This window comes from Mauremys reevesii, unplaced genomic scaffold (assembly GCF_016161935.1).
Source record: "Mauremys reevesii isolate NIE-2019 unplaced genomic scaffold, ASM1616193v1 Contig3, whole genome shotgun sequence".
Classification (NCBI taxonomy): Eukaryota; Metazoa; Chordata; order Testudines; family Geoemydidae; genus Mauremys; species Mauremys reevesii.
The window spans coordinates 214,688-358,866 of record NW_024100840.1 but is presented as its reverse complement, the minus strand read 5'-3'; the positions used below and the strand labels follow the sequence as shown (position 1 = coordinate 358,866).

Here is a 144,179-nt window from a genome sequence, read left to right as displayed (position 1 = left end):
GTATTAATTAGCATGTTTGTTATAATGTGTTGTATATGCTGTAAAATAAAAAAATCACCTTAAATTAAAGCCACAAGCCCAAATTGCTTCACAATACATGGCTTTAAACCAATTAAATAAAATGTGACCCATTTAATATATTAATATTAAAGGATCAAATAAAAAACTCAATGTAGGCCCAAAAACCTAACAGGTTACAGTGTAAGCCCAAAAGCCTAACAAAAATTGTTTTAAATAATAATCACAATAATTATTGTAAATAATAACAAACATACTACACCGCTACCCCGATATAACGTGACCCGATATAACACAAATTTGGATCTAACGCGGTAAAGCAGTGCTCTGGGGGGGCGGGGCTGCGCACTCTGGCAGATCAAAGCAAGTTCGATATAACGTGGTTTCACCTATAACACGGTAAGATTTTTTGGCTCCCGAGGACAGTGTTATATCGGGGTAGAGGTGTATATTTTAAATTAGCAAAAAAAATTAATAATAAAAATTGTTCTAGTAAAGTTTGTTTAGCTCTGCTTGCTCTGTAAAACCTTTGCTCTGCAAAAGTCTTGCTTTTAAAATTATTTACTTTTTATATATAAAAGAAAAATATATAATATGCTACAAAATAAACAACAAAAGCAAAAATTCAAAAAGCACCAACCAATCTATCAGGTCATTTAAACAATTAAAAAAAAAAGCAACTTAACAACCCTAAAGCAAAGGCATCCACCCCTCCAAATTAAATTAAAATAAAGCCAAAAAAGCAAAATAAAAACTATGTTGCAAAAACTCCCCAAAACAACCCAGAACAATGCTAATTCAAAACAACCTTAACTACTTTCTAACTAACAACTCTATGGTAACACAGCGAGGCCCCATAAATTTGCAGAGACACTTATTCCTATAAATCTATATCATCATAAAACTTTAAATTTGTTCTGCATCAACAGCAAAGGTCCAAACACATTTAAATCCCCGCTCCTCTCCCCCACATAGACTCTCAGCTGTGGGTATGTCTACACTACCTGCCGGATTGGCGGGCAGCCATCGATCCAGCGGGGATCGATTTGTCACGTCTAGTGTAGATGCGATAAATCGATCTCCAGACGCTCTCCCGTCGACTCCTGTACTCCAGTGCTGCAAGAGGCGCAGGAGGAGTTGATGGGGGAACGGCAGCAGTCAAGTCACCGCAGTGAAGGCACCGAGGTAAGTAGATCTAAGTACGTTGACGTCAGCTACGTTATTCACTTAGCTGAAGTTGCGTAACTTAGGGTATGTCTACATTACGGGATTACTCCAATTTTACAGAATTCGATTTTTGGCAACAGATTGTATAAAGTCAAGTGCATGTGGCCACACTAAGCACATTAATTCAGTGGTGTGCATCCATAGTACCGAGGCTAGCGTCGACTTCCGGAGTGTTGCACTGTGGGTAGCTATCCCAGAGCTATCCCATAGTTCCTGCAGTCTCCCCTGCCCACTGGAATTCTGGGTTGAGATCCCAATGCCTGATGGGGCAAAAAACATTGTTGCAGGGTACATGTCGTCAGGCCCCCATCTCCCTCCCTCCCTCTGTGAAAGCAACGGCAAACAACTGTTTCACGCTTTTTTTCCTGGGTTACCTGTGCAGACCCATACATGGCAAGCATGGAGCCCGCTCAGCTCAACGCAGCAGTCATGAACATTATAAACACCTCGCGCATTATCGTGCAGCTTATGCTGAACCAGAACCTGGAAAACCAGGTGAGGAGGAGGAGGTGACGGCAGCGTGGGGATGAGAGTGATGAGGACATGGATACAATGATGAGGAGCGGTCACAGTGGTGCACTGTGGGATAGCTCCTAGAGGCCAATACCATCGAATTGCGTCCACACTAACCCTAATTCGAACCGGCAATGTCGATTTCAGCGCCACTCCCCTCGTCGGGGAGGAGTACAGAAATCGATTTTAAAAGCCCTTTATGTCGAAGTAAATGGCTTCATCATGTGGACGAGTGCTGGATTAAATTGATCTAACGCTGCTAAATTCAACCTAAACTCGTGTAGACCAGGCCTTAGCTCAACCCCCCCCACACCGAGTGTAGACCAGGCCTGTGAGCTCGCTGCTAAAGCGACCCAAGCAGCCCTGGAAGCGAATAACGAGCAAACCCCGCCCTGCTGCCACCCTGGTGTGGATCCCCATGTAGCGACAGACGGAGCATGGGAAGCAGCCTGCAATGGGCCGGAGGGGGGGGGGACTGTCTCCTAGCCCGGACAGCAGAGGTGGGGGGGCAGTTCATTGCCCTGTGGAGGGGGATCACCGACCCCGCATTGCCAAGCAGCCCCTCCACACCCCGCCACCGGCAGCCAAGAGAGGGGACAGCTCAGTGCACTGGGGGGGTCTCTGATACTCCCCACTGCCAAACAGCCCCTGCTTCCCCCCCTCCCCAAGCCAGATGCTGAGGGAGGTGGGAGGAAACCTTTCAGCTGTGCCTCTGCTGCTCCCCCAACCCCAGCCCCCCATCCATGAACCTCCCCCCCCCGTTCCAGAGCCTCCCCCAGACCCTCCATGGGCTCTGTCAGGCAGGGAAATTCCCCGGGGCCGTGTGCCCTGGGGTTGTGCTGAAGGGCCAGGCGTGGGAAGAGGATGGAAAGATGCAGTGGGGAGGGGATCCCAAGTTTCATACCCCCTCCCCTCACTGGTCTATTCTCTGCTCAGCCAATAGGAATACAGAGCTGTATCTGACAGGGCCAATAGCAGGGCTGGGAGCCTCTGTAGCATCTTTCCATCCCTGAAACAAGCCCACTCCGGGGGGAGGAGGGGAGGAGGCTCCCAAGCTCTGGGCTTAGGTCAGAAGACACCTGCTGCAGATTTCATCCTGCTCTGACCCCACCTTCACATGGTGACATGTTCAATGGCAGGAATGAGCCCCTGGGACACCAGGAGACGCAGGGCTGCGCAGGCACCTTCAGGGGATGATTATCCCCACAGCGAGCCCAGCTTTGGAAGGATCAGCCTGCAAGAGCAGCACTGCTGAAGGACCCCCTGGAATCTTTCCTGCTGCGAGAAAGAAGCCTGAGCGGCACTGTCACTAAAAGCCGTGTAGTGCAGTGTAGATAAAACCCTAGTGTCTATGGATCAATGTTCTCCATCTCCGAAATGATGCAGACAAGTGTGTCCTAATTCAAGCATCCAACAAACAACAACAAAGCAAAACAACACACCCAGTGTTCACCAGAGTTCAAAGCAGTTTCACTTTCTTCATCTTTTGTCATCACTTTGTCAAGACAAGCCAGAAGAGAGAACTCTGTTTACAGCTCTCCCCTCACTGAGACCAAGGGCACAAAACCAAAGATTACTTCATTACAGCGTAAATATGAAATGCTGCTAATTGTGTAACTAGAAACACTACTCCAGGGCAGAGAGGTGTCAAATAATTCCCGGAGACCCAAGCTTTCTATGTAAATAAAAAGCAAATCTCTAACCCTTTGCCATGCAGAGAAACCTCAGAATGTTCTTATGTTTATGTTCCATCAAAACTGAAGCTAATCAGAGAAGCCCTTGAAGTTAAGAGGTCACCGTAGTTAGACATTTGTTCAAATACTTTGAGGGGGAAGGGGCAGATCCTAGCTGGAGAACAGAGAGATGAAGTTCATTTTTCCCATCCCACCTCCTGATCTCCCTCACCCCCACTCTCATCCCCTCCATTCTCATAGCAGACTGCGCCGTCTGGTATTGCTGAGTTGATTTTAACTTCAAAAACAATGAGGAGTCTGGTGGCACCTTAAAGTCTAACAGATTTATTTGAGCATAAGTTTCTGTGGGTAAAAAACCCACTTCTTCAGATGTTATCCCAAATGGAATTTCCCAAACACTTCAATCCAAACTCACTGGTTTAGATAAAACAAATGTATTAACTACAAAAAGAAAAAAAATTAAGTGATTACAAGTAATGAGGCATAAAGTCAGAATTGGTTACAAGGAAAATAAAAGGTAAAATGCAGCATCTAACTTAACAAGCTAAATGAATTAAAAACAAAGGTGAGCCAGGACCCCTCCCCCCATCCAATGTTACTCTCCTTGACATTCAGGTATTGTCGATGCTGTGAGCAGAGAGAAAGGGGGGAGTCTTTTGGGGGCATCTATTCCCCTTTCTTATTGTTTTCCCTCCTCTTTGAGAATTGTCTCCAGCTGGGGTCCAGGTGACAGTCTGTTGGGACAGGAACCTCCAGCTGTTACTTTGTCAAGATGTAAATTTCTCACTCACACCCTTTTCCTGCAGAAGAATGGCCACTGAATCAGGTGATGGTCCATTTGATTGTGTTGACACCAGGCTGAGGGGTTGGCTAGCCTTTGGTCTGTGGGGAACTGGTTTGAAGCTGTTTCCCCAGACTTGGAACATATCTTTCTCATGGAGTACGTAGGCTGGGTGCTCCGGAACCGCTCTGAATGAGGTCTCAGACAGGCCTCTTGCAGTGTGACAACCCCTCCGGGCACACACTCACTAGGGCAAGAAGCCCCCTTGGCTTCAGTGCCCCCCGGGTCTGACCTCGGAAGGTTCAGCCCCCTGTTCCATGCCGTGAGCTCCCCGCAGTGACTCCATCTGGATGGGACCCCTGGGGAAGCCTTACACCCCCCCCAAAGGGTCCATGCATCCCAACTCCGCAGCCAGCAGTGACTCTCAGCCCACATGTGACACAGATGGGTTATCGGTTGACGGGAACACAGCACAGAACAGAGCCTGTTAGCACAGAAATTAGGAACATTCAGAAAAGTCCATCTCGGGGGGGTCCAGAGCCAGAGCTCTCCCCCCTGAGACCCAGAAGACTGACCAGCTTCCAGCAGCCCACCCTCAGTCATGTCCCATTGTCCCTCCTCCATCCTTTGTCTCTTTCCAGGGCAAACTGGTCACCTGACCTCCACCTCTCTTTGTTCTCCAACTCCTCCAGCTGGCTCTTGCAGAGGATGGGCCCCAGCCATCAGTTGCCCAGATACAGAGTGTCTGGCTATTGTCTGAGCCCAGGGAGCTAGACAGCATCACACCTGCCCTCTGGGGTCTCTGCAACAATCACACACCCTTGTCCCACCTCCTAAATACTTGTGCAACACATCAGTGAAACTAAGGCACACACAGAGTGTCCGTACAAAACATTAAGAGAATTCCCACTTTGTCACAGTCTCGTACAGTAGAATTTTATAACATTACATACAAAGCACAGTTATTTTACCAGGACAATAATGTTCAGCAGATTATACGTTTGTAAATGTTACCTAACAAGGCATACTTAGTACAGTATTTATCACTTTCTTGTAAAAGGGGTCAGCACAGGGATACAGACTGTCACAGTAATGGGTATTTTCTTTGGTTTGTTTCCGAATGGCTGATTCAGAGAGTGAAGTTAGTCATTTACTGTAACTGTAGTTGGGATTTATGTGCCAACAGGTACCTGAGGCACACGTTTGTAAATAAAATAAAATAGAGACGCATCATAGAAAAAGAATGTGGGGTTAGAATGTTACTGCTGCTCAATCCTGGGGAAGTGTTTGAATTATAAAATCAACTGAGCATATAATGCTTAATAGCAGACCCCAAACAGGAAGCCTCCGAGCAAAAAGACAAAAGGATTATTGACAGGAATCCTACTCAGAGACAGGAGGAGAAATTAACGTAAGAGACAAGGCTGTTCTAGGTGCTTCTGGCTTCCCATGAAGGCTGCAGCTTCGGGTGGGTGAGTAACCAGCTGCTTATCCCTTGGGAACAACAAAAGCGCTGCATAGCGACTGACACAAGTCCAGAGTGTGCACTCCAGCTTCTCTTCAAAGCCACAAAACACACTGACTAACATGAGAGCAGAAGCCTCAAGTGAGAGCCTCAAACTTCAGTGCTGCTCCGGTGCCCTCTGGCAGGACAGAGCTGAAACTGCCATTGGATAACACTGACCTGGCACTTTGGTGCTGGGAAGTGACTGAACCAAGTAAGATCAGCAAAGGGAACACAGAAGAAGGGAAAAGTGAGGTGGGGAAAGGTGCTCCTTTCCTGGGGCAGTGGCAGGGGTGGTGCTGGGGGTGGTTGTGGGGGCTATAGCCACCCTAAAATTTGCCTTAGCCCCCCCCCCCGGAGTCACTCCTCCCAGCACAAAGGTCACATGTTATAGAAAAAAGTGAAGGTGGCATGGTATTGGCATTGCCACCCTTACTTCTGTGCTGCTGCTGGCAGCGGTGCTGCCTTCAGAGCTGAGCAGCTGGAGAACAGCAGTTGCTGACCAGATGCCCAGCTCGGAAGGCCGTGCTGCCACCACCATGACCGGATTAGCTCTTCTGCGGGCCTGGGGCTATTAGATTTTGTGGGACCCCCAGCCAATGGGAACTCCGGGGGCGGAGCCAGCAGGCGAGGCCAGCGTGGGGATGGACTAGCTTCCTGGCACGGCGACGCGGCTCCAGCCCGGGTGGGGCAGAACACCAGCACGCGGAGCCACTTCCCCCCCAACCTGAGACAGGCAGGTCTGAAACACAGAGTCTTTAGTGGCTGCAGCCCAGGGCCCTGGGGTAAGGAGGCCCCACAAAAAGATCTGCACTTTGGTCCAGCCAGAGATCTTTTTGCAGGGTCCCCTTAGCCTGGGTCCCTAGGCTGCAGCCCCCGAAACCCCTGTGTTAATCAGCCCTGGCCGCCAGCAGTGGTGCAGCAGGAAGGGCGGCGTACACATCAAACAACTTTGCTCACATTTAGTTGGCAGTGCTGAATGCGTCCAGCCTCCGCGATCAGTGGTTTAATGGGAGATGTGGGATTTTTTTAAGCCTTTTGAAGGGAAATGCTTTGGTTTACTGGTGGAAGTGCTTGCATCATCCTGTGAGCAACTTGACCACAAAGTGACGCAACTGATCCTCTGTGATGTTCCTCGCCTAAGCCGGATGAGGCTGCCTGCGTGGTTTGGCAGTAAAAAGCTACCCCTGCTGAACCACCAACTAAAAATGATCTTCAAATTTGGGGAGGTGGGGATCACTCGCAATCACCTGCCGCATAACAAGTTATTGAAAACGAAGCTCCTCTGATTAAAACACTAATCTCCAGCATAAATTCTCTCAGGCAGTTACCCAGGCCAGTGAACCTGACATCTTACTGAGAAAATACATAAGGGCAGTGCGACATTTGCATCATGTGATCAGGATTATCCACCCATGCTGACTACATCTACTACTTGCTACTGTAATAGCAGAGATGACCATTTTTGGCAGAACTTAGTAAAGCAGTGTAGTAATTGTTACCTTAGGAGGCAAACAGTTCTGCATATACAACGAGGAGTCCTTTATTTGGGCATAAGCTTTCGTGGGCTACAACCCACTTCATCAGATGCATGGAGTGGAAAATACAGGAGCAGGTATAAATACATGAAAGGATGGGGGTGTTTTACCAAGTGTGAGGTCAGTCTAATGAGACAATTCAACTGACAGCAGGATACCAAGGGAGGAAAAATAACTTTTGAAGTGGTAGTGAGAGTCGCCCATTTCAGACAGTTGACAAGAAGGTGTGAGTAACAGTAGGGGGAAATTAGTATTGGGGAAATTAGGTTTAGGTTTTGTAATGACTCAACCATTCCTAGTTTTTATTCAGGCCTAATCTGATGGTGTCCAGTTTGAAAATTAATTCCAGTTCTGCAGTTTCATGTTGGAGTCTGTTTTTGAAGGTTTTTTGTTGAAGAATTGCCACTTTTAGGTCTGTTATTGAGTGACCAGGGAGATTGAAGTGTTCTCCTACTGGTTTTTGAATGTTATGATTCCTGATGTTAGATCTGTGTCCATTTATTCTTTTGAGCAGAGACTGTCCGGTTTGGCCAATGTACATGGCAGAGGGGCATTGCTGGCACATGATGACATATATGACATTGTGCATATCTCTCTTTCAGTGATACACAGTGTCAAAGTTAGACTCAGGACTCAGAGTTTGTCAGACCACTCTGTTTTATTAGCACAGCGCTCTGCCAATAACACCCAGATAATGTGAGCACCATGCAAGACACAAACTATCTTATTGATACAGATAAAAGGGCGAGCACTTAACAAGATAACAAAGGAAGCAGAATCTGATAAGTTTACCTGGGCTAGACATGCATATCTTATTTTCTTACTAACTATTACCTATCTTCTGTTAATGTTTCGCCATTAGCACTCTTGTTTATGCCTAATGTTTCTTTTCCTGGCACCTGTATTTCAACATTTCTTATTTCTGCTTAAAGGTACATACAACATTTCTTTAATCCATTCTTATTTTTACAATATAATTCATTCTACTTTCACAATCCCTCCTTTTGGTCAAGAACATAACATAAGAACATAAGAACGGCCGTACCGGGTCAGACCAAAGGTCCATCTAGCCCAGTATCGGTCTACTGACAGTGGCCAATGCCAGGTGCCCCAGAGGGAGTGAACCTAACAGGCAATGATCAAGTGATCTCTCTCCTGCCATCCATCTCCATCCTCTGACAAACAGAGGCTAGGGACACCATTCTTACCCATCCTGGCTAATAGCCATTTATGGACTTAGCCACCATGAATTTATCCAGTCCCCTTTTAAACATTGTTATAGTCCTAGCCTTCACAACCTCCTCAGGTAAGGAGTTCCACAAGTTGACTGTGCGCTGCGTGAAGAAGAACTTCCTTTTATTTGTTTTAAACCTGCTGCCTATTAATTTCATTTGGTGACCCCTAGTTCTTGTATTATGGGAATAAGTAAATAACTTTTCCTTATCCACTTTCTCAACGTCACTCATGATTTTATATACCTCTATCATATCCCACCTTAGTCTTCTCTTTTCCAAACTGAAGAGTCCTAGCCTCTTTAATCTTTCCTCGTATGGGACCCTAATCATTTTACTTGCCCTTTTCTGAACCTTTTCTAGTGCTAGAATATCTTTTTTGAGGTGAGGAGACCACATCTGTACACAGTATTCGAGATGTGGGCGTACCATGGATTTATATAAGGGCAATAATATATTCTTAGTCTTATTCTCTATCCCCTTTTTAATGATTCCTAACATCCTGTTTGCTTTTTGACCGCCTCTGCACACTGCGTGGACATCTTCAGAGAACTATCCACGATGACTCCAAGATCTTTTTCCTGACTCGTTGTAGCCAAATTAGCCCCCATCATGTTGTATGTATAGTTGGGGTTATTTTTTCCAATGTGCATTACTTTACATTTATCCACATTAAATTTCATTTGCTATTTTGTTGCCCAATCACTTAGTTTTGTGAGATCTTTTTGAAGTTCTTCACAATCTGCTTTGGTCTTAACTATCTTGAGCAGTTTAGTATCATCTGCAAACTTTGCCACCTCACTGTTTACCCCTTTCTCCAGATCATTTATGAATAAATTGAATAGGATTGTTCCTAGGACTGACCCTTGGGGAACACCACTAGTTACCCCTCTCCATTCTGAGAATTTACCATTAATTCCTACCCTTTGTTCCCTGTCTTTTAACCAGTTCTCAATCCATGAAAGGACCTTCCCTTTTATCCCATGACAGTGTTGTCAGAGTTGTACCGGTGTGGTGCTCTGCTCTCTCCAATGTTGATATCACTCGGCTGCGTGCGTGAGTTCCCTCTGTGTGCTGCCCCAGCTCTGCGCAGATAGCTGACACAGCAGACCCGACGAGAACCCCCAATAACCACAGAGTCCAGTAAGATACAAAGCCATGTCGACTAGGTTTATTGCGACCTCGGACACCTGTGCAGGGTCCCCGTAGATTACTTAGTCTACTGGGCGTACTGCGAGAGAGTGCCTCTTGGCAATGGACCCGGCTCAGTCAGTGGCGGGAATTTCCACTGCCCCCTAGACCGGACAAAGGCACCTCCCCAGGGATGCATTCTTATACACAGATACAAACAAGTTACACATCACACCTGACGTATTGAGGTACAACCTCTCTACGTAGCAAGTTACAACCCTTCTACGTATTAAGGCACCGCCTTCTACCTTGTACATGTTGGTTCGAACAAAACAACTCTATCCATCATTTTACCCTTTTGCCCCTGTCATTGGGATGGGTTGGCCTGTCCTTTCGTTATCTATAAAATGTTTCAGTATAATATGTTCTAATACTGTGTTTATCCTTTGGTATGCTAGGTGAATATGTATTTCTGCAGCATCAGCCCTTTTCGTGCTAGCTTCTGTGAACCAAGCCGGCCTCTGGCTCACAGCTTAACTTTGCTTTTTGTTAGCAGAGTCTTGATCATTACTTTAGTTCAGGCCTCAGGCCTCATACTGGGCCTTTATCAGGCCCTGCACTTACTACAGACAGCTTAATTTACGTAAGAGCCTTTGGTGAGGGACCTTGTCAAAGGCTTTCTGGAAATCTAAGTACACTATGTCCACTGGGTCCCCCTTGTCCACGTTTGTTGACACCTTCAAAGAACTCTAATAGATTAGTAAGACATAAGAACACAAGAATGGCCGTACCGGGTCAGACCAAAGGTCCATCTAGCCCAGCATCTGTCTACCGACAGTGGCCAATGCCAGGTGCCCCAGAGGGAGTGAACCTAACAGGCAATGATCAAGTGATCTCTCTCCTGCCATCCGTCTCCATCCTCTGATGAAACCATGTTGACTATTGCTCAACAGTTTATGTTTTTCTATGTGTCTGACAATTTTATTCTTAACTATTGCCCGGTACTGACGTTAGACTTACCGGTCTGTAATTGCCGGGATCATCTCTAGAGCCCTTTTTAAATATTGGCGTTACATTAGCTAACTTCCAGTCATCGGGTACCGATGCCGATTTAAAGGACAGGTTACAAACCTTAGTTAATAGTTCTGCAACTTCACATTTGAGTTCCTTCAGAACTCTTGGGTGAATGCCATCTGGTCCCGGTGACTTGTTAATGTTGAGTTTATCAATTACTTCCAAAACTTCCTTTAGTGACACTTCAATCTGTGACAGTTCCTCAGATTTGTCACCTACAAAAGCCAGCTCAGGTTTGGGAATCTCCCTAACATCTTCAGCTGTGAAGACTGAAGCAAAGAATCAATTTAGTTTCTCCGCAATGACTTTATCGTCTTTAAGCGCTCCTTTTGTATTTTGATCGTCAAGGCGCCCCACTGGTTGTTTAGCAGGCTTCCTGCTTTTGATGTACTTAAAAAACATTTTGTTATTACCTTTGGAGTTTTTGGCTAGCCGTTCTTCAAACTCCTCTTTGGCTTTTCTTATTACACTCTTGCACTTAAGTTGGCAGTGTTTGTGCTCCTTTCTATTTGCCTCACTAGGATCTGATTTCCACTTTTTAAAGGAAGTCTTTTTATCTCTCACTGCTTCTTTTACATGGTTGTTGAGCCACGGTGGCTCTTTTTTAGTTCTTTTACTGTGTTTCTTAATTTGGGGTATACATTGAAGTTGGGCCTCTATTATGGTGTCTTTAAAAAGGGCCCATGCAACTTGCAGGGATTTCACTTTAGTCACTGTACCTTTTAACTTTTGTCTAACTAACCCCCTCATTTTTGTATAGTTCCCCCTTTTGAAATTAAATGCCACAGTGTTGGGCAGTTGAGGTGTTCTTCCCACCACAGGGATGTTGAATGCTATTGCATTATGGTCACTATTTCCAAGCGGTCCTGCTATAGTTACCTCTTGGACCAGCTCCTGCGCTCCACTCAGGATTAAATCGAGAGTTGCCTCTCCCCTTGTGGGTTCCCGTACCAGCTGCTCCATGAAGCAGTCATTTAAAGTATCAAGACATTTTATCTCTGCATTTCGTCCTGAAGTGAAATGTTCCCAGTCAATGTGGGGATAATTGAAATCCCCCACTATTATTGGGTTCTTAATTTTGATAGCCTCTCTAATTTCCCTTAGCATTTCATCATCACTATTACTGTCCTGGTCAGGTGGTCGATAATAGATCCCTAATGTTATATTTTTATTAGAGCATGAAATTTCTATCCATAGAGATTCTATGGAACATGTGGATTCGCTTAAGATTTTTACTTCATTTGAATCTACATTTTCTTTCACATATAGTGCCACTCCTCCCCCTGAACGACCTGTTCTGTCCTTCCGATATATTTTGTACCCCGAATGATTGTGTCCCATTGATTGCTCTCAGTCCACCAGGTTTCTGTGATGCCTATTATATCAATATCCTCCTTTATCACAAGGCACTCTAGTTCACCCATCTTATTATTTAGACTTCTGGCATTTGTGTACAAGCACTTTAAAAACTTGTCCCTGTTTATTAGCCTGCCTTTTTCTGATGTGCCAGATTCTTTTTTATGTGACTGTTTATCATCTGATCTGGCCCTTACATTATACTCTTCAGTCCTCTGCTCCTGACTATAACCTGGAGATTCTCTATCATCAGGCTCTACCCTAAGAGAAGTCTGTGTCCGATCCACACGCTCCTCTGCAGCAGTCGGCTTTCCCCCATCTCCTAGTTTAAATACTGCTCTACAACCTTTTTAATGTTTAGTGCCAGCAGTCTGGTTCCACTTTGGTTTAGGTGGAGCCCATCTCTCCTTTATAGGCTCCCCCCATCCCAGAAGTTTCCCCAGTTCCTAATGAATGTGAACCCCTACTCTCTACACCATTGTCTCATCCACTCGTTGAGACTCTGAAGCTCTGCCTGCCTACCTGATCCTGCGCGTGGGACTGGGAGCATTTCTGAGAATGCCATCATAGAGGTCCTGGATTTCAGTCTCTTCCCTAGCAGCCTAAATTTGGCTTCCAGGACATCTCTCCTACCCTTCCCTATGTCATTGGTATCTACATGTACCACGACCACCGGTTCCTCCCCAGCACTACACATAAGTCTGTCTAGATGCCTCGAGAGATCCGCAACCTTCACACCAGGCAGGCAAGTCACCATACGGTTCTCCCGGTCATCACAAACCCAGCTATCTACGTTTCTAATAATCGAATCTCCCATTCCTAACACCTGCCTTTTCCTAGAAACTGGAGTTCCCTCCCCCGGAGAGGCAACCTCAGTGCGAGAGGCAACCCCAGCACCATCTGGAAGGAGGGTCCCAATTACGGGAAGGTTTCCCTCTGCTCCCATTGACTGCTCTACTTCCCTGGGCCCTTCTTCCTCCTCAACAGCACAGGAGCTGTCTAAGCGGAGGTGGGACAATTCTACAGTGTCCCGGAAAGCCTCGTCAACATACCTCTCTGCCTCTCTCAGCTCCTCCAGTTCCGCCACCCTGGCCTCCAAAGCCCGTACATGGTCTCTAGGGCCAGGAGCTCCTTGCACCGACTGCACACATACGCCACCCACCCACAGGGCAGGTAATCATACATGCAACACTCAGCGCAACAAACTGGATAGCCCCCACACTGCTGTTGGGCTTCTGCCTGCATTGTCTCCTCGCCATGACCAACATTTTACTGGGTTCCACATATTAACCGTTCTTTATCTCTTTGTTCATCAGCGATATTCAAAATCATCATATTAGCACTCTGTTTTGGGGCAGTCACCTGGGTGGCATGCCTTACACAATTCTGGATACAACAGGAGATTATACAAAAATCATTATTATTCCAAACAGGATAGTCAGGGCTTCCTGAAACAACCAGTTTTCTATGCCAGATAAATTGAACAGGTTACTTAGCCACTTCCATAAAGAACTCAGCTCTTTATGGGGAAGATATGTGATTTGTTCTAAGTGGCTAGCGCGATCTATTACCTCATTGGTGGTGTTTTCCAATGAGAGCACAGAACCCTCCTTTGGCCGCCAGCACTATGCCCAATGCCTGACGGTTTTGGAAGGCCATCTGTTGGATCGCCCCTGTTTCTTTGGCCAGAGCTCTTAAACTTTCTGTAGTTTTATTTGCCGTTATTTTAACTATTTTTGTAACTTCAGGAGCCTTTTTGCCTGGTGTATTACTCCTCCAAGTGGGTAAAGGAACTGCCAATAGCCTCTTCCCAGGTGTCATTACTGTTCCATATTCTGTTAAATGGACAAGGTCCTCCAGTGAGGTCTGGGGAATTGAGTGGGAAAGCCAGGGCAGGAACATCAGTTTGAGAGTGGGCTAGGATGTGGCTGCAGACCCAGCATTTAGAAATAATAAGGGTCTGAGCTATCCACACTTGCTGCTGGATAAAAGAATTGTCATTGTGGACTCCCCAGACCTTAAGACACCAGCAAACAGGTGCCACCAGAGGCGCATGTTGGAGGCAGGGCCCTTCTGGTTCTGACAACCTCAACTGAGGGAACTGCAATCACAGTTTTATGTCCACCAGGCAGCAGGTGCTAGGCTCACTACTGCTTCTTCTTGGGCCTTGCTTTAGGTAATCGTCTGCTTCTGGCAACCCTTACGAGAACATAAATTGTAAGGTATTACAGGCTGTTCCTCTACATCATCTTCTGGAGTCAAAATTGACTCTGTGTGGTCCTGAGGTGATGACTGGTTCGCTGGGGGCGGTGCATTCTTACACTGCGAAGCATGTATCCATGCTGTGGATGCCAGACAGTTTAACAGCCATCTGGGTAGTAAGCAGTGCCTGATGATTCTTTGATGTTCTTTAAGTCTCTTTACTACTTCTTCCTTGACTCTGGCTATAACAATGGCCTTCACACCTTATCTTTTCCTGATGCATACATTTCTCATTCACACAAACAGATTGAGAATACAAACTGTAGTATTTTATATCGAGCAAAAAGGCATTGCAAATTAAACCTTGCTAAGTTTTACAATCAATAACCAAGACAATTTACATTGAGACCCAGGCCTTCAATGTTTCTCTAATTTACTTAACATAGGCTACATCTTCACTACCCGCCGTATCGGCGGGTAGCAATCGATTTCTCAGGGATCGATATATCGCGTCTCATCTAGACGTGATATATCGATCCCCGAATGCGCTCCTGTCGACTCCGGAACTCCACCAACCTGAACGGCGGTAGCGGAGTCGACATGGGGAGCCGCGGACATCGATCCCGCGCCGTGAGGACGGTAGGTAATTCGATCTAAGATACTTTGACTTCAGCTACGTTATTCACGTAGCTGAAGTTGCGTATCTTAGATCGATTTCCCCCCGTAGTGTAGACCAGCCCATAGACACAATAGAGAATCCTGTCTCTTACTACCTAAATCTTAAAACAAAGAGTTAGAGAGGGCCCAATTTGTAATGCATATGGGAAAACAGAATCTTATAGTCCCAGAGGGTCATTTCTTTCTGCTAGTCAAAAAGGGTGGCTAGCAGGATGAAATCAAATTATACATTAATTCTCATAGTACATTATAAAGTCCAGCTCCTACATATCCCCCTTTTGACACTAAGATTATTAATCACCAGTGTCACTTATTTAGTCCACATAATAGAAAACACTGGGAGGTGATTTGGGCCTGCGGCTCTAGCTTTGCATACATTTGTTTTATCCAACAGCACAGTCCAAATATTTCAATTAAACACATACAATTTAAAACCAAAAAGTTAGGGGTAGTATCATTAGTATGCCAGTAGTTGTGAGAGACTATTCAGAAAATATGTTATACCAATGGTAAGCTGTTATGTCTTTCTGCAGTGGCAATTCTTAACACGTCCCCATTTGCGTGTATAATATGAATGGTTCTGTTTCCCACATTGTTTTGTTTGTTTGTTTGTTTTTGTTTTTAGGAACTGTGTTACCTTTTTACCTTTTTAAACAGATGATTGGTAACTGTTTGCCATTCAATGCCAAGATTGACAGAGAACTCAGCTAAATCAGTGCTTACAGTAAGCTGAGACTTTTTGGTTGTGGCAAATAGTAAATGTGATTATTGGTAAACGCAGTACTTACATTACATGTACATTTGTCTACTGGTGGGTTGCTAACACTTTTATCCTTTTAAAACACTTTTTTCCAAGAATTAACACACACACTGCCCGTTACACAATACTTTGGTCTAATTATTAATTTTATCCCACATACAGGATCCTAGTGAGATGTCTTTACTACAGGGCTTTGGAGCAACAGGCATGGATAAGCACACCCACTTTTGAGGAGTCCACTTGGTACAACCTCTAGTGTCCAATAGTTTCCCTTCCTCCCCAGCCCATTAGCTCGAGGTCCGGGGTAGCCAGAAAGATCCCAGGTACAATCTGTGGAGTGGGCTAACTTTCCATATCTTTGCTTCCACAGCCTGTTGGTGTGCGATTTTAACAACAATTTCTTCACTTAACAAATTTTGTCTCACCGTACTGGAGACATACTACATCCATTTATATTGATAGATATTAAACAATGATATTTTCCTTTGCTTTAACAGATGCATTAAAACCTTAATATTTTCTGATATTACCCAAAACATCTTATGTTCTAAATAGCTGCATTTCAGTACATTTCATAGCTATTGCAGGATGTTTTTTTTTTCATTTGTTCTGTAGCTGGTATTAGCTTTTTATGATTTTCTGAAAGACAAAAATAACATTTTTCTACCCCTTTTGGGGTGGCATTGATTATTTCTTAAAGATTCCTTTCTTTTACAAATACCCTTGCTGATTGCAGGCAAAACAGAGGAATTACCCCCATATTTTCTTGTGTTTTTTTGTTCTATAGGCAGGCCAGGTTTTAATGGCTTCTACTTTTTAAGGGTTATGGGGAAAGTATTAGTTATTATATTCATTAGGTGGTGTACCTCAGTTTTTCTTCTTATATAGCAGACCAAGTTTGTAATGTTTTTCCTGCTGTGTTAAGCTTTAAGTTTATTCACAGGTAATAGCTGAGAAGCATCATTACCATATTACCTTCAAGGATTTTTCCAAAAATCATACACACTATACGTTGTTACAGGGGTACTTACTAACATTACAGTTATTTCAATGTTTAATATTAACAATAACATTAGCGTCAAATCTGTTAAAGATATCTTGTTATACCATGTCTTTTATTTAGGCAATTTCTTTTGTGCTGGCAGTTTTCACTTTCCTTTATCAGTTAGGTAATTTGCATCAACACAGGCTTGGATTCAAAGCCATCAGCAGAGCTCAGAGACTTTGTCTTAAAAGGGACACAATCAACTTCCACCAGAGTTTTGATTTCTTTCCACTTTCTCAACTCCTGCTTACAAAACACACAGAGATCTGAAAAAGAAAACACAGTCTATTGCAGCTCTTTTTGGAGCCCTAATAGGATTTTAATTCCTATAGCACGTTTCATTTGCGTTTCTTTTACCCCTTTCTTCAATGTACACTGCACATGTACTAGGGAAAATGCACATTCCTTCTATACTACAACTTTTTTTTAAACATTAGCCATATCAATTTTTACATAAGGTGTAACTGTTTCTTTTGTTCTTACAGAGTTTTCATGTACCCTTATCAAAGTGACAGTCTGATTACACAGAGCCATTTTAAGGATCAGTGTTTTTAACATTGCTTCTTTTCGTTTTGTGCACCTCACCTCTGCTGTTGGTTCAGAGGGTTACTTAATTTTTTATTCTTTCACTACAGCTCTTATCTGCTATTGTTACAAAAAAACCCCAACCAACCAAACAAAAAGACTCCAGAATCTCTCCCTATTCTCCTGATTTTGACTGCCCTATTGCAGCCATGACTTGGTCTTTATTTAAAAACACTTTAAATTTTGTAAAGAATCAAGTTACCCCTTAAGGGTTGTGACGTTATTGATATAAATGGGAACCATATAGAACATGGGTTGCAACCAAGGTCCTGTGGTGGCACGAAATCCTAAGTAAAGGGGGTCATATAAGGTGTCTAAGACCAGGTTCTGGGTTGCTGGTTATGATTATGCTGTCTGTATGTCTGTGTATCATTTTGTAGTTGAAGTTATAAGTATTGGCTCTGTACTGTCTGTATTTTGTATTATGCTCTGCCTCTGGGAAGTGTCCCAGACAAGCTGATGTCAGCCCTGCATAGCTGGCTTGATGGCCCATTAAGGGCCATCAGCTACACAATTGACCCACGGAGAGAAGGCAGACACGCCTTGTGACTCAGCAAAGTATGCAGAAACTTGTCCATGTGACTGCAAACTCAATTTTTGCTGTAAGTTTCCACCGTGAGGACAAAGGGATTCTTACACCTGGAAAAGTCTATATAAGGCTGATGCATCATCTCCATCTTGTCTTCAATCCTGCTTCTGACCTCTGGAAGGACTTTGCTACAAACTGAAGCTCTGCACGAAGGACTGTTGACCCATCCCAGCGGGGGATGTTCCAGAGACTTAATCTGAACCTGCAGTTTACTCCAGCACTGCTGCAAGCCTGAACTAAGAACTTTGCCATTACTGTATGTAATTGATTCCATTTAACCAATTCTACCTCTCATCTCTACCTTTTTCCCTTTATAAATAAACCTTTAGATTTTAGATTCTAAAGGATTGGCAACAGCGTGATTTGTGGGTAAGATCTGATGTGTATATTGACCTGGGTCTGGGGCTTGGTCCTTTGGGATTGAGGGAACCATTTTCTTTTATTGGGGTGTTGGTTTTCATAACCATTCATCCCCAGGACGAGTGCACTGGTGGTGATGCTGGGAGACTGGAGTGTCTAAGGAAATTGCTTGTGTGACTTGTGGTTAGCCAGGGGGGTGAGACCAAAGTCCTTTTTGTCTGGCTGGTTTGGTTTGCCTTAGAGGTGGAAAAACCCCAGCCTAGGGCTGTTACTGCCCTGTTTAAGCAATTGGTCCTGATTTGGCACTCTCAGTTGGGTCCCGCCAGAATCGCTCCATCACAGTGGCGTAGTCGGCAGGATCCACAGAACCAGGTCAATTAAGCTTTGGGTCAGAAGCCCACGCTATCCAAATTTTAACTTTGGGATTGAGAGTTTGGTTGGTTAAAGATCAGTGACCATGAGACAGAAAGCATCAGGAAAAGCAAGGAAACTGCAAGCCTTGAGAGACAGCCTGCAGTTTGATTATGCGCAAGAACTGGCAAAAATTCGAATGGAAGAGAAGCAAGTCTTGGCCCAGCTGGAGAAAGAGGCGGCTGAGAGAAAGAGAGAGGCTGCTGAGAGAGAAAAAGAGGCAGCTGAGAGAAAGAGAGAGGCTGCTAAGAGAAAGAAAAAGGCTGCTGAGAGAAAGAAAGAGCTGCTGGCTGCTGAGGAGGAGACTCGCAAGATGCAGCAGGAGACTCACAAGATGCAACAAGAAACTGCTAGACTCCAGCTCCAAGTCAAAAAAGCAAGGGAAGAACGGCAGAAACTGTATCCTCTTGAAAATCCAGTTTATAACTGTGTTGATATATGGGGTTACTCTGGGCAGTTTTCTGTGTTTAACCAGTTTTGCTATGGCTGGGGAGATGGGAGTTCTAACCTGGGGAGAAATATCTGTTTGTCTGTGCAAGAAAGCAGTGTGGCTGTAAATGAAGTTTCTGAATGTCTGTCTAATGTTTCAGAAGTAAATCTGGAGTTAGATCAAGAGCAGAAAGATCTCATTGGGGAGGAAAATGTTTCTCAGGTTAAATCCCTAACTGAGGAAGGAGAGGGTAAACTTGTAATGGGTAATGGATTGGTGGCTAGTGCAGCTTGTAGAAGTGAACCTGAAATGGGTAACTGTGATTTGCTAAAAGTAGCTCAGTGTAGTGAAAAGAGCAGCAGCTTATCTGTTGGGAGAGGCAATGTGCCTGGTAGGGAAAGTTTGGAGGAGCCTAGGCAGCCTTGTGAGCTGATGGCTTTGTCTAATCAGCAGTTTGGGAAGACAGGGATATTGGAAGATGAGTGTCCATATCCCTTACCTGTTTCCTGTGTGGAGAAATGTGACAGTGAGGGGAATGTGCCTGTCTCTGTCAGGGTATTGACTTGCCTATGAAGGGAGCTACCTCGGTCTCCAAGCAGTTGTCTGTGAACAGCCCTGTGTGCTGGGACAAGGGAAATGAGATCCCAAGCTGTGTGTCTGGTGAAGGAGAATGTGTCTCCGGCTCTTCTGTGTATGTGGAGCAGACAGAAGGTGCCTGTCAGCCTGTGATGGTTGAGGGTGATTCAGTTGTCTCGGAGTTGGTTGTAAATACAGCTAAAGCCCAGGAAGGGAATAGTCCTGAGTTTGTGTCTGCTGGGGAGAATGGCACTGTGACTAGGTTGCATCCAGTTAGTGTCATAGCAAGGTCCCAAAGACCAGACAGTTCTGGTGCTCGTAGTTTGCCAGTTGCTAATGTGTGGTTGGAAAAGGGTGCAGCAACTCTGTCTGATCAGGGTGATACCCTAGCCAGGGCACAAGGAGAGCATGAAGGTGATTTAAGTGTTACCTACTGACAGTTTGACAACTTGTAGCAAGAAGGAAAAGATTCCTGAACTTGTTCATGGCCAAGGGAAGGAGACTGCTTCTGACCTGTTATCTAGAAAGTTTGTAGGTGTGCCTAAAAGGGGATTGTGTAGAAATCCGCCTGTTGGGCCTGAGGTGATTCTAAATGTAAGTGAGACCCAGAAAGCGGCTGTGGTTGCTCAGGAAAGTGTTCCTTTAGAGCAAGCCCTAGGTGAAGAGGGGAAGGGCAGAATTTCTGAGAGGGGTGAATTGCTGCTTAGAGAAGCTCCTAGGGAAAGGAATCCTCATGGTAGCCTGTGCAAGCAGTTTACTGCAACTGAAGGGTGTAAAAGTGATTTAATCAAGAAAGTTTCAGTTCCTAACAGCCAGAAATTTTCGGTTGTGAATGGATCCACTGACTTTCCTTTTGAGAGATCCAGTGTGGGCAGCTTTGAAAAGGTCTCAGGTGGAGTAGAAGCTGTTAAGGAAGTTGAGCAGCCCTATAACCACCTGGCTGTGTGTGGCCAGCTTGTTGGGGAGACAATGGTGTTGGGACAGGAATGTCTCCAGGCTGAATCTGTAAGTGAGCAGTGTGTGCTTCAGGATCTGAGGACAGATTCAGTTACTGGTGTTTCAAAGCAGAACAGTTTTATGGCTGAATGCTTGAGGAGGCAGGGGAGAGCAAGCCAGCTCTCACCCTCAGACCCTTTGAATTGGTGTGATGTCTCTGTAAGACGAAGTCCAGCCTTGGAATCCATAGCAGCTAAGGAGTTAAAAGCTAGTGTCTGTGTTGATGCGAATTACTTGGCTGGCAGGGAGAAGAAAGACTTACTAATAGCTGTTAGCACAGAGGGCCCACCCCATCAGCCAGTGAATTCTGTTAAGCAAGATAAATCAGGGTTTAATCCTGCAGGACAAGGAGGAAAGAGAGAACTGAATTTTGCAAAGGGAAGCCACAGGTTAACCCTAAAAGGCCCAAACTCCAATGGTATTGAGCCAAGGGTGTGGCATGACAAACATGTTTGTAGATGGACACTTGCAATCAATTTGTTGTTATTGCTAATGCTAAATTTTGTAACTAATGGGTTGCTATTGCCAAGAACTGTAACAATGTACAATGGGCCTAATCTTTTGGAAAATCCCTTTAACATGTTGAAAGGAATACATGAAAACACACTTTATGTTAAAGGGCCTTGCTATACTGATGTTTCACAGTTAATGCCTGTAAACAGTGTTGGAACTTTTCACAGGGGAAAATACATTCCAGACCTGATGGGCTGTATGAAAGGGGAAACTGAGGCACACTACCATATTGCTTTCATGGCTAAATGCCAAGAGTCCTGTACTATGAACAACATCAATATCTACATTGGTTTAATGTTAATTGGGTTCAAAACATTGGCCAAAGCTGGTATGGATAAAGTAGCTGTTTTCTTTAGCTCTTGGCAAGATCACATGAAACATACAGGAACCATGCTGCAAAAGCTAACCAAGTTATGCCTTAAGTTTGTAAAGAGATTCATTCATGTTATTGAACATGACTTTGATAAACCATTTCGGTTATACACTGGTACGGCCTCTAGCCCAACACTAGCTGTAGTGAGACAGACCCAAGGAAAGGGGGCTCTTGGGATGCAGTCAGCGATGTTTTGTCATCCCTTCCTGCATCAATTTTGCGTTGGGGGTGTGACGTTATTGATATAAATGGGAACCATATAGAACATGGGTTGCAACCAAGGTCCTGTGGTGGCACGAAATCCTAAGTAAAGGGGGTCATATAAGGTGTCTAAGACCAGGTTCTGGGTTGCTGGTTATGATTATGCTGTCTGTATGTCTGTGTATCATTTTGTAGTTGAAGTTATAAGTATTGGCTCTGTACTGTCTGTATTTTGTATTATGCTCTGCCTCTGGGAAGTGTCCCAGACAAGCTGATGTCAGCCCTGCATAGCTGGCTTGATGGCCCATTAAGGGCCATCAGCTACACAATTGACCCATGGAGAGAAGGCAGACACGCCTTGTGACTCAGCAAAGTATGCAGAAACTTGTCCATGTGACTGCAAACTCCATTTTTGCTGTAAGTTTCCACCGTGAGGACAAAGGGATTCTTACACCTGGAAAAGTCTATATAAGGCTGATGCATCATCTCCATCTTGTCTTCAATCCTGCTTCTGACCTCTGGAAGGACTTTGCTACAAACTGAAGCTCTGCACGAAGGACTATTGACCCATCCCAGCGGGGGATGTTCCAGAGACTTAATCTGAACCTGCAGTTTACTCCAGCACTGCTGCAAGCCTGAACTAAGAACTTTGCCATTACTGTATGTAATTGATTCCATTTAACCAATTCTACCTCTCATCTCTACCTTTTTCCCTTTATAAATAAACCTTTAGATTTTAGATTCTAAAGGATTGGCAACAGCATGATTTGTGGGTAAGATCTGATGTGTATATTGACCTGGGTCTGGGGCTTGGTCCTTTGGGATTGAGGGAACCGTTTTCTTTTATTGGGGTGTTGGTTTTCATAACCATTCATCCCCAGGACGAGTGCACTGGTGGTGATGCTGGGAGACTGGAGTGTCTAAGGAAATTGCTTGTGTGACTTGTGGTTAGCCAGGGGGGTGAGACCAAAGTCCTTTTTGTCTGGCTGGTTTGGTTTGCCTTAGAGGTGGAAAAACCCCAGCCTAGGGCTGTTACTGCCCTGTTTAAGCAATTGGTCCTGATTTGGCACTCTCAGTTGGGTCCCGCCAGAATCGCTCCGTCACAAGGGTTAACTGCTAAATCCCAAAGCCAAACAACACTAATTACCTGTGTCTTGCAAAAAGGTCTGTCAGTTTTGCAACTTTGAATTAACAAGTCAAATGAATTTTTAGTGGCATTAAAAACAAAAACAAAAACAATTTATCTTACACCAACAAAACAGGAGTTTTACAAACCAGATGTGCTGGTTTAGATTCTTAGAACTTTACATATTTTCACAGACAAATAGATACATACACATTTTCTTGTCCTTAACATTCCTTTACACTGCTTTGTTTTTACATAGCTGTATATATATTTGGATTATTTATAGGCATTCTTTTGGAAAAGGGCCCATTTCCCCTTCAGAATGGCTGCAAAGAAACCAAGAATTCTCTCTTTAACATGGTCCTTTTTAACATTTTCACAAAGTTTAACTGCTTAATTCTCTCCAGCCTCTGTAGAGTTAACTTTTCATTTGTTTCCTTAAATCACTTGTTTATCTCCCAAAATGACACCTTTATCACCTCAGATTTCACCATTTTAAGTATTGTTCCAGGGGTTCATGCCTGCACTTACTGCTTTTCTTACTCCTGACACTATGCCCTTAGGGCTTCCATTTCTTTATCTGGTGCTTGCCTGCTTTTCTGGGCCCAATCCTGCTTCCCCCCCCCCCTCAATGAACCGTTTGTGAGTGATATTGTGGTCACTTCACAATTTTGAAAGAAATGTTCAAGGAAAGGGACCAGGAAGGGTGGGGGCTAGTTGAGGAGCCCACTCTCCTTGCTGAATTGGTAGAACACTAAAGAATCAGTTTTTGAGGCAGACAACAAAGGGGAACAGAAAAAGGGACTTTTTGTCCTTTGTACAATGAGATGGGAGTATGAAGGGGGTTGGATCGATCCGGGGTGGAGGTTTTTTGAGAACGGGGTAAAGGGAAGTGCTCAGTCTGGTGGTGGAAGAGGAGGTTTTTAATAAAGCTTTTAACTTATTATTTGAATATTTGAGAGAGGCAAGTTTTGATTTTGTCCAGCTACGATTTGCCTATTCCCACCACTGCATGAAACAATTAACCTCTCCTTTAGCCAATTTAGTTTTAGGTTGGCCAAGTTTGTCCTTTAAGACGTCCACTTGGTCTTTGTTCCAAGATTTTAACAGTGGCCACTGAGTTTTGGGATCCCCCTGAGTTAGCCTAGACCATTTTTCCAGAAATTTACAGGAGTCCGGACTCTTTTTACAAGAGTCTGGATCCATCCTAAAACACATAAATGACCCGGCATTCGTTTAGGGAACTGTCCCGACTTAGACGTCTGGTTACCCATACAGGGGGAGGACTTCACACACCAATCGCACAAGAAGGAAATTCGGGTTCGTCAGAGCAATGCCCGGTGCAAAACACAAAAGGAGCCCACAGGCTACTGCCTCAATCACCCTTGCTTTCACACCAAGGGTTTTACACAAGGTGCGGTGCAGCCGCGATTGTGCAGATTCCACTCACTCAGACCGTGGGGACAGGAACCCCTTGGTCGGCCAATTCCCGGACGGAGACGGCACCCAGACTCAAACACTCCACAGGAGGACGGATAGACACAGAGACAGGACGGTCTCAGTCTGGACAAAACACAGAAATAATTATCTGACCAGATTCCTGATGTCAGATCCCGGGATCCCTACCAGAACAGAGTGGGAACCAACAGGTTCAATGGCGTAGACTTCACTGTGGTCGTGCACCTTTCCGTTCTGGTGGAGGACCGCTCGGGCCAAATGCCCAGGTGTCGGCTGCCACGGTCGTCCTACAAAAACGGTCAGGAATCACACGGCCCCAGTGAAGACAGTTGCCATCTCGGTGGGACCTCCAAATTGTCAAAGTTAGACTCAGGACTCACAGTTTGTCAGACCACTCTGTTTTATTAGCACAGCGCTCTGCCAATAACACCCAGATAATCTGAGCACCATGCAAGACACAAACTATCTTATTGATACAGATAAAAGGGTGAGAACTTAACAAGATAACAAAGGAAGCAGAATCTGATAAGTTTACCTGGGCTAGGCATGCAGATCTTATTTCCTTACTAACTATCACCGATCTTCTGTTAATGTTTCGCCATTAGCACCATTGTTTATGCCTAATGTTTCTTTTCCTGGCACCTGTATTTCAACATTTCTTATTTCTGCTTAAAGGTACATACAACATTTCTTTAATCCATTCTTATTTTTACAATATAATTCATTCTACTTTCACAACAGGAAGGCTTGCAGCTAAACAAGGCCATTTGCAGCCAATTGTCCTGGCCAATGGGAGCCATCAAGTTCCTAATGTTCCATTGACGGCCCTCACCTGGTGACTACATCAGTAATACAAGTTCATATCGTATATTTCTAACTTCAGCTATAAGAATGATACATGCGTATGAACAGGATGAACACTCGTAGTAGATTATAAGCTTTCTAATGATACCATACAAGGGGTATTTAGTGTAAAGCATATTCCAGTGATGTCATATTCAAAAGCATGCACCTCTACCCTGATATAACGTGACCCGATATAACACGAATTCTGATCTAACACGGTAAAGCAGTGCTCCAGGGCGGCGGGGCTGCGCACTCTAGTGGATCAAAGCAAGTTCAATATAACGCGGTTTCACCTATAACGCGGTAAGATTTTTTAGCTCCTGAGAACAGCGTTATATCGAGGTAGAGGTGTATGTTCATAAAACATATGGAGTGCAACGTCACAACTACAAATGGTCAAAACTTTTCTGATGGACTTGACAGATCAGCACCTTCCACGGGAACATGTGAGTTTAGTTGAAAGGTCTCTCTTCTCCTGCTGGGTTGCTGTGTCTAGGGAATACATTGAAACAACGAGGAGTCTGGTGCTTATGCCCAAATAAATCTGTTAGTTTTTAAGGTGCCACCGGACTCCTTACTGTTTTGTGGATACAGACTAACATGGCTACCCTCGATACTGGGGAACACATTGTGTTTCAGGGACACCAAAACATCAGCCTGGGCAGCTGGAACATTTTGGTATTTCCAAAACAAAATGTATCAGACTTTTAGTCCCATTGGGGCTTTTGGTCCTGATTCGGGACAGAACATCTTTCAAAAACTCAAAGTTTGAATGGGCTGGAAATTCTGTTTCCTGGTCAAATAACAAAAACATCCCAGCTCCCCCTGAGTTACACACCTACCGGATACTGTGACCATTTCCTGTATTGTCGGCAGGATTACATGATTCATTGTGTGAAATGCACAGGCACAGAATTAAATGTTTTAAGAATATGACAAATTGTCATTAGTGATTCAAAAAGGTCAGGGTCCAAATCACTCTTGCCCTGCACTTTGTGTAGTCACTTACACCAGTGCAAGGTGGGTGTGAAACACGACCATTCTGACTGGCAGCATTTCACACCCACTCTCAGTTCACTTTGCTCTGGTATTTCTGCAGAGTGCAGAGCAGCGGTGAATCAGATCCCTTGTCCTCACCTTCCAGGCCCTGCTTGTTCTCTTCCTGCCCACATCTCTCCTCACACTGTCTCCCAGTCCCCTCTTCTTACTGCTTCCTTCAGTTCCTAACTGCTTAGAGCCTGATTCACCCCTGCCTGGTGCCTGCGTCATTTTTGACACCTGTGCAAAAATCAGTTTAAAATGCTACCAGACCAGAGCGGAAGCATTTCATACTCACTTTGTAGGGCTGTCAGCAACGACACCGGGCGTAAAGCAGTGGAGAATCAGGCCATAGTCTTCTACCCCAGTTTGCATTATCCTGTCCAACCATCTCCTTCTCTCCCCCTTCAACTTTCTCCTTTAAACCCACTTCTTCCGCAACTCTGCCCTGGCTGAGCTCACCAACAACTTCCCTTCACTGGTGTAACCCTTCTGCTGGGCCGAAACGATAGCAGCAAGGGCCGGGTTCAATACATAGGGGTCCCTTCCCCACAACATAATGCAAAATCAGCTCGAGCCCCCACCCAGTGATCTGGGAAAATCTTACACACACCCCTGGGCACCTCGAAGAGGAAATACTTCCCCTCTCGCAAGCACAGAGTCTTGGTGTAGCAGAAAAGGTTTAATAACATGAGAAACAACAAGCATTAAATTGGGAAAATACCTCAGCTAGAGTTCATAGGTCAAACCGTGAGCAAAGACCCACTCCAGCAAATTGGGCCATGTCCTCTCGGGGCCCTTGAGTCCAGCAACCCCTAAATCACCCACAGTCCCAAAAGTCCCACAATCCAAAAGTCTCTGTCCCGGGTCAGTGCAGCCCCAGAGCTCAAGAGTCTCTCTGCAGAGGTCCCCCTCCCCAGCGTGGGTAGAAAGGGGCACCTTACGTGGTTTCGGGCCAACTGCCCTGCCTCTTCGTGGGGTTCTGCTTCCACCAGCCGTCCCCCCAAACAGCTCAGCTCCGCTTGCTCTGTGGGCTGCTCCGCTTTGCCAGCTGCTCTGGTCCACCAGCTGTCCTGTGAGCCACTCCAGCCGTCCTCACGAGCTGCTTGGCTCCACTCACCCAGTGGCTGCACAAAGTGCTCCACTCCGCTCTGCCAGCTGCTCTGCTCCACAGTATGGCTTCAGGCTCCCCCACTCATTAGCACAGTAATCAGTGCTCTCAGCTCAGCAAGTTCAGCTCTTAGTGATTCCAGCTCATAGTAGGGGAGCCCCAGTGCCAGTGAGTTCAGCTCAGTAACCTGTATCTAGATTCTTAAGGGAATCATAAAATTAACTCTGACATTCCACAGAGAAGAGAGGCATAGGTAGAACTGGTGCTTCTGGCTCACACAAGGAGCCTGCACCACCAAGTACAGACATCCATCCCCAACCTCTCTCCTTTCAATGGGTTTGGAACCCATGTGCCCCATCTAGCAAGCGCTATCCAGCTGACAATGAAACCCCCCATCACAAGACAATTTTGTAGTTCCCCATTTACCCAATCAGAGTGACAACATTTCATTCCTCCTGCCCCAATAACAAAGAAATTGGGGATCCCACAGCGGTGAAAATAGCCATCCCAGGCTACTGTGCGCTATACTAATGGGAGTGGAGTGCCAATGCAAATAATTGAAAACCAATGCGAATACATGAAACTTCTTTCTGCACTCCCAATAATTTACCACCAGATGTCAGGGTAGAGCTCATCCTGACTCTGCTTACACTGGTGCCCAGAGCTCTGTGTTTACACCAGACAGTGAGATCACTGAACTCCCCTAGTCATGTCAGTAGCATCAAAAATGATGCACAGAGCTAAACTAGCCCTTTTGCCAGATTTCTATACAGACTCATTACTGTTGGGAATCAGTTTCTGGGCCCTCAGTACATTGCACCTGAGTGTGTGTCAGGAATTGACACAGATCCATGCTCACAAACTCACACTTCCAGTGCGATGAACCAAACTCACCTGGTTGGAGAGGTGTGATGTCTGCAGCCAAGGAGAAGCATTTGAATTTGCCCCTTGGAGGACTTCAGTGTAACATGAGTTATTTCTTGCAGGTCAGACACAGAGGAAAGTGTTTGGACGTTAAACCATGGCCGGGTCAGCTGACACAATTGTGATGCCGGCTCTGGGCCGCCCGTTCCAGCTGGGGATGCTGTACGACTGCCGCAAAGACACCCTCATCCCAGGTAATTCCCCAGCTATAGCCCTGAATTCAGGAGTGAGAGGAGGGAAGGGTCACGGTCCGAACCCCTTCATACCTGAGAACGAGCCAAGTGCGCTGTGAGCGGCCTGGTTACGGGATTATGGAAATGGCCCCGCACACTCCCCCAGGGTCCAGGCTGAAGTAACTGGAAGGGGCAGAAGGTACCTGCATTGGGGGACCTGCTGCCATTCGTTCTAGGTCAGCGGTTCTCCTCTTCTTTGTGTCTGTCATAATTTACCCTCCCCCAGCTCCCACCACACAAGTACATACACCAGTAAAAGAAAATCAATATGCAGCTCTCACTGCAGATTACAAACAGTGAGGCCTTGAGTCAAACAGAGCCAATGATCCATTGTAATAAGAGCAAAAGCAAACCTGCCACTGTGGTCCGTGCTTACAATCAAATGTGCACCCCGCCCCCGCCTCGTAGCAAGCGGGTTAATGTACAGATGGCAGAGACCTCGTATAATGCTTCGCAGCTTCCCAGAAATCCATCAGAATGCACAGCACCGCCTAGAGTCAAATACACAGCACCATCCAGAATGTAAGATCAACCCAGGATCTACCCCGCCCCTTCCCAGAGACCACGCCCCTTCCCCGAGGCCCCGCCCCACTCACTCCATTCCCCCCTCCCTCCGTCGCTCGCTCTCCCAAAGGGCTGGGGTGCAGACTCTGGGCTGGGGCCAAGGGGTTTGGAGTGGTCGGGGGAGCACTCCAGGCTGAGCCTGGGGCAGAAGGTTGGGGAGCAGGAGTGAGGGGTGCAGGGTCTGGGAGGGAGTTTGGGTGCAGGCGCGGCTCCAAGCTGGGGCCGTGTTGGGATGCAGGAGAGAGTGGTGGGTGCAGGCTCTGGGAGGGAGTTTGGGACCGGGGCAGGGGCTTGGGGTGCAGGAGGGAGTGTGAGGTGCAGGCTTTGGCCGGAGATGTTTACCACAGGCAGCTCCATGCTGGTGGTGCAGCAGGGCTCAGGCAGGTTAGTGACCACTGATCAAGAGTCAAATGCACAGCGCTTTCTGAGGACCTGATATGTCTGGAGGAATCGGCGTTGCTCATTATTCGTTGCTGTGGGTAAAATGTGCACAGTGAGGCTTTTTCTCCTAAAGCTTCCCATGCCCCCCAGTTTCAGAACCTCTGTTCTAGGTCTGGTAGAACTAAAACACATCTGGTAAATGGCAGGGAGTGGAGGGTGGGGGAGCACCCTTTTATGGACACCCAGCCAGTCAGTTAGCTATAAAAATCCTTCTTAGTAGTGGGATTCTACTTGCTTTGCCTGTAAGGGATTAAGAATCTCACTGAAATGCTTAGGTAGAAGGAACTGAGTTGGCACCTGGCCAAAAGAGCCAACGGGAAGACTAGAAACTTTTAAAATTGGAAAAAAAACTTCCCTTCTGGGTCTGTGTTCTCTGAGCTGGAGAGCCAGAGCCAGCAGGTCTGCTATAAGGAGCTTGGTCCAGGTATGAAAATTCCTCATTATTCATACCTAGAATTATTCATTTGGAACTACAGATCTGTGAGTAGCACAGGAAATGTTTAACTAGATGGGATCAGGTTTATCTCTTTATTTTGTGCTTGTGGATTTCTCTGTGCTGAACACAGGTGCTTTTCTTTTCTTTTGTAACCTTTACGCTGGACCCCCAGGGAGCCATTTCTGGTGTTTAACCCTTTTCAGTTGCTCTTTAAAATCTAGCAACAGCCTGATTCCCCAGATGAGCTGTCTTTCTTTTTTTAACTAAAAATTACCCTTTTGAAGCACATGATTGGATTCCTGTATCTTAGGCGGTAAAGAGGCCTGTGCACATGTTACTCAGTTAGCTTCTAAGAGGGACAAAGCGTTCCAGGTTCAGCTGGTGGCAACAGCTGATTTCTTTTTCTCTTTCCTTTCTCGGCTCTTCCCCGGAGGAGGGTGAAAGAGCTTGAGGGTGCCCCATAGCAGCAGTTCTCAACCTTTCTCTTTTGGCCGCCCCCCCAACACTCTATAAAAACTCCCTGGCCCACATGGGGCCCTGGGCAATTTCTCTGCTTGCTACCCCCTAACGCCCGCCCTGCACACAAAAGCTGGGGCGGGCGTTAGTGGGTAGCAAGCAGAGCAATTGCCCAGGGCCCCATGCCACAGGGGGTCCCATGCAGCTACACTGTTCAGGCTTCAGCCCTGAGTGGCGGGGATCAGGGCCCTGGGCTTCAGCCCCATGTGGTGGGGCTTCAGCTTTCTTCCCTGAGCCCTAGTAATGCTGGCCCTGCTTGGAGGCCCCCCTGAAACCTGCTTGAGGCCCCATAGGGGGGCCCGGACCCCGGGTTGAGAACAGCTGCCCTACAGGAAGGAATTGCCAAATGCAGCTTCCTAGGCTCTCAAAAGGGTTTTTGCATTTGGGTGGTGGCCGCACTATGACCCAAGGCCAGGGGGATCTGTAACCTTGGGAGTTTACTACAGGCCTGGAGTGGCCAGTATTATTTTTTTAAAAGTCTTTGCGGGCCCCCACCTTCTGCACTCAAAGTGCTTGAGTGGGGAATTAGCATTGACAACATCTCATGTTCCTGATTACATGAAACTACCCGCTGCCCAGCTGGGAAGATTTATTTTCTCCTGATCTTTTCTCAGGGTGACTGCTCTCTTACATCTCCACCCACCAACCAATAAAGGCTAAACATGGAGCACATGACTTATGAGGCGAGGCTGAGGGAACTGGGACTGTTTAGTCTGCAGAAGAGAAGAATGGGGGGGGGGGCGTTGATAGCTGCTTTCAGCTACCTGAAAGGGGATTCCAAAGAGGATGGAGCTCGGCTGTTCTCAGTGGTGGCAGATGACAGAACAAGGAGTCTCAAGTTGCAGAGGGGGAGGTTTAGGTTGGATTTTAGGAAACACTATTTCACTGGGAGGGTGGTGAAGCACTGGAATGGGTTCCCTAGGGAGGTGGTGGAATCTCCTTCCTTAGAGGTTTTTAAGGCCCGGCTTGACAAAGCCCTGGCTGGGATGATTTAGTTGGGGATTGGTCCTGCTTTGAGCAGGGGGTTGGACTAGATGCCTCCTGAGGTCCCTTCCAACCCGGATATTCTAGGATTCTATGATATCACAGGCTAGTAAATTTCACCTCATTACCCCTGTACTGAGCCCAGGAACTTGTGTTTGACTAAAGTCAGCTTGTGTTTGACTCGGATGCCGGGCAGCCACTTTCTCCCTGACGCTTCTCCAGCCCCCCCCCGTCCCCAGAGGAGCTCTCCCACCCGACGTGCACCACTGGAACCTCCAGCCAGGCGCTGGCTCTGCTCTATGCCAGGCCATGTGCCGGCCTCCTCCCCAGTTCCTCACAGGCCGAGCCGTTAGCAGAGCTCCCTTTGGCACGACAGGGGTCACTAGTGCGGCTGAGCAAACATCCAGCATCTCCGCTCCCGCGTGGAACTGCAGTCACAGCCCCTGGGCGGCTCCCACTCCACATGGACCCAAGAGTTCAGCTTGGCACTTAGGGCCGTTCCCTAACCACTGAGTTTCAGCCAGTGCACAGAACCGCACGGCCAGAGAGCAAACTCCTCCCTTAGTGCGCACACAGCATGTGCTTTGCTCAGGGCCTTGACTGAAATGCAGAACAAACATGTGCTGCATTCGCAGGCTATTTGCACTAATAGAGCAGCGATGTAAAGTCCGTGCAGAAGGAGGTTTCCCCTTTGCCAGGAATTAATCTCTGCTCTTTGTGTAATTTCTGGCTTTCTGGCTAAGGTCACGTGAGGTGCTGTGGAAAAAAAAAAATTGGAGATATACCAATCTCCGAGAACTGGAAGGGACCTTGAAAGGTCATTGAGTCCAGCCCCCTGCCTTCACTAGCAGGACCAATTTTTTTTGCCCCAGATTCCTAAGTGGCCCTCTCAAGGATTGAACTCATAACCCTGGGTTTAGCAGGCCACTGAGCTAGCCCTCCCCCCTGTGGAGAGACAGTCATGTTAAATTCTGTTTTCCAGTTCATTGGTTTCAGTCAGTAATAATTCTAGTGACTTCAGTTTGCACTGGGGTGAGCAAGAGCAGAATATGGCCTAGGAGCATAGGCAGGGTGAAGCTAACTTTCTATGACAGGCTTGTTTTTGTACCACCTCACCCTCATCTAAATACACCACCAACAGTTCAGCTAGAGAAGCCATTGGCCTTCCACTGAAACTTGTCTCTGTGACTGCGGTCCCTGTGCAGTGGAACTGCATTGGTCCTTCTAACTTTCAGGCCTGGGATTGGGGCTTGAATGTGGTTGATGAAGTCACTAGAAACTCAGCAGAGGCCATAAGGTGCACACAGCACAGCTACAGGCCTTAGCAAGTCAGTAACATCCTTGTGTAGCAAGTGGATCTGGGTGAACTAAGCCAGGACCCCACGTTCTGTCCTACCCCTGCTATATCATTTTAAAAATACTTTGCACTATAGAAATGTTATTAAGTTAGGTCTCAAAGAGCCTTATGAACAAGTAAATGTCATCCCAGCATCACAGCTGGACCAAGTGACTTTGAGAGGTTACGTAATTTATCCAGAGTCCCACCGAAAATCAGCGTCAGAACAGTAATGAGAATGGAGCGTGGAGATGGCTGAATGAGCCTGATTAATTCTGGCCTAAACAGAGACTGGGAATGGTTGGGTCATTACACTAATTGAATCTATTTCCCTATGTTAAGTTCTCCTCACACCTTCTGTGGGTCATCTCAATTATCACTTCAAAAGTTTTTTTTCTCCTGCTGATGATAGCTCATCTCAATTGATTAGACTCTTCCTGTTGGTATGAGTACTTCCAGCTTTTCATGTTCTCTGTATGTATAAATATCTCCTGTCTGTGTGTTCCATTCTATGAATCCGAAGAAGTGAGCTGTAGCTCACGAAAACTCATGCTGAAATAAATTTGTTAGTCTCTAGGGTGCCACAAGTACTCCTGTTCTTTTTAAACATTTGTTAATCTATTTTTCGTCTCACACACAGACACAAGAAGTGAAGCATGTTACCAGATCAGACACTTTGTTCAGGCACATCCAACTCTTATTTTAATTTTAGACAATGTCTTGCAGTTACAGAACAGAAAGGTTTCTTACCCTCTCTGCCATTTACCATGTGTCTATCTGTACTATTCTAGGCATCACTTTATGGGACCTGGAGACACTTCGAAATCATGTAGATGCAGAACCACAGCCCAAGACTGACTATCAGATTATTGCATCTGACACCACTGATGACAAGGCCTCTGCCCTCAATGTCACAGCTTCGCTGAAGGCCAGTTTCCTGTCTGGCCTGGTGGAGGTGAATGGATCCGCAGAATATTTAAGTGATACCAAAACATCAAAACATCAAGCCCGTGTTTCTCTCCAGTACTCAACCACGACACAGTTTAAGCAGCTGAGTATGAGCCGGTTAGGGCTCCCTAATATCTCTTACCCTGATGTGTTTGACCAAGGTACGGCCACCCACGTGGTCACGGCTGTGCTGTACGGGGCGCAGGCTTTTTTTGTCTTTGATCAGGACGTTTCTTCATCTGAGAACGTACAAGACATACACGGAAACCTCCAGGTTATCATTAAAAAGATACCCCAGGTTTCCATCGAAGGGGAAGGAGCTCTCAAAATGGATGACACAGAAAAAGCACAAGCTGAAAAACTTAGTTGTAAGTTTTATGGTGACTTTGCTCTGGAGAACAATCCAGCTACTTACCAAGATGCCATGAAAATTTATTCCACCCTCCCCAAGCTGCTGGGTGACAGCGGGGAGAAGGCCGTACCAGTGAGAGTCTGGCTGTACCCGCTGACCAAGCTGGAATCCAAAGCTGCTCAGCTGGTGCGTGAGATCAGCACAGAACTGATCTTTGATGTTCAAACTGCTCTGGAGCAACTGACAGAATTAGACATGCGATGTAATGATGCAGTGAAGAAATCAAATGCCACAAAGTTCCCTGAAATCAGGAGCAAAATCCAGCAATTCAAGGATCTGTGTAAACAACACAGAGAGACTTTCCAGAAACAGCTAGCAAGTATCTTACCCTCCATCCGTGGAGGTGGAAAAGAGGAAGGGGCCCTGGTGGACATTTTATCTCGTAAAAAACAGTCACCGTTCAACACTCAGAAACTCAATGAATTTCTGGATACAAAGGAGCGAGAGATGAATTATGTGAATTCCTACCTTAAGGCCCTAATGGATGTAAAAGTGGTGTCCTCTCAGAGTGCACTAGATGAAATAGTACTTGACACTGGGCTTGATTTCATCGTCTCATTTACATTCACCTCATTAAATGAAGAGGAGCCATATTTATCAGATTTAAAACAATGGCTTCAGACCCAGTCTATGGAGGAAACTCATGATCCTGCCTCAGCCAGTTCTGTCGCTGAGAAACTAAAATCCAAAGAGTGGTTTGAGGAAAAAGAAATGTATAAAAAAGCTCGAAAATCTGTGAAGTCCCTTTCAAATTTTGCCAGTGTCAACAAATCTAGTGGGAAGACCCGGTTCATTGTGGCCTCTGTTCCAGACAAGGACAATCCAGGAGCTGCCATTTACCTGTATGAGGAGGGAGAGCTGATCAGCACCAACTTCGAGCCTCCATCAAAGCCTCTTCCTCCCCTGATTGATGGAATCAGACATGACCGTGTGCAGCTCACGTTTAACCCAGCAGCCTATGGCAGGGCTGCGATATCCGGCTATCGGGCAGAGTACAGAATTGTAGGGCAGGAGAACTGGACGGCTGTGACTGTAAATAACACACAAGAGACATTCACAGTGACAGGGCTCCGTGCAAACACTGAGTACCAGTTCCGATACGCTGCAGTGAGCAAACCAGGGCTCAGCGAGAGCAGCGACGTGAGTGATCCTGTGAAGACACTTTCTCCAACCAGCCCCCCTGGGAAGCCTGTAATAACTGCTGTAGAGTCATCTGCCATTGCCCTCACTTGGGAGAGTCCAAGCGTCATTGGAGATGGGGTAGTTATAAAGGAGTATAAGGTGGAATGTAAAGAGGAGGCAGGAGATACGAATCAGGAGGGAAAAGACAAATGGCTGGAACGAAGGACAGGAAAGAGAACCGAGTTCTGTACCATTGATGAACTTCGTCCTGAGACGCCCTACAGATTCCGGGTGTCGGCTGTGTGTGCAGATGGGGCTGTGAGTGCCCCAAGTGAAGAGATTTGGCTTTCAACGCTAAAAGGTAAACATTTAAATATATTTGCATTCCCCCCCCCCCGCCAACACGCAGGACTCTGACGCACTTGTTTCAGGTAAAACTGTCATTGGAAGAATACTGAGCCATCTCAGACTCATAATGTACAAATGAGTTGAGAATCAAACAATTTATTAGTTTCAGAGTAGCAGCCGTGTTAGTCTATATCCACAAAAAGAACAGGAGTACTTGTGGCACCTTAGAGACTAACATATTTATATCAGCATGAGATTTCATGGGCAACAGCTCACTTCTTTAGGCTCAAATAAATTTGTTAGTCTCTTAGGTGCCACAAGTACTCCTGTTCTTTTTGCCAACAATGTATTGCTATTTAATAACTGATTTGTTGTAATGCATACAGAACCCAACCACTGGGTCCAATAATGGGCCAAACCCGGCAACAGGCTTTTGTAGGTGACAAATCTGAGGAATTGTCACAGATTGAGGTGTCACTAGAGGAGGTTTTGGAATTAATTGATAAACTCAACATTAACAAGTCACCGGGACCAGATGGCATTCACCCAAGAGTTCTGAAAGAACTCAAATGTGAAATTGCGGAACTATTAACTAGGGTTTGTAATCTGTCCTTTAAATCAGCTTCTGTACCCAATGACTGGAAGATAGCTAATGTAATGCCAATATTTAAAAAGGGCTCTAGAGGTGATCCCGGCAATTACAGACCGGTAAGTCTAACGTCAATACCGGGCAAATTAGTCGAAACAATAGTAAAGAATAAAATTGTCAGACACATAGAAGAACATAAATTGTTGGGCAAAAGTCAACATGGTTTCTGTAAAGGGAAATTGTGTCTTACTAATCTACTAGAGTTTTTTGAAGGGGTCAACAAACATGTGGACAAGGGGGATCCAGTGGACATAATGTACTTAGATTTCCAGAAAGCCTTTGACAAGGTCCCTCACCAAAGGCTCTTACATAAGTTAAGTTGTCATGGGATAAAAGGGAAGGTCCTTTCATGGCTATGAACTGGTTAAAAGATGGTTAGAAGGTCATCTAGTCCAATCCCCTGCTTAATGCAGGACCAATCCCCAGACAGATTTTTACCCCAGTTCCCTAAATGGGCCCCTCAAGGATTGAGTTCACAACTTTGGGTTTAGCAGGCCAATGCTCAAACCACTGAGCTATTCCTCCCCCCAAAGGGTAGGAATAAACGGTAAATTCTCAGAATGGAGAGGGGTAACTAGTCATGTTCCCCAAGGGTCAGTCCTAGGACCAATCCTATTCAACTTATTCATAAATGATCTGGAGAAAGGGGTAAACAGTGAGGTGGGAAAGTTTGCAGATGATATTAACTGCTGAAGATAGTTAAGACCAAAGCAGTTCATGAAGAACCTCAAAAAGATCTCACAAAACTAAGTGATTGGGCAACAAAATGGCAAATGAAATTTAATGTGGATAAATGTAAAGTAATGCACATTGGAAAAAATAACCCCATCTATACATACAATATGATGGGGGCTAATTTAGCTACAATTAATCAGGAAAAAGATCTTGGCGTCATCATGGATAGTTCTCTGAAGACGTCTACTCAGTGTGCAGCGGCAGTCAAAAAGCAAACAGGATGTTAGGAATCATTTAAAAGGGGATAGAGAATAAGATGGAGAATATCTTATTGCCCTTATATAAATCGATGGTACGCCCACATCTCGAATACTGTGTACAGATGTGGTCTCCTCATCTCAAAAAAGTTATACTGGCACTAGAAAAGGTTTAGAGAAGGGCAACTAAAATGATTAGAGGTTTGGAAAGGGTGCCATATGAGGAGAGATTAAAGAGGCTAGGACTTTTCATCTTGGAAAAGAGGAGACTAAGGGGGAATATGATAGAGGTCTATAAAATAATGAATGGTGTGGAGAAAATGATTTTACTTGTTATTTACTTGTTCCCATAATATAAGAACTAGGGGCCACCAAATGAAATTAATGGGCAGCAGGTTTAAAACAAATCAAAGGAATTTCTTCTTCACACAGCGCACAGTCAACTGGTGGAACTCCTTACCTGAGGAGGTTGTGAAAGCTAGGACTATATCAGGGTTTAAAAGAGAACTGGATAAATTCATGGAGATTAAGTCCATTACTGGCTATTAGCCAGGATGGGTAAGGAATTGCGCCCTTAGACTCTGTTTGTCAGAGGATGGAGATGGATGGCAGGAGAGAGATCACTTGATCATTACCTGTTAGGTTCACTCCCTCTGGGGAACTTGGCACAGGCCACTGTCAGCAGACAGGATACTGGACTGGATGGACCTTTGGTCTGACCCAGTACGACCATTCTTATGTTCTTATGTTCTTAATAGGGCCCCATTGTGCTGGGCACTGTAAAAATTGTATGACTGCCAGGTCTGGTCAAGTTAAGGTTCCAATCTGGTTTCTGTGAAAAGTTTCATTCTTCTAAGTGCTCTAAAATCAGCATGGTTACTCAGATTGCCTTGAAATTTGGTGTGCCTCAAGGGGTGCTGGCTAGGGTGAGTGATCCAAATTTGGGGTCATTTGACCAAGGGATTCACAAGATGCAACACCCCCTCATTGTCCCCCTGATTTTCTAGAGGTTGACATGTTCTATCCACATGGTTTTGCCCAGACCTGGGGATCAAGCCACGGCTCTGATCCAGGCGAAAGGGTCTCACTCACTTGAGAGTAACCCCCAGAGAGTAAACGGCACCCCATGCTCTTTGGGGGAGCACAATTTAGAACATTATTAGGTAAATAATATTGTTTGTTAAATAAGTTGATCATACTCAGCACATGTGGACAGAGGAACCAAGAGGGTCTGCAGGTGGAAAGCTTTCACTCTGGCTAGACAGGTTTCCACAGATATGACAATTTCCTACAAGATCACTGAAACCGAATTTGGGTTCTTTGAGCAGGAGAGTCCTGAGATCCAGCCCCTGAAAACACAGCTGTTCTTAAATTTCACAGATTCGATCAACTACTTTGTGGACATGTGGCTTCTAAAATGCTAATGGATGAATGGACAGGAATGGGAGGGGTGAGCTGGAAACGATGGAGGGGGGAGCTATCTGTTGTGGGGACTAATAGGAGAGGGAGGGGAGAGACACACACCAGCCTTCTCTCCTATGCTTAAAGTTACTGTAACCACAGGTGTTAAAGCTGTCCATTTCTTGGGCCGCAGGCTATGTCTGAGATTTCTCTCCCTGGCCATTTTAGCAACTACATAAGAACATAAGAAGAGCTATACTGGGTCAGACCAGTGGTCAATCTAGACCAGTATCCTTGTCACAGGCCCAAGGACTCCCTCCCTCAGGGGGTCCCATGGGGAGGCAGATGAGCATTGTATGCTAACGCGGTTGCAGGCATCGCAAGGCATTTCGGGGGATGGTCAAAGGTGTGAGTGTGAAATGGAAGATTCCTTTGCAGGTTGCAAGAGGCCAAGAGGGGGAAAAAGAAAGAGAGCAGAGAACGGGTTAACTCCATGCTCCTGCTAGGCCCAAAAATAAGACGCTGACTCCAGCAAGCCCAAGGCCACAGCATGCAGCTGACTCTCAGCTTCCTGCCAAGAACGATGGGGGATGGGACTAAATTCCACCCCGACCAGTTGTAAGAAAAAAGAATTAATCTGAACAGACAACAGACCTGCAGAGGCAGCCCCAAACAAACAAGACAGCGAAGGCTAACGCAGAGGAAAACAAAGTCTAGCCAGTGTGTCTGGAGCCGGTGTGTTTTGGAAAAGCTAAGGAGGCCACAAAAAGACCAGGTTTGAACTGGTACAAAGATCACCAGGAACAAAGGTTGCTAAACAAAAATGCCACCAAAAGAACCCAGGACTTAAAAACTCTCCCAAAAGCCAAAGCAAGCCAGAGATCACAGTGGACCCCCAGACGACCTGGGCCCAGGACAGAACACCTGGCCATCTTTCCCCCTCTTCTTCTTACGTTACACCCAGGCTTGGCCAGCCTCGAGTAGAGCATGTGTGAGCATGAAAGTGGGCTAGGGCTTGGGGCACTAACACTTTCTTCCTTCCTCTGAGTGACATGGGGAGCACCCATCACTCTCCGCTGTTATTTTATTATTTAATTAATAAAACCTTAAAATTTAGACCAGGGTTCCCCAGCGCGGCACCCGCCGAGTGCCATGGTGCCCGTGGGGGCATCTAAATGCGCCCGTGTTCTGGCCAGTGGTCGAGCATCTGCCAAAATGCTGCTGAAATTCAGCGGCATTTCAGCGGTGACGCCTCTCGATGATGCCGCTTGCCGCCGACAAACAATGTCATCGAGAGGCGTCGCTGCTGAAATGCCGCTGAAATTCGGCAGCATTTCAGTGGATGCTTGACCACCGCCGCAGTCCTTTGTCTGGCGCCCCCAGACAAAAAGTTTGGGGACCACTGATTTAGACACTTGGTATGTTTCGTCATCTCCTCCCCAAACAATCCTGTGGTCTCAGCCTGATCACCGGATGCCTCAGGCAGATTGGTAACAGAAATCTGTCACAGTTTTGGTGGAGAATTGTGCGGGGTGGGGAGCACACCAACTGTTTTGCCTTTGGTATTTCATGTTTGCTCTGTCCGGCACTGTTGGTTTTACACATTGAGGATTTTATGATTAAAGTTGTGCCCACTCTCAGCCGTAGTAGATCTGAGAACCCGAGAGAGGTTTAGCATTCCTCTTTCTACCCCGTTTGGTGGGGATAGGGTGCAGGTGGGTATACTTCCAGTTGTAGAAGTCCGAGGTAGTAGTAGGACTCAGGGAGTCTCGCTCCACACATATAATCCTAGGTGCATACACCCCCAGTCATAGCATGCCTGAGTTGAAGAGGAGGACATAGGGTGTCTCACTCTGCCCGGGAAGGGTTTTGATGTATGGACCCTCGGTGATATTGGACTGAGTAATATGGAGGGAGGCTTAGCATCTCTCCCTCCGGCCCAGGGGGAGTGAACATTGTAGGCCTGGTGCCAGTGTGGGCTACATGAAATCTCAAGTAATTAAAAGATCTTAAGAGTTGTACTAATAAATTGTAACAACATGTTCAGGAAACAGAAGGGTACAGCTGCGGACTTGGGCATCCCGCATTTGTGGGCGATGGCATCAATGACAGGTTCAAGGCCGGACATACAGGCATTAGGGAGCACGGACATGGAAGTCCGGCTGCCCGGTCAGCATGAGCTTTCGTGGGTGAACATGCATCCGACGAAATGGGCATTCACTCACGAAAGCTCATGCTCCAGTACGTCTGTTAGTCTATAAGGTGCCACAGGACTCTTTGCTGTCAATATTATGTTTACCAATAATGACATTTACTGTTTGCCACAACCAAAAAAGTTTCAGCTTTGCCTAATTAAAAAAAAAAGCTATGCAAAGCCGTAAAGGCCACTTAAAAAAAAAAAAGGCAAACACAAAGGAATCATCATTAAAAACATCTGGGAATAACACATTAAAAACAAGGTAATGTTGCAAAAACTGGGGAAAGTGGCCCACATCCCATTGTAAGCTGCATCTCTCTGGTAGTATATCAACTTCAGCTACCTGGGAAATTAAAATGGGTGCATGACAATCGGCTCAAAACATATGTTTCTTCCTAGGTTTTTGGTCATGGCATCGTGGGCCCCAGCTGTGGACCAGCCGCCTGCCTGGACCATCTGGGTTTCCAGCTATCCATAAAATTATCTAAATTATGTATAATAAAAAAAAAACAAAAAACCTTCAGAGGCTCTCCCTGGCTTGAGCTGCTGATGGGGCCCAAGCCACAGTGTGGCACAAAGCTTAAAAAAAAGGTCCCTTAAAAACAATGCACAGTCCCGATAGACACAGCAGGGCCACAGCAAAATACCTGGTGCGTGGCGCTGAATCTCCCCTGAACCTCATGGGGACAAATCCTGTTCCTCCTGTGATGGCCTAAAGCAAAATAAAAACCCCTCTGGCAAATAATAGTAATCCCTGAACGCAGTATTGTTATTGCAACCTCCTAAACCAAACAAACAACATCCACAACAAAAGCCAAAAAAAGCTATAACAAAACAACTAACAACTTTACAAGTGTTTGTATGTGCCTCAGTTTCCCCAATAAGTTCATTTACGTTGTTCTTTTTCTTTTCCTTTTGCTTTATTTACAAAATAAGGCAGTAATAGCAAGAGCCCCAAAACACCCTGAACAGAAGTGGTGGAACCGCTCTTGCTGCTTCAGGCCTGCAAAATCCTTCATTGTAATACAATGTTTTTCTGGGTATTCTTCAAAAGCGGCCCCAGCCAAAAGCCCCAGGTCCCCTGGCTCTGCATATCCCTCCCCAGTTAAGTCCCAAACAAAATTGACCCAGAAAAGCTCCGTACCTGCCAGGCATCCCCAGCCAGGACAACATCTCGTCCCATTGCCCCACCAGCGGTGGTGGCAAACGTTACCCGCCACTGAATGGGAGGCAGCCACTTAACGCTGAATCCTCCTGAATGCCACCTTGGGAGCTTTAGACATTTACCTGCCCCAACACGCTTTCAGGTCCCAGCCTTCCTTCCCAATTGTACCAGGGAGGCCACCCTCCAAATGGCCCTCCTCAGGCAGACGTTGTCCTTGTCCCCCCAGCAAAAAACCCAAACCTTAGTGGGCTCCTTGTGAAATGGGCCCAATACGGCAGCTAGTATTTAAAATATACTAGCAAGGGGCCATACAAAACAAACAATTAATAAAGGCCATAAAACTGGTCACAAGTACAAATCTCACCCACCTGACGGTGGCCACTGCCGCCCTCAAACATACTGCCAAACTGGCCCTCCACACGCGGAATACCTCGCAGGGACTAATTAAAACCATAATTAAGGACAAAAACCAACTAGCATGAAATTCAATGTGCTCTCAGCTCCAACAATATTTAATGAACAAATCTGTAGCATGTTTGTGCTATATCGGTGTTTATGCAAAAGGCCAAGAGTAACCCTAGCCACTGTACCAAAAAATAAAAATAAAAACCAGAATGGTGACCCCTCATAACAAAATGTTGATTCGGGGTCAAGGGGGGGACTGTCACCAGGCCCAGGGACTCCCTCCCATGGGGTCCCATGGGGAAGCAAATCAGCAAGGTGTGTTGCTAATGCGGTTGCAGGCATCACAAGGCGTTTTAGGGAAGGGTCAAAGGTATAAGTGTAAAATAAAAAATTCCTTTGCAGGTTGCAAAAAGCCCCACCCCCAAAAAAGGAGGCAAAAATGGGTTAACTCCACACTCCTGCTAAGCCCAAAAATAAGATGCTGACTCCAGCAAGCCCAAGGCTGCAGCATAGAGCTGACTATCAGCTGCCGGCCAAGAAAGCTGGTGGGGGGGACTAAATTCCACCCGAACCAGCCATAAAAAAAAAAATTCAACTAAACAACCAACAATCCTGCAAAAGCAGCCCCAAACAAACAAAACAGCAAAAGCTAACACAGAAAAACAAAGTCGAGCCGGTATGTCTAAAGCTGGTATGTTTTAAAAAAGCTAAAAAGGCCACAAAAACCCAGTTTAAACTAATACAAAAAACACTAAAAGCAAAAGTCACTAAACAAAAACACCCCCCCAAAAACCCAGAGCTTAAAAACCCTCCCAAAAGCCAAAGCAAGCCGGAGATCACAGCGGACCCCAAACAACCTGGGACCAGGACAACCCCTGCCCCCCTTCTTCTTACGTTACACCCAGGCTTGGCCATTCTCAAATAAAGCGTGTGTATGTATAAAAGTGGGTTAGGGCTTGGGGCACGAACACTTTCTTCCTTCCTCTAAGTAACATAAAAAGCACAGATCACTCTCCGCTGTTTTATTTTTTTATTAATAAAGCTTTAAAATGCTCGTGTTTTATCATCTCCTCCCCAAACAATCCTGTGGCCTTGAAGGGCGCAAGTATCACCAACACCTTAACGCTGGGTTAGTGAAGTATTTTTGCCCTGTAATTTCTCTCTCTGTGTAGATAGTTAGCTATATAAAGAGCAGCACCGACTGGCACACGTATATGTTACACACTATTATACCTAAGTAGGTGAGTGCAGGGGGGGAAGATCCTGAGTCTCAGGTCTGGCCCAGCTGATCCTTTCACTCTGTCATTGACCCATGTCTGCCAATAATGCTGATTCTGTCTCTCTCCAGTGAATCTGACTCTGGATCCAGACACAGCACATCCTGAGCTCATCCTGTCTGAAGATCTAAAAACCGTGAGCCGGGGACACAAAAAACAGAGTTTGCCTGACAATCCGGAGAGATTTGATTATTCTTACTGTGTGCTGGGCTCTGAGGGCTTCACCTCGGGGAAACATTCCTGGGAGGTGAAGGTGGAGGGAGGGCCAGCTGGGCTCTGGGCTGTGGGGGTAGCTAGAGAGTCAGTGCAGAGGAAGGGAGAGGTTGGCTTTACTCCTGAGGAGGGGGTCTGGATGGGGGTGCGGCAGTGGGATGGTGTCCATGACTACCGGGCTCACACCAAACCTATCACCCCCCTGTCCTTGAGGAGAGATCCCAGGAGGATCCGGGTCTCTCTGGACTATGAAGGGGGGTTGGTGGCATTTAATTATGCTGATAATCTGGCCCCAATCTTCACTTTCCCACGGGCTTCTTTCAATGGGGAGAAAATCTTCCCTTTCTTCTGGGTCTTGAATACAGGATTCCATCTGACCCTGCTTCCCTGAGACTCAGGGTAGCCCGGGGCCCTGTCAGTACCATAGAGAGCAGGCTAGATAAACCCATCTCACAGTCCGGCAGCGACGGCCCGGTCTGCTTGTTCTCATGCTGTATGGTTCTGTAGGGTTATATCAGAGAACAGGGTCAGAGAAAGGTGGGGGGGGGGATGAGGGGGGGAAAGGAAAGGAAGTGCCTCGGGAGTGGGGGAGGAGGGGATGGGAAAGAAGAACTGGGGGCTTGGGCGGGGAGGGATGAAGGATGGATTACAAAGTGAACAGCTAGAAGGAGGAGGGGCAGCCACCCTGCAAAGTACGCAGCCCTTGATATCCATTTGAGGTGAGGATTTCATATTTCTCCTCGTGGAGTAAGTGAGATTCTTTGTCCCAGGGCAGGATCCTGTCTGGAGCACGCTCAGTGCACCAATACATCTGACAGAAACGGGATCCCTTAGAACAGGGGTGGGGAACCTTTTTTGTATCAGGAGCCATTGACCCACCCAAAAAATCAGTGGAGGGCCACACATGTTCAACTCACCCGCCCGGGGGGCACGGAGGCTGCAGCGGGGTGAGCCGGCACTCACAGCTCCAGCCTGTCGGGGGGGCACTGAGAGTCAGGGCTTCCCCCATGCAGTAGGGTGAGCCGGCACTTGCAGCTCACAGCCTTGGCGTGCACACGCACCCCCACGGGGCTGGAGCCATGAGAGCCGGCTTGCCCTGCTGCGGGTGGGGAGAGGGGGAAGCCCCAAGCCTCCATTCACTTCCCCCACCCCCCAGTAGGTGATTGGCACATGTGTGGCCTGTGGGATGGATGAAAATGAGCAAGGGGCTGGATCCAGCCCACGGGCTGTAGAATGAGGCTGTGGGAGGTTCTGGCTGGACCCCGCCTGGGTGCGGAGGTTGCAAAGGAAAGCTGAGGGGTCGGCAGGCAGGGCCACAATGCCATTGGCAGTGCGATCCCCACCCCGTCCTAGAGCCACTGCGGCTGGAAGCTCAGCTGCAGAATGGCACCAGGAGCTCTGCCCTTTGCGCCCTGTGCAGGCCTTGGCCAGAACCCCCCGTGGTGCTCACTGCCTGAAAGGGACGAAGTAAAACCAGGGCCACCGCCCTGCATCTCCACCCCCTCTTCCTGTACAGGGCACAAGCCCTGGCAGCTCCCTGCACCGTCTCCACGTGCTCATCAGGGGTTTCTAGCTGATTCACATACACTTGCCCCACTCGCAGCATGGGCCCTTTGCACAGTCTGAGGGGGCAAGGTGTAGCCAGTTACTTCATTTGATTATCCACGTACGGTTGTGCTGTGTGATGTAATGATTAACTCAGATGCTAAATTACTTCTAATGAAGGTAGCTAGCTAGAGTTAAGGTGTAGGATTGTAGAAGTAGAAGAGTGATAAGTAGCATTAGGCATATACGTGTGGCATGGCTGAAACGCAAGGCCTGCAGGCTGAGGCCTGTCAGATTTCAGCTTAGTCATACTAGTGTCGAAGAAAAACTCAGTTCTCGCTTTCTGTTTGGGTGCAGCAAAATCAAATACTTTATTCTTTCTCTAGTAATTACAATAGAGGGAGGGAGTGTCCTAGGAAACAGGGTTGCCCCTTGTCCCGGACAGGTCTCTCTCAATTAGTAAACAATCACAGCAAGCATTTATACCTTTGTTACAGACAATAGCTAGCAATCCTGGAGACAGTAAAAAGAAAACATTTGCATTTGTTTATACATAAGCTTCTTTGCTATCTTATTTGTCTTACTACTAGAAAAAAACAAGACTGCATATTGCAAGGTCATAATAACTTTCACACAGTTCACTCTGTCTTACATTCTCTTGCTTCTACAAATCTCACATCATTAGGGTCACAGCTAGCCAACTCATGCTAACTTAACTAACATACATTTAAGATCCCTTCAAATCCTTGTTAATTATTAATTGGCTTCCACACTAGGCCATAGGTTTAAGAATGCTTGACATGAATAAGTAACCAAAGATTGACCCTACGCTAGTATGACATTATATTGGTGTAATATAATATCTCATTGAAAAGTGACACAAGGCCAGAAAGAGTTAATTATCTCATAGACAGACACGACCCATGGAAAAATTTTTAAGACTTGTTAGGAAGGGATGTGTAATGATAGTTGGGCTATCCCATTAGGTTAGAATAGAACTTTGAAATGCAAGCCTGGATTGTTAGAGATAGAAGGATAATGTTTACTCAGGTCTTGTGATGTAAGCAAACAAGTCTTGTCTATTAGTATAGCTTTGATTCAAGATCCAAAAGGAATATTAACATTTATGATGACACTTGACTGAAATAGTATTATTGTCTATATGTCTCTTTGAAGGTTGTGGTAACCTGTATCTGAACTGTTTAATGGATACATTACCCTGTGCTAATTGCCATGATGTGTGGGAGACAGAAGGTTAAGCCTATTGTTCTCTCAGGCCAAGAGGCTGCTGGAAATGTATAAAGACCCTGGGACACGATCCTTCTTTATCTCAGATCTGCTCTGGGTTTCAAGAGGGGGAAACCTTAGCCATAGGAATTGAGATCCCCAGTCATTGGCTGGAGTCACCCTGAATATGGACATTGGACTATTTCTAAAAGAACTTTTGGCAACTACAAATTCATCATCTCTGCTGTGTATCTGAACCTCAAGAACTGAAATCAAGTCTGTCTGTATATTTATCTTTTAACCAACACTCTATCTTTCCTTTTTTAATAAATTGTAGGTTAGTTAATAAGAATTGAGTATGACTATATTTATAATTTGGGCATGGGTATTCATAGGATTTCTATATGCTTGGGTAATTGTAACCTTGCTTGGGACGCTAATAAAACGTGTAATACAGACTAGACATGGTACTTGTGAATGTGTGTGTCACTATCCATGGTCTTCACGTATTCCTAGAGGCTCTAAATCTGAAGCAGGTAGCAGAGGTGACTGTCACTCTGTTGAGCTTGACACTGTGGCAACCAGAGCCGAACCCAGGGCGATGTAGGATCACGTCACTACATTTATTCTAAATTAAATAAAAGGCTACAAAGGGCAGAACCCTGCCCCAGGATCAGCCCCTACTACTGTGCTACAATGATAACTCACCTCTTCTCTTTGGGTTGTTCAGAGGTGTTTATATCCTACTGTAAAAATATCTTTGTCTTGCGTAAGGAATGCAAAGTATTTTAATGGCAGAAATTACTAAATAAAATCCTACTTTATGCTTTCAGACCATTGTCAGATTGTGTGTTAGGTATATCTTACTATGAAATGTGTTGCTTTGTGCCAGAGCTAATCAAAATTTTGAAATACTTTGATATTTCAAAGAACAAATAAACACATTCCTCCACCATTCAACACAGCTACACTTAACACAGTGAATGCAGCTGGAGTGCAGGCAGGTCATTCCCAGTGGCTATTGCCAGCGATGGGGGGCAGAGTTAAAGTTGCATGGGTGCTTAATTGAACTCTGTATTTTCTGGTTTTCAGACGTTTGAATGTTGGTGAACTTAATATCCAGGAAGGACACGAGAGATCACTGGGCAACCTTAACTCTAAGTTCATTAATTTTGTTGCCATTTAATTTAATTCAATTTTGTTTTGGCTTTCACCAAAAAGGTTGCCATAGAGAATGCTGTGAAAATGGGGTAGGTTCAGATGCTGAAATAGGGAAAGAACAAGTTAAAAGTTACTTGGACAAGTTAGATGTCTTCAAGTCACCAGGGCCTGATGAAATGCATCCTAGAACACTCATGGAACTGGCTGAGGAGATATCTGAGCCATTAGCTATTATCTTTGAAAAGTCATGGAAGACAGGAGAGATCCCAGAAGCCTGGAAAAGAGCAAATATTGTGCCTGTCTATAAAAAGGGAAAGAAGGGCAACCCAGGCAATGACAGACCAGTCAGCTTCACTTCTGTACCAGGAAAGATAATGGACCAAATAATTAGAACATAAGAACGGCCAGACTGGGTCAGACCTAAGGTCCATCTAGCCCAGTATTCGGTCCTCCGACGGTGGCCAGTGCCCCAGAGGGAATGAATAGAACAGGGAATCATCAAATGATCCATCCCCTGTTGCCCATTCCCAGCTTCTGGCAAACAGAGGTTAGAGACACCATCCCTGCCCAGCCTGGCTAATAGCCATTGATGGACCTGTCCTCCATGAATCTATCTAGCTCCCTTTTGAACCCCATTATAATATTGGCCTTCACAACACCCTCTGGCAAGGAGTTCCAGAGGTTCACAGTGCATTGCATGAAAAAATACTTTCTTGTGTTTGTTTTAAACCTGTGTGATAAACTCAGGACAGACAGCTACAAGGGAGGGGTTGAAAGCAGCCTCAGAGGGTTAAAAGGCCCCTCCTCCCTGTCAACTGGGGGGTAACTACGGGTCAATCAGGTTCAGCTGAGAAGGGCTTGCCAAGGTATCAATTAGAATCAGCTGAGAGGGAGCTACCTGAAGTTGATTAGGATCAGCTGATTCCAACTAAGGCCCACCTGTGACCTTTTTAAACCCTCCCCTGGGAGGAAGGAGGGGAGAAGAGAGAGAAGGAGCCCTGCTGCCAGTTGCTTGGGAGCAGCAAGACAGCGAGCCTCACCAGGAGGAGAGGCCGTATTCTTTCCCACAAGGGAGAAATTCACTCTAAGAAGGACTGGTGGAGGAAGGGAACAGACTTCCCCTGTGCCCCAAGGGGGACCAGACTACCCAAGCCTGTCTCACCCGGGCTAAAATCAGTGGCTGGGGAGACCGAGAAGGTGCCTTGCCACACCTAATAATTAAGGAATCAGTTTGCAAACATCTAGAAGATAATGAAGTGATAAGTGATAGTCAGCATGGATTTGTCAAGAACAAATCATGTCAAACCAACCTGATAGCTTTCTTGACAGGGTAACAAGCCTTGTGGATGGGGGGGATGTGGTAGATGTGATCAGTGATGAGCTGCCAAAATATTAACAACGGGTTCCCTCCTCCTCACTTCACAAGGGGGTCGTGCCCCATCCAACCTCCCATGTTCCTTGACACCTCCCCCCAGGGACCCCTGACCCATCCACGCCCCTTCCCTGTCCCCTGACTGCCCCCTGCCGCCCCATCCAACCCCTCCTCTCATTCTTGACAGCCCCCTGGGACTCCTGCCCCATCCAACCACCCCTTCTCTCTATCCCTGACTGCCTCCCACCACCTCATCCAACCCCTGCTCCTTCCTGACTGCCCCTCCGGGACCCTTGCCCCCATTCAATCCTCCTGTTCCCTGCCCTCTGACCACCCCGACCCCTATCCACCCCCCCACAACCCACCGAACTCCCCTGCCCTCTTCCAACACTCCCTCCCTTCTCCCTGCCCCCTTACCACACTGCATGGGGCCGGGACCGTGACTGGCGCCGCGGGGCCCGACTCCCCAGGCCGGTCTGGTCCGGGCTGGAGCCGCTCGGCCGGGACCAGGACCGGCGCCGTGGGGCCCAACTCCCCGAGTCGGGCCGAGCCGGGACGGAACCGCTCAGCCGGGACCGGGACCAGTGCCATCGGGCCCAACTCCCTGGGCCGGGCCGGAGCCGCTCGGCTGGCACCGGGACCGGCGCCGCGGGGCCTGACTCCCCAAGCTGGGCTGGAGCCACTCGGCCGGGACTGGTGCTGCGGGGCCCGAGGTGGGCCAGGTCGGAGCCACTCGGCCGGGACCAGCCCGAGCCAGGGGCGCTCAGCCGGGGCCAGGGGGAGCCGTTCACATGGAACCGGACTGGGCCGCGTGTGCTATGCCTCCCTGGAGCCCTCCTCGCATCCTCCCTCTCCCCCTTCCCTTCGCCCAGCTTACCTGCCAGCTGCTTGTTTCAGACTTCCCACGAACATTTGATTCGCGGGAAGCAGGGGAGGGGGAGGAGAAGGAGGGCGGAGCGTTCAGGGGAGGAGGGGGCGTGAGCTGGGGCCGGGGCCGGGTGTACAGCTGCCCGAGCCTTGTTAAATTTAAAAGCTTTTTTAGAACTGGTTGTCCTGGAACAACTGGTTCTAAAAAGGCTTCTAAATTTAACAACCAGTTCCTGCGAACTGGTGCGAACCAGCCCCAGCTCACCACTGGATGTGATATATCTAGACTTTAGTAAGGCTTTTGATACAGTCTTGCATGAAAGATGACAGAACAAAGAGTAGTGGTCTCAAGTTGCAGAGGGGGAGGTCTAGGTTGGATATTAGGAAAAACTTTTTCACTAGGAGGGTGGTGAAGCACTGGAATGGGTTCCCTAGGGAGGTGGTGGAATCTCCTTCCTTAGAGGTTTTAAGGTCAGGCTTGACAAAGCCCTGGCTGGGATGATTTAGTTGGGGTTGGTCCTGCTTTGAGCAGGGGGTTGGACTAGATCCCTCCTGAGGTCCCTTCCAACCCTGATATTCTATGATTCTATAATTGACCTTCTCATTAGGAAACTAGGGAAATACAACCTAGATAGAGCTACTATAATGTGGATGCAGAACTGGTTGGAAAACTGCTTCCAGAAAGTAGTTCACAGTCAGGCTGGAAGGGCATAATGAATGGGGTTCTGCAGGGCTGCAGTCAGGTTGATCAGCTCTTGCCCCAAGTCTGCAACATCTGATAGATTCTTTCTTTCCCCATGTGCTGAAACCCCAGGGTCTGGGGTTGGGTGACTGGGAACATTTAACAGTTTGAAAGAAGACTCTGTTCTCAGCTCCCTTTTTCTGCAATCTAGTTCAGCAGCTCGTCTCTGACAATGCCCAGCTCTTCATGATTCATAGGAAGGTGTAAGAACCTCACAAGGGGCAGATGTGGGACAATGTCCCCCACCGCCCAAGCTGATACATCTCATCCTGGTCTCTAACAGGGAGGGAGGAAACAGAGCCATTTGAGCTTCACAGGCAAATAAGAAAACATTATGAGTGCTAGGAAATGTAGATGTCATGTGATTTATAGGGGGCTTCATCTCAGGACCCACTTAGTCAAAAATCCCAAATATTGACCGTTAACCCTACCCTGCACCCTAGGAGGCACAGCAATGTTCAAGACAATCTGATTCAGCAGGTACATGTAAGCAGTCAGGATGAGCTCTACCCTGACATCTGGTGGTGAATTATGGGAAGTATGGAAAAGAACTTCCGGGGCTGATCTTTTTTGCATAGGCACACCCACTCTGCCTAGCATGAGCCCATGGCAGCCCAAAATGGTCATTTTGACAGCTGTGGGATCCCCAATTTCTCTGTTATTGGGGCAGGAGGAATAAAGTGTTGTTACCTTGATTATGTGAATGAAGGACTATGAAACTGTTTTATGACAGAGGGTCTCACCATCACCTAAGTAGCACTCGCTAGACAAGGGACATGGGTTCCAAAACCCAGTGAATTGAGAGAAAGTGGGGACAGGTATGTATATATGATGGTATGGCTCTCTTTGCAGGGTCTGGTAAACCAATTGTAGCTTTCTCCCCCACTGTTAAGTAGCAAAGCTAATTTTGATTCCCTTAGAAGTCTAGCTAGAAGCTGCTGATCTGAATTCATTTTGGGCTAATGGTGCACCAGCAGTGGGATTCCCCTGTCACAAGCAGAAATCACTGAAAGAGCTCATTAGTGAGCTGTGTTAACCAGTGGGGGAGCCTGATGATTTCTCACTAAGCAACTGGCAGAGCAGAGCAGTTTGCAGGGTGGTTGGAGCAGGCTGCAGAGTGGAGCTGAGCAGTTTGCAGAGGCAGCTGGAGCGGTTCATGGGATGGCTGGCGGAGTGGAGCAACTGGTGGAGTGGAGCAGCTTGTGAGACAGTTGGAGCGGCCCACGGAACAGCGAGTGGAGCACAGCGGAGCAGTTTGCAGGGATGGCTGGAGTGGCTCACGGAACAGTGAGTGGAGTGGAGCAGAGCGGAACAGTTTGTGGGGACGGCTGAAATGGCTCATGGGATGGCTGGACGAGCGGAGTGGCTGGTGGAGCGGAGCCATTCGTGGTGAAGGCGACAGCAGAACTCCATGAAGAGGTGGGGCAGTCGGCCTCCGCCCACATAAGGTGCCCCTTAACACCCCGTGTGCCCCCCCCATTTCTACCCAGGTTGGGGGGGGGTAAAACTCTGCAGATGAACTTTTGAACTCTGGAGCAGCACTCACCAGGGACAGAGACTTTTGGGTTGTTGTACCTTGGGGTGATTTGGACTTAAGACCTTGAGGAGAAAAGGACACTGCCAAACTTACTTGGAGGTGGGTCTTTTGCTCATGCTTTGTGTTATGAATCCTGTTTGTGGTGTTTCCCCAACATAATGCCACATTGTTTCCCTCATTTATTAAAAGGCTTTTGCTACACTCAGACTCTGTGCTTGCGAGAGGGGAAGTGTTGCCTCCTAGAGACGCCCGGGGGGGGGGGTGTAATTGTCCCAGGCCACTGGGTGGGGGCTCGAGCCGGTTTTGCATTGTGGTATTGAAACAACCCCTGGATACTGAACCCGGCCCTTGTTGCTGCCAACTCAGAGGGGCAGAAGGGTTACATACATTTCAGAGCACTTAGAAAATTATCTGTTAAACAGTAAGTGAATCTCAACCTTAGCTACCGCTGTAATCCTGACACAGGATTTCATACACTCCTGAGAACCTGCACCCGGTGGAGACAGGACCCAGATTTCTGGTGTGACAGACCCAAAGCCCAGTGTGGATGGATTTGCAGCGATGGGTTCCCAAACTGCGGGGGAGCAAAGGACGGCACACATGTCCCTGTTTTGTCACCAGACCACCCTGCCCCAGCTTACATCAAGAGAACGGGATACTTTTCTCCTGGCTCCCCTGTACAATCTGCTTGTAGAGATCCACGTTTCTACGGCTGGTCGATACCGGTGTCTGCACAGCCACTTCTCCCCACGGACCCAGGAGATCCCGTATCTCCTGTCTACTCCAAGTAGGAGTGCAACTGGCGTGTGGAGCCGGCAGGGTCAGCTGGGGAGCTGCACACCCAGGGTGCTCCCCAAGCTGGACAATCAGGAACAGGCCTTTCAAAAATTCACAGGGATTTAGAGGAGATGGGGGGCTCTGGTGACTCCTGGGCAGTGGAGTTCACATGATTATCTCATAAAGGGGATTATAACTAAGTAAAAAACCCACTGAACAAACCCAGCTACGTTCAGTTACAGGAAATAATGCACCATTTATAAAAGCATTTTATTTTAAAAACCAATAGCTTACATTGTGCCTAACCTTTTATTTACATGTGATCACTATGGGGCATTGTGGGACAGCTGCTTATGGCGCTTACTTTGGTGGGACACAAATTTAAGTGTAGACACTTGCCCACCTAGGTCGACACAAGGTGACTACATTGACCTAACTCTGTAGTGCAAACCAGGGTGACCAGACAGCAAGTGTGAAAAATTAGGATGTGGCGGGTGGGGGTGTGTGTGTGTAATAGGAGCCTACAAGACAAAGCCTCAAATATCAGGACTGCCCTTATAAAATCGGGACATCTGGTCACCCTAGTGCAGCATTTGTTTGCTGCCTGAGGAGACCCAGTATGTTCCAGACTTAGTACATCTCCTCCTTCTTTTCTTGCTGGGACTCCTGGACCTCTCTCTTGTTCGTTCTGTCCTTCTCCATGCTCTCTGCCAATCCATGTTGGCCCTCCGGGACCTTGGTTTGCAGTCTGATGCAGCATTGCCTTGCAGGATCTTGTGTAACATGTCCTCCCTATTGCTTTTCTTTCTCCTCCTCCTCAGGGTCAGGTGTTCTGCAGGTGTGAAAGGGGGCTGAGGATAAGTGAGGGGTTGGGGAGGGGAGAAGCAGGATGGAGAGGTGGGGAGTGAGCCCAGGGCAGTCTGAGGAGAAAGAGAAGACAGGGAGATAAGAGAAAAGGGAAAGGGAAAGCTAGAGAAACAAGAAGAGGAAGCTTGGGGGAGGTGGGTTGAGAAGAGAAGCAGAAGGGGGAAAGCAAGAGTGTAGGATATGTAATGTGCAGAACATATATTTTAGGGGTTGGGTCATGTGAAAAGGTGCCTGCTTGTCTGGCAAGAAAAGAGAACAGTCAGGTGAAAATCTGAGCCTGCAACCGGATCAGATAAACCACTTGGTCAGTCGTCCAATCAGGTGAGCAACTGAGTTAGCAAATTAATCTCAGTGTTAGGCACAAGTGTTTATACAATAGATAATCAATCACTTTGTAACAGTGTATTTAAGGTGAGCTCTGAATGTGGGAGTGCGCTTGCATTTAACCCTGTGCTCTGCCCTGTTTCGATGGGCTGATCACTCACTGAAGTTGCAAAGAAATGACGTACTCCTTCAGCTCAAGAGTCAGTCTGTGAACCTGGGCATTCTGGGTAACGGGGAAAAGAACTGGTCCACAAAGAGGTAATAAGGGGTTGTGAGCCTGGCACTGTTTCCCTCCTGCAGCTCCCGGACCTTCATCACTAACATTTATTTGTCTAACCCTTCTGCCAGGGGGAGTCGGCAGGAGCCAGGGCCAGGTTCAATATCTAGGGGTTCCTTCTCAACAATACAACACAGAACCGGCTTGAGCCCCCTCACAGTGGGAAAATTACACCCCTCCCCTGGGCTCCTCGGAGAGGCAATACTTCCCCACTCACACACACAGCGTCTGAGTGTAGGAAAAGAAGTTTTAATGAAAAGAGGGAAGTCACCCAACATTAATTAAGGAAAATGCCACAAGGGGGATTCATAATCATAGAACTGGGAGCAGGACACCCACCCCAGAGTGCGTGGGGCAGAGCCTTCTGCCTCGTGTTCTTGAGTTCTGTGCCCTTCTCTGCTCTCACCCCACTCACAGTGGTTGTCCTTGATCAGTGAGGACCCAGGGTTCAGAGGTGCCTCTGTCTGAGTTCACCTCCCACATGTGTGTTATATCCTTGGGGCAGCCGGTGTAGGAAGCAATCACTTGAGGCCAGAGAGCAGGCAGCTAACCAAAACCTCCATTTTATTTACATATATACAGAGAGCTCCTCAACCGGTTGGAACCGGTTGAGCTAACCCATAATAATCTAACTCAGTTGCCATAGCAACAAAACCATGACAACCAAATACACAACATATTCCTCCCCCCCTAATAAGAACATCCCCTAAATAAAACACACACTAGACTAGAGAAGGAGGGTAGACTGCCTCCATTCCCGGCTAAACCCTGGGGATTATTTTGCCCCATAACCGTGGGTTCGCCCTAGCTAAAGATCCAGCCGATGAGGAGGTCTTCTGTCTCTAGGTGGATTACGGCGAACTACTGGTGTTGTTGCACCCGAAAGCACTAGGGGCTCAGGGTCCGCAGCACGAACAGGTGAGGAGGGGGTATCAGCTCGTGCTGGGCAAAGGGGTATCTCAGCCGCCGGCAGTAATGGAGGAGAACAGTCAGAAACAGGTGACTCGTGATTCGATCCCTCACCAGAAGAGGTGAAGTCAGACCCCTCAACTGCAGATGGGTCCTGAGGACTGGCATGACCTGGCAACAGCTGATCTACATGTCGCCGCCAGGTAAGATTCTCTGCAGTCCGGACTGTGTAGGAAACAGGTCCTGTTTGAGTGATGACTGTGGCCGGAACCCATTTAGCTCTGGAAGTATAATTCCGAGCCAAAACTGGCTGTTCCGGGCTAAAGGTTCGGTCTTTTGCTCTGGGTGCCCGTCTGATGACTTGATATTGCTGCTGATGTTGCACAGTTTGTCGGGGTTCAGAAGGTTTCAGCAGATCAAAGCAAGTGCGCAGCTGTCATCCCATCATTAGAAAGGCCGGGGATGCCTGGGTCGTAGCATGAGGTGTGTTTCTGTAGGAAAGTAAGAAGGTATCCAGACGCTTTTGAATGGAGTGATGTCCCCTTGCTGATTTCAAAGCATTTTTCATTGTCTGCACAAATCTTTCAGCTAATCCGTTGGTGGATGGATGATATGGTGCTGACGTGATGTGGTGTATCCCATTTGCTTTCATAAAATTTTGAAACTCCTGAGAAACGAACTGCGGTCCGTTGTCGCTCACAAGTTGTTCTGGCAGACCAAAACGACTAAAGAGTCCTCGTAGTTTTTGGATAGTACTCTCTGCAGAAGTGGACTGCATTATAGAGACTTCTGGCCATTTAGAATGGGCATCTATTGCCACCAAGAACATGCTTCCTTCAAGGGGGCCAGCAAAGTCAACGTGAATACGTTGCCACGGGTTTTCAGGCCAGTCCCATGGGTGTAGGGGTGCCCACTAGGGTGCATTCCTCACACCCTGACATGACATACAAGCTTTTGCCTTCTCTTCAATAGCGCTGTCCAGTCCAGGCCACCAAAAATAGCTTCGTGCAATTTCCTTCATGTGCACTATTCCACAGTGACTGGAATGTAGCTGTTCTAACATCTGTGATCTCAGTGGTGGTGGAATAATGACACGTCTCCCCCACAACAAACAACCAGATTGGACCGATAACTCCGTCCGCTTGGACATGTAGGGAACAAGGTCGGATGAGACCGGAGAGGTTTGTCGAGATGTTCCATGCATCACCAGGTCCATAACGTGGGACAATACTGGGTCAACGCGAGTTGCCTTCTTTATCTGAGTAGCAGTGATGGGTGTATTCTCTACCTGTTCAAAGTAGAAGATTTCCTTGTGGGCACTATCGTGGTGTTTGACCGGCAAAGGCAACCTTGAGAGGCCATCTGCATTGCCGTGTAGAGTGGATTTCCGATATTTGATTTCATATGTGTGTGCTGAAAGTAACAATGCCCAACGTTGCATACGACTAGCAGCTAATGGGGGAATGCCTGTGTAAGGTCCAAAATTGATGTCAGAGGTCGATGGTCTGTGAGAAGAGTAAATTTTCGCCCAAACAGGTACTGATGAAACTTCCGAATTCCAAAAACAATTCCTAATGCCTCACGTTCGATTTGGGCGTAGTTAGTTTCTGCTTTGCTTAGAGTGCGTGAAGCAAAAGCAATAGGTCTCTCTTCTCCTGAAGGCATAATATGTGACACGACTGCTCCCACTCCATAAGGGGAGGCATCGCAGGCCAATTGCAGTGGTAAGGATGGATCAAAGTGCGTTAGAACTTCAGAATTTAGCAATGCATCCTTAGCTTTGTTAAACGCAACATCACAGGCTTCAGTCCACTTCCAGGCCTTGTTCTGCCCAAGGAGCTCATTAAGTGGTTTTAGCAGTGTGGCTAACTGTGAGATGAACTTTCCATAATAGTTCAGGAGTCCTAGAAACGAGCGCAGCTGGCTTACATTTCTAGGTTTGGGATCCTCCAAAATAGCTTTAACTTTTGCAGGGGCCTTATGAAGACCTGCAGAATCAATGATGTGTCCCAAATATTCAACAGAGGGCTTGAAGAATTCACACTTGTCTTTGCGAACTCGTAGGCCATACTCTTCCAGTCTTTGTAGGGTAGCCTCTAAATTCTTTAAGTGATCCTCTTCATTTCTTCCAGTGACCAGGATATCATCCAGATAGCACTGAACTCCTGACAAGCCACACAAGATCTGGTCCATAGCCCTCTGGAACAGGGCGGGAGCAGATGTTATTCCGAAGGGTAGGCGACAGTATCGATAAAGCCCCTTATGAGTCACAATAGTCAACAGCTCTTGGGACTTTTCATCGACGTGCATCTGTAAATATGCTTGACTCAGATCAATCTTACTGAACTTTTGTCCCCCAGCCAGGCCTGCGAAGAGGTCATCGATGCGGGGAAGTGGGTATTGCTCTGCACACAACACTGGGTTGACAGTGACTTTAAAATCACCGCAAATCCGGAGAGAGCCATCTTTCTTCACGATTGGAATGATAGGAGTGGCCCATGACCTATGGGTAACTGGTATTAGGACTCCATTGGTGACCAGGCGCTCCAGGTCTGCTTCAACTTTTGGCCCGATGGCATATGGCACAGTTCGGGCTTTCAGATATTTTGGTGGACTGCCAGGTTTAATGTTCAATGTCACAGTGATTCCCTTCATACTTCCCAAATCATCTCCAAAAAAGCAGCATGTTTCCTTAGTATAGGGGTTAGACTGGTTTCTTCTTTAGTCATCCGGTGCACTTCTGCCCAGTTCAGTTGAATCTTCCCAAGCCAAGACCTACCCATTAAGGCTGGGTAGTTACCTCTCACCACAAACAGTGGCAATTTAGCCACCTGTCCATTGAGCTCCACCTTAACATCAATAGTGCCCAGCATAGGCACAGCTTCTCCCGTATACGTCTTCAGAACAGTTTTTGTTGCCTTAAGCGGAAGATGCTGTAGCTTTTCTTTATACACAGTCTCGGAGATCAGTGAGACGGCTGCACCGGTGTCCAGTTCCATGCGTATACGTTTGCCATCCAATAACGGGGTTACCCAGTATTCATGTGAGCCCATTTCCAAAGACAAAACATGCAGTGGCACTTCCTCTTGTGATGAGGTGTCACCTTGATCATCCTGGGTCTGCTCTAGGGTATGCAGGGTTCCTCTTTTTGTCGGCCAGACCACAGGCCTCTTTTTCTTTTGTTTACAGGCACACTCAATGTGTCCCTTTTTGCCACAGTGTCGACACACCAGGTCCTTACACCAGCATTCTGATGCCTGGTGACCCAGCTTACCACACCGGTAACATTCTTGACTCTGCACAGTTTTGTGGGTCGGTTCTTGTGACACTTTTTGCACCCTAGGGGGTGCACCGATGTATTGTGCCTCCCTTGTAGCCAGTTCCATGGAGACAGCAATATCAACAGCCTTCTGTAAGGTAAGCTGAGCCTCTGTCAGTAGGCGCTTCCGTATAGCTTCACTGTACAGGCCACACACTAACCTGTCACGCAGGGCATCATGTAACATTTCTTTAAATTCACAGTGTTCTGCTAGCTTTTTTAAAATGGCTACAAATTGTACAACTGTTTCATCTTCCTTTTGGTCTCTTTTGTGGAACCTATATCTTTCAGCAATTACCAGTGGTTTTGGGGAGAAATGAGACCCCAGGATTTCCACAATGTCACTGTAAGATTTAGTCTCAGGCTTAACAGGGTGTAGTAAGCTGCGTAGCAGAGAGTAGGTTTTAGCCCCTACAACAGTTAAGAATATTGGCACCTTCTTCGCTTCTGTAATGTCATTTGCAATACCAAAAAGCTCAAAACGCTCAGTATACACATGCCACTGCTCTGTATTCTCATCAAAAGGCTCCAGGGGCCTGGTCAGAGTAGCCATGATTTTTAGTTTCACTTTCACAGTCAGTGCAAAGAAGCAGCTTTTTTCCTTTGTTTGGTCTTTACCTTGACTTCTACTTCCTTCTGTTACTGGAGCAGCACCGGAGTCTCACCCTCGTCGCCAGTGTTATATCCTTGGGGCAGCCGGTGTAGGAAGCAATCACTTGAGGCCAGAGAGCAGGCAGCTAACCAAAACCTCCATTTTATTTACATATATACAGAGAGCTCCTCAACTGGTTGGAACCGGTTTAGCTAACCCATAATAATCTAACTCAGTTGCCATAGCAACAAAACCATGACAACCAAATACACAACAATGTGGAAGGCGGCATCCTGTTTGCTCTGCCATCTGAGCACTTGCTCTGGCTGGCTGCCCCACCAGCCACTGTTCCGTCCCCTCACCGCTTTGCTGGCTACCTGCCTCTCTGCTGTGATCGCTGCAGGTCAGTCTCGTGAGGATCCATCTAACTCTTAGTGGGGAAACCTGAGGAAGGCTGGGCACAAATGCTGTCCCAGCACAAGTGACTGTCAGCTCTTTTGAGTACTTAAAATGACAAAAGCCCTATCTTTGAACAATGGGGCAGACCAGGTTAAATCACCCCGAGGATCCTTAGGGAGTGTTGACATCTCTAGACAGCAGAGGCGGCTCTATGTATTTTGCCGCCCCATGCACAGCAGTCAGGCAGTTTTTGGCGGTGCACCTGTGGGAGGTCCGCTGGTAACACGGATTTGGCAGCATGCCTGAGGGAGGTGCACTGGTCCCGCGTCTTCGGCGTACCCACCGCCGAATTGCCGCCGAAACCGCGGGAGCGGCAGACCTCCTGCAGGCATGCCGCCGAAGGCAGCCTGACTGCTGCCCCCACAGCGACCGGCAGGCCGCCCCCCCCACGGCTTGCCGCCCCAGGCACGCGCTTGGTGCGCTGGTGCCTGGAGCTGCCCCTTCTAGACAGGAACATCTGTAGTAAGATGAGGTCCTGAAACATAAACCCTTGGTATCAGAGGCCCGGTCTGAGGCCTGAGGCCTGAGCTAAAGTAATGGTCAAGACTTTATAAAAGCAAAGCAAAGCTGTGAGCTAGAGGCAGGCCCTGCTCACAGAAGCTGGCAAGGAGAGGGCTGATGTTGCATAAACATATACCTACAATGTATTGGATACTAGAGAGATAAACATATGGTACCAGGACACTCCGATACTTGCACATGCCACACAGATAACAAGGAACAGGCTGACCCATCCTAAAAACAGCAGCGTAAGGGATAGCTCAGTGGTTTGAGTATCGGCCTGCTAAACCCAGGGCTGTAAGTTCAGTCCTTGAGGAGGCTACTTAGGGATGTGGGGCAAAAATTGGTCCTGCTAGTGAAGGCAGGGGGCTGGACTTAATGACCTTTTGAGGTCCCTTCCAGTTCTAAGAGATTGGTATATCTCCAATTATTACCTTTATTACCTTTTACCTTTATGATGCATGGAATTGTTTTGTTCCAACCAACCTGTACAAGGTGAGAGGCGGCACCTTACTATGTAGAGGGGTTGTATCTCAATATGTCAGGAGTGAGGTGTAACTTGTTTGTACCTGTGTATAAAAATACATCCCTGGGGCGGTGTCTTTGTCCGGCGTAGGGGGCAGTGGAGAATCCCATCACTGACTGAGCTGGTCCATTGTCAGGAAGCACATCTGTGCTAGCAGAACTGTAGACATCTGATCTGGGGAGCTGGAGACTGTGTTTCTCTTTGACAATAAACCTGTCCAGGTACCTTATCGCAGTCTGTGCTTATTGGGGGCTCTGCTGTGCCAGCAATCTAGGGCAGCACACAGAGGGAACACACACAAGCAGCTGACTGATATCAACATTAAGCAGAGCAGAGCACCCACCAGTGGCCTCTGACAACAATCGCTAGCTCCATCTGCCCTTACTGTCACCAGCCTCTGCCATTTGAGCCCCTGATTTAGCAAGTTCCTGTCAGCTGAGGGTGACCCCCCTCCAGCCAGACAGGGAGTTTTGCTTTCCTTTACTCACACAATAAGGACAACAACATTGATAATATTTCACTATCTGCATTCAGTACTACAGTGTTTTGTAACTCAACACCAGCCAAAGTTAATCACTTTGACCAACACTGCTCTGTCTGCTGGATACCTAGCAGGGGCGGCTCTAGCCAGTTCGCCGCCCCAAGCATGGCGGCACACTGCGGGGGGGCGCTCTGCCGGTCGCTGGTCCTGCGGCTCCAGTGGACCTCCCGCAGGCGTTCCTGCGGATGCTCCACCGAAGCTGCGGGACCAGCAGACCCTCTGCAGGCACGTCTGTGGGAGGTCCACTGGAGCTGCCTGCCGCTCTCCTGGTGACCGGCAGAGCGCCCCCCATGGCATGCCGCCCCAAGCACGCGCTTGGTGTGCTGGGGCCTGGAGCCGCCCCTGATACCTAGGCAGATTAGGTCTGTTCATGGAAACACAGTTTGCTCCTGAAGTCTCTCTGCCTCCCAGCTAGCTGTCAGGGAAGAGTTCATTCAGACCGTGCTTACATCTGTATTCCTGTAATGTCCAGGCGCCCCCAACTCAGATCAGAGGCCCATTGTGCAGGCCCTATGCAGATACAGTAAGGCATAGTGCCTGCCTCACAGAGCTTGCAACTTCAATGCACAATAAAGCCTCCACCATGATCTTCCCTGACCCCTGCACCAGCCCCCTCCCCAGCAATGCTTCCTCCTGGCCTACCATCAGCATGGAGAGAGGTGACTCTAGTAACAAAACTGGGAAGGTTCCTTTGTAATTATTTGCTCTCTTTAGCCCATAGGGTAATAAAGGTTAGAGGTAGCAAATTGTAACAGGACAGGGGAAAAAACATCCACTGGCATCAGTAACTGCTACTGACAAGTATCAGAGAAGTAGTCATGTTAGTCTGTATCCACAAAAACAACAAAAAGTCTTAGTCTCGACTAACAGATTTATTTGGGCATAAGCTTTTATGGGTCAAGACCAGGGGTGAGCTGCAGCCGGTTCGCACGGGTTCGCGCGAACCCGTTGTTAAATTTAGAAGCCATTTTAGAACCGGTTGTTAAGGGCTGCTAAATTTAACAAAAGTTCCGGCCAAAACTCACTTCCCGCTCCTCTCCTGCTCCGCCCCCTTCTCCTCCCCCTCCCCTGCTTCCCGCGAATCAGATGTTCGCGGGAAGCCTGAACAAGCAGCATGGAGGCAGGTAAGCTGGGGCGCGGAGGGGGAGGGGAGGTGCGGCTGGCTCAGCAGCTCCCGATCCCAGACCGCGGCTCCCTCCAGCCCAGCGCCGGCCCGGGGAGTCGGGCCCCGCGGCTGCCGCCGAGCGGCTCGGCCCCGGTGCCGGCCCGGGGAGTCGGGCCCCGTGGCTGCCGCCGAGCGGCTCGGCCCCGGTGCCGCCCGGGAGTCAGGCCGAGTGGCTCGGCCCCGGTGCCGGCCCGGGAGTCGGGCCGAGCGGCTCGGCCCCGGTGCCGCCCAGGAGTCGGGCACCGCGGCTGCCACCGAAGCGGCTTGGCCCCGGTGCCAGCCCGGGAGTCGGGCCGAGCGGCTCGGTCCCGTGCCGGCCCGGGAGTCGGGCCGAGTGGCTCGGCCCCGGTGCCGGCCCGGGAGTCGGGCCGAGTGGCTCGCCCCGTGCCGCCCGGGAGTCGGGCCAGCGGCTGGGCCCCAGTGCCGCCCGGGAGTCGGGCCCGCGGCTGCTGCCGAGCGGCTGGGCCCCGGTGCCGGCCCGGGGAGTCGGGCCGAGCGGCTGGGCCCCAGTGCCGGCCCGGGGAGTCGGGCCGAGTGGCTGGGCCCCGGTGCCGGCCCGGGGAGTCGGGCCGAGCGGCTGCCGCCGAGCGGTGCCTGCTCTGGTCCGGCCGGGCTCGGGGAGTTGGGCCCCGCGGCGCCGGTCATGGTCCTGGCAGAGTGGACCCGGTCCCCAGGCAGTGGGGTAAGGGGGCAGGGAGGGGTGGGTTGTGGGGGTGGATAGGGTCAGGGCAGTCAGCGGGCAGGGAACAGGGGGATTGAATGGGGGCAAGGGTCCCGGGGAGCAGTCAGGAAAGAGCAGGGTTGGATGAGGTGGTGGGGGCACTCAGGGACAGAGAGAAGGGGTAGTTGTATGGGGTAGGAGTTCTGGGGGGCCATTGAGAATGAGAGGAGGGGTTGGGTGGCGGCAAGGGGCAGTCAGGGGACAGGGAAGGGGGGGATGGGTCAGGGGTCTCGGAGTGTGTGTGTCAAGGAACATGAGGGGTTGGATGGGGCATGACCCCCCCCCCCGAGGGGGCGGGGGGAAGGAGGGAACCCGTTGTTAAAATTTTGGAGGGAGGAGGGAACCGGTTGTTAAAAATTTGGCAGCTCATCACTGGTCAAGACCCACTTTTTCAGATGCATGGAGTGAAAATTACAGATACAGGCATAAATATACTGGCACACAAAGAGAAGGGAGTTACCTTACAAGTGGAGAACCAGTGTTGACAGGGCCAATTCAGTCAGGGTGGATGTGGTCCACTCCCAAGATCTGATGAGGAGGTGTCAATATCAAGAAAGGGAAAATTGCTTTTGTAGTGCTTCATGTTCCACTGTTAAAGGGCTTTTCTCCCAGTTCCCATCCTCATTCCCTCCGGACTCTATTGCTGCTGCTTGTTCCACCCCCTCCATCACCTGGGAACCATTTCTACCCCCTCTTTCTACTAATTGCCCCCATTTGATGCTGTCATTGATTCTGGCCAGATTTTCCTCTTGAACATCATCCAGCATCACTTCGACTCCTTCCCTTTGACAGCAATTATTTCTGTGCAGTGTTTTTCCTTAGTTACTGTTTAACTGCTTTTGTGCTAAGGAAAGAGGTAAAGCCGGCTGAGTCACTGTATTTTTGGAACAGAGCTTGTTTGTGTGTTTCTGTGATTTCCGAGAAACAGAACGTGTTCTCCTAAAGCATTTGCTGTGCACCTCCCCCAGCACCATTGCACACGCATGGGGCGGCATCTGACTGAGGCCTGGTCTGACTCTGCACTACAAAGTTAAGTCAATGTAGCCACCTTGTGTCGACCTAGGTGTGCAAGTGTCTACACTTAAATTTGTGTCCCACCAAAGTAAGTGCTGTTACAGCAACACAGTCACACCAGCGCCTCGAGCAGTGCTGAGCCAGGGTCGAGGCAGCATGAGTAGACACACTCACTGAGGTACTTATGTTGACCCTAACCCATGGATGGTGGATGAACTGTGGGCTTGGGGAGGTTAGGCCCCGCTCCCGGCTGGCCTGCTCCTTCTGCCCAGGGCCCTCCCATCCTGGCCCCTTCCCCCGCTGGAGCCCGGAGACCCCCCCCCCCACCCTCCGCCAGGCCTGGGCTGACTGAGTGCCTCCAGCCTTGGAGTACTGGGTGTAGCACCTCCCACCCCCAGCCCTGGAGCACTGCGCAGGCAGATCAGCCCCCAGCCCAAGCCCAGGAGCAGCAATCAGAGGGGCAGGTGTCTGCCACTTTTGGGAAGCAATATTCCCAAAATTCCTCAGGCTAAAGTTAGTAACTACAACATAGGTGGAGCCAAACTGACGTACTACAGAGAGTCAACGGCACATACGCTATAGACCCATATGCCTTAAAGCTCTACCTGGAAAATTGGTAGAATCACTCATTACAAAAACAACAACAACAACATATGGAAAGTCATGATCATATACCAGGGGTTCTCAAACTGGGGGTCGGGACCCCTCAGGGGGTCTCGAGGTTACATGGGAGGTTGTGAGCTGTCAGCCTCCACCCCCAACCCCGCTTTGCATCCAGCATTTATAATGGTGTTAAATATATTTTAAAAAGTATTTTTAATTTATATGGGGGGGGGGTCGCACCCAGAGGCTTGCTATGTGAAAGGGGTCACCAGTACAAAAGTTTGAGAACCTCTGTCTTATAGGGTCTAACCAACACGGATTCTGCCAACTAACGTCATGTCTCACTAGTCTCAGAATTCTTTGCTTTATTGACATGTCCCCTGGACAGAGGGGAGCCATCGGAGCCTGCTCTGGCTTCCTTTCTCCTAGCCAGTGTTTGATCCACTACGACCCTTTCCCTCTCACCCAACGACTGCTTAGCTTGTCTGGGAGCCTCATGTGCAGGACTTTGTCAAAGGCCCTTTGGAAGTCTGAGGGTCTGTGCACACGGCAAAAGCTGTGCAGGGGCTCCCCTCCCCAAGCTAGCTTGACTCCAGCTAGTGCAGGTAACAATGGCTGTGTAAACAGCACAGTGCAGCCCTCAGAGGGGCTAGTGCACAGAGCGCACACTCCCAGGCCATGCCAGACCAGAGGCCAACCTCCATCATGGCAAAAGATTCCATGCTAGCAGGGGCGGCTCCAGGCCCCAGCACGCCAAGCGCGTGCTTGGGGCGGCAAGCCGTGGGGGGCGCTCTGCCGGTCGCCGCGAGGGCAGCAGGCAGGCTGCCTTCGGCGGCTTGCCTGCGGAGGGTCCACTGGTTCCACGGCTTCAGACCTCCCGCAAGGAGCGGACCCTCCGTAGGCAAGCCGCCAAAGGCAGCCTGGCTGCCATGCTTGGGGCAGCAAAATCCCTAAAGCCGCCCCTGCGTGCTAGGTCCTGTGTGGTTTAAGATATTTATTAATTATCTCCTCGGGGCTGGGGGTGAGCAGGGAGGTAGCAAAATCTGCAGCTGACAACACGGGTATTTAGATTAGTCAGGATCAGAGGGGGCTGTAAGGAACTCGAGAGAGACCAAAAGAAACTCTAGGAACTGAGTAAAACTCACTGTTGATAAATGCAAAGTGATCCTCACTGGAAGGAAAGATTTAAACTCCTCAGATACTTTGCAGGTTCCTAGGGCAATTGTACTGACTAGGAACTTACTGGGGGCCATGCTTCTCTCGACCTCCTGCTCAGAAACAGGGAAGAATTGGCAGGGGAAGTAGAAGTGGGTGGCAACCTGGGCAGTAGTGACCATGAGATGGTCGAGTTCAGGATCCTGACAAAAGGAAGAAAGGAGAGTAGCAAAATACAGACCCTGGACTTCAGAAAAGCAGACTGACTCCCTTAGGGAACTGATGGGCAGGATTCGCTGGGAGGCTAATATGAGGGGGCAAGGAGTCTAGGAGAGCTGGCTGTATTTTAAAGAAGCCTTATTGAGGTTGCATGAACAAATCATCCCACTGTGCAGAAAGAATAGCAACTATGGCAGGCGACCAGCTTGGCTTAACAGTGAAATCTTCGGTGAGCTTAAACTCAAAAAGGAAGCTTAGAAGAAGTGGAAATTTGGACAGATGACTAGGGAGGAGTATAAAAATATTGGGTCGAGTATGCAGGGGTGTAATCAGGAAGGCCAAGGCACAATTGGAGTTGCAGCTAGCAGGGGATGTGAAGGGTAATAAGAAGGGTTTCTATAGCTATGTTAGCAACAAGAAGAAGGTCAGGAAAAGCCAAGGTCAGACAAACCCCCACCCCAGCCTCCTTCTCCCCCACCTCCGAGCATGCCGCATCCCCGGTCCCCCCGTCCCTCCCTCCCAGCGCTTCCCGACATGGGACATGGCACAAAATTCAAATTAACTTCATGAATAAATTACCAAAAAGTAAAAGAAAGGTTTCCATCCCTACTAGTCACCGTGAATTCCTTTTCAGAATGAGGAAAAGCTTTCCCTAAAACAACAGCGCCAGAACTGCTGCTAAAAAGCTTATTAGAAAGGTGGTATGTAGGTATGGAGCCCCCAAGGTTATAAACTCAAATAATGGGGGTGAATTCATAAAAAAAAATCTTTACTATAATAATGCATGCCTTAAAATTAAACAAAAGTTACATATCCCATAGCCTCATATTTCATAGCCTCAGTCCTCAGTGCCTTTTTAATTGCACCATTAAAAAGGCACTGCCAAAAGTGGTGAACCACACCAGTAAAAACTGGCCTAAAATGCTGCCCTTACTCCTGGCAGGGGTGGCAGCTTATATGGGCTCGAGGTGCTTAAGCACCAGGAATATTCAAGGCTGAGGGCTCTGCTCCACCAGTATTTGGAGCTGGGTTTCTCTCCTGCCCCCGCCTCGGAGCTTCCCTGCCTGAAAGAAAACAGCCAGTGCCTCTCTCCTTTGTTTGTGCTGCTTCTGCCTAAGGCAATAGAGATCAGCGCCGGCAGCCTCTTGGAGCACCGGGGGAGGGGAAGAGGGAGAGAGGAGGAGGAAGGAGGCACACCGGTCCTTGGGAGCTCTCTCCCCTGCCTCCATCCCCCCGGCACCCAGGGGCAGCAGCAGGGGTGGGGAGGCCACACATGATGGCAACCCCCCGCCCCGGTGTGACGAACTGGGAATGTTCTTAATGTTTTCTCTGAATACTGTGTTGGTGCCTCAGTTTCCCCTCTGCAGTTCTTAAGTATCTAGGTGGTGGGATAAGGGTGTGTGATTGCTACTGAGCAAGGGGCCAGTGCACCTGAATGCCTGGCACTCTGTCTCCTAGGAACTGATGGCCTGGGCCCCTCCTCTGCAAAGGTGCCAGCTGAAGGTGTTGGAGACAAAGAGGTCAGGTGACCTCCTGGCCCGGGAAAGGGGCTGAGCGGAGAGGAGGGGCTGGAGGGGGTTTGGGAGTCTGGAGCTGGCTGGGGACGAGGAGTGAAGTGTAGACGGGGGGGTCCGGCTCACTGCCCCCAGAATGGACCCGGCCGAGGGGTCCGGTTCGCTGTATCTACAAGCTCTGTTTTAGACCCTGTTCCTGTCCTTGAATTAACCTCTGTGTTGCCGGCTGGCTGAGAGTCACGTCTGACTGCGGAGTGGGGGGGGCAGGACCCTGTGGCTTCCCCAGGACCCCGCCTGGGCGGACTCGCTGTGGGAAGCGCACGGAAAGGCAGAGGATGCTGAATTTAGCAAAAAGAACTAGTTTTAATAGTAGCAAGAAGGAATTGTTTTCGTAAGGTTTGTTTAGCTTTTGTTTAGCTCTGTGAAAACCCTTTGCTCTGCAAGAAATCTTGCTGTTGAAGTTATTTGCTGTTCTGTGTGTGAGAAAAGGAATGTACGGTGTGCTAACAGATAAGAAATAGGAGGCGCCAAATGGGCAGGATAAACAAAGGGGAACAAACATTCGAGAGACGCCGACCAAACTCTCAAGGTCATTCCGACGGCTGAAGAAGGGCAAATTAACAACCCGAACGCAAAGGCAAACACCCTCCAAACGAAAGAAAACTAAAGCCAAAACAGCAAAATAAAAACTATGCTTCAAAAACTCCCCAAACAACCCAAAATAATGTTCATTCAAAACAACCATCACTACTTTCTAATTAACAACTCCAGCATAACACAGCAAGGCCCCATAAACTTGCAGGGGGTCTTATTATGCTCAACAGCCCAATATTGCAATAATCACTAAAAGCCAGACAAAAAGCACTAGCAATGATGCATCTCAGCCAGTAAATGGCACCCCAAGGGATTCTAAACCTACCCCCCAAAAGCTTAAGAAACCAATACTGTATAATGTAGCACTCCAATTTATGCACAAGGGTGTAAAATAACAACCAGTGGTGAGCTGGAGCCGGTTCCCACAGGTTCCCAAGAACCGGTTGCTAAAATTAGACTTCCATGGAGAACCGGTTGTTAAAGGGCCAGGGGGTGGGCAAAGAACTCCAGTCCATGGGCCAGACCATCCTGTTGCTCCCAGGATTCCCAGCTGGGGAGGCTGAGGATCCCTGGGCCCCTTCCCCGCTTCCCCTCAGCTGCAGCGTGACCAGCCACCGGCATCAGCTGGGCAGCTCAGCTGAGCTCCGGAGTCGTCCCGCTGCCGCTTTTTGAGAGGCCCGGCAAGGTGTGTGTGTGGGGGGTCCTGCTGCAAGCTCCAGGGCTGGCCAGAGGTGAGGGAAAGGGAGGGGGCAAGTAGGACAATTGGCCCGGGACCTGCAGGGGTCCCTGGCCTCACAAGGATGTCTCCCCTGGACCTTCCTCTGCTCCCCCCACCTTAAATCAGCACTTTTTATAGGGAACCGGTTGTTAAGATTTTGGCAGCTCATCACTGATAAGAACCACTAAAAAATTTAGAGCAAGTCGCTAAATGAGCAAATATACAAATAATATAAAAACATGGGTCCAAAATTCTGTTAGTTGTGCGAGGAATAAAGCTCTCCCCAACACTGCCAGCCAATAATCCACCAGCAACAACTTAAACCACGACACAAAATTCAAATTAATTTCATGAATAAATTACCAAAAAGTAAAAGAAAGGTTTCCATCCCTACTAGTCACCGTGAATTCCTTTTCAGAATGAGGAAAAGCTTTCCCTAAAACAACAGCGTCAGAACTGCTGCTAAAAAGCTTATTAGAAAGGTGGTATGTAGGTATGGAGCCCCCAAGGTTATAAACTCAAATAATGGGGGTGAATTCATAAAAAAAAAATCTTTACTATAATAATGCATGCCTTAAAAATTAAACAAAAGTTACATATCCCATAGCCTCATATTTCATAGCCTCAATCCTCAAAACAGGTAAAAAAAAATAAATTGCACCATTAAAAAGGCACTGCCAAAAGTGGTGAACCACACTAGTAAAAACCGCTCCTCCCAATTTCTCCCTCCTCTCTTCCCTCCCCTCCCTGCTCACCTCCTTCCAGCCAAATCCCTGAACCCAAATGAAGCAAATGATGTTTGAAAAAAAACATTCCTCTGCAATTTCTTTCTAAAGAAAATGGAGCATGTTTTCCACTGCATGTCAGAAGGTGAAGACTGGACATGCAGAAAGTACCTAATTAAAAGCACTAAACTTGGGAATAAAAAATGTCAGTCACAGGTTTTTTGATATACCCTGAAGTTTGTCAGAGATTTATTTGTAAAAACTTTGTAGCAAGGGCAAGTCAGCTGTCCTGCTTAATACAACGTTAACTATTATGGGATACATGATGCAGCTCTTCTCTGTTTTACATTTTCTTAATCAGTGTTTCTAAGCTGATTGTATATTTTAAATGTACTCTTAAGCCTTCATAAAGTAATCATTCCAGGTTACTACATATTTAACTCACTGAAACAAAAACATTATTTTAAATTAATCAGTCACGGAGGTTTAGTTCATAACAACGTTCATTGCTTTTAGAAAAAGGGACAATAATTTACTGTGTGTGATCTCCATAACAATAGACATGTTTATGAAATTTCACCAATTTTAAAAAAATATATTTCCAAAGATTTTAGGCATAAAAAGGATTTTATATCTACTAAGGTACTGATTTTGCTGGAGGGCTCCCTTAAAACTAGGTTCATCAAATTGTCAGAACAGTAAAGAAAGGTGAACAAATGCGATTCCCTATCGGGAAGAAAAGGAGTGTTGTCCCTTTAAGGGCTGTCTTCCACAGGAGGTGAAGGATTACAAGGAGGGACAGGACAGGAAGACTTTGAAAGCAAGTGTTTTGTACTATAGTAATTAAAATTAAAATGTGTATGTTAGAGAAGGGGGCTCTTTTGAAGGATTTATTTTAATAACTGTCTGGCCGAAGATCCCAGCATTTAAAGCTAAAAATGAATACTCGGATTGTGCATCTAAAAATCTGTGCAAGGATTTTTTAGAGAAGTGATTTTATAATCTTCAGCAACACACGAAGGGATATTTTTAAAGCAAATTTTAAACTAAGATCCTGTAGGCTAACATGTTCTGAGTAAATATGACAGCAATGCACCACTGGTTTTGTCAGTAAATTCACAAACTGACAGTAAATACCTGTAAAGAACTTGATGACAACATAATTAAGCCAATGATTGTTCTTCAAGGTCTCTCTTGCTCAGATTTTTGACAGGGTATTTAGGCATTGCTGCGCTCAGGGTTAAAGCTTGTTTTATTTTCAAAAGGGAGTTAGGAACCTAAATGCTGTTGTCTGGGCATATGTCACTACAGAAATTTTTAGCTTCAGTAGGAGAGACCAGTCAGAGAAGATACATTGCTCGCTAGGAGCTGTGGTACAGGGCTCTGGAGCACTATTTAAAGTGTGTTGGGGGGGCTCAGTTCTCCCCTCTCCTCAGCGTTTAGGTCCAGAAGCTTAACAGAGAAAATTTGTTTAAATAATAATTATGATAATTAATGTAAGTTGTAACAAGCATAATGTATTTTAATATAGCAAAAAGAACTAGTTTTAATAGTAGCAAGAAGGAATTGTTTTCGTAAGGTTTGTTTAGCTTTTGTTTAGCTCTGTGAAAACCCTTTGCTCTGCAAGAAGTCTTGCTGTTGAAGTTATTTGCTGTTCTGCGGGTGAGAAAAGGAATGTACGGTGTGCTAACGGATAAGAAATAGGAGGCGCCAAATGGGCAGGATAAACAAAGGGGAACAAACATTCGAGAGACGCCGACCAAACTCTCAAGGTCATTCCGACGGCTGAAGAAGGGCAAATTAACAACCCGAACGCAAAGGCAAACACCCTCCAAACGAAAGAAAACTAAAGCCAAAACAGCAAAATAAAAACTATGCTTCAAAAACTCCCCAAACAACCCAAAATAATGTTCATTCAAAACAACCATCACTACTTTCTAATTAACAACTCCAGCGTAACACAGCAAGGCCCCATAAACTTGCAGGGGGTCTTATTATGCTCAACAGCCCAATATTGCAATAATCACTAAAAGCCAGACAAAAAGCACTAGCAATGATGCATCTCAGCCAGTAAATGGCACCCCAAGGGATTCTAAACCTACCCCCCAAAAGCTTAAAAAACCAATACTGTATAATGTAGCACTCCAATTTATGCACAAGGGTGTAAAATAACAACCACTAAAAAAATTAGAGCATGTCGCTAAATGAGCAAATATACAAATAATATAAAAACATGGGTCCAAAATTCTGTTAGTTGTGCGAGGAATAAAGCTCTCCCCAACACTGCCAGCCAATAATCCACCAGCAACAACTTAAACCACGACACAAAATTCAAATTAATTTCATGAATAAATTACCAAAAAGTAAAAGAAAGGTTTCCATCCCTACTAGTCACCGTGAATTCCTTTTCAGAATGAGGAAAAGCTTTCCCTAAAACAACAGCGCCAGAACCGCAGCTAAAAAGCTTATTAGAAAGGTGGTATGTAGGTATGGAGCCCCCAAGGTTATAAACTCAAATAATGGGGGTGAATTCATAAAAAAAAATCTTTACTATAATAATGCATGCCTTAAAAATTAAACAAAAGTTACATATCCCATAGCCTCATGTTTCATAGCCTCAGTCCTCAAAACAGGTAAAAAAACTAAATTGCACCATTAAAAAGGCACTGCCAAAAGTGGTGAACCACACCAGTAAAAACTGGCCTAAAATGCTGCCCTTACTCCTGGCAGGGGTGGCAGCTTATATGGGCTCGAGGTGCTTAAGCACCAGGAATATTCAAGGCTGAGGGCTCTGTTCCACCAATATTTGGAGCTGGGTTTCTCCCCTGCCCCGCTTCGGAGCTTCCCTGCCTGAAAGAAAACAGCCAGTGCCTCTCTCCTTTGCTTGTGCTGCTTCTGCCTAAGGCTATAGAGATCAGCTGCCGGCAGCCTCTTGGAGCACCGGGGGAGGGGAAGAGGGAGAGGGGAGGAGGAAGGACGCACACAGGTGCTTGGGAGCTCTCTCCCCCGCTTCCCCCTCTCCCCCGGCACCCAGGGGCAGCGGCAGGGGTGGGGAGGCCACACATGATGGCAACCCCCCGCCCCGGTGTGACGAACTGGGAATGTTCTTAATGTTTTCTCTGAATACTGTGTTGGTGCCTCAGTGTCCCCTATGCAGTTCTTAATATCTAGGTGGTGGGATAAGGGTGTGTGATTGCTACAGAGCAAGGGGCCAGTGCACCTGAATGCCTGACACTCTGTCTCCTAGGAACTGATGGCCTGGGCCCCTCCTCTGCAAAGGTGCCAGCTGAAGGTGTTGGAGACAAAGAGGTCAGGTGACCTCCTGGCCCGGGAAAGGAACTGAGCTGAGAGGAGGGGCTGGGGCTTTGGGAGTCTGGAGCTGGCTGGGGACAAGGAGTGAAGTGCAGACGGGGGGGTCTGGCTCACTGCCCCCAGAATGGACCCGGCCGAGGGGTCCGGTTCGCTGTATCTACAAGCTCTGTTTTAGACCCTGTTCCTGTCATTGAATAAACCTCTGTGTTACCAGCTGGCTGAGAGTCAAGTCTGACTGCAAAGTGGGGGTGCAGGACCCTGTGGCTTCCCCAGGCCCCCGCCTGGGCAACTCGCTGTGGGAAGCGCACGGAGGTGTTGCCGGCACAGAGGGCCGAGGACAGCAACAGCGGGGGTTCGTTGCCCGGTGTGCGCTGCACTAATTAACACACCAGGGTGGAGAAGCAAAACCAGGTTTATTTGAGCCCAAATAAGGTGCAAGGGAGACATAGCAATCTCAAATCCTGCACACAGATACAAACAGTGCTCTCTCTTTATACATGATTTCAGCTGAGCCTTTCCATTCCCCACACTCCTCATCCCCTTACCCCCTTCTTGCCCTCCCGTCTATTCCCATGTACCAAATACACTAAGCAGGTTAAATCATACTTGGCAAAAACCACTTTAGCTCGTTAGTAACTCTTCTGTGAACAGTTATCTTGTTTTACTCCCTCTTTGAGCAGGCACGCTCATTATAGCAGGCCTTGTTATTACCTTCTGGTGCAGGTGTTGTAACTGAGAACCATTCTTTGTTGCCGGCCTATTAGGTCAATTAAAGTTCAAACATAAAAATGGAAGCACTTTGGTCAGACATGGAGTGACTTTAGTTCATTCAGGCCTACTACAGAAAGGCTTCATTGACACTTATGGTTTTCCACCCTCCTGAGTTACCTAGAGTCATGCCTAGTGACACCAACAGAGGGGCAGAGGATGCTGAATGCTCCAAGGAGAGACCCAGAAGGTGAAGCCGTGTGAGCTTCTTGCCCTGAACAAGTCTGCTCCAAGGGAAAGGAGGCTCCCCAGAGTCCTTCCTGGCTTTGTGAGGAGCAGTTCCAGAGCATCGCCCATGGACTCCGTGACACCTGGTACCCACCATAGGGTAGGCGAATGGGCTTTTTGGACCTGAGAGAGTCCCTAGGAGCATGTGCAGTGACTGTGGTGCAGAGTGAGTGTGCTGCGGGGGGGGGAGAGGAGGGGTGCCTCCCCTGGAGCTTGCTGCTGCTGGTAACGGGGTGGGGGGGGGAGTCCTCTCTGGCCCTAGCCTTGGGGCAGCCTGTCTGCATCCCAAGTTCCTTATCCCCAGCCCTGCCCCACCCCAGAGCCTGCACCCCCAGCACCCCAACCCTGAGCACCCTCCTGCACTGTGAACCCCTCATCCCCAGCCCCACCCCAGAGCCCTCACCTGAGAGGAAAAACGTGCAACTTAAATTTGGTGGTCAGTTTGGAGTATCATTGTGTTTAGCACAATACTTGATTATTTTACACCCTTTAAAGTATATAACTAGTCATATACAGGTGTTACGAAGTGGGAATGTTCTTAATGTTTTCTCTGAATACTGTGTGGGTGCCTCAGTTTCCCCTATGCATTTCTCAAGGATGGTGGGATAAGGGGGTATGATTGTTGTAGAGCCCTAGAGGGCCAGTGTGATGCCGTCTGCACATAGAATGACCGAAACCCTGTCTCCGGGCAACTGATGGCCTGGGCCACTCTCCTGCAAGCTGCCAACTGAAGGTGTTGGAGAACAAAGTGATTAGGTGGCCTCCTAATTCCTGGAAAAGAGACAAAGGCCAGAGGAAGGAGTGTCAGTGCCTGTGCGAACTTCCGGGAAGCGCATGGTGTCGAAGGGGATGCTGGGATGCTTTGGAACTACTCCATACAAAGCCAGTCAGGACTCTGGGGGAGCCTCCTCTCTCTGAGCAGACTGTCTCCAGGGCAAGACGCTTACACCTTCCTGGGTCTGATCTCGGAGGCATTCAGCATGCCCTTCCACACCATGCACTTTCCGCAGCGAGTGTGCCCAGGCAGGTCCTGGGGCAACCAGAGGTCCCTGCACCCCAACTCTGCAGTCAGACGTGACTCTCAGCCAGCCAGTAAAACAGAAGGTTTATTAGATGACAGGATCACAGTCTAAAACAGAGCTTGTAGGTACAGAGAACAGGACCCCGGAGTCAGGTCCATCTTGGAGGGTGGGGAGCCTAGACCCAAGTTCTGGGCCTCTCCCATTTCCCCAGCCAGCTCCAAACTGACACTCCTCCTCTGGCCTTTGTGTCTCTTCTGGACAGGGAGGCCACCTGATCTCTTTGTCCCCAACACCTTCAGCTGGCACCTTGCAGGGGAAACTGAGGCACCCACACAGTATTCAGAGAAAACATTAAGAACATTCCCACTTTGTCACAACAGGTGCAACAAAATTTAATACCGTATATTGAAGCAGGCAAGTGCTGCTTCTCACTTTCCACTTTTAATTGACCCTTGTAATCTTGTGGTGCCGACGCGTTGTAGCTTCATTTTATATCGGCTTACAGGGCGAGAGCGGGGGGGGACAACCATTTTGGGCACCACCAAAAATTATACAAACCTGCCGCCTATGAGATTCCTGGCTGCCATCCGCAGCTGTGACAGGCTAAAAGCACAAATCCAGCCAGACCAAATTCTGTTTAAGCAGCAAATGCGATTAACAATTAATCCCAAATGCCTCACTCAAAATTCTAAAAACACCCTATAGCAACACAGCAAAGCTACTTCCAGTGACTTAAACAACTGCAAAAAAACAAAACTACCTTTCAATACAAAGTAAACCAAACCATTAAGCATAGAAAAACAAAATTATACAAGCAAAAAGCCACTAATTCTAAGCTATAAAAGGACAAAAACCAGGTAATAGCTCTAAAATTAAAAAAAATAATCACACTGTAAACTTCAACTAAACAGGCCCCTATTCCATAATTAACTATCTTAGCCCACTAGTGTACCATATTAAAAAAAACCAGCAAACTCAAATGGGTTCATATTTTACAAATAAAATTGTTTTTCTAATTAGTTTGTGTTTAATTGTTCCGGGCATTGACCGGAGGTGTATACCTGCCAGTCAAAAGTCCAAGGAACATGCAAATTCCTGGACCCCAATAAAAGTTTACTTGCGCACTGCTTAATCCCATCAAAAAAGTCCCGCCAAAAACCTGCTACATGCAAAAACGTTGTTGTTCTTGGAAATATTTATAAATGTTGGGGGTTCAGAAACAGCACACGCACACTAAAGCATACAATGGTTTAATTTAACAAACGACAATAAAATCCCCAAAATATCCATGCATAACAATTCTCTGTATGGGCCTTTTGCAAAAATCATATTGCAGGCCTGGGTCAACAGCGCTTTCCCTACTGCGCTCTCTGAGGGCTGGTTTAACTCACAGCAACAGCACAGTGACAGACGGAGCGTGGGAACCAGCCTGGAATGGGCAGGGGTGGGGGGAAGCGGCTCCTAGCTCGGACAGCGGAGATGGGAGCAGGTCAGTGCCCTGTGGAGGGGAGCACCCTGACCCCCCACTGCCAAGCAGCTCCCACAACACCCCACTGACGGCAGCCGAGAGAGGGGACAGCTCAGTGCATTGGACAGGTCCCCGATACTCCCCACTGCCAAACAGCCAGATGCTGAGGAAGGGGGGAGGAAACCGTCCAGCTGCGCATCTGCTGCTCTCCCAACCCCAGCTCCCCCCATCCCTGAACCCTCCCCCACCCCGAGCCTCCCCCCTGCTCGCCATGTGCTGTGTCAGGCAGGGCAGTTCCCCGGGGCTGTGTGTCCTGGAGCTGCGCTGAAGGGCCAGGCTGGGGGTGAGGGTGGGATGGAAAGATGCAGTGGGGGGAGGGGGGCTCCCCCCCAAGTTTCATATCCCCCCCCACTGGCCTATTCTCTGCTCAGCCAATAGGAATGCAGAGCTGTATCTGGCAGGGCCAATAGCAGGGCTGGGAGCCTCTGCGGCATCTTTCCATCCCTGAAACAAGCCCACTCCAGGAGGTCAGGGGGACACTCCCAAGCTCTGGGCTTAGGTCAGAAGACACCTACTGCAGATTTCATCCTGCTCTGACCCCAACTTCACATGGCAACATGTTCAATGGCAGGAATGAGCCCCTGGGACACCAGGAGACGCAGGGCTGCGCAGGCACCTTCAGGGGATGATTATCCTCACAGCGAGCCCAGCTTTGGAAGGATCAGCCTGCAAGAGCAGCGCTGCTGAAGGACCCCCTGGAATCTTTCCTGCTGTGAGAAAGAAGCCTGAGCGGCCCTGTCACTAAAAGCCATGTAGTGCAGTATAGATAAAACCCTAGTGTCTATGGATCAATGTTCTCCATCTCCGAAATGATGCAGACAAGTGTGTCCTAATTCAAGCATCCAACAAACAAAAACAAAGCAAAACAACACACCCAGTGTTCACCAGAGTTCAAAGCAGTTTCACTTTCTTCATCTTTCGTCATCACTTTGTACAAGACAAGCCAGAAGAGAGAACTCTGTTTACAGCTCTCCTCACTGAGACCAAGGGCACAAAACCAAAGATTACTTCATTACAGCGTAAATATGAAATGCTGCTAATTGTGTAACTAGAAACACTACTTCAGGGCAGAGAGGTGTCAAATAATTCCCGGAGACCCAAGCTTTCTATGTAAATAAAAAGCAAATCTCTAACCCTTTGCCATGCAGAGAAACCTCAGAATGTTCTTATGTTTATGTTCCATCAAAACTGAAGCTAATCAGAGAAGCCCTTGAAGTTAAGAGGTCACCATAGTTAGACATTTGTTCAAATACTTTGAGGTGAGGGGAAGGGGCAGATCCTTGCTGGAGAACAGAGAGATGAAGTTCATTTTCCCATCCCACCTCCTGATCTCCCTCACCCCCACTCTCATCCCCTCCATTCTAATAGCAGACTGCACCGTCTGGTATTGCTGAGTTGATTTTAACCTCAAAAACAATGAGGAGTCTGGTGGCACCTTAAAGTCTAACAGATTTATTTGAGCATAAGTTTCTGTGGGTAAAAAACCCACTTCTTCAGATGTTATCCCAAATGGAGTTTCCCAAACACTTCAATCCAAACTCACTGGTTTAGATAAAACAAATGTATTAACTACAAAAAGAAAAAAAATTAAGTGATTACAAGTAATGAGGCATAAAAGTCAGAATTGGTTACAAGGAAAATAAAAGGTAAAATGCAGCATCTAACTTAACAAGCTAAATGAATTAAAAACAAAGGTGAGCCAGGACCCCTCCCCCCATCCAATGTTACTCTCCTTGACATTCAGGTATTGTCGATGCTGTGAGAGAGAAAGGGGAGAGTCTTTGGGGGCATCTATTCCCTTTCTTATTGTTTTCCTCCTTTTGAGAATTGTCTCCAGCTGGGGTCCAGGCGACAGTCTGTTGGGACAGGAACCTCCAGCTGTTACTTTGCCAAGATGTAAATTTCTCATTCACACCTTTTCCTGCTGAAGAATGGCCACTGAATCAGGTGATGGTCCATTTCATTGTGTTGACACCAGGCTGAGGGGTTGGCTAGCCTTTGGTCTGTGGGGAACTGGTTTGAAGCTGTTTCCAGACTTGGAACATATCTTTCTCAGGGAGTACGGAGGCTGGGTGCTCCGGAACTGCGCTGAATGAGGTCTCAGACAGGCCTCTTGCAGTGTGACAACCCCTCCAGGCACACACTCACTAGGGCAAGAAGCCCCCTTGGCTTCAGTGCCTCCCGGGTCTGACCTCGGAAAGTTCAGCCCCCTGTTCCATGCTGTGAGCTCCCCGCAGTGACTCCATCTGGATGGGACCCCTGGGGAAGCCTTACACCCCCCCCAAAGGGGCCATGCACCCTACCTCCGCAGCCAGCAGTGACTCTCAGCCCGTGTGTGACACAGATGGGTTATTAGTCGACGGGAACACAGCACAGAACAGAGCCTGTTAGCACAGAAATTAGGAACATTCAGAAAAGTCCATCTCGGGGGGTCCAGAGCCAGAGCTCTCCCCCCTGAGACCCAGAAGACTGACCAGCTTCCAGCAGCCCACCCTCAGTCATGTCCCATTGTCCCTCCTCCATCCTTTGTCTCTTTCCGGGGCAAACTGGTCACCTGACCTCCACCTCTCTTTGTTCTCCAACTCCTCCAGCTGGCTCTTGCAGAGGATGGGCCCCAGCCATCAGTTGCCCAGATACAGAGTGTCTGGCTATTGTCTGAGCCCAGGGAGCTAGACAGCATCACACCTGCCCTCTGGGGTCTCTGCAACAATCACACACCCTTGTCCCACCTCCTAAATACTTGTGCAACACATCAGTGAAACTAAGGCACACACAGAGTGTCCGTACAAAACATTAAGAGAATTCCCACTTTGTCAACAGTCTCGTACAGTAGAATTTTATAACTTTACATACAAAGCACAGTTATTTTACCAGGACATTAATGTTCAGCAGATTATATGTTTGTAAATGTTACCTAACAAGGCATACTTAGTACAGTATTTATCAGTTTCTTGTAAAAGGGGTCAGCACAGGGATACAGACTGTCACAGTAATGGGTATTTTCTTTGGTTTGTTTCCGAATGGCTGATTCAGAGAGTGAAGTTAGTCATTTACTGTAACTGTAGTTGGGATTTATGTGCCAACAGGTACCTGAGGCACACGTTTGTAAATAAAATAAAATAGAGACGTATCATAGAAAAAGAATGTGGGGTTAGAATGTTACTGCTGCTCAATCCTGGGGAAGTGTTTGAATTATAAAATCAACTGAGCATATAGTGCTTAATAGCAGACCCCAAACAGGAACCCTCCGAGCAAAAAGACAAAAGGATTATTGACAGGAATCCTACTCAAAGACAGGAGGAGAAATTAACGTAAGAGACAAGGCTGTTCTAGGTGCTTCTGGCTTCCCATGAAGGCTGCAGCTTCGGGTGGGTGAGTAACCAGCTGCTTATCCCTTGGGAACAACAAAAGCGCTGCATAGCGACTGACGCAAGTCCAGAGTGTGCACTCCAGCTTCTCTTCAAAGCCACAAAACACACTGACTAACATGAGAGCAGAAGCCTCAAGCGAGAGCCTCAAACTTCAGTGCTGCTCCGGTGCCCTCTGGCAGGACAGAGCTGAAACTGCCAGTGGATAACACTGACCTGGCACTTGGGTGCTGGGAAGTGACTGAACCAAGTAAGATCAGCAAAGGGAACACAGAAGAAGGGAAAAGTGAGGTGGGGAAAGGTGCTCCTTTCCTGGTGCAGTGGCAGGGGTGGTGCTGGGGGGTGGTTGTGGGGGCTATAGACACCCTAAAATTTGCCTTAGCCCCCCCGGAGTCACCCCTCCCAGCACAAAAATCACAGGTTATAGAAAAGAGTGAAGGTGGCACGGTATTGGCATTGCCACCCTTACTTCTGCGCTGCTGCTGGCAGCGGTGCTGCCTTCAGAGCTGAGCAGCTGGAGAACAGCAGTTGCTGACCTGATGCCCAGCTCGGAAGGCCGTGCTGCCACCACCATGGCTGGATTAACTCTTCTGGGGACCTGGGGCTATTAGATTTTGTGGGGCCCCCAGCCAATGGGAGCTGCAGGAGCGGAGTCAGCAGGCAAGGGCAGCGTGGGGATGGACTAGCTTCCTGGCACAGCGACGTGACTCCAGCCCGGGTGGGGCGGAACACCAGCACGCGGAGCCACCTCCCCCCAACCTGAGACAGGCAGGTCTGAAACACAGAGTCTTTAGTGGTTGCAGCCCAGGGCCCTGGGATAAGGGGGCCCCACAAAAAGATCTGCACTTTGGTCCACCCAGAGATCTTTTTGCAGGGTCCCCTTAGCCTGGGTCCCTAGGCTGCAGCCCCCGAAACCCCTGCGTTAATCAGCCCTGGCCGCCAGCAGTGGTGCAGCAGTAAGGGCGGCGTACACATCAAACAACTTTGCTCACATTAGTTGGCAGTGCTGAATGCGTCCAGCCTCTGCAATCAGTGGTTTAATGGGAGCTGTGGGATTTTTTAAAGCCTTTTGAAGGGAAATGCTTTGGTTTACAGCTGGAAGTGCTTGCATCATCCTGCGGAGCCACTTGACCACAAAGTGACGCAACTGATCCTCTGTGATGTTCCTCGCCTAAGCCAGATGAGGCTGCCTGCGTGGTTTGGCAGTAAAAAGCTACCCCTGCTGAACCACCAACCAAAAATGATCTTCAAATTTGGGGAGGTGGGGATCATTCGCAATCACCTGCCGCATAACAAGTTATTGAAAATGAAGCACCTCTGATTAAAACACTAATCTCCAGCATAAATTCTCTCAGGCAGTTACCCAGGCCAGTGAACCTGATAGCTTACTGAGAAAATACATAAGGGCAGTCAGACATTTGCATCATGTGATCAGGATTATCCACCCATCCCAGCTACATCTACTACTTGCTACTGTAATAGCAGAGATGACCATTTTTGGCAGAACTTAGTAGAGCAGTGTAGTAATTGTTACCTCAGGGGGCAAACAGTTCTGCATATACAACGAGGAGTCCTTTATTTGGGCATAAGCTTTCATGGGCTACAACCCACTTCATCAGATGCATGGAGTGGAAAATACAGGAGCAGGTATAAATACATGAAAGGATGGGGATGTTTTACCAAGTGTGAGGTCAGTCTAATGAGACAATTCAATAGACAGCAGGATACCAAGGGAGGAAAAATAACTTTTGAAGTGGTAGTGAGTGGCCCATTTCAGACAGTTGACAAGAAGGTGTGAGTAACAGTAGGGGGAAATTAGTATTGGGGCAATTAGGTTTAGGTTTTGTAATGACCCAACCACTCCCAGTCTTTATTCAGACCTTATCTGATGGTGTCCAGTTTGAAAATTAATTCCAGTTCTGCAGTTTCATGTTGGAGTCTGTTTTTTGTTGAAGAATTGCCACTTTTAGGTCTATTATTGAGTGACCGGGGAGATTGAAGTGCTCGCCTACTGGTTTCTGAATGTTATGATTCCTTATGTTAGATCTGTGTCCATTTATTCTTTTGAGCAGAGACTGTCCGGTTTGGCCAATGTACATGGCAGAGGGGCATTGCTGGCACATGATGGCATATATCACATTGTGCATATCTCTCTTTCAGTGATACACAGGAAGGTTTCAGGTAAACAAGGCCATTTGCAGCCAATTGTCCTGGTCAATGGGAGCCATCGAGTTCCTAATGCCCCATTCACGGCCCTCACCTGGTGACTACATTAGTAACACAAGTTCATATCTTATATTTCTAACTTCAGATATAAGAATGATACATGCGTATGAACAGGATGAACACTCGTAGAGTATAAGCTTTCTAATGATACCATACAGGGGGTATTTAGTGTAAAGCATATTCCAGTGATGTCATATTCAAAAGCATGCACCTCTACCCCGATATAACGTGACCCGATATAACACGAATTCTGATCTAACGCGGTAAAGCAGTGCTCCAGGGGGGTGGGGCTGCACACTGTAGTGGATCAAAGCAAGTTCAATATAACGCGGTTTCACCTATAACGCGTAAGATTTTTTGGCTCCTGAGAACGGCGTTATATCGAGGTAGAGGTGTATGTTCATAAAGCATATGGAGTGCAACGTCACAACTACAAATGGTCAAAACTTTTCTGACGGACTTGACAGATCAGCACCTTCCACGGGAACGTGTGAGTTTAGTTGAAAGGTCTCCCTTCTCCTGCTGGGTTGCTGTGTCTAGGGAATACATTGAAACAACGAGGAGTCCGGTGCTTATGCCCAAATAAATCTGTTAGTTTTTAAGGTGCCACCGGACTCCTCATTGTTTTTGTGGATACAGACTAACACGGCTACCCCCGATACTGGGGAACACATTGTGTTTCAGGGACACCAAAACAACAGCCTGGGCAGCTGGAACATTTTGGAATTTCCAAAACAAAATGTATCAGACTTTTAATCCCATTGGGGCTTTTGGTCCTGATTCAGGACAGAACATCTTTCAAAATCTCAAAGTTTGAATAGGCTGGAAATTCTGTTTCCTGGTCAAATAACAAAACCATCCCAGCTCCCCCTGTGCTACTCACCTACCGGATACTGTGACCATTTCCTGTAGTGTCGGCAGGACTACAGGATTCATTGTGTGAAATGCACAGGCACAGAATTAAATGTTTTAAGAATATGACAAATTGCCATTAGTGATTCAAAAAGGTCAGGGTCCAAATCACTCTTGCCCTGCACTTAGTGTAGTCACTTACACCAGTGCAAGGTGGGTGTGAAACACGACCATTCTGACTGGCAGCATTTCACACCCACTCTCAGCTCATTTTGCTCTGGTGTCTCAGCAGTGTGCAGAGCTGCAGTGAATCTGGTCCCTTGTCCTCACCTTCCAGGCCCTGCTTGTTCTCTTCCTGCCTACGTCTCTCCTCACACTGTCTCCCAGTCCCCTCTTCTCACGGCTTCCTTCGGTTCCTAACTGCTTGGATCCTGACTCTCCCTTCCTGGTGCTTGTGTAATTTTTTACACCTGTGCAAAAATCAGTTTAATATGTTACCAGACCAGAGCGGATGCATTTCATACTCACTTTTTAGGGCTGTCAGCGACAATGGGCGTAAAGCAGTGGAGAATCAGGCCATGGTCTTCTACCCCAGTTTGCGTTACCCTGTCCAACCATCTCCTTCTCTCCCCCTTCAGCTTTCTCCTTTAAACCCACTTCTTCCAGCAACTCTGCCCTGGCTGAGCTCACCAACAATTTCCCTTCACTGTTGCCCAGTGTTCTGTGTTTACACTAGACAGTGAGATCACTGAACTCCCCAAGTCATGTCAGTAGCATCAAATGATGCACAGAAGAGTGAAACTAGCCCTTCTGCCAGATTTCTACACAGACTCATTACTGTTGGGAATCAGTTTCTGGGCCCTCAGTACATTGCACCTGAGTGTGTGTCAGGAATTGACACAGATCCATGCTCACAAACTCACACTTCCAATACGATGAACCAAACTCACCTGGTCAGAGAGGTGTGATGTCCGCAGCCAAGGAGAAGCGTTTGAATTTGCCCCCTGGAGGATGTCAGTGTAACACGAGTTATTTCTTGCAGGTGAGACGCAGAGGAAAGTGTTTGGACGTTAAACCATGGCCGGGTCAGCTGACACCATTGTGATGCCGGCTCTGGGCCGCCCGTTCCAGCTGGGGATGCTGTACGACTGCCGCAGCGACTCCCTCATCCCAGGTAATTCCCCAGCTGTAGCCCTGAACTCAGGAGTGAGAGGAGGGAAGGGTCACAGTCCGAACCCCTTCATACCTGAGAATGAGCCAAGTGTGCTGTGAGCGGCCTGGTTACGGGTATTATGGAAATGGCCCTGCACATTCCCCAGGGTCCGGGCTGAAGTAACTGGATGGGGCAGGAGATACGTGCGTTGGGGAACCTGCTGCCATTCGTTCTAGGTCAGTGGTTCTCCCCTTCTTTGTGTCTGTCATAGTTTACCCTCCCCCAGCTCCCACCACACAAGTACATACACCAGTAAAAGAAAATCAACATGTAGCTCTCACTGCAGATTACAAACAGTGAGGCCTTGATTCAAACAGAGTCAACGATCCATTGTAATAAGAGCAAAAGCAAACCTGCGACTGTGGTCCGTGCTTACAATCAAATGTGCACCCCACCCCCGCCTCGTAGCAAGCGGGTTAATGTACAGATGGCAGAGACCTCGTATAATGCTTCGCAGCTTCCCAGAAATCCATCAGAATGCACAGCACCGCCTAGAGTCAAATACACAGCACCATCCAGAATGTAAGATCAACCCAGGATCTACCCCGCCCCTTCCCAGAGACCACACCCCTTCCCGAGGCCCCACCCCACTCACTCCATTCCCCCTCCCTCCGTCGCCGCCTCCCAAAGGGCTGGGGTGCAGACTCTGGGCTGGGGCCAAGGGGTTTGGAGTGGTCGGGGGAGCACTCCAGGCTGAGCCTGGGGCAGAAGGTTGGGGAGCAGGAGTGAGGGGTGCAGGCTCTGGGAGGGAGTTTGGGTGCAGGAGGGGCTCCAAGCTGGGGCCGTGTTGGGATGCAGGAGAGAGTGGCGGGTGCAGGCTCTGGGAGGGAGTTTGGGACCGGGGCAGGGGCTTGGGGTGCAGGAGGGAGTGTGACGTTCAGGCTTTGGCTGGGAGATGCTTACCACAGGCAGCTCCATGCTGGCGGTGCAGCGGGGCTCAGGCAGGTTAGTGACCACTGATCAAGAGTCAAATGAACAGTGCTTTCTGAGGACCTGATATGTCTGGAGGAATCAGCGTTGCTCATTATTCGTTGCTGTGGGTAAAATGTGCACAGTGAGGCTTTTTCTCCTAAAGCTTCTCATGCCTCCCAGTTTGAGAACCTCCGTTCTAGGTCTGGTAGAACTAAAACACATCTGGTAAATGGGGGGGAGGGGGGTAGCACCTTTTATGGACACCCAGCCAGTCAGTTAGCTATAAAAATCCTTCTTATCAGTGGGATTCTACTTGCTTTGCCTGTAAGGGATTAAGAAATCTCACTGAAATGCTTAGGTAGAAGGAACTGAGTTGGCACCTGGCCAAAAGAGCCAACAGGAAGACTAGAAACTTTTAAAATTGGAAAAAAAACTTCCCTTCTGGGTCTGTGTTCTCTCAGCTGGAGAGCCAGAGCCAGCAGGTCTGCTACAAGGAGCTTGGTCCAGGTATGAAAATTCCTCATTATTCATACCTAGAATTATTCATTTGGAACTACAGATCTGTAAGTAGCACAGGAAATGTTTAGCTAGATGGGATCATGTTTATCTCTTTATTTTGTGCTTGTGGATTTCTCTGTGCTGAACACAGGTGCTTTTCTTTTCTTTTGTACGCTGGACCCCCAGGGAGCCATTTCTGATGTTTAACCCTTTTCAGTTGCTCTTTAAAATCTAGCAACAGCCTGATTTCCCAGATGAGCTGTCTTTCTTTTTTTTAAATAAAAATTACCCTTTTTAAGAACATGGTTGGATTCCTGTATCTTAGGAGGTAAATAGGCCTGTGCACATGTTACTCAGTTAGCTTCTAAGAGGGACAAAGCGTTCCAGGTTCAGCTGGTGGCAACAGCTGATTTCTTTTTCTCTTTCCTTTCTCGGCTCTTCCCCGGAGGAGGGTGAAAGAGCTTGAGGGTGCTCTACAGCAGCAGTTCTCAACCTTTCTCTTTTGGAGGGCCCCCCAACACTCTATAAAAACTCCATGGCCCACATGGGGCCCTGGGCAATTTCTCTGCTTGCTACCCCCTAACGCCCGCCCTGCACACAAAAGCCAGGGCGGGCGTTAGGGGGTAGCAAGCAGAGCAATTGCCCAGGCCCCATGCCACAGGGGGTCCCGTGCAGCTACACTGCTCAGGCTTCAGCCCTGGGAGGTGGGGATCAGGGCCCTGGGCTTCAGCCCCATGTGGTGGGGTTCAGCTTTCTGCCCTGAGCCCTAGTAATTCTGGCCCTGCTTGGAGGCCCCCCTGAAACCTGCTCGAGGCCCTGTAGGGAAGCCCGGCCCCCGGGTTGAGAACAGCTGTCCTACAGGAAGGAATTCCCAAATGCAGCTTCCTAGGCTCTCAAAAGGGTTTTTGCATTTGGCTGGTGGCAGCACTATGCCCCAAGGCCAGCGGGATCTGTAACCTTGGGAGTTTACTACAGGCCTGGAGTGGCAAGTATTATTTTTTTAAAAGTCTTTGTGGGCCCCCACCTTCTGCACTCAAAGTGCTTGAGTAGGGAATTAGCATTAACAACATCTCATATTCCTGATTACATGAAACTATCCGCTGCCCAGCTGGGAAGGTTTATTTTCTCCTGATCTTTTCTCAGGGTGACTGCTCTCTTACATCTCCACCCACCAACCAATAAAGTCTAAACATGGAGCACATGACTTATGAGGAGAGGCTGAGGGAACTGGGACTGTTTAATCTGCAAAAAGAAGAATAAGGATTTGATAGCTGCTTTCACTAGCTGAAATGGGGTTCCAAAGAGGATGGAGCTCGGCTGTTCTTAGTGGTGGCAAATGACAGAACAAGGAGTCTCAAGTTGCAGTGAGGGAGGTTTAGGCTGGATTTTAGGAAACACTATTTCACTGGGAGGGTGGTGAAGCACTGGAATGGGTTACCTAGGGAGGTGGTGGAATCTCCTTCCTTAGAGGTTTTTAAGGCCCGGCTTGACAAAGCCCTGGCTGGGATGATTTAGTTGGGGATTGGTCCTGCTTTGAGCAGGGGGTTGGACTAGATACCTCCTGAGGTCGCGTCCAACCCTGATATTCTAGGATTCTATGATATCACAGGCTAGTAAATTTCACCTCATTACCCCTGTATTGAGCCCAGGAACTTGTATCTGACTAAAGTCAGTTTGTGTTTGACTCTGATACTAGGCTGCCACTTTCTCCCTGACCCTTATCCATCCCCCCCCCGTCACCCAGAGGAGCTCTCCCACCCGACGTGCACCGCTGGAACCTCCAGCCAGGCGCTGGCTCTGCCCTATGCCAGGCCATGTGCCGGCCTCCTCCCTAGTTCCTCGCAGGCTGAGCTGTTAGCAGAGCTCCCTTTGGCACGACAGGGGTCACTAGTGCAGCTGAGCAAACATCCAGCATCTCTGCTCCCACGTGGAACTGCAGTCACAGCCCCTGGGTGGCTCCCACTCCACATGGACCCAAGAGTTCAGCTTGGCACTTAGGGCCGTTCCCTAACCACTGAGTTTCAGCCAGTGCACAGAACCAGCCCGGCCAGAGAGCAAACTCCTCCCTTAGTGCGCACACAGCATGTGCTTTGCTCAGGGCCCGACTGAAATGCAGAACAAACATGTGCTGCATTCGCAGGCTATTTGCACTAATAGAGCAGTGATGTAAAGTCCCTGCAAAAGGAAGTTTCCCCTTTGCCAGGAATTAATTTCTGCTCATTGTGTAATTTCTGGCTTTCTGGCTAAGGTCACGTGAAGTGCTGTGGAGAGACAGTCGTGTCAAACTCTGTTTTCATTTCATTGGTTTCAGTCAGGAATAATTCTAGTGACTTCAGTACATACTGGGGTGAGCAAGAGCAGAATATGGCCCAGTAGCATAGTCAGGGTGAAGCTAACTTTCCATGACAGGCCTGGTTTCTTACCCCCTCCCCCTTATCTAAATACATCTCCAACAGTTCAGCTAGAGAAGCCATTGGCCTCCTTCCACAGAAACTTGTCTCTGTGGGCTGCGGTCCCTGTGCGGTGGAACTGCCTTGGTCCTTCTAACTTTCAGGCCTGGGATTTGGGCTTTAATGTGGTTGATGAAGTCACTAGAAACTCAGCAGAGGCCATAAGGTGCACACAGCACAGCTACAGGCCTTAGCAAGTCACATCCTGGTATAGCAAGAGGGTCTGGGTGAACTAAGCGTAGGCCTGGTAACCAGGACCCCACGTTCTGCTCCTACCCCTGCTATATCATTTTAAATATACTTTGCACTATAGAAATGTTATTAAGTTAGGTCTCAAAGAGCCCTATGAACAAGTAAATGTCATCTCAACATTACAGCCAGACCAAGTGACTTTGAGAGGTTACGTAATTTATCCAGAGTCCCACTGAAAATCAGCATCAGAACAGTAATGAGAATGGAGCGTGGAGATGGCAGAATGAGCCAGAAGTCAAGCGGGGCAGGTCAGGCAGAGACAGATTGAGCCAGGAGGAGACTGAGACGTGACCTAGAAGGGGAAAGGAAAGGAACCAGGAGCTGTGAGGGGGGGACACTGTCACGGAGCAGACTGGAGACAGGGCACAAGACAGTGACGAGGGTAGCAGGGGTCAGCCCTGGTGGGGGAGAGAGGCAGAAGGACCCTGAGTCTCTAGGGTCCTTACCCCCGAGTGTTATGGCAGATAGCTTCCCACCGGGGGCGCTACAGTGCAATGATGTACTGGAACTTCGAGAACCCGACCTTCAGGGAGCTTGTGGGGAAAGCACAGTAAATGTCGAGGGCTGAACAGAGCCTGAAGGTTGCGCTATTTGGCTGTCTCCCTCTTTATATTTGATCCCTGGACACAGGCTCCAGGGGCCAGATTTTTTAAAGGATGCACCAGGCTTCTGAGAATCCCACTAGGCACCTTTGTGTCACTTTATGCATCTTTAAACACCTTTAAAAATCTGGCCCTACGTTTCTTTGCTGATGGCAAATAGCTGCAAATCCCGCTGGAAGATGTGTCCCTCTTCCCCTCTGTGGCCAGTCAGATCTGCAGAAGTGCTGAGCACTCACAGCTGCAACTGGAGTCACTGGGAGCTGCACTCGAATATGTAAAGTGCTATAAACCTGCTAAAAGCTCTGAAAATAGTCAGGCTCTGGGTTTCTCAAGTTGGGCATCCAAATTAGTGGATGTTTTTAGAAATTTTGGCCTTACTCTCTGTGCCTCAGTTCCTCCTCTGTAAAATAGGAATATAAACACCTCTCTGCCTCCCAGGGGTGTTGTGGAGAAAAGTGTATTAGTGTTGTGGAAGCACTTTGTGATGTGGCACGCTTGCCCCACACTGGTTCAGCAGGGGTTAATCCCACTCTGTGGGCTGAGGAGACCAGGCCGCCTTGGCCCTGCTGGGCCTGCTCTGGCTGGAACCCAGGTACAAAAGGGACCTGAAGAGGGAGGATGCATGTTGCTGGCTCCAGCCCGGGAGCTGCCAAATTGCCAGATTGCAGAAGCCAAACTCGCCGAGACCCAGGCAGACTCCAGGCTGCCAGAGGGTGCCCAAGAGAGGTCGGAGTCCCTGGAACAGCCCAAACTGAGGAATCCAGAGGCCCCAGAGACACCCAGACCACCACACGAAGAGACAGGGCAGAAAGTAGCTCAGGGGGACCAGCCATAGAGCAAAGTGACATCCGTGGGTTTCAGCCGGATCCCTGCTGACTCAGTGGCGAATACACTCGCACAGGCAGGGCCCTGGGCAGGGACCCAGTGGATTAGGGAGGGCCTGGGTCCTTCTACCCCGGCCCCCATCAACCCCTAGGTGGTGACCCACTTTCCCCACTGGCCATTAGGCCAGACAGCCCTGAGGGAGAGGGCAGCCATATTAACTCCAGCCCTTAGGCTGCACAGCCCTGCGAGCAGGGGCTATCACATTGACTTCAGACACTAGGCCACTCCACCCCGAGGCCAAGGGTGGACGGGACGTGCTGGCCCCATGACATACATATGGTGATGGTCACCCAGGAGGAAATTAACAGTTCTGTATTCAGTGCAGGCTTTGAATGGTGACAGTGAATGAGGCCTAGGGCCGCACATTGAATGTGTGGTATAAAAAGAAATATTGGACATCACCATTCCGGTGAGAACCATTCCAGCTGTGCACTGAACGAGGAGTTCTATGGAAAAGACACTATTTGAACACGTAATTAAAGACTGTGCCAGAATGCGTACACACAAGATGGCTCAATTAAGGCTGGGTGGAAACCTTAATTATGACATTTCCTTACTTTTGTCTGCTTGGCTTTGCAACCTTCACTTTCCTAATGTAAAAGGTTTTTTTTAAAAAAAAAATTAAGAGTATAGATATTGAACTGGAGAAGGAGCTAGTCCAATCTGTTATATGCTTTGGGATCCACATGGATAATAAGAGCACATACGTGTAACATTCTCATTATCGGCTGCTGAAACTGCCCTAAGTGCAGCAGGCTACAATAAAAATGTCATTTTAATCATAACTTTGCGGAGTCAGGGTTGTGTGTTTATGTTAGACTTTTAAACATATGTTAATCTATTTTTCGTCTCACACACAGACACAAGAAGTGAAGCGTGTTACCAGATCAGACACTTTGTTCAGGCGCATCCAGCTCTTATTTCAATGTTAGACAATGTCTTGCAGTTACAGAACAGAAAGGTTTCTTACCCTCTCTGCCATTTACCATGTGTCTGTCTGTACTATTCTAGGCATCACTTTATGGGACCTGGAGACACTTCGAAATGATGTCGATGCAAAACCACAGTGCAAGACTGATTTTCAGATTATTGCATCTGACACCACTGACGACAAGGCCTCTGCCCTCAATGTCACAGCATCGCTGAAGGCCAGTTTCCTGTTTGGCCTGGTGAAAGTGAGTGGATCTGCAGAATATTTAAGTAATACCAAGACATCAAAACATCAAGCCCGTGTTTCTCTCCAGTACTCAACTACAACACAGTTTAAGCAGCTGACTATGAGTCATATAGGTCGCCAGAATGTTTCTTACCCTGATGTGTTTGACCAAGGCACGGCCACCCATGTGGTCACGGCTGTGCTGTACGGGGCGCAGGCTTTTTTTGTCTTTGATCGGGAAGTTTCTTCATCTGAGAACATACAAGAGATACAGGGAAACCTCCAGCTTGCAATTAAAAAAATACCACTGGTTTCCATAGAGGGGGAAGGAGCTCTCAAAATGGATGACAGGGAAAAAGCACAAGCTGAAAAATTTAGTTGTAAGTTTTATGGTGATTTTTCTCTTGAGAACAATCCAGCTACTTACCAAGATGCCATGAAAGTTTATTCCACTCTCCCAAAGCTGCTGGGTGACAACGGGGAGAAGGCCGTACCAGTGAGAGTCTGGCTGTACCCGCTGACCAAGCTGGATTCCAAAGCTGCTCAACTGGTGCGTGAGATCAGCTTAACATTGATCTTTGATATTCAAACCTCCCTGGAGCAACTAACAGAATTAGACATGCAAAGTAATGATGCGGTGAAGAAATCAAATGCCACAAAGTTCCCTGAAATCAGGAGCAAAATCCAGGAATTCAAGGATCTGTGTAAACAACACAGAGAAACTTTCCAGAAACAGCTAGCAAGTATCTTACCCTCCATCCGTGGAGGTGGAAAAGAGGAAGGGGCCCTGGTGGACATTTTATCTCGTAAAAACAGTCACTGTTCAACACTCAGAAACTCAATGAATTTCTGGATACAAAGGAGCGAGAGATGAATTATGTGAATTCCTACCTTAAGGCCCTAATGGATGTAGAAGTGGTGTCCTCTCAGAGTGCACTAGATGAAATAGTACTCGACACTGGGCTTGATTTCATCGTCTCATTTACATTCACCTCATTAAATGAAGAGGAGCCGTATTTATCAGATTTAAAACAATGGCTTCAGACCCAGTCTATGGAGGAAACTCATGATCCTGCCTCAGCCAGTTCTGTCGCTGAGAAACCAAAATCCAAAGAGTGGTTTGAGGAAAAAGAAATGTATAAAAAAGCTCGAAAATCTGTGAAATCCCTTTCAAATTTTGCCAGTGTCAACAAATCTAATGGGAAGACTCGGTTCATTGTGGCCTCTGTTCCAGACAAGGACAATCCAGGCACTGCCATTTACCTGTATGAGGATGGAGAGCTGATCAGCACCAACTTCGAGCCTCCATCAAAGCCTCTTCCTGCCCTGATTGATGGAATCAGACATGACCGTGTGCAGCTCACGTTTAACCCAGCAGCCTATGGCAGGGCTGAGATATCCGGCTATCGGGCAGAGTACAGAATTGTAGGGCAGGAGAACTGGACGGCTGTGACTGTAAATAACACACAAGAGACATTCACAATGACAGGGCTCCGTGCAAACACCGAGTACCAGTTCCGATACGCTGCAGTGAGCAAACCAGGGCTCAGCGAGAGCAGCGACGTGAGTGATCCTGTGAAGACCCTTCTCCCTCCTACCAGCCCTCCTGGGAAGCCTGTAGCAACTGCTGTAGATTCATCTGCCATCACCCTCAGCTGGGAGAGTCCAAGTGTCACTGGAGATGGAGTCAGTATAAGGGAGTATAAGGTGGAATATAAAGAGGATGCAGGAGATACGAGTCACGAGGGAAAAGACAAATGGCTGGAACGAAGGACAGGAAAGAGAACCGAGTTCTGTACCATTGATGAACTGCATCCTGAGACGCCGTACAGATTCCGGGTGTCGGCTGTGTGTGCAGATGGGGCTGTGAGTGACCCAAGTGAAGAGATTTGGCTCTCAACGCTAAAAGGTAAACATTTAAATATATTTGCATTCCCCCCCCCCAACACACAGGACTCTGAGGCACTTGTTTCAGGTAAAACTGTCATTGGGAGAATACTGAGCCATCTCAGGCTCATAATGTACAAATGAGTTGAGAATCAAACAATTTATTGGTGTCAGAGTAGCAGCCGTGTTAGTCTGTATCCGCAAAAAGAACAGGAGGACTTGTGGCACCTTAGAGACTAACACATTTATTTGAGCATGAGCTTTTGTGGACTACAGCTCACTTCTTTATGCTCAAATAAAGTTGTTAGTCTCTAAGATGCCACAAGTACTCCTGTTCTTTTTGCAAACAATTTATTGCTATTTAATAACTGATTTGTTGTAATGCATACAGAACCCAACCACTGGGTCCAATAATGGGCCAAACCCGGCAACAGGCTTTTGTAGGTGACAAATCTGAGGAATTGTCACAGATTGAGGTGTCACTAGAGGAGGTTTTGGAATTAATTGATAAACTCAACATTAACAAGTCACGGGACCAGATGGCATTCACCTAACAGTTCTGAAAGAACTCAAATGTGAAGTTGCGGAACTATTAACTAAGGTTTGTAACCTGTCCTTTAAATCGGCTTCAGTACCCAATGACTGGAAGATAGCTAATGTAATGCCAATATTTAAAAAGGGCTCTAGAGGTGATCCAGGCAATTACAGACTGGTAAGTCTAACGTCGGTACCGGGCAAATTAGTTGAAACAATAGTAAAGAATAAAATTGTCAGACACATAGAAGAACATAAATTGTTGGGCAAAAGTCAACATGGTTTCTGTAAAGGGAAATCGTGTCTAACTAATCTATTAGAGTTCTTTGAAGGGGTCAACAAACATGTGGACAAGGGGGATCCAGTGGACATAGTGTACTTAGATTTCCAGAAAGCCTTTGACAAGGTCCTCACCAAAGGCTCTTATGTAAATTAAGTTGTCATGGGATAAAAGGGAAGGTACTTTCATGGCTATGAACTGGTTAAAAGATAGGGAATCCTAGAATATCAGGGTTGGAAGGTCATCTAGTCCAATCTGCTACTCAATCCCCAGACAGATTTTTACCCCAGTTCCTTAAATGCGCCCCTCAAGGATTGAACTCACAACCTTGGGTTTAGTAGGCCAATGCTCAAACCACTGAGCTATTACTCCCCACAAAGAGTAGGAATAAATGGTAAATTCTCAGAATGGAGAGGGGTAACTAGTGGTGTTCGCCAAGGGTCAGTCCTAGGACCAATCCTATTCAATTTATTCATAAATGATCTGGAGGAAGGGGTAAACAGTGAGGTGGCAAAGTTTTCAGGTGATACTAAACTGCTCAAGATATTTAAGACCAAAGCAGTCCGTGAAGAACCTCAAAAAGATCTCACAAAACTAAGTGTTTGGGCAACAAAATCATAGATCATAGAATCTCAGGGTTGGAAGGGACCTCAGGAGGTCATCTAGTCCAACCCCCTGCTCAAAGCAGGCAAATGAAATTTAATGTGGATAAATGTAAAGTAATGCACATTGGAAAAAATAACCCCAACTATACATACAACATGATGGGGGCTAATTTAGCTACAACTAATCAGGAAAAAGATCTTGGAGTCATTGTGGATAGTTCTCTGAAGATGTCCACGCAGTGTGCAGCGGCAGTCAAAAAACCAAACAGGATGTTAGGAATCATTTAAAAGGGGATAGAGAATAAGATGGAGAATATCTTATTGCCCATATATAAATCCATGGTACGCCCACATATCGGATACTGTGTACAGATATGGTCTCCTCATCTCAAAAAAGATATACTGGCACTAGAAAAGGTTCAGAGAAGGGCAACTAAAATGATTAGGGACTTGGAGAGGGTGCCATATGAGGAGAGATTAAAGAGGCTAGGACTCTTCAGCTTGGAAAAGAGGAGACTAAGGGAGAATATGATAGAGGTCTATAAAATCATGAATGGTGTGAAGAAAGTGATTTTACTTGTTATTCCCATAATATAAGAACTAGGGGCCACCAAATGAAATTAATGGGCAGCAGGTTTAAAACAAATAAAAGGAAGTTCTTCTTCACGCAGCGCACAGTCAACCTATGGAACTCCTTACCTGAGGAGTTTGTGAAGGCTAGGACTATAACAATGTTTAAAAGGGGACTGGATAAATTCATGGTGGTTAAGTCCATTAATGGTTATTAGCCAGGATGGGTAAGGAATGGCGTCCCTAGACTCTGTTTGTCAGAGGGAGGATCGCTTGATCATTGCCTGTTAGGTTCACTCCTCTGGGGCACCTGGCATTGGCCACTGTCGGTAGACAGGATACTGGACTGGATGGACCTTTGGTCTGACCCAGTACGACCATTCTTATGTTCTTAATAGGGCCCCATTGTGCTGGGCACTGTAAAATTATATGACTGCCAGGTCTGGTCAAGTTAAGGTTCCAATCTGGTTTCTGTGAAGTTTCATTCTTCTAAGTGCTCTAAAATCAGCATGGTTACTCGGATTGCTTTGTAATTTGTTGTGCCTCAAGGGGTGCTGGCTAGGGTCAGTGATCCAAATTTGGGGTCATTTGACCAAGGGATTCACAAGATGCAACACCTCCTCATTGTCCCCCTGATTTTCTAGAGGTTGACATGTTCTATCCACATGGTTTTGCCCAGACCTGGGGATCAAGCCACGGCTCTGATCCTGGTGAAAGGGTCTCACTCACTTGAGAGTAACCCCCAGAGAGTAAACGGCACCCCATGCTCTTTGGGGGAGCAAAATTTGGAACATTATTAGGTAAATAATATTGTTTGTTAACTAAGTTGATCATACTCAGCACATGTGGACAGAGGAGCCAAGAGGGTCTGTAGGTGGAAAGCTTTCACTCTGGCTAGACAGGTCTCTGCAGATATGACAATTTCCTGCAAGATCACTGAAACCGAATTTGGGTTCTTTGAGCAGGAGAGTCCTGAGATCCAGCCCCCTGAAAACACAGCTGTTCTTAAAGTTCACAGATTCGATCAACTACTTTGTGCACATGTGGCTTCTAAAATGCTAATGGCTGCATGGACAGGAATGGGAGGGGTGAGCTGGAAACGATGGAGTGGGGGAGCTATCTGTTGTGGGGACTAATAGGAGAGGGAGGGGAGAGACATACACCAGCCTTCTCTCCTATGCTTAAAGTTACTGCAACCACAGGTGTTAAAGCTGCCCATTTCTTGGGCCGCAGGCTATGTCTGAGATTTCTCCCACTGGCCATTTTAGCAACTACATAAGAACATAAGAAGAGCTATACTGGGTCAGACCAATGGTCAATCTAGACCAGTATCCTTGTCACAGGCCCAAGGCCTCCCTCCCTCAGGGGGTCCTATGGGGAGGCAGATGAGCATTGTATGCTAACGCGGTTGCAGGCATCGCAAGGCATTTCGGGGGATGGTCAAAGGTGTGAGTGTGAAATGGAAGATTCCTTTGCAGGTTGCAAGAGGCCAAGAGGGGGAAAAAGAAAGAGAGCAGAGTACGGGTTAACTCCATGCTCCTGCTAGGCCCAAAAATAAGATGCTGACTCCAGCAAGCCCAAGGCCACAGCATGCAGCTGACTCTCAGCTGCCTGCCAAGAACGATGGGGCATGGGACTAAATTCCACCCCAACCAGCTGTAAGAAAAAATAATTAATCTGAACAGACAACAGACCTGCAGAGGCAGCCCAAAACAAACAAGACAGCGAAGACCAACGCAGAGGAAAACAAAGTCTAGCCAGTGTGTCTGGAGCCGGTGTGTTTTGGAAAAGCTAAGGAGGCCACAAAAAGACCTGGTATGAACTGGTACAAAGATCACCAGGAACAGAGGTTGCTAAAAAAAAACGCCACCAAAAGAACCCAGGACTTAAAAACTCTCCCCAAAATCCAAAGCAAGCCGGAAATCACAGTGGACCCCAGACAACCTGGACCCAGGACAGAACTCCTGGCCATCTTTCCCCCTCTTCTTCTTATGTTACACCCAGGCTTGGCCAGCCTCGAGTAGAGCATGTGTGAGCATGAAAGTGGGCTAGGGCTTGGGGCACTAACACTTCCTTCCTTCCTCTGAGTGACGTGGGGAGCACCCATCACGCTCCGCTGTTATTTTATTATTTAATTAATAAAGCTTTAAAATTTAGACCAGGGTTCCCCAGTGCAGCACCTGCCGGGCGCCATGGTGCCCGTGGGGGCATCTAAATGCACCTGTGTCCTGGCCAGTGGTCGAGCATCTGCTGAAATGCTGCTGAAATTCAGCGGCATTTCAGCGGCGACACCTCTCGATGATGCCGCTTGCCACCGACAAACAACGTCATCGAGAGGTGTCGCCGCTGAAATGCCGCTGAAATTCAGCGGCATTTCGGCGGATGATCGACCACCGCTGCAGTCCTTTGTCTGGTGTCCCCAGACAAAAAGGATGGGGACCACTGATTTAGACACTTGGTATGTTTCATCATCTCCTCCCCAAACAATCCTGTGGTCTCAGCCTGATCACCGGATGCCTCAGGCAGATTGGTAACAGAAATCGGTCACAGTTTTGGTGGAGAATTGTGCAAGGGGGAGCGCACCAACTGTTTTGCCCTTGTTATTTCATGTTTGCTCTGTCCGGCGCACTTGGTTTTACACGTTGAGGATTTTATGGTTAAAGGTGCCCACTCTCAGCCGTAGTAGATCTGAGAACCCAAGAAAGGTTTAGCATTCCTCTCTCCACCCCTTTTGGTGGGGATAGGGTGCAGGTGGGTATACTCCCAGTTGTAGAAGTCCGAGGTAGCAGTAGGACTCAGGGAGTCTCGCTCCACACATATAATCCTAGGTGCACACACCCCCAGTCATAGCATGCCTGAGTTGAAGAGGAGGACATAGGGTGTCTCACTCTGCCCGGGAAGGGTTTTGATGTATGGACCCTCGGTGATATTGGACTGAGTAATATGGAGGGAGGCTTAGCATCTCTCCCTCCGGCCCGGGCGGGTGAACATTGTAGGCCTGGTGCCAGTGTGGGCTACATGAAATCTCAAGTAATTAAAAGCAACAAAGAATCCTGTGGCAGCTTATAGACTAACAGACGTTTTGCAGCATGAGCTTTCGTGGGTGAATACCCACTTCTTCGGATGCAAGTGGTGGAAATTTCCAGGGGCAGGTTTATATATGCAAGCAAGAAGCAAGCTAGAGATAACGAGGTTATGCATTGGTGACCTTCCAGAAAACACCATCCTGGCCACCATGGATGTAGAGGCTCTCTACACCAACATCCCACACACAGATGGAATACAAGCTGTCAGGAACAGTATCCCTGATGATGCCACAGCACAACTGGTTGCTGAGCTCTGTGCCTTTATCCTCAGACACAACTATTTTAAATTTGATGACAATATATATCTCCAGATCAGTGGCACCGCTATGGGCACCCGCATGGCCCCACAATATGCCAATATTTTTATGGCTGACCTGGAACAACGCTTCCTCAGCTCCCGTCCACTCACGCCCCTTCTCTACCTACGCTACATTGATGACATCTTCATCATCTGGACCCATGGGAAGGAGACTCTGGAAAAATTCCACCACGATTTCAACAGCTTCCACCCCACCATCAACCTCAGCCTGGACCAATCTACACGGGAGGTCCACTTCCTAGACACTACAGTGCAAATAATTGATGGTCACATTAACACCACCCTATACCGAAAACCTACCGACCGCTATGCCTACCTTCATGCCTCCAGCTTCCATCCCAGGCACACCACAAGATCCATTGTCTACAGCCAAGCACTGAGGTACAACCGCATCTGCTCTAACCCCACAGACAGAGACCAACACCTACAAAATCTCCACCAAGCATTCTCAAAACTACAGTACCCGCACGAGGAAATAAGGAAACAGATCAACAGAGCCAGACGTGTACCCAGAAGCCTCCTACTGCAAGACAAACCCAAGAAAGAAACCAACAGGACTCCACTGGCCATCACATACAGTCCCCAGCTAAAACCCCTCCAGGGCATCATCAAGGATCTACAACCCATCCTGGAGAATGATCCCACACTTTCACAGGCCTTGGGTGGCAGGCCAGTCCTCGCCCACAGACAACCTGCCAACCTGAAGCATATTCTCACCAGTGACTGCACACCGCACCATAGTAACTCTAGCTCAGGAACCAACCCATGCAACAAACCTCGATGCCAACTCTGCCCACATATCTACACCAGCAACACCATCACAGGACCTAACCAGATCAGCCACACCATCACCGGTTCATTCACCTGCACGTCCACCAATGTAATATATGCCATCATATGCCAGCAATGCCCCTCTGCTATGTACATTGGCCAAACTGGACAGTCTCTAAGGAAAAGGATAAATGGACACAAATCAGATATTAGGAATGGCAATATACAAAAACCTGTAGGAGAACACTTCAACCTCCCTGGCCACACAATAGCAGATCTTAAGGTGGCCATCCTGCAGCAAAAAAACTTCAGGACCAGACTTCAAAGAGAAACTGCTGAGCTCCAGTTCATCTGCAAATTTGACACCATCAGCTCAGGATTAAACAAAGACTGTGAATGGCTTGCCAATTACAGAACCAGTTTCTCCTCCCTTGGTTTTCACACCTCAGCTGCTAGAACAGGGCCTCATCCTCCCTGACTGAACCAACCTCGTTATCTCTAGCTTGCTTCTTGCTTGCATATATAAACCTGCCCCTGGAAATTTCCACCACTTGCATCCGAAGAAGTGGGTATTCACCCACGAAAGCTCATGCTGCAAAACGTCTGTTAGTCTATAAGGTGCCACAGGATTCTTTGTTGCTTTTACAGATCCAGACTAACACGGCTACCCCTCTGATACAAGTAATTAAAAGATCTTAAGAGTTGTATTAATACATTGTAACAACATGTTCAGGAAACAGAAGGGTACAGCTGTGGTCTTGGGAGTCCCGCAGTCGTGGGCGATGGCATCAACGACGGGTTCAAGGCTGGACATACGGGCATTAGGGAGTGCGGACATGGAAGTCCGGCTGCCCGGTCAGCTGGCATCACAGGAGGCAGGTGGACCTGATGCCCGAGCCACGGGAGGGGTGACAAAGAGGGACGGGACCCTGCTGTCTCTTTCAAATGGGGGGTGAGGATCTCTTCCGGTTGGAGAGGGCTCTCACCAAAGTGGGATATAATCCCTGTGGTTCTGTAGTAGAGCTTCAGAAAAAAATGCAGACTGGGCAGGATTTGTTAGACCCGTATGCCGAGTATAAAAAGCTAAAGGGTAAAAACCTAGGGGTAGCTGTGGGATTAATTTGGACTGCAGTGGCCATGTGATACCAAATGTTGGGACAGAGAGAGAAGGGGAGAAGGGAAGAGGTGTGTACCCGACAGCTGGTGGAAATTGAACAACTGAAAGCGCAAATCACTAACCAGGCTGCAACCCATGCCTATGCCCAGGACAAATTGCAAGCCTTGGAACAGGACTTCCAGGCGGAAAAGGTGGAACACACCTGCCTGGAAGCACTGGCTAAGCAAGTACCGGTCCTTCAGGGACTTGTGAAAGACTTGACCATCTGTGCCCAGCATATGCCACAACGGCAGTGTGCTCACCATAAAAATAAATTGAACAGTTAAAACGTCAGTTGGCCGTGCGTTTGGTCCAGGTGGCGAGCCTCACGGGAGATGATTCAGGTGACCCTTGTGAAAACTTGAATCTCTCCCTTTGTGGGGAACCTCAATTTTGGACGGAACCTTGTTGCACCCCTATAGTGGCCCTTATTGAAACCGAGGAGAGGTCCAGCAGGTGAAGGGGGAAAAGGTTGTATGTACGGCACCCCCGACTACAAGAAGAGCACCTCGTGGGGTAATGACAAAGAGCAAAGGGACCAGGAGGGGTGGTGGCTAGTTGAGGAGCCGACCTTCCTTGCTAAATTAGTAATAAAACAAAGCCTATGCCCATAAAAAAACCAATTCAGCAAAAAAAGCAAAATCGGGCCCAGTCAAGCAAGCAGGCAGCAAACAAAAAAATTTTAAAAAATGGTTTAAAAGCACTAAGGGCATAGTGGCAAAAGTAAAAAAAGCAGTAAGTGCAGGTATAAAAAATTTGAATCCCTAAAATAGTACTTAAAATGGTAACATCTAAGTTAATGTATGCGTCATTTTAAAAAATAGGCAAATAATTTAAAAAAATTAACTCTGCAAAAGCTAAAAAAGAATTAAGCAGTTAAACATTGTAACAATGTTAAAAAAAGTGTTATATTAAAAAAAATCTTGGTTTCTTTTCAGCCATTTTAAAGGGAAAATGGGCCCTTTTCCAAAAAAAAAGTCTGTAAATAATCCAAGCAAAAAAACTATCAAAGTAAAATCACTTAACTATAAACAAGTTAGTCAAATTTGCTAAAAAAACATAAGGGGGTTCTATTAAAACTTAACTGCCCCAAATATATATAAAAATTTAATTTATATACAGCTATATAAAAACAAAGCAATATAAAAAATGTGTATTTTCCCCAGGACACGTGCAGTAAATATATAAACAAATAAATAAATAAATAAATGCAAACCTACCAGGCTACTTAATTAAAATCCTATAAGGGCTCCAAAGGGAGCCACAGTAAGTTGTGTTTTCCTTTTCAAATCACTGTGTGTTTTAAAAGCAAAAATTAAAAATTAAAAGTAATCAGAACTCTAGTAAAAGTTCATTCTGTCCCTGTAGTGGGGTGGGGGGTCACCCTGCTCCTGCCTGAAGGGGTTAAAACGGCCCTGGGAGAGGGCTGGGGCAGGGGGAAGCTGGGCTGGTGGGGAAGCAGCCACAGCTGTAGCCAGTGCAATCAGGGCCCAGCTGGCCCCTATAAGAGGTCGGTGGCCAGAAGGACACTCTCTCCCTCTAGCTGCATGAGAGAGCAGGGCCTGGCTGCCTGGGAGCTGAGGCGGGTACCTGGGGTGGAGCAGGGCTGGGGAAGGGCAGAGGGAGCTGGGGAGCTCCAGCCAGGCCGAGTTAAGGGCCCACTAGAGGTACTGGGGTTGCAGAGGGACAGCCCAGAGCTAGGCAGAGGCAGCTGGTCCAACCCCCGTTGCCGATGCTGAGTGGCTCACACACTGCGTCTGCCCCAGGCAGTGGAGGCTAGATGGTGACGGGCAGTAGCCATTGATTGGGGACAGAGGGGTGGGGGTTCCCCTGGGTGGGGAGACCCAGATTGTGGGTTAGTGCTGGGGCAGGACCCAGAAGAAAAGGGGCACTGGTGTCCAGGAGGGACACAGGGGCCAGCGGCAGGCAAGACACCGGCCTGCAGAGGGCGCTCTGGGCTGGAAGAGCTAATTCCCTGGATGACCAGCAGGAGGCGCCGTGCTGGTGAGGCTTTGCCCCACCACAGTCCCTTTTAAGACAAAGCCTCTGAGCTGCTAATGGCTTTAAATCCAAAAGCTAAAAAGCGTCTGTCAATGCAAATTACCTCACTAATAAAAATAGAAGCCATTAAACCTGGCCTGCCTATAAAACAAACACAGGAAAATATGGGGGTAATTCCTCTGTTTTGCCTACAATCAGCAAAAATATTTATTAAAAATATTTTAAGCAATAATCTGCCATCACCAAAGGGGTAAAAATATGTTCTTTTTGTCTTTCAAAAAATAAAAAAAGCTAATACCAGCTAAAAAGCAACCCCAAATACCATAAATCTACTGTCACAATAGAAAGTGTGTTTTGTGTTATATTTCTTGTGTTGTTTGTCTTTCTGGTAGCACTGCTATGTATCAAATACTGCAAAAAAACCCCATCCTCAGGTAGTAAACACCATATTACAAAAAACTGGTTTTAAAGCAAAAATATAAAAACTTAGCCCACTCCCCGTATTGCACATAGAATCTTTCTGGCTACCCCAGATCTCAAGCCAGTGGGCTAAAAAACCCCAAAAAACTACTGGACACCAAAGGCTGTACTGAGTGGACTCCTCAGAAGTGGATGTGCTTGTCCTGGCTTGTTGCTCCAAAGCCCTGTAGTAAAAACATGTCACTAAAATCTTGTATATAAAATAAATTAAATAATAAAAACAAAATACTGTATAATGGGCAATGTGTATATATTAATTCCTAAAAAAAGTGTTTTAAAAAAATAAATGTTAGCAACCCGCTAGTAAACAAATATAAATGTAATGTCAATATTATGTATCAGAGGGGTAGCCGTGTTAGTCTGGATCTGTAAAAGCAGCAAAGAATCCTGTGGCACCTTATAGACTAACAGACGTTTTGCAGCATGAGCTTTCGTGGGTGAATACTCACTTCTTCGGATGCATGTTCACCCACGAAAGCTCATGCTCCCAAACGTCTGTTAGTCTATAAGGTGCCACAGGACTCTTTGCTGTCAATATCATGTTTACCAATAATCACATTTACTGTTTGCCACAACCAAAAAAGTTTCAGCTTTGCCTAATTAAAAAAAAAGCTATGCAAAGCCCTAAAGGCCACTTTAAAAAAAAAAAGGCAAACACAAAGGAATCATCATTAAAAACATCTGGGAATAACACATTAAAAACAAGGTAATGTTGCAAAAACTGGGGAAAGTGGCCCACATCTTGGATGTTAAGTGGAGGGGTCCATATCCCATTGTAAGCTGCATCTCTCCGGTAGTATATCAACTTCAGCTACCAGGGAAATTAAAATGGGCGCATGACAATCGGCTCAAAACATATGTTTCTTCCTAGGTTTTTGGTCATGGCATTGTGGGCCCCAGCTGTGGACCAGCCGCCTGCCTGGACCATCTGGGTTTCCAGCTATCCATAAAATTATCTAAATAATGTATAATTAAAAAAAAAAAAAAACCCTTCAAAGGCTCTCCCTGGCTTGAGCTGCTGTTGGGAGAAATTTACTCTAAGCAGGACTGGTGGAGGAAGGGAACAGACTTCCCCTGTGCCCCAAGGGGGACCAGGCTACCCAAACCTGTCTCACCCGGGCTAAAAGCAGAGGAGGCTGGGGAGACCGAGAAGGTGCCTTGCCACACCTGCTAATTAAGGAATCCGTTTGCAAACATCTAGAAGATAATAAAGTGATAAGTGATAGTCAGCATGGATTTGTCAAGAACAAATCATGTCAAACCAACCTGATAGCTTTCTTGACAGGGTAACAAGCCTTGTGGATGGGGGGGATGTGGTAGATGTGATCAGTGATGAGCTGCCAAAATATTAACAACGGGTTCCCTTCTCCTCACCTCACAAGGGGGTCATGCCTCATCCAACCCCCCATGCTCCTTGACACCCCCCCCCCCAGGGACCCCTGACCCATCCCCCGCGGCCCTGTCCCCTGACGGCCCCTTGCAGCCCCCTCCAACCTCTCCTCTGATGCTTGATTGCCCCCTGGGACCCCTGCCCCATCCAACCACTCCTTCTCTCTGTCCCCTGACTTCCCGCCCCCACCACCTCACCCAACCCCAGCTCCTTCCTGACTGCCCCTCCGGGACCCTTGCCCCCATTCAATCCTCCTGTTCCCTGCCCTCTGACCACCCCGACTCCTATCCACCCCCCCACAACCCACCAAACTCCCCTGCCCTCTTCCAACACTCCCTCCCTTCTCCCTGCACCCTTACCACACTGCATGGGGCCGGGGCTGGGACCGCGACCGGCGCTGCGGGGCCCGACTCCCCAGGCCGGTCTGGTTTGGGCCGGAGCCGCTCGGCCGGGACCAGGACCGGTGCCGTGGGGCCCAACTCCCCGGGCCGGGCTGAGCCGGGCCGGAACCGCTCAGCTGGGACCGGGACCAGTGTCATGGGGCCCAACTCCCTGGGCCGGAACGGAGCCGCTCGGCTGGCACCAGGACCGGCGCCGCGGGGCCTGACTCCCCAAGCTGGCTGGAGCCACTCGGCCGGGATTGGTGCTGCGGGGCCCGAGGTGGGCCAGGTTGGAGCCACTCGGCCGGGACCAGCCCGAGCCACGGGTGCTTGGCCGGGACCCGGCTTGGGCGCTCGGCCGGGGCCAGGGGGAGCCGCTCACGTGGAGCCGGACTGGGCCGCGCGTGCCATGCCTCCCTGGAGCCCTCCTCGCATCCTCCCTCTCCCCCTTCCCCTCGCCCAGCTTACCTGCCTGCTGCTTGTTTCAGGCTTCCCGCGAACATCTGATTCGCGGGAAGCAGGGGAGGGGGAGGAGAAGGAGGGCGGAGCGTTCAGGGGAGGAGGGGGCGTGAGCTGGGGCCAGGGGCCAGGTATACAGCTGCCTGTGCCTTTGTTAAATTTAAAAGCTTTTTTAGAACTGGTTGTCCTGGAACAACCGGTTCTAAAAAGGCTTCTAAATTTAACAACCGGTTCCTGTGAACTGGTGCGAACCAGCCCCAGCTCACCACTGGATGTGATATATCTAGACTTTAGTAAGGCTTTTGATACAGTCTTGCATGAAAGATGACAGAACAAGGAGTAATGGTCTCAAGTTGCAGAGGGGGAGGTTTAGGTTGGATATTAGGAAAAACTATTTCACTAGTAGGGCGGTGAAGCACTGGAATGGGTTCCCTAGGAGGTGGTGGAATCTCCTTCCTTAGAGGTTTTTAAGGTCAGGCTTGACAAAGCCCTGGCTGGGATGATTTAGTTGGGGATTGGTCCTGCTTTGAGCAGGGGTTGGACTAGATCCCTCCTGAAGTCCTTTCCAACCCTGATAGTCTATGATTCTGTAATTGACCTTCTCATTAGGAAACTAGGGAAATACAACCTAGATAGAGCTACTATAAGGTGGGTGCAGAACTGGTTGGAAAACTGCTTCCAGAAAGTAGTTCACAGTAAGGCTGGAAGGGCATAATGAATGGGGTTCTGCAGGGATCAGTTCTGGGTCCAGATCTTTTCAGTGCCTTCATCATCGATTTAGCTCATGGCATAGAGAGTGCACTTAGAATCATAGACTATCAGGGTTGGAAGAGACCTCAGGAGATCATCTGAACACTCATCCTCTGAATTTTTTAATCAGTGCTTAGTTCCCTGCAAGTTCAAAGGGTATTGACCAGGTGTTACATGTTGAACAGATTTTTAAATTAGAAAATGCCCAAATAATCCTAAAACTGTGTCTTGAACCAAAACTTGAAGAATCCAGATATCAGCAATCCAAGTATCAGCTTGCCACACAGAAAATATATTTCAGCCTCAGTGGCCTCAAATATCTTTTAAAGTGGATGAAAACACAAACAACCCTTCCCACCACCACCACCACCACACTCTCGAGAGCTATTCCACATCACTGGTTGATTTGTGGTGGTTTTCCAAAATGTTGGCGAGGCTGAATGAAGCCCCCAGATCCTACAATGCATGTTGTGGGCTCTATAGGATGAGTTAAGGAAATGGTTTATCTCTCAGGTTTCTCTTTCACTGCTGGACGGGGTTTAGAACAGCAGCCCTAGGCCAGCACACGTGTCCAACATGCCAGCCACACATGCAGCTTGTTTGCTTTATCGTGTTTCCTTTGCCGTTAACATCAGGTTAGGTGGCCTGCCCACTGTAACAAAGTAATTGAATAATTAGATGACAAGCTAGAAGCTCTGTCCAACTACCTGACCCTGGTATATTCTCAGGACTGCAAGGCCCCATGAGATGGACCTTTTCTGAAAATTCAGTGACTGAAATAAATTAGTCTTTTTTCCTAAACAAAACAAGAAAAGGTCGAGAGTTAAAGAAAAGAAAAGAAAGTAACACTGAGCAGTTTTTAAAACAAGGTTTGACAAGTCTCCATTGTGTTAAGGTCCACAGATCAGTTCCAGTGGGTACCCCAGCCTGGGGGGCAGACCCAGACCGGTCAGCCATGGGCAGCAGGGGATGCTCTGCCCCAGAAGCTCCTTTCAGGTTTATCCATCTCCACAGCAGCTGGGAACCTCTCCTCTCCCGGCTCCAGGAAGGCAGCAATGGCAGAAGGGCCACGCACCAGATGGTAAATTGTGCTGATGCCCCTGGAGCCCATCCCGGCAGCTGGGCCTCTGGCCACATGGCTCAGCTCATGCCAGGGATGGAGGGCGCTGCACACGGTACAGACACTGCCAGCACCAGAGAGTGCAGTGAGGGGCCTTGGGACCCAGCTCCCACCTCTGCCGCCAGCTCTGTAATGGGCGTCCCAGCAGACCCCTGCTGCTACCCCAGGCTGGGGCCTCTGGGGGAAACGGGCCTGTGGACTCCATGCTTTAGAAAGGGGCAGAATCCTTGAGGAGTCCGCTCCTGAACCCCCTCCCTTACTTAAGAGACTCCCAAGGGGCTCGTGTTGGGGGGGGGGGGAGACACAAGCCCAGCCTCTTGGAGGGCAGGGGGGATCGCTGGTCATTTGAAATATTTTTGGAGCAACATCTGAGGCCCGTTTCACTCCCCCTCTGAAGCAGGATCATAGGGATGTACTAGGGTTACCAGGTGTCCAGGTTTTGACCAGAAAGTCTGGTGAAAAGAGGGCCTCTGCAGTGTCCATTCTGCACTGTTGACCCAACACCAGAACTCTGGTTCCCACAGTAACCCCCAAACATCCTGCCTGTCAGCTTTGCTCCCGGCGCCCGAGGAAGCTGCGGAGAAGTTTTGGGGCTGGCTCCCTCTCGACGCCCTGACAGTGCCCACTGCCTGGGTTCTCCTGCACATGCAGCCCCAGGGAGGGGGCGGGCAGAGGGGGGAGGGGGGATCAAGCAGCTGACATGCAGGTCTGGGGAGTGGTTGTGGGGCTGGGGTCATCCTCCCCTGGCCATGCTGAGCCAGAAGCTCTGGTGCTCCCCGCCCCCTTGCAAGGCAGCTGCTTGGTCCCTGCTGTGCTCTCTGGCCCCTGCTCCCAGGGCCCCCATCCCCTCCCTGGGGCCATGTGCACACAGGATAGCAATAGGGCTTGGAACCTAGGTCCCAACTTAACACGGGCTCAGACCCTCCAGCCCTGCAGAGTCCTGGGACCCTGAGCCCTCGGTTAACACAATTGGTGTGTGGATGCAAGCGGGGGGTAGGCTTGAGCCTCACATTGCCGTGTGGACAGACCCAGGGAGATTGGAACCATAATGTTCAGCAATTACTTGTGATATTTTAAGCTTGTCCATTTCATACTAAACCATTCAGACAGCAGGGACCACGCTCCTAGAGGTGCCTTAGAGACACGTGCCTCCTTCCTCCGGGAGGAAATCCTGGAAATGTGACGACCGGGTTAGGTGCTAAGGAACTGACGTTCGATGATGAGAAGTGGCTGTAATAAGAAATTTGGTGATTTGCGGGTTCCTCAGTATAACTGCTGAGCACCACGTCTCCAACCACTGCTAGCCACTGCCTGCCAGGCTGTGTTGGTGTGTCCAGTACAGGCCTATAACAAGGGCCAGATTTCCGGTTCAGCACAGTAGGCACCTGCCTGGGGTGCCAGTGTTATAGGGGCACCTAAAAGTTAAAAGTGGGTGCAAAGTTTCATTTCTTATAGAAAACACAAAGGCCGGCTGGGGGTGGGGGAGCGCTGAAGATGCTGGGCCTAGGGGTGCGTAAGGTATAAATCCAGCCCTGCCTGGAGCACTGGCTGTGTCTCTACTTGCTTGGCGAAGTGCTGCGGCTCCTGGTTTAGATCTCAGCCCCCTGGGTTCAGTCCTTGCTGATGACCCCCAGGGGGACGCCGCACAAGGATAGAGACAACGGGAAGCCAAGTTCTGCTCTCGTGTGTGCGGCTGCTCTCGGAGTCACCCGGCCACTTGTGCCGGCAGAACCTGACCCTAAAGTTACTGAGCTTCTTGTTTGGTGCTTGTCTCCTCCCTGTATTGCTGTTACGTGAAACAGCCCAAGATCCACCAGTGGGGAAGATACAACCTGTGAATAACTCCTCCGTCTTTCCCACTGTTCGTATCCTAACAGCAGCCCGGACAAACAATGGTAATTAACGCACATCATCAATTGGGGAAGCAAACGGCCACACGGTGGCGCCAAACCCCAGCAGTGAGTGAGCAGCCGCCCATGGCACAGAGAGACCTGGTTTCTCTGCCTTCCCCTCCCTGGGGAGAGATGGTTCTGGAGAGATGTTTCCTCTAGTCCCAGCCCTTAGAGGTGGGAAAGGCCTGTCCAGCCCCCTGCCCATCTCCAGAGCAGGCTGCTCCCTGCAGCACAGAGTGACCTGGAAACACCAGAGCCCGGCTAATGAATTAATTATCAAGCAAACCAAATCGAGCCCAGCGCTGTGGCCCTAGCAGGGGAGAACGTGGAGAGAGAGCCCAAGACTAAACCTTGGGCTGTGTGTTCCCCTCTGCTCCCCCATTTCACACCGGGGTTCCTCCTCCCGCATGGCTGCTGATGGTGCATTCGCTCACTCTCTCTGGGAGCACGTTGCAGGCAGTAGCTGGGGTCGGTGGGTTTGATGGCATCTGTCTTGTGTTTCAGTGGCTGGGTGGCACCATCATCCCCTCTCTGGCTGCTCCTTGCTCCCCTCCATCTGTCCCGTGCCAGGAGAGGGGGGTACAGCTGGGTCATTGCCTGCCACACGCCCTGTGCTGAGGAGGGACCTGCAGAAGGAGCCAGGGAGCCCCAGGTGCGCTGTTAGCCTGATGCTGTCAGAGCTGCAGTGCTAGGGGCTGCTGTTAGCTGCTCTCCCCGGTAACACCCGTCCCCAAACCCCGCAGCACAGCCTGGCCAGGCAGAGCAGTGAACACACCTGTTGGCCAGGCACCGAGTGGGGGCTCCAGCCCCACAGAGATCAGGGGACAGGCCTGGTTTTTATGGGTCCATCCTGCCTCTTGCAAGCAGGGTCCCAGGTGCTTTGAATCTCCAGAGGTGCCTTGTTGTGCCGGGACCACGTGACTCCACACATGAGACTGGCACCAGCACCCGGCAGCCAGCGCTAGGGCACCAGGCTGGTGTGTCACATCCCTGCGTGAGGGCACAGGGTGAGCCCAGTGCCTGCTGCAGCCTCCACCCTGGGGCAGTAACGGGACACGGAGACTCAGAGCTGCCCTGTGAGTATTAGCCCCACAGGACGGACCCTGCACCAGGAGGGGCTGTGCCAGCAATACCCCCACGGTGACGTCACAGGCAGGGGGTGCAGCGCACACAGGTGCCGGTTCTGCCCTCGTCAGCTCACTGTCCAGATCCTCCGAACCAGGCTGGTCCTGCAACACCGGGAGCAGGTGTCGCCGGCGTGGGCAGGGGAGTGAATGAGCGAGTGCCAGGGAGTGAGATGGGGGGAGGGCAGCACGAGCAAAATCCTGTTATAAATAACCCCAGTCTTAGCAGGGGCGGCTCTAGAAATTCCGCCGCCCCAAGCAGGGCGGCGCGCCGCGCCGCTCACGCCACTCTTCCCTAGTCCCGCGGCCGGGGCAGAAGTGGCTGCTGACGGTCCCGTGGTCCCGTGGCTCCGGTGGAGCTCTGTCCGAGCCGTGGGACCAGCGCACCCGCCGCAGTCATGCCTGCGGCAGCTCAAGCAGAGCCGCGGGAAGGGGGGACCCTCCGCAGTCATGCCTGCGGCAGGTCCGCTCGTCCCGGGCTCCGGTGGACCTCCCGCAGGCATGACTGCGGAAGGTCCGCCGGAGCCAAATGCCACCCTGCCCCGACAATGCCGCCCCACGCGCCTGCTTGGCGCGCTGGGGTCTGGAGCCGGCCCTGAGTCTTAGGCCCCAAAGCTCCAGCAGCCTCCCTTCAATACACTGCAGAGGGGAACTCTGGGGAAATCCTGGAGCCCCAGCAGAGCCAGGCAGGGGCCAGGAAGGCTCAGGAGGATGGGGGCAGAGCTATGAGCAGGCTGCCCGGGCAATGTGGGGCAGAGTGAAAGGCTCCATTGCTGTTAGGTGCCAAACCCCTATTGACTTTTCATGGGAGTTAGGAGCCTAGTGGCCCCTTGTGCCTCTGTAAATCTCCCTTTCTGCCTCTTGCCTCTGCAGGCAGTTCCCCTCCCCTGGTCAGGGTGCCCCATTTGGGGCTCAGCAGTGGACAATAGGTCAAGGTCAGGTCAGGGTTAGCTAAGCCTGGCCTAATATCGACATTAGTCCTAGTCTAGATGGAGGCCAACACCTCCTGCCTCGATTTCACTGGTCCATGCTGACCCCCAGGGTCCCCGAAGATTAACCTGGACCAGTGAAATCGAGGTACCAGGTGTTAACCTCTGTCCAGACTAGGGAAAAGCTCATGTTAGATGGGGAATAGGTAACACGTGTGCCCCAGGGCTCACCCTAGGCTGAACCACAATCACTGGTGTGCTGGAGCTGTGCGTGTGGAGAGCCTGAAGTAGTGTTACACGTGTGTTAGCTGCCTCATGCTAATGGCTCTTAGCTGAGAGCGGCCCCCCTGCTGCCCTACAGGTTCCCAACCGACTCTGGGAAATGAGATCAGACATGAGGTGGCTGGTTCTTGACTGAGATTGCAGGAGACGGGGCAGGAGCGGAGCATTAGCAAGAGCCCTGAAGGCACCTTTAGTGCAAAGGCAAAACTGACATTTTGGAACCCTAATGGGTCAGACACTTGTTCACAGCCCCAAAGTATCCCCTGAAAGGGAGCTAGATTTTCTGTATATGTACAGTGCTGGGGCTGGGAGACCACTCCCCAAAGGGCCAGCCAATATGCAGGATCCCCCGGGACCCTTATCTTGCCAGACCCTGAGATACCAAAATTCCAGAAACACGATTAAATGAAGAGCCCACACACCGGGGAACACTGGAGGGAAAGAAAAGCTGGTGACTGATTACATGGGGGAGAGTCAAAGGACGCCATGGGTAATGAACAGACTAACCTCAAACCACACTATCTGAACAGAGGGTGTGGTATCATAAAAATACTTGTAAACACCCATCTGTGATAAAAAAATGGTATTAAAGTTATGTTTGGGGGATAAGAATTTTGACACAGATCTTAAACCTTATGATAATGCTACTTTTCAATTAATACCTGTAAACAGACTGAAAGCTTACCACAGTGGAGAAAACAGATAAAACCTGGTTTGGTGTATGTGAATGGGGAAACTGAGGAATGCTGCTTCATGGTCTTAATGGCTGGAGACCAAGAGAACTATAACTAAACTAAGGGGGCAGGTGAGACCAGGGGCGGCTCTAGACATTTCGCCACCCCAAGCACGGTGGCACGCTGCGGGGGGCGCTCTGCTGGTCGCCGGTCCACCGGAGCCACCTGCTGCCCTCCCGGCGACCCGCAGAGCACCCCCCGTGGCATGCCGCCCCAAGCACGCGCTTGGCGTGCTGGGGTCTGGAGCTGCCCCTGAGTGAGACACTCTGTATCTCTGGGGGAACACTATGCACCCCCATGTTCATCCTCATAATATGATTGTGTGGTATCCAATGCAAAGTTTGTCATGTCGGGTGTCTTCAGAAGGCTCATGATGCACTGAGCATGGTTGTTATAGTCATGTTATAAGTTGTAATTTCACGTATATAGTTATGAGACTGAAAATGTGTCCTCATGGCTTAAAACAAGCCCAGGCAAAACTCTCCAGGAGCAGAGTGGGAGTTCACACCTCATCGGGGTATGTATGGGACAAACCCAGCCCAGCCTCACAGGAACAAAAGACACTGACCTCAGCAGCAACAAAGGATGTGCTGGACTCTCCAGTGAGTCACCCCCCTTCCCTTGGTCAGTCATGGACTGTGATGAGGTAATGCTCACCTGACTCTGAAGGTGGGGTAAAGCTGAGGGGGAAGTAAGAACATGATAAAAGGGAGAGACATTTGCCATGCTCCTCATCCCTCTTCTACCTCCATCCACAGACACCACCACCCAGCGACTGAAGTGCTGATCAAAGGGGAGAGCCTGGCTGAAGAGCAACCAGCCAGCCTGTGGTGAGATGCATCTAAGTTTGTAAGGACACTGAAAGTGTTAAGATCAGCCTAGAATGTGAGAGAGTCAAAGTTATTTCATTTGACCAAATCTGACTTGTTGTGCTTTGACTTATCATCACTTAAAATCTGTCTTTTGTAGTTAATAAATTAGTTTGTTTATTCTACCTGAAGCTGTGTGTTCGGTTTGAAGTGTGTCAGAGACTCCCCTTGGGATAACAAGCCTGCTACATATCAATTTCATTGTTAAATTGACGAACTCATATAAGCTTGTAGCGTCCAGCGGGCATAACTGGACACTGCGAGATGGAGGTTCCTAGGGTTGTGTCTGTGACACTTGACACCAGTCAGCTCTGTGCTCTTGGGGAACCAGGGTGCAATATCCAGCCTGTCTGACTCATGAAGGACACCCCTCCCCCCCAGCCTCTGCTTGAACCAAAGCCCATCAGAAGAAAGACTTGCAGAGAGCAGTAAGGGCTGTGGGAGACACACCTAACCCCCTTCTGACAAGGGTGACAGGATTAAGGAAACTCCCTCAGCCTCATCTGCATCAAAGATGGAACAGGGAGGCATCTCCATTAGCACACAGAATGGAGAACAGAGATTCCAAGGCAAGAATCACACTGAATTCTGGGACCAGAAAAGCAGGGAAGCAGTGCATCCTGGGGGATCTCTGCTCCAGAAGTTAATGAACCTAAGCCTGCACACACCCAGCTCAGCAGTTATCAGACCAATTCTAGTTAATGAATCCTTGATTGATATCCAAAATACTGAAGCTGACTAATTGCATTGTGGGCTCCCTTGAAGGAACATCACCCATAGCCAGGAATGATCAGGTCCTATTGTCTAGCCTAAAGAAAACCCTTGTGTCATCAGTTTACCCATAAACAAATCTAGTGTTCTCTCTTGAACCCTACAAAACCCCCTACCCACGCTCAAGTCAGTGCTCTGATGCCTGGATTCAAACTCTGCATCAGTTCCACTGGGACTGCATCTTCTCCTGACTGATCGTGCTGGGGGCTCTGCCTGTCTCCAGCACTCAGGACCCTGAGCTACCACCACCACCTGGGAACCCCGATTGGGTCAAGCTTCATGGAGTGGTGAGATCCCAGCTCTCTCTCTGTCTCTCTCTCTCTTTTCTACCTCAGGTATAACTTTTAACCCTGACTTGTTGGATCAGGTATAGTTTTCTATATCTGACTTCTGTCATCTTTAATAATGTAACTGTTATTTTGGTTTAGGCTCCTTGTGTGGTTATCACTATTATTCAATAAATACCTTTTTTTGGTTAAGCTGGTTGCTTCCCTCTCTCTCTCTCTCTCTGAACTTTACTTTTTTGTGTTCTTGGCTTCCCCGTTTACTCTGCAGAAACGCTCCTCTTACCTAAGCTAAAGATCTCTGCAGCACCCAAAAATCCTGTGGGGTTTGCTCATCAAGTTGCTCATCATCTGGATTGACCCGGTGCACTCAGCCCTAGGGAACCGAGGTCCTGCAGGAGAGCTCCACTGGGAGGGGACGTGCAGAAGGGAGAAGCAGAGCTCCGTATGAGAACACACGTGACACAAGCAGCACATTGGTAGAAGTACTGAACGGCCCCCGCCCCCAGAAGAGTAACCCTAATAAATGAGCATACCCCAAAGTAACGAGCAGATCTGCTAACACCTCCTTGGTGGGGGGAAGCTCTCAGCTGACATAAAGTGGCCTAGATGGCTCCTGTATCACCTGTCCCATCCTCCTCCAGAAAGGGCTGAGGCAGGAGGGGGTGTTTTGAGGGCAGAGCAGTTGCCCTCCGCTGTTCTCAGCTGATGTACAGTTCCACTGGGATCAGATCTGGATGGTGTAAATTACAGCAGCCCCTAGGCCTGGGGCAGCTTGAGACTCAGGAACTAGCTCCTTCATGGCCTCCTTCTGTGCTACATCCATCCTGGCACAGAAGAGAACCTGGGCCTCAGTTTCACACAACATAATAGGGCAACGAATAAGCAGTTTATACATCTTGATTAATTAATTCATGAAGTCAATTAAATACAAATAAAAATGAACAGACTGCAAATGTCAATTCTTCCTTGAGTAGGCTGGGGAGAATTTTTTAGACTCTCTATGAGGAAGCAGAGAAACTGCCAGCCAGCACGGCAGGGGTTAAAGAAAGCCTTTGAGCCCAGCTAGCCCCACCCCACTATACCTGCAGCCAATTCCAAGCCCCAGGGAGAGAAAACCCAGGAGCCTGAGTCAGTTCCCAGCTGACGGGCGAAGAGGCAGGAGGTCCCTTTCTGAAGGGACAGAGCAGGGCCCTGCAGGCAAGCACTGGTTTCCTGACCGAGGGAGATTGCGGGGGAATCACAGCACTGCAGGTAACTGAGCGAGCCCCAGAGCCATTGTGGGGCTCCCCTCACTGGCTTGCAGCTGCCCTGCCTGAAGGAGCCTGGGGACACAGCAAGATGCTGTCCAGACCCCTGGGGGAATCTTGCAGGTAACAAACTGCCGGGTATATTGGACTAGAGGGGCCATAGAAAGTAGCTTACTAAGTTTGCAGATGATACCAAACTGGGAGGGATTGCAACTGCTTTGGAGGATAGAGTCATAATTCAAAATGATCTGGACAAATTGGAGAAATGGTCTGAGGTAAATAGGATGCAGTTTAATAAAGACAAATGCAAAGTGCTCCATGTAGGAAGGAACAATCAGTTTCACGCATACAGACTGGGAAGAGACTGTCTAGGAAGGAGTATCAGAGGGGTAGCCATGTTAGTCTGGATCTGTAAAAGCAGCAAAGAATCCTGTGGCACCTTATAGACTAACAGACATTTTGCAGCATGAGCTTTCGTGGGTGAATACCCACTTCGTCGGATGCAAGTGGTGGAAATTTCCAGGGGCAGGTATATATATGCAAGCAAGAAGCAAGCTAGAGATAACAAGGTTAGTTCAATCAGGGAGGATGAGGCCCTGTTCTAGCAGTAGAGGTGTGAAAACCAAGGGAGGAGAAACTGGTTCTGTAGTTGGCAAGCCATTCACAGTCTTTGTTTAATCCTGAGCTGATGGTGTCAAATTTGCAGATGAACTGAAGCTCAGCAGTTTCTCTTTGAAGTCTGGTCCTGAAGTTTTTTTGCTGTAGGATGGCTACCTTTAAATCTGCTCTTGTGTGGCGAGGGAGGTTGAAGTGTTCTCCTACCGGAAAAACCGAGAGGTCTGCTGCTTGCCAGGGGCTAGGATTCACGATGTGACGGAGAGACTGCCGAGACTCATCAAGCCCTTGGATCGCTACCCCTTCCTGCTTCTCCATGTGGGCACCAATGATACTGCCAAGAATGACCTTGAGCGTATCACTGCAGACTATGTGGCTCTGGGAAGAAGTATAAAGGAGTTTGAGGCGCAAGTGGTGTTCTTGTCCATCCTCCCTGTGGCAGGAAAAGGCCAGGGTAGAGACCGTCGAATTGTGGAAATCAATGAATGGCTATGCAGATGGTGTCGGAGAGAAGGGTTTGGATTCTTTGACCATGGGATGGTCTTCCAAGAAGAAGGATTGCTAGGCAGAGACGGGCTCCACCTCACGAAGAGAGGGAAGAGCATCTTTGCAAGCAGGCTGGCTAACCTAGTGAGGAGGGCTTTAGACTAGCTTCACCGGGGGAAGGAGACCAAAGCCCCGAGGTAAGTGGGGAAGTGGGATATCGGGAGAAAGCACAAGTAGGTGAGTGCAAGAGGGGAGGGCTCCTGCCCCATACTGGGACACCAGGACGATCAGTGAGTTATCTTACATGCCTATACACAAATGCAAGAAGCCTGGGGAACAAGCAGGGAGAACTAGAAGTCCTGGCACAGTCAAGGAATTATGATGTAATTGCAATAACAGAGACTTGGTGGGATAACTCACATGATTGGAGTACTGTCATGGATGGATATAAACTGTTCAGGAAGGATAGGCAGGGCAGAAAAGGTGGGGGAGTTGCGTTGTATGTAAGAGAGCAGTATGACTGCTCAGAGCTCCAGTATGAAACTGCAGAAAAACCTGAGAGTCTCTGGATTAAATTTAGAAGTATGAACAACAAGGGTAATGTCGTGGTGGGAGTCTGCTACAGACCACCAGACCAGGGGGATGAGGTGGACGAGGCTTTCTTCCAGCAACTAACAGAAGTTGCTAGATCACAGGCCCTGGTTCTCATGGGTGACTTTAATCACCCCGATATCTGCTGGGAGAGCAATACAGCAGTGCACAGACAATCCAGGAAATTTCTGGAAAGTGTAGGGGACAATTTCCTGGTGCAAGTGCTGGAGGAACCAACTAGGGGAAAAGCTCTTCTTGACCTGCTGCTCACAAACAGGGAAGAAATAGTAGAGGAAGCAATAGTGGATGGGAACCTGGGAGGCAGTGACCATGAGATGGTCGAGTTCAGGATCCTGATACAAGGAAGAAAGGAGAGCAATAGAACAGAGACCCTAGACTTCAGAAAAGCAAACTTCGACTCCCTTAGGGAACTGATGGGCAAGGTCCCCTGGGAGAATAACATGACGGGGAAAGGAGTCGAGGAAAGCTGGCTGTATTTTAAAGAATCCTTATTGAGGTTGCAGGAACAAACCATCCCGATGTGTAGGAAGAAAAGTAAACATGGCAGGCGACCAGCTTGGCTTAACAGTGAAATCCTTGCTCGTCTTAAACACAAAAAAACAGCTTACAGGAAGTGGAAGATTGGACAAATAACCAGGGAGGAGTATAAAAGTATTGCTCAGGCATGCAGGAGTGAAATTACGAAGACCAAATCACACTTGGAGTTGCAGCTAGCCGGAGATGTTAGGAGAAACAAGAAGAGTTTCTTCAGGTATGTTAGCAACAAGAAGAAAGTCAAGGAAAGTGTGGGCCCCTTGATGAATGAGGGAGGGAACCTAGTGACAGAGGATGTGGAGAAAGCTAGTGTACTCAATGCTTTTTTTGCCTCTGTCTTTACAGACAAGGTCAGCTCCCAGACAGCTGCACTCTGCAGCACGGTATGGGGAGGAGTCCTGCACTTAGGACAGAAGAATCCCATGCACTGCTACAGACTAGGGACCGAATGGCTGGGCAGCAGTTCTGCAGAAAAGGACCTAGGGGTTACGGTGGACGAAAAGCTGAATATGAGTCAACAGTGTGCCCTTGATGCCAAGAAGGCTAATGGCATTTTGGGTTGTATAAGTAGGGGCATTTCCAGCAGATCGAGGGACGTGATCATTCCCCTCTATTCAGCACTGGTGAGGCCTCGTTTGGAGTTCTGTGTCCAGTTTTGGGCCCCACACTACAAGAAGGATGTGGATAAATTGGAGAGAGTCCAGCGGAGGGCAACAAAAATGATTAGGGGGCTGGAGCACATGACTTATGAGGAGAGGCTGAGGGAACTGGGATTGTTTAGTCTGCAGAAGAGAAGAATGAGGGGGGATTTGATAGCTGCTTTCAACTACCTGAAAGGGGGTTCCAAAGAGGATGGATCTAGACTCTTCTCAGTGGTAGAAGATGACAGAACAAGGAGTAATGGTCTCAAGTTGCAGAGCGGGAGGTTTAGGTTGGACATTAGGAAAAACTTTTTCACTAGGAGGGTAGTGAAGCACTGGAATGGGTTCCCTAGGGAGGTGGTGGAATCTCCTTCCTTAGAGGTCTTTAAGGTCAGGCTTGACAAAGCCCTGGCTGGGATGATTTAGTTGGGTTTGGTCCTGCTTTGAGCAGGGGGTTGGACTAGATGACCTCCTGAGGTCCCTTCCAACCCTGAGATTCTATGATTCTATTCTATGATATACGTCTGGCCCCTCTTAGATCCAAAGAGAGAACACAACCCAAACAAAGAACACAAAGAAAGACTTCCCTCCACAGAGATTTGAAATTATCTTGTCCCTTGATTGGTCCTCTGGTCAGGTGTTCGTCCGGTTTACTGAGCTTGTTAACCCTTTACAGGTAAAAGAGACCTTAACCCTTAACTATCTGTTTATGACACGCCCCCCAAATTGCAGACAGTGGGGGAACCACACTGGCGGTTATTTCTTTCTAGAACTTTTAAAATAAACAGATTAATAAAACACATGCACCATTACATATACAAGAACACTTTTTAACCATTTGATTTTGAGAAACTCTCACGAGAGAGTGCATCAGCTACTTTGTTGGAAGCTCCTGAAATGTGTTGAATTTCAAAATCAAAATCTTGGAGAGCTAAACTCCATCGAAGCAGTTTTTTGTTGTTTCCCTTGGCAGTATGGAGCCATTTTAGCGCAGCATGATCGGTTTGTAACTGGAACCGACGTCCCCAAACGTATGGGCGTAGCTTTACCAGGGCATACACAATGGCGTAGCATTCTTTTTCACTGATGGACCAGTGGCTTTCCCTCTCAGACAGTTTCGTGCTGAGAAACACGACAGGATGGAAGTTTTGATCCGATCCTTCCTGCATTAAAACTGCTCCCACACCACGCTCAGATGCATCGGTGGTTACTAGGAAGGGTTTGTCAAAGTCCGGGGCCCTTAGCACAGGGTCAGACATGAGCGTCGCCTTAAGCTGGGTAAAGGCTTTCTGACACTCATCAGTCCACTTAACTGCATTTGTCTGGGTCTTTTTGGTTAGGTCAGTTAGTGGGGCAGCGATTTGGCTGTAGTGTGGTACAAATCGCCTGTAATATCCGGCCAAGCCTAAGAAGGATTGGACCTGTTTTTTTGACCTTGGGACAGGCCACTTTTGGATAGCCTCCACCTTTGCCTGTAGGGGATTTATTGTTCCTTGACTCACCTGGTGCCCTAGGTAAGTCACTCTGTTTTGGCCTATTTGACACTTTTTGGCCTTAATAGTTAGTCCTGCCTGCCTGATGCGCTCAAAGACCTTTTCCAGGTGTTCAGGCCATGAATCAGAAAAAATGGCCACATCATCGAGGTAGGCAACTGCATATTCTCCCAATCCTGCTAGTAGACCATCTACCAGCCTTTGGAAGGTGGCGGGTGCATTTTGCAGTCCAAAAGGAAGTACATTAAATTCATACATCCCTGCATGGGTGATGAAGGCTGACTTTTCTTTAGCGGGTTCATCTAATGGTACTTGCCAGTATCCCTTGGTTAAATCTATTGTAGAGATGAACTGGGCACGTCCCAATTTCTCCAATAGCTCGTCGGTGCATGGCATTGGATAGTTGTCGGGACGAGTTACAGCATTTAGCTAATGGTAGTCCACGCAAAAGCGTATTTCCCCATCTGGTTTGGGTACTAGAACCCCTGGAGATGCCCATGCACTGGTAGAGGAGCGGATGATACCCATCTCTAGCATGTTTTGGATCTCCTGTTCTATAGCAACTTGGGCATGAGGAGACACCCAGTAGGGTGGGGTTCTAATTGGGTGAGCATTACCTGTGTCAATGGAGTGGTATGTTTGGTCAGTCCGTCCTGGGGTGGCTGAGAGCAAGGGGGCGAAGCGAGTGCACAGCTCCTTGATCTGTTGCCGCTGTAGACGTTCCAGGGTTGTGGAGAGGTTCACCTCTTCCACACCACCATTACTTTTTCCTTCGTAGTAGACACATTCAGGCCACTCAGCGCCATCTCTTCCCTGGGCTGTAAACTGACAAACCTGTAAGTCTCTGGAATAAAAGGACTTTAGAGAGTTAACATGGTACATCTTAGGCTTTAAGGAGGAATTAGGAAACACTATGAGGTAGTTAACAGCTCCCAGGCGTTCTTGGACCATGAATGGTCCTTCCCATGACGCTTCCATCTTATGGGCCTGTTGCGCCTTCAAGACCATAACCTGGTCTCCTACCTTGAAGGAACGCTCTCTGGTATGTCTATCATACCAGACCTTTTGCTCTGTTTGAGCATCCTTTAGGTTTTCTTTAGCAAGGGCTAAAGAATGGCAGAGGGTGCTTTGTAGGTTGCTTACAAAGTCCAGAATGTTAGTTCCTGGAGAAGGCGTAAACCCCTCCCATTGCTGCTTCACCAACTGTAATGGCCCCTTAACCTCGTGGCCATACACAAGCTCGAATGGTGAAAACCCTAAACTGGGATGTGGTACAGCCCTGTAGGCAAACAGCAACTGCTGCAACACTAGATCCCAATCATTGGAGTGTTCATTCACGAATTTACGTATCATGGCCCCCAAAGTTCCATTAAACCTCCCCACCAGGCCATTGGTTTGGTGGTGGTAAGGGGTGGCAACCAAGTGATTCACCCCATGAGCTTCCCACGGGTTTTTCATGGTCCCTGACAGGAAATTAGTTCCCGAATCGGTAAGGATGTCGGAGGGCCAACCTACCCTGGCAAAAATGTCTGTTAAGGCCCGGCACACAGTGTTAGCCCTGGTGTTGCTTAGAGCTACTGCTTCCGGCCATCTGGTAGCAAAGTCCACGAAAGTCAGTATGTACTGCTTTCCTCTGGGGGTCTTCTTTGGGAAAGGACCCATAATATCCACAGCTACTCGCTGAAATGGGACCTCAATTATGGGGAGTGGCTGGAGAGGGGCCTTGACCTGGTCTTGGGGCTTTCCAATAAAAAGAAAACAAAACTTTTCATTTGCAAATTTTTTTTTGCTGGTGTTGCTCCCTGACAGAGAACCAGAAAAACTGGTTTGTCCTGTCTTTTGCAAACTGCTAATGCTCTCTCAGTGAGGGTCCTTTCTAACAAGCCTTGTTAGAAAAACTTAACACCTCTTCCCTAGCTGTTTTTCCAAGCAGCCAGAAAGGAAAAAAAAACCTCCCTTGCTTTGGTTTCTCAAAAAAGTCTCCACCGCTGCCTACCATGTCATAGGTTTATTCCCCACTTTGAACGTTAGGGTCCACAAGATGGGGACCTGCATGGACTCCTCTAAACTTAAATCCTAGTTTAGATCTGGTTATGCTGCCACCAGCTAGAAATTCCAGTGTCTAGCACACTCCCTGTTCCCCCAAACTTTCCCTGGGGAACACAGATCCAAACTCCTTAGATCTTAACACAAAGGGAAATAGCCATTGCCCCATCTTCCCCTCCCTTAGCCGTTGTGAGAGATCACCTTGATTAAAACTCCTTGAATCAAACAAAGAGGGATTCCCTTCCCCCCCCTCTTCCCCTGAGATTCCAAACAAGGGAAGAAATCAATCAGGTTCTAAAAAGAAAAGATTTTTAATTAAAGAAAGAAAAAGTAAAAAACTATCTTTGTAAAATCAGGATGGAAGTTTACAGGGTACAGCTTATATAAAAAAATAATAAAATTGTTATATCCTTGGGGGCAGCTGGTTTAGGAAGAAATCACTTGAGGCCAGACAGCAGACAGCTAACAAAACTACCATTTTATTTACAGACACAGAGCTCACTCAGCCAGCCGAAGCTGGCCGAGCTATCCCCTAATAATCTAACTCAGTTGCCATAGGAACAAAAACCATGACAACCAAATACACAACATATTCCTCCCCCTCAATAAGAACATCCCCTAAATAAAACACACACTAGACTAGAGAAGGAGGGTAGACTGCCTCCATTCCCGGCTAAACCCTGGGGATTATTTTGCCCCATAACCATGGGTTCGCCCTAGCTAAAGATCCAGCCGATGAGGCAGCCTTCTGTCTCTAGGTGGATTACGGCGAACTTCTGGTGTTGTTGCACCCGAAAGTATCATGGGCTCAGGGTCCGCAGCACGAACGGGTGAGGAGGTGGTATCAGCTCGTGCTGGGCAAAGGGGTATCTCAGCCGCCAGCAGTAATGGAGGAGAACAATCAGGAACAGGTGATTCGTGATTCGGTGCCTCACCAGAAGAGGTGAAGTCAGACCCCTCAACTGCAGATGTGTCCTGAGGACTGGTCTGACCTGGCAACAGCTGATCTACATGTCGCTGCCAGGTAAGATTCTCTGCAGTCCGGACTGTGTAGGAAACAGGTCCTGTTTGAGTGATGACTGTGGCCGGGACCCATTTAGCTCTGGAAGTATAATTCTGAGCCAAAACTGGCTGTTCCGGGCTAAAGGTTCGGTCTTTTGCTCTGGGTGCCCGTCTGATGACTTGATATTGCTGCTGATGTTGCACAGTTTGTCGGGGTTCAGAAGGTTTCAGCAGATCAAAGCAAGTGCGCAGCTGTCATCCCATCATTAGAAAGGCCAGGGATGCCTGGGTCGTAGCATGAGGTGTGTTTCTGTAGGAAAGTAAGAAGGTATCCAGACGCTTTTGAATGGAGTGTTGTCCCCTTGCTGATTTCAAAGCATTTTTCATTGTCTGCACAAATCTTTCAGCTAATCCGTTGGTGGATGGATGATATGGTGCTGACGTGATGTGGTGTATCCCATTTGCCTTCATAAAATTTTGAAACTCCTGAGAGATGAACTGCGGTCCGTTGTCGCTCACAAGTTGTTCTGGCAGACCAAAACGACTAAAGAGTCCTCGTAGTTTTTGGATAGTACACTCTGCAGTAGTGGACTGCATTATAGAGACTTCTGGCCATTTAGAATGGGCATCTACTGCCACCAAGAACATGCTTCCTTCAAGGGGGCCAGCGAAGTCAACGTGAATACGTTGCCACGGGTTTTCAAGCCAGTCCCATGGATGTAGGGGTGCCCACTGGGGTGCATTCCTCACACCCTGACATGACATACAAGCTTTTGCCTTTTCTTCAATAGCACTGTCAAATCCAGGCCACCAAAAATAGTTTCGTGCAATTTCCTTCATGCGCACTATTCCACAGTGACCAGAATGTAGCTGTTCTAACATCTGTGATCTCAGTGGTGGTGGAATAATGACACGTCTCCCGCACAACAAACAACCAGATTGGACCAATAACTCCGTCCTCCTGGACATGTAGGTAACAAGGTCGGATGAGACTGGAGAGGTTTGTCGAGATTTTCCATGCATCACCAGGTCCATAACTTGGGACAATACTGGGTCAACGTGGGTTGCCTTCTTTATCTGAGTAGCAGTGATGGGTGTATTCTCTACCTGTTCAAAGTAGAAGATTTCCTTTTGGGCACCATCTTGATGTTTGACCGGCAAAGGCAACCTTGAGAGGCCATCTGCATTGCCGTGCAGAGTGGATTTCCGATATTTGATTTCATATGTGTGTGCTGAAAGTAACAATGCCCAACTTTGCATACGACTAGCAGCTAATGGGGGAATGCCTGTGTAGGGTCCAAAAATTGACGTCAGAGGTCGATGGTCTGTGAGAAGAGTAAACTTTCGCCCAAACAGGTACTGATGAAACTTCCGAATTCCAAAAACAATTCCTAATGCCTCACGTTCGATTTGGGCGTAGTTAGTTTCTGCTTTGCTTAGAATGCATGAAGCAAAAATAGGTCTCTCTTCTCCTGAAGGCATAATGTGTGACATGACTGCTCCCACTTCATAAGGGGAGGCATCGCAGGCCAATTGTAGGGGTAAGGATGGATCAAAGTGCGTTAGAACTTCAGAATTTAGCAATGCATCCTTAGCTTTGTTAAATGCAACATCACAGGCTTCAGTCCACTTCCAGGCCTTGTTCTGCCCAAGGAGCTCATGAAGTGGTTTTAGCAGTGTGGCTAACTGTGAGATGAACTTTCCATAATAGTTCAGTAGTCCTAGAAACGAGCGCAGCTGGCTTACATTTCGAGGTGGGGGAGCCTCCACAATAGCTTTAACTTTTGCAGGGGCCTTATGAAGACCTGCCGAAACAATGATGTGTCCCAAATATTCAACAGAGGGCTTGAAGAATTCACACTTGTCTTTGCGAACTTGTAGGCCATACTCTTCCAGTTTTTGTAGGGTAGCCTCTAAATTCTTTAAGCGATCCTCTTCAGTTCTTCCAGTGACCAGGATATCATCCAGATAGCACTGAACTCCTGACAAGCCACACAAGATCTGGTCCATAGCCCTCTGGAACAGGGCGGGAGCAGACGTTATTCTGAAGGGTAGGCGACAGTATCGATAAAGCCCCTTATGAGTCACAATAGTCAACAGCTCTTGGGACTTTTCATCAATGTGCATCTGTAAATATGCTTGACTCAGATCAATTTTACTGAACTTTTGTCCCCCAGCCAGGCCTGCGAAGAGGTCATCGATGCGGGGAAGCGGGTATTCCTCTGCACACAACACTGGGTTGACAGTGACTTTAAAATCACCGCAAATCTGGAGAGAGACATCTTTCTTCACTATTGGAATGATAGGAGTGGCCCATGAGCTATGGGTAACTGGTATTAGGACTCCATTGGTGACCAGGCGCTCCAGGTCTGCTTCAACTTTTGGCCTGATGGCATATGGCACAGTTCGGGCTTTCAGATATTTTGGTGGACTGTCAGGTTTAATGTTCAATGTCACAGTGATTCCCTTCATACTTCCCAAATCATCTCCAAAAACAGCAGCATGTTTCCTTAGTATAGGGGTTAGACTGGTTTCTTCTTTAGTCATCCGGTGCACTTCTGCCCAGTTCAGTTGAATCTTCCCAAGCCAAGACCTACCCATTAAGGCTGGGTAGTTACCTCTCACCACAAACAGTGGCAATTTAGCCGCCTGTCCATTGAGCTCCACCTTAACATCAATAGTGCCCAACATGGGCACAGCTTCTCCCGTATACATCTTCAGAACAGTTTTTGTTGCCTTAAGCGGAAGATGCTGTAGCTTTTCTTTATACACAGTCTTGGAGACCAGCGAGATGGCTGCACCGGTGTCCAGTTCCATGCGTATAGGTTTGCCATCCAATAATGGGGTTACCCAGTATTCATGTGAGCCCACTGCCAAAGACAAAACATGCAGTGGCACTTCCTCTTGCGATGAGGTGTCACCTTGATCATCCTGGGTCTGCTCTAGGGTATGCAGGGTTCCTGCATACATAAAAAAGAATCTGGCACATCAGAAAAAGGCAGACAAATAAACAGGGACAAGTTTTTAAAGTGATTGTACACAAATGCCAGAAGTCTAAATAATAAGATGGGTGAACTAGAGTGCCTTGTGATAAAGGAGGATATTGATATAATAGGCATCACAGAAACCTGGTGGACAGAGAGCAATCAATGGGACACAATCATTCCGGGGTACAAAATATATCGGAAGGACAGAAGAGGTCGTGCGGGGGGAGGAGTGGCACTATATGTGAAAGAAAGTGTAGATTCAAATGAAGTAAAAATCTTAAGCGAATCCACATGTGCCATAGAATCTCTATGGATAGAAATTTCATGCTCTAGTAAAAATACAACATTAGGGATCTATTATCGACCACCTGACCAGGACAGTAATAGTGATGATGAAATGCTAAGGGAAATTAGAGAGGCTATCAAAATTAAGAACCCAATAATAGTGGGGGATTTCAATTATCCCCATATTGACTGGGAACACTTCACTTCAGGACGAAATGCAGAGATAAAATTTCTCGATATTTTAAATGACTGCTTCATGGAGCAGCTGATACGGGAACCCACAAGGGGAGAGGCGACTCTAGATTTAATCCTGAGTGGCGCGCAGGAGCTGGTCCAAGAGGTAACTATAGCAGGACCGCTTGGAAATAGTGACCATAATACAATAGCATTCAACATCCCTGTGATGGGAAGAACACCTCAACTGCCCAACACTGTGGCATTTAATTTCAAAAGGGGGAACGATACAAAAATGAGGGGGTTAGTTAGACAAAAGTTAAAAGGTACAGTGACTAAAGTGAAATCCCTGCAAGTTGCATGGGCCCTTTATAAAGACACCATAATAGAGGCCCAACTTCAATGTATACCCCAAATTAAGAAAAACAGTAAAAGAACTAAAAAAGAGCCACCATGGCTTAACAACCAGGTAAAAGAAGCAGTGAGAGATAAAAAGACTTCCTTTAAAAAGTGGAAGTCAAATCCTAGTGAGGCAAATAGAAAGGAGCACAAACATTGCCAACTTAAGTGCAAGAGTGTAATAAGAAAAGCCAAAGAGGAGTTTGAAGAACGGCTAGCCAAAAACTCCAAAGGTAATAACAATATGTTTTTTAAGTACATCAGAAGCAGGAAGCCTGCTAAACAACCAGTGGGGCCCCTTGATGATCAAAATACAAAAGGAGCGCTTAAAGATGATAAAGTCATTGCGGAGAAACTAAATGGATTCTTTGCTTCAGTCTTCATGGCTGAGGATGTTAGGGAGATTCCCAAACCTGAGCTGGCTTTTGTAGGTGACAAATCAGAGGAACTGTCACAGATTGAAGTGTCACTAGAGGAGGTTTTGGAATTAATTGATAAACTCAACATTAACAAGTCACCAGGACCAGATGGCATTCACCCAAGAGTTCTGAAAGAACTCAAATGTGAAGTTGCAGAACTATTAACTAAGGTTTGTAACCTGTCCTTTAAATCGGCTTCGGTACCCAATGACTGGAAGTTAGCTAATGTAACGCCAATATTTAAAACGGGCTCTAGGGGTGATCCCGGCAATTACAGACCGGTAAGTCTAACGTCAGTACCGGGCAAATTAGTTGAAACAATAGTAAAGAATAAAATTGTCAGACACATAGAAAAACATAAACTCTTGAGCAATAGTCAACATGGTTTCTGTAAAGGGAAATCGTGTCTTACTAATCTATTAGAGTTCTTTGAAGGGGTCAACAAACATGTGGACAAGGGGGATCCAGTGAATATAGTGTACTTAGATTTCCAGAAAGCCTTTGACAAAGTCCCTCACCAAAGGCTCTTACGTAAATTAAGCTGTCATGGGATAAAAGGGAAGGTCCTTTCATGGATTGAGAACTGGTTAAAGGACAGGGAACAAAGGGTAGGAATTAATGGTAAATTCTCAGAATGGAGAAGGGTAACTAGTGGTGTTCCCCAAGGGTCAGTCCTAGGACCAATCCTATTCAATTTATTCATAAATGATCTGGAGAAAGGGGTAAACAGTGAGGTGGCAAAGTTTGCAGATGATACTAAACTACTCAAGATAGTTAAGACCAAAGCAGATTGTGAAGAACTTCAAAAAGATCTCACAAAACTAAGTGATTGGGCAACAAAATGGCAAATGAAATTTAATGTGGATAAATGTAAGGTAATGCACATTGGAAAAAATAACCCCAACTATACATACAACATGATGGGGACTAATTTAGCTACAACGAGTCAGGAAAAAGATCTTGGCGTCATCGTGGATAGTTCTCTAAAGATGTCCACGCAATGTGCAGAGGCGGTCAAAAAAGCAAACAGGATGTTAGGAATAATTAAAAAGGGGATAGAGAATAAGACTGAGAATATATTATTGCCCTTATATAAATCCATGGTACGCCCACATCTCGAATACTGTGTACAGATGTGGTCTCCTCACCTCAAAAAAGATATTCTAGCACTAGAAAAGGTTCAGAAAAGGGCAACTAAAATGATTAGGGGTTTAGAGAGGGTCCCATACGAGGAAAGATTAAAGAGGCTAGGACTCTTCAGCTTGGAAAAGAGAAGACTAAGGGGGGACATGATAGAGGTATATAAAATCATGAGTGATGTTGAGAAAGTGGATAAGGACAAATTATTTACTTATTCCCATAATACAAGAACTAGGGGTCACCAAATGAAATTAATAGGCAGCAGGTTTAAAACAAATAAAAGGAAGTTCTTCTTCACGCAGCGCACAGTCAACTTGTGGAACTCCTTACCTGAGGAGGTAGTGAAGGCTAGCACTATAACAATGTTTAAAAGGGGACTGGATAAATTCATGGTGGCTAAGTCCATAAATGGCTATTAGCCAGGATGGGTAAGAATGGTGTCCCTAGCCTCTGTTCATCAGAGGATGGAGATGGATGGCAGGAGAGAGATCACTTGATCATTGCCTGCTAGGTTCACTCCCTCTGGGGCACCTGGCATTGGCCACTGTCGGTAGACAGATACTGGGCTAGATGGACCATTGGTCTGACCCGGTTCGGCCTTTCTTATGTTCTTATGTTCTCTTTTTGTTGGCCAGACCACAGGCCTCTTTTTCTTTTGTTTACAGGCACATCAATGTGTCCCTTTTTGCCACAGTGTCGACACATCAGGTCCTTACACCAGCATCCTGATGCCTGGTGACCCGGCTTACCACAGCAGTAACATTCTTGACTCTGCACAGTTTTGTGAGTCGGTTCTTGTGACACTTTTTGCACCCTAGGGGATGCACCGATGTATTGCGCCTTCCTTGTAGCCAGTTCCATGGAGACAGCAATATCAACAGCCTTCTGTAAGGTAAGCTGAGCCTCTGTCAGTAGGCGCTTCTGTATAGCTTCACTGTAGAGGCCACACACTAACCTGTCACGCAGGGCATCATTTAATATCTCTTTAAATTCACAGTGTTCTTCTAGCTTTTTTAAAATTGCTACATATTGTACAACTGTTTCATCTTCCTTTTGGTCTCTTTTGTGGAACCTAGATCTTTCAGCAATTACCAGTGGTTTTGGGGAAAAATGTGACCCCAGGATTTCCACAATGTCACTGTAAGATTTAGTCTCAGGCTTAACAGGGTGTAGTAAGCTGCGTAGCAGAGAGTAGGTTTTAGCTCCTACAACAGTTAAGAATATTGGCACCTTCTTCGCTTCTGTAATGTCATTTGCAATAACAAAAAGCTCAAAACGCTCAGTATACACAGGCCACTGCTCTATATTCTCATCAAAAGGTTCCAGTGGCCTGGTCAGAGTAGCCATGATTTTTAGTTTCACTTTCACAGTTAGTGCAAACAAGCAGTATTTTTCTTTGTTTGTTCTTTACCTTGACTTCTACTTCCTTCTGTTACTGGAGCAGCACCAGGATCCCATCCATCATCGCCACTTGTTATATCCTTGGGGACAGCCGGTTTAGGAAGAAATCACTTGAGGCCAGAGAGCAGACAGCTAACAAAACTACCATTTTATTTACAGACACAGAGCTCACTCAGCCGGCCGAAGCTGGCCGAGCTATCCCCTAATAATCTAACTCAGTTGCCATAGGAACAAAAACCATGACAACTAAATACACAACAATTCTCATTAAACTAGTCCTGATGTTTCCTCTTAAGGAAGCCAAGACCTTCAGCAGCCATATTATATGTCATGTCCCCAGAATGTTTCCAGGCTGTCTTAACATCCACTGAGGCATCTGTAACTGAGGGAAATGCTTCCTGTGAATTCTTGTTGGAATTCAGAGTGTTTGTCACAGTTTCCCAGGCTTGAAATATTTATTTTCTTCACTGGCTTGAGTTGCTTTCTACATTGCTTGGGAGCAACGTAGGAGGACATTTGACTTCTCAGGAGTCTGTGATCTGACCAGCAGTCAGGGAGCCTAACATCGCAGAGATCTCTTTGCTGCACAATAACATAATCAATCATGTGTCAGTGCTTTGAATGAGGGGCATCCAGGTCATCCTATACTTGTTGGCCAGTTAAAACAGTGTTGATGACTAGGAAGTACTCAGTACCTTTGGAAAGGAGTGACAAGCTGTTGCCATTCACATTACTCACCCTACAATGACCATTGCCCCTGGCATTGAAATAATCTAGAATGATCAGCTTGTCATTACATGGAACCAACTTGATGCTGCAATCAAGGGGTCCACAGAAGTCTTTATCCTCATCTGGATGTATTATTGTCGGTGCACATGCATTGATGACAGCAGCATATCAACCTTTAGCAAGACCAATGCAGCAGAGCGTAAGTGTGTCGCTAACACCCTTCAGCAGTGACTCCAGTTCATGCCCAATCAAAGAACTGATGGCAAACCCCTCAGCAGAGCATCTGGGTTCATCCTCAGAATTGCCAATCCAGTGAAAAGTGTTACCAGCAACCACTTCTAGCTGAGACTCATCACCAAGTCTTGTCCACTGAGTGAAGCGTATTGGACCAATACGCTATCAAATATGGCTGTTCTATGCTGAGGTCCATCATCTCTGTCAAAGAGCGTACAGATATTCTAAGTGGCAACATTTATTTGGGTCTTTCTTATATTTAAACCTAGAAAAGCTGGATGACCCATCAGGTGCAGGATTCTGACAGATTTGGGTCACTTTGTATGGATGGCACATGTGCAAATTTGGTCACACATAGAAACTGTGCGGGGATGGTGCATACTCGGTGCAGATGGAATCTTCTGAGCTTCTAATTTGCAGAAATTTTAGCAAATTAATATGGGGACAACAAAAGATACATCCCTGCTCCTATGGTAATCCTGCTGCCAAATTTTAAGTCCCTGAGCCAAAGCATGGAGATTCTGAAGTTTTTCATCCCAATGCTGCCTGTCCTGTGTGATTACCTTGTTCTCCCTTCCTTTATGGTGATCTTCTGCCATGTTCCCATTATCGTAACTGCTCTGAACTGTGAGATAGGTGTGTAAATAACACTGTAAAATGTTCTTGTGCTATCTGAAATGTATATGTATAAACTCATTTGCTGGGATGGCAAAAAGGGCAGGCTGAGAGGAAAAGGTCTTTTTTTTTTTTGTTGAAATATAGTTGAGTACATTCATGGGCGAGTCTTTCTTTCCTGTCTGTATCTGCAGAGTGATAACTGGGGGAAGGTTGTACCCACACTGTGCTAGTTTCCTGTTTTTGTATCTCTAAAATGTGCATGGAAACATCTGTGAATAGGCGTGGTGATCAACAACACTTTGATGAGGTTCCTGTTCCCTCTCCCGAATTAGCACTCGCTGCAGATCTCTGTCTCCCACACTCAGACTAGTTTGTCTTCCCCTTCCTGTCTCTCTATCTGCAGCATTTGCAGAATATGTGGTCTGTGTGTGCATGCGTTACCCACAGTGAGATGGCGTTTCTTTCCCTTGCTGTCTCTGAACTGGGAGCATGTGGACATGCCTTGAATGTGTGGTTTGGTCTCTATACAGTTCAGGAGCTGTCTCTTTCCTGGCTCCAAACTGGTTCTTCAAAGATTCTCTGAATCTTGGGAATGAGGGCGATTTCAGAGCTTGAGCTCCAGTCTGAGCCCAAACATCCACATGGCTATTTGTAGCACTGCAGCACAAGTTCTTAGAGCCCGACTCTGTAGACCCAGGCTCTGGGATGCTGCCACGGGTTTTGTGCTGGGTAGATATATCCTTTGTAACCCTTCTGCCAGGTGGAGCCAGCAGCAACCAGGGCCAGGTACAATATCAATACAACACAGAACAGGCCCAAGCCCCCACCCAGTGACCTGGGAAAATTACACACCACCCCTGGATGCCTCTGAGAGGCAATACTTCTCCTCTCACATGCACAGAGTCTGAGTGTAGAAAAGAAACATTTTTAAAAAGGAGGGAAGTAACCTGATGTTTATTTGGGAAGACACTGCAAACAGGGTTCATAAACCATGAGTAAAGAGAAACCCCCCCAAGTAGGTTGGGCAGAGTCCTTTCCCCCTCCGGTTCTCAAGTCCAGCAACCCAATAATCCCTTTAACATGCCCAACCCTTCTTTGCACCCCACTCACAGTTGCTGCCCTTGGTCAGTGCAGACCCAGAGTTCAGAGATGTATCTGCAGAGTTCACCTCCCACCCTCGGGCACCTTACTCACTCTGCTGCTCACTCACCACCCCTCTCCGCTAGCCACCCTGCTGCACACTCCCAGCAGCCCCCTGGTCAGTGGTCTCGGCATACCTCTCCACCAAATGGCTGCACCTTTTTGCCTCACCAGCCACTTGCTCACCAGCTGACTATCAGGGCTTGGCTACACTACACAGCTTTTAGCAACACACACAGCCTTATCGCTAAAAGTCAGCGTGTGCGAACGCTCTCTGCAGGTATTTTGTTGGTACTTTTGCTGACAAAATACTTTCAGCCCATGAATAGTGTTAGATCTGTTGGCAGGAGAGTGCTCCTGCAGACAAAGCTGCGTTCACACTGCCACTTAGGATGGAGAATAAGACTGAGAATATATTATTGCCCTTATACAAATCCATGCTACGCCCACATCTCGAATACTGTGTACAGATGTGGTCTCCTCACCTCAAAAAAGATATGCTGGCACTAGAAAAGGTTCAGAGAAGGGCAACTAAAATGATTAGGGGTTTTGAGAGGGTCCCATATGAGGAGAGATTAAAGAGGCTAGGACTCTTCAGCTTGGAAAAGAGGAGACTAAGAGGGGATATGATAGAGGTATATAAAATCATGAGTGATGTTGAGAAAGTGGATAAGGAAAAGTTATTTACTTATTCCCATAATACAAGAACTAGGGGTCACCAAATGAAATTAATAGGCAGCAGGTTTAAAACAAATAAAAGGAAGTTCTTCACGCAGCGCACAGTCAATGTGTGGAACTCCTTACCTGAGGAGGTTGTGAAGGCTAGGACTATAACAGGGTTTAAAAGAGAACTGGATACATTTATGGTGGTTAAATCCATAAATGGCTATTAGCCAGGATGGGTTAGGAATGGTGTCCCTAGCCTCTGTTCATCAGAGGATGGAGATGGAATGCAGGAGAGAGATCACTTGATCATTGCCTGTTAGGTTCACATCCTCTGGGGCACCTGGCATTGGCCACTGTTGGTAGAGAGATACTGGGCTAGATGGACCTATGGTCTGACCCGGTACGGCCGTTCTTATGTTCACTTGCATCAGCAAAATTTTGTCTTTTGTGGGGGGGCTTTTTTAAGTACCCATAAAAGGCAACAGTTTTGTTGACAACATTGCAGTGTAGATAAGCCCTCAGTCACCTGCTATTGCCACCTGCCTCTCACCTGGGCACATCAATCTTTTAGTGATATTTATCTCTTAGCAGGCAGGATAGAAACACAGTCCTACCACAACTGATTTCAGCTCTGATTAAGCATTTAACATAACAAAGATACTCTTAAAGAAACCTGTTTAGCCCATTCTTTGAAGGGAGGGAAAAAGAAAAAAAACACATGAAGAACTACAACACCACCTAACTAGAACATCTATCCTATTTCCTTTTACTTTCACAGGCCCCTGGCATTCGAGCCCCTGGCTTAATGCGGCTCTTTGAACTGAGGGTGACCCCCTCATTTGTGACAGGTTAAATACTGTAATTCCTACAATAATTACAATGTTGGTAACAGTATTTCACCTGACATTCAGTACCAACGTGATTTGTGACCCAACACCAGCCAAAGTTGATTACTTTGAACAAACCTCCGCTCTATCTGCTGGATATCTAAACAGAGCAGGAGCAAACTGTCTTTACATAAACACACCCAAAGTCTCTCCCCCGCCCAGCTTAGTGTCAGGGAAGAATTCATTCAGACCCTGCTTAGACCTACATGGTCTTGTTTGGGTTCTGCTGCCACCTGGGCCTCACCAGCCCCTTGCGGGGCCTCTACCATTCTGCACAGAATAGCCAGGGCTTCAGCAGCCAGTTGTGCAGCCCTGGGTGGGGCCTGTGGGTTTAATCCTCATGGCTGAACGATGGGCATTGGGCTCCACCGAGGCTCTGTGGACAGGTTGATGGCACCTTAAAGACTAACAGATTTATTTGGGCATAAGCTTTCGTGGGTAAAAACCCCACTTCTTCAGATGCAAGTGGGTTTTTTACCCACAAAAGCATATGCCCAAATAAATATGTTAGTCTTTAAGGTGCCACCAGATTCCTCGCTGTTTTTGTGGATACAGACTAACACAGCTACCCCTCTGATACTTGTGAACAGGTTACAGACCCTGCCTCAGACACAGATTCTGATCCCAAATCCTGCCTCTAGCCCCTGTCTAGAATAACCACGGATCAAGCCCCGTCAAATTTTCTTGCTACAAACTCTCTCTTCAGGGAATTGTTTCCCCAGCCCCATGAGCCTTTCCATAGAATGACCCCACAGTTCCCATGGTTCTTAAAGGAACAGGTCTCCTTGCAGTGTCCTGGAACACCACAAGGAGAACACACCTCAGCCCAGGCATCAGGCCCCTTAATATCCAGGATCCCCAGCAGGGGCGAATAGTGAGGGGACATGCAGGGTCATGTGCCCCCCTCAGATTGCTCTGTCACATAGTGCAACTGAGCTCCCTCTCTTAGGGGCTGATGACTTGGTGAGCTGCACCAGGCAGGAAGAGGCAGAGGCAGAAAGAACAGCTAGAAGCTGTAAGGAGGGGTCGCTGCTCTAGGGAGGGGCCGCTGCTTTCTGCGTGGGAAGACTGCTGTGGGGGGCATGACTCAAGCTCTTCGGGGGTTGTGCCCCCACACCCCCACTATCATCAGGCACAGGTTGTCTCTGTTCCCTGGTCTCATGAGATTCCTGCCACCCCCGGTCATAGTGCTCTGGTGGACATCCAGCTTCCATTCTCTGGCTCGCCAATTTTCCTGCAGCCTGATGAGACTGTTTGAGGCATGCCTCAGTTTACCAGCCATAGTACAGCTGCACACTGTATTGCCTCTGCACGGATTCCTTTCTGGTTGTTGGTGTGTTGGGTATTGGCAGAGGCCCCCTGCCTCCCACAGCACCACCTTTAGACCTGCTGGTGCTGCTGTGGTTTGCAGTGTGAGGGTTCAGCAGGGCCCTGGAGCTCCTGTTGGTTCAGAGGGAACCTCACAGTGGATACAGCTCTCAGGGAGTGGTCTGGAGAGTAAAAGAGAGAAGGCTACTCGAACATGGGCTGCTGGAGTCAGGGTTTGTCATAGGACATCCTTAGCAGGGAACAGGGGATTGAGAATGCCCTGGGGGAGGACAAGTGAGGGCACTGGGTAGAGAGAGGACTAGAACTGGTGCTCTATTTTGAAGCACTTGGAAGAGAGGAAGGTGATCGGTAACATTCAACATGGATTCACCCAGGGCAAGTCATGCCTGACCAACCTGATTGCTTTCTATGATGAGATAACTGGCTCTGTGGGTATGGGCAAAGCGGTGGATCTGATATATCTTTACTTTAGCAAAGGTTTTGATACGGGATAACAGAGTCATTGCCCCAAGCATGAGGTGTGGAGGGGCTGAGGAGTGGTCAGAACTCAGCAGCTTCCAGGAAGAGGCAGAGGGAACAAACTCTCTCAGAGGGGAACAATGGGGCAGGCTACTTGTTGGGACACCCAGTGTATGTTCCCGAAGCTGACAGGGAATTACCAATGGTCACAGTTTCATTCTAATCTCTCTGACCTTTATAAAACTATAAGGAAGCTGAACATTTCAGTGCACACATTTTATCTATATTATGCTATCTCAAGTCTGGGGTTTCCTGTTGTTTTTCACATCTCTTCCACTTCCTCTTCTGCTCAGCTCCTCACAGGCCTTTGATTTTGTTTTTTGGCTTTTAACCTTCAGGAACCAGTGTAACACCATGATCACTCTGTGGACTGCTCTATCCTTGTGGATGAGTTGCTTCCAGCTGTCACTGTGCCTCAGTGGGTCACAGCTGAGGCTGCCAAACTCAGGATAAACTGCTGAGAAATAGGGTGGACTCACCCCAGACTGGTGGTTATTCTACCATTCAATATACTAAGCCAGTAAGAAAGCACACTTCCATCTCACCACACTTGCTAACAAGTCATCAAAAATGCAGTCTCCTTAGGCATTCCAGCACTTGCATCACCACCCAGACACTAGAATTTAGGATGAGCGGTTATTGAAAACCAACGTAATCAAATAAAGCAACGGTTCTCAAACTGTGGGTCAGTTTTAATGGGGTCACCAGGGCTGGCTTAGACTTGCTGGGGGCTGGGGCCAAAGGCAAAGCCCCAGCCCAGCAGCCCAAGGCCAAAGCTGAAGCCTGAGGGCTTCAGCCCTGAGTTGCAGGGTTCAGGTTACAGGCCCCCTGCCTGGGGATGAAGCTCTGCACCCCCCGGCATAGGGTTGCCAACTCGATCAGACTGGATGGACCGGACGCCATTGCTGCAAACAGCGTCCGGTCCAACCGAGTTGGCAACCCTATCCTTGCCTAGGGCGGTGAAGCTTGGACTTTGGCACTGTTCCCCCTCACCTGGGGTGGTGGGTTTGGGCAAGTTCAGGCTCCAGTTGCCCCTCCTGGGCGTGTGTAGTAATTGTTGTTGTCAGAAGGGGGTCGCGGTGCAACGAAGTTTGAGAACCCCTGAAATAAAGAGCTCTTCTAATCTCAAAAAATCAGCCATGAAGTCAGGTCAATATATAATCCAAATCTTACCCAATAATCACGCTGTTGCCAATCATTTAGTATCTAATTTGTAAAGGTTAATTTATAAGAGAAAAGAAGGAGAGAGTTAAAATGGTCAAAGAAATCCTAAACATCCAATCATTGCAAAGTTCTTATACCAGGTTTGTAGCAGTGATGTTACCGATTGGCGGCTTTTAAAGTCTCCGGTAACTCTCAGAAGACTGGAAAGTCCTCAGCACATTGGTTGGAATTCTCTTTTTAGTGTAAGTCCATAGTCCAGAGATCAGAGCAGGAAACAGGCAAAATGGAAATGTTTCCAGGGTCTTTTATACCTTGTCCCTGTAGACGAGCTGACTCACCCCTGCGGCGTCTCCTGCTGGTGACTCCTGGGAATTAGCTCCTTTTCCAGCCACGAGCACCCTCTGCAGGCCAGTGATCCCCCTGTCCTCTTGGCCCCCTTGGCCCTCCCTGGACCCCAGTGCTCCTTTAACTGGGGTGCTGCCCCCTGGCAGTACCCCACCAATCTGGGTCTCCCCTCCCTGGGGAACCCCCCAACCCACTATCCCCACTTCGCCTCAGTTTTGGCTACTGCCCAGTCTCCATCTAGCCCCTGTTCACTAGGGCAGACTGCAGTGTATCCGCCATTCATCACAGGCAAAAGGGTTTGGACCTGCTGCCTTTGCCTACCCCTGAGCTGCCCCCTACAACCCCCAGTACCTCTCGGCCTTACCCTAGGCCACAGCCTGGGGCTTTCCAGGCTGGAGCTCCCCAGTGCCTCTGCCTTTCCCCAGCCCTGCTCCACTCAGGTACCCTGTCTCTAGCTCCCTGCAGCCAGGCCCTTCTCCCTCTACAGCCAGAGAGAGTTTGATCCTGGCTTCCCTGGCCTTTTTATACAGGCCAGCTATGGCCTGATTAGGGTGTGGCCCAGCTCGGATCACTTTCCCAATCAGCCCAGCTTTTAGAGCTGCAGCTTTCAAACCCTCCCAGGCTGCTTTTTAAACCACTCAGGGCAGGAGCGGGTAACTACCCCGCTACAGTCCCACATAACCCTTTGACCGCACTCCTGTCCCTGTTCTTTTATTAGTTGTCCCCCGCAATTAGTGGGTTTCTGAGGCCCTGTGGAAGCTCCCCTTAGACTGGGGGTGGATCCATTAGCACTGGGCGGGCTTCTGCCTGCCCAGTTTCCCAGAAACCCAATAGATACAGTCCCACATGACCTCTTACCGCACTCCTGTCCCTGTTCTTTTATTAGTTGTCCCCCAAAATCAGTTGGGTTTTGAGGTCCTGTAGATCCTCCCCTTAGGCTGGGGAGGGGGATCCTTTAGCAGTGGGCCCACTTCCCGGAACCCAGTAGGTACAGTCCCACGTGGATGGAATTTTACTGTCCCCAACAAAGTTCTTAGTCTTAGTTTGTGGAAAATTACAGTCACAAGATGGAGTCCAGCATCACATGAGGAAGTCACATGCCCTTGCATGCTTCGATGACTCTCAGGAACAGCCATTATCCATATTCTGGCTAAGGCATCCACAGGAAGGCTCACCAGGCAGGGATGAGCTTCTTCTATAACAGCAAAAACGTGAAAGAAAGAAAAACACAAACAGCCAAACAAATTTACTCACCCCAAAGTTAGTCCTCGCACCTTGTTCGTTCAGCAGGGGGATCTCCTTCTTCCCCCTCAAAGTCCCCTGTTTGCAGTCCCCTGGTCAGTAGCTCTCCATGGTCACTTAGCCTCTGGCTTTTAAGATCTTATCTCCTAGGTCAGCCCTACCCCCTCGTTAATCACACAGGGGGAGGGTGATCACAAGACTGATTGAGGCTGATCACAGTTGATGAAGGATGATCTAGGGAACAAAGGCTCAAACAGTCCCCAGACACACAATCTGCAAACAGGGGAGTTTGAGGCGGGAAAATGAGATCCCCCTCCTAAACAAACAAGGTGCGAGGACTAACCTTGGGGTGAGTGAGTTTGTTTGGCTTTTTGTGTTTTTCTTTCTCTTTCAGGTTATTTCAGTTACTGGATCAATTGGGATTATGTGTCTGGGGACTGTTTGAACCTTTGTTCCATGGATCATCCTTGATCAGCTTCAATCGGCCTTGAGGGTAGGACTGACCTAGGAGAGAAGCCTTAAAAGCCAGAGGCTAAGCAACCATGGGAAGCTAGTGACCAGGAGACCACAAACAGGGGAATTTGAGAAGGAGTTGTAATACATTTGCTATGGTCAGGAAGGGCCACATCGCCAGTGCCAACACTAATCCTGTCTCCTTCGCTTGCACCTGTATCCAGACAGACAATCAAGCCATGGATGCCTCTACCCAGATCCTGGTATGGTTTTGCAGACATTGTGGCCTGCATTTTCCACTCTCATAAAGCCAGTCTGGGGTGACCATCTAATACGAAAGGTACCTGCTGGTGAAATCTCTCAGGAAGCAGGTGGGAGAATGACAGGAGGAGGTGGCTAGGTTGAGGAGAGCCTCTGCGCCCACAAGGAATTCCACAAGAGATTCACATGGAGAGATACAAGGCTGAGGATGCCCCTTGTACAGACAAACAAGTTTTGCAGAAGTTCCAACCTTTGCTCTTACATAGCAATTGTTTAGCTATAGGCCTTATAGGCCTTGGGCCTAGCAGGGCAAGGGGTTAATTTCACTATTTAAGCTTTAAGCTTATAAGCAAGGGCTCTTAAACTCTAAGCATATAAGTAAAGGCTGAACATATAAGTGGGTAGTTCCCTATCAGTAGGGATACCTCTGCCCAGGTCTGACGCTTGAGGAGCGCCTTGATGCCCTCCGCAGGGAATGTGGGCCAAAGCCCCAAAGATCCCAGCCCAGTCCTCTAACCTTCTCGGGCTTTAAGGCCAGCCCCGTAGCAAAGAAAGGAGACTGGCCCTGCCCTGAATGCCAAGCCAGGGAAACTTGCTATAAATGCAGGCACGTGCAGGTCCCCGCTGTGGAACCCTCAGGTCGGTCCACGGAGTTGGTCTCTCTCCGTGGATCAGTTCGGCCGACCAGTAATCCGGGGGAGGCTGAAGGGTGGGCCTGAAGGGACATAGCTTTTGGATTCCGGATCGAGCTAAATCTGGCACACGGTTCTGCCAGGGAACGGGGCCAGCAAATATCATTTGGGGGCGCTACGGGAGGCCAAAACTGGGGAATTGACCAGGACGGAATATTCTGGCCTTCCGAAGGAGAGCCTTTTGATTCTGCTCCCTGGACCCTAATATCCAGCTCAACATCATAGGGGTACCCAGTTTAAAGCATGTGGTCGTTGACCTGTGTAACTGCTAACTGCGTTCCATCCCTAATGGGAATGGCCAGGTAATCCCCATGGGGTTGGTAAGCAGTGTAGCAAAAGGGCCAAAACCAGGAATCATTCTCTTGGGTTGGGAGGACCTGTCGGGATGGGGAATGAACACTCTGGATGCTGGGCAGCTCCAAACTGTAGTAAGCATAGAGGGGGGAGCTGTCCCAGCAGTTCAGCAGTACCCCATCCCTCGAGCAGCCATTCAGGATCTCTCCATTATGATGGAGGTCCTAGAGCAACGGGGTGGGGGAGGGGTTATTGATCCTGCTGCCTCCTGCGCCAATGCCCCTATATGGTCTGTCCGTAAACCAGATGGTTGTTGGAGGCTAACCACTGATTACCGGGAATTAAACCCTGTCAACCGCCTCCTCGCCCCACTGGTAACGTGCCTGCCTGAAATAATTTCCCGAATTCAATCAGGGGACCAGTGGTTTTCTATGCTGGATATTTCCAACGGATTCTGGTCCATTTCTTTGGCCCAGGAAAGTCGGTGGAAGACTGCCTTCGCTTGGCAGGGGTCTCAAGTCCAGTGGCAGGTCCTGCCCCAAGGGGACAACAATGCCCCCATCCTCTTTCACCGGGAGCTCAAGTGGGTTCTGGATGCAATGGGACCCGTGAATCAGCAATGTATCCAGTATGTGGATGACATTCTCATCTGGGGATGGGAAAAGGAGAAGGTGGCTGTGGCTATCCGGGATATAATCAAGGGTCTTGGAAAAGCAGGACTAAAGCTGAATGGGAGAAAAGCTCAGCTGGTCCAACCCTCAGTAATCTTCCCAGGGATAACCATTGAGCCAGGTAGGCGGTCTGTTGATTCAAGTCGGGAGGCAGTGATCACCCAGCTGCCACGTCCTACTGATGCTAGGGCTCTAGCTTCATTTATCAGACTGATTGCGTTCTGCCAGGAATTAATTCCTCGATGCAGCACCTTGTTGCGGTCCCTGAAAGCTCTACTCTGATCTCCAGGTTGGGAGTGGACACTGGACTGTGAAAAAGCCTTCTCGGCGTTAAAACAGTATATCACCTCTGTCCCTAGTCTGACCCCGAGAAACCCTTTATTCTGTACCCAGAAGTCTTTGGGGAGGAAATTGGAGTAGTGGCTTGTCAGCAGGCCACCCTCAAGCCGCTGGGCAAGTGGAGCTCATGAATCATACCATCAAGGAGGAACTTCGGAAGGGTACCAATCTGGGAGGCACCAATTGGGCCGAGCTATTTTATTTTAATGCGTATCCGAGCCCAGCCTGCCAAGGCCACAGGCTTCAATCCTCAGTAACTGCTAAAGGGCAGAGCAAAGCCTTGGTGGGAAAACCTGCTCACACTTCCACTGATGGAACAGGTTGTACAAGCAAATACGGAGGACTGGATCCTTCAGCTTCGGGAGCGAATCCAAATACTACACAGGGAGGCTGCCCAATCAGAGGGCAAGGCTAAGACCAAGACCAAAGCCTGGTATAATCCTCTACACAATCCCCTGGATCAGATACAAACTGGAATACTGATAATGTATCATGCTCACGGTCCCCACCCCTTTCTGGTGCCTCAGTGGGAGGGTCCTGATCTGGTAGCTGACATGATTCATCCATCTCTGGTGTGCTTATCCCATGAGGGTCAGCACTGGTGGGCTCATGTCTCTCAGGTGAAACACTATAATGCCTTCACCAAAAACCAAACGGAATGAAGTGATTCTGTTTTTCAGAATTATGGCCACTCCTGCGGATACTTCCAATGGCTGCCTGGGTCAGGTTTAGTCAGCCTTGTTATCCAGACCCTAACCCGGAGGACATTGGAATGGGAAGGAAATCGAAGTATTACACTCCAGAACAAATCCAACAGTGGCCCTGGTATCGAAGGTGAACAATTCCTTGGTGGCAGGGAGGAAATTATGGTTTAACAAGTTGTGGTACTGTATATTATTGGGGGTTTATTCCCTATGCTCACCATCTACTGACCCTGATACCCTCAGTAACTGGTGCCAAGTATACTTGCAAAATGAATGCCGTCCGACCAATCTTTTTGTTCAGTGATTTAATAACGGCTCCTTACAAGCATCCGAATATACCTACAATAGTTCAGCAAGGTGGACTTTTAAGGTGGAGGGAATAAATGATCACTTAGATCACTGTATATGTGATCTCACTGTGTATGTGATCTCACTGTATATGTGATATCACTGTGTGTGCTTTTTTCCCCCTCATTATCCCTGCAAATAAATAAGAACATAAGAACATAAGAAAGGCCGTACTGGGTCAGACCAAAGGTCCATCTAGCCCAGTATCTGTCTACCGACAGTGGACAATGCCAGGTGCCCCTGAGGGAGTGAACCTAACAGGCAATGATCAAGTGATCTCTCTCCTGCCATCCATCTCCATCCTCTGATGAACAGAGGCTAGGGACACCATTCTTACCCATCCTGGCTAATAGCCATTTATGGACTTAGCCACCATGAATTTATCCAGTCCCCTTTTAAACATTGTTATAGTCCTAGCCTTCACAACCTCCTCAGGTAAGGAGTTCCACAAGTTGACTGTGCGCTGCGTGAAGAAGAACTTCCTTTTATTTGTTTTAAACCTGCTGCCTATTAATTTCATTTGGTGACCCCTAGTTCTTGTATTATGGGAATAAGTAAATAACTTTTCCTTATCCACTTTCTCATCCACTTTCTCAAATGATTTGGCTCTCTGGGGAATGTGGACATTGGATGGAAATCTCACTCCCCTCTGGATACCTCTAAATTCTTCAGGCATGGCACCCCCTTTTAATTGGAGATGTCGTGCTGCCCCTTTTTGGACCAAGGGAAAATGCACCCTAATTAAACCATTTCCACTTCCTACTCCTCCACCTCCCTCCAAATTGTCTGTGACACACCCATCCCCATCGTTGTCTACCCCCATCCAATGACCTATCGTTCTTAATGCATCTAGTTTACAAATGTCTATCACTCTATTCCCCACTGACTGGTATCTCAGTAATACCTTTACTAACTGTTCTCAGTTTACCAAAGTAGATAAAAGAATGCTGCTATGGGCAATTACAAAGTCGGTAGAAATGGAAGAATGGGAATGGGGAAAGAACACCTGAAAATGGAGAGCACTCACAAACTACCTCTGGGAAGGTTGTAATTCACTGCAGAAAGCTGATTCAGTGGCTCAAATCCAATGCCTGGAACATGCCCTGGGGCTACTGGACTAGGGGATTATTACAGGGATCTGCACTTAGCTCAACGGACCATTTGTTGGGAAATGTTATTCTAACCCTCAAGAATATTACAGGTTTCTGGTAAACAGTGTAAAAACTATTCTGTGGGGAGAAGCATGTGGTCAGGTTCAACAAACCCTCACCAATCATCTTGTAACCTCCTGCAAGATACCCACCGGGTTTTATGGCCATCTGGGTTGGAGGGACCAATGTAGCAAATCAATTAAAGGTGTATAGGCCCTTTAGAGCCACCTGGCAGACAATGTGGGGGGACTGTACACTGGGTGAGTGTATCCTTACAGTCAGGGGAGTGGCTGAAGGAAAATGGACCTCGGACACCCTTTTACAGCCGGGGTTCAGGGGTGGGTGCAAATGGAAATGGTCCCAAGAACCTGTATGGCAAGTAGTAATAACAAATAAAGACACATGGTTTCTAATGGGATCCGAGGTATACTACCCACGCATGGGTCTCGTGTGGGTGGGACAGGGAAACATCTGGAAGGACTGGCCAGAGGAACTGTCGCCCCTGCAATGTTCAGAACCGGTACCCTCTCAGCATTGGGTGGAACAGGGAAATAAAATTTGCTGGGCGGGATCGGCCATGCTTAATGGCCAGGTTCTGGAGGGTGGAAGGTGTGTGGGATTTGGACCAGGAAACTTTTCCTTGCAGCTGGGAAACTTCACTTACCAGATCCATATACCAGCTGTGCATCAGCTTAATGTAACAGGACACCCAGCAATACCGACTAACTGAACTATGGTGGTACCGGAACCCACCTGGATGAACTGGGACCATGTGATACAGTTACTCGGGCAGCTCCAGGTGGAGCATCGCCAAACACAGATCTTGTAAGCCAAGGCCCTTAAAGGAATAAATGCCTTCCAACTAGCTACTGAACTACCTGCTGATTGTACTTGGACTGATGTTGCCTATGCCCTTCCAACAGGCCTAATGGATACTCATTCGCTTCTTAGTCGTATTACTCATGTTGTGGGAATGTTTTTCCTATTAACTGGATTATTAATGATATTCATGGGGTGTTTAAAATTATGTGCTGCCTTAGCCTTTCCTCAAAAGCCATATTTGTAGATTCAGCAGCTTATCCCTTTTATGACCCACCTTCTGTCTCTCCTTGTAGCATAATCGG

The 144,179-nt window shown here is 48.0% G+C and overlaps 1 protein-coding gene and 1 pseudogene across 1 annotated transcript; both read left to right on the top strand.

Annotated features, from left to right (window-relative positions):
- Positions 1–28,387: 28,387 nt before the first annotated feature.
- LOC120393749 (stonustoxin subunit alpha-like) lies at positions 28,388–44,260 on the top strand. The gene is made up of 3 exons (XM_039518248.1): positions 28,388–28,484; positions 33,592–35,643; positions 43,728–44,260. Exons 1-3 carry the CDS (start codon positions 28,388–28,390, stop codon positions 44,258–44,260), a joined length of 2,682 nt encoding a protein of 893 aa, XP_039374182.1.
- Positions 44,261–84,183: 39,923 nt separating this feature from the next.
- On the top strand, positions 84,184–140,983 carry LOC120393747 (annotated as a pseudogene).
- Positions 140,984–144,179: the final 3,196 nt, after the last annotated feature.

What these genes read in the sequence shown, in the direction of transcription:
- LOC120393749 (XM_039518248.1), top strand. Translation starts at nt 28,388, where the DNA reads ATGGCCGGGTCAGCTGACACAATTGTGATGCCGGCTCTGGGCCGCCCG. An exon ending in CAAAGACACCCTCATCCCAG is followed by an intron (nt 28,485 to 33,591) that starts GTAATTCCCCAG and finishes GTACTATTCTAG; the next exon opens with GCATCACTTTATGGGACCTG. An exon ending in TTGGCTTTCAACGCTAAAAG is followed by an intron (nt 35,644 to 43,727) that starts GTAAACATTTAA and finishes GTCTCTCTCCAG; the next exon opens with TGAATCTGACTCTGGATCCA.